This window comes from Salarias fasciatus, chromosome 3, assembly GCF_902148845.1.
Source record: "Salarias fasciatus chromosome 3, fSalaFa1.1, whole genome shotgun sequence".
In the NCBI taxonomy this organism is placed as follows: Eukaryota; Metazoa; Chordata; class Actinopteri; order Blenniiformes; family Blenniidae; genus Salarias; species Salarias fasciatus.
The window spans coordinates 25,244,811-25,356,018 of record NC_043747.1 but is presented as its reverse complement, the minus strand read 5'-3'; the positions used below and the strand labels follow the sequence as shown (position 1 = coordinate 25,356,018).

Sequence of the window (111,208 nt, the reverse complement as noted above, 5' to 3'; positions counted from 1 at the left end):
TGAAAGATAAAGCATGAAATCAGTCCATCCGTCCAGTCTGAACGTGAGAGACTCTAAACTGTGAGCCGCAGAGACACCGAGGCTCAGGAAAACTCACTGTTTCCTCAGGAAAGTCAGGATGGAGCAGAGATCCCTGGAGACACAGACGGAGCTTCACGCTGAGGTTCAAACCTACAACTGTGGCTTTAAAGCTGAAGAACAACCGTTTAAAAGACAAATCACTTGGAAAAGTAAGTGCGTGTCACGCGGAAAGAGCGCACTTCCTCACTGAAAGTAGCAGGAAACCGTTTTTTTCCCAAGAGACGCACTTCTCACTTCTCTGACACTAAATCAGCCTCACAGCTCAAAACTGACTCACTAAACCATGTTTAATGTCCAGCAGTGCTGCTCCCAACACAGTGGAGTCTAATGTTAAAAACACCTTGATCATTCGGTGAGCATCATTTAACCCTTTGGAGAGACTCCAGCAAGGGTTTGGAGGTGAAACTGATCACATTTTAAACTGATTTCAAGACTCAAAAGTTTAAAACAATCTTTAAAGAGGCTCAAATTCGGACTTCATGTCTTTAAAAAAACGTTCACAGTCTTGTCGTCTCATCCTGATCACTGCACGGTTATCATGTCCTGCAAGAAACGCCTTTCCATCAGGAAAGTGATGAGTTTTTATTGATATGGTTCATCTGAAGGTTTCGTGTTTGTTTTTCAATAAGAACAATAATGCATTGGTTTTATATAGCACTTTTCAGGACACTCAAAGACACTTTACATTGCATTGCATTATTCATTCACACCATACTGGGTGGTGGTAAGCTACTATTGTAGCCACAGCTGCGCTGGGACAGACTGACGGAAGCAAGGCTGCCAATCTGCGCCATCAGCCCCTCAGACCACCACCAACCATTCACTCTCACAACTTTCATACGAGGCAACATGGGTGAAGTGTCTTGCCCATGGACACAACGACAGTTTTACATCTGCGGGAGCGGGGATCGAACCGCCAACCTTCCGGTTATAAGACGACCTGCTCTACCAACTGAGCTACTGTTACCCCTAGAATGAAGAAACAGCTGAAGTGCTGTGATTACTGGTCCCATATGATCAAAAACAAGCCCCGACCTCAAGCAACAGCTTTGCCCAAAGTTGGATGGTGAAAGCTGCATGTGTCAAAAACAAGTTAAATCAAATTTGCCTCTGCATCAGGCTGCCTCAGATGACTGGAAATGAGTCCCTGTCTCTTAAAGAATCTCCTCAGTTTAGTGACACGCCCCCCTCAGAATGTCCATCTCCATGCGCATTCTCTGAGAGTGGAGAGGAGCGGGACAGCGCGAGCTGTGCAGGAGGAGCTGTGCAGACTACGTCAGAGTTGGGGCGGAGCTGTGCATTATGGGAGGAGCTGTGCAGCACCAAGTGTTTCAGCTCAAAATGGCTGCCAGGGGGGAGATTCAGGGATTGCTCAAATAGGCCCCATGCGTTAATGGTTCAGGAAACAACTCCATGCGTCTTTTTAAAGGGCAACTCCGGTTTTTTGACACCTGGACCTTATTTATAGGTGTGTGCATGCTCATATACTCACTCAGAGAAACATCGTGCAGCTCGGAGTCCTTCAGAAGTTATTTAGATCCAAACGATGTAGCCGCACTAGCGGGGGTGCCACAGCAATGGAGCTTCAGCGCGGGACATAATCTCTGCAAAGTCGCTCATTTCGGCTGTATTTCTTCATCCATCGCCAGTGTTATCATAAAGTCAGCTCGTCTACCGTCTTCAGGTGGGTCAGCTGAAGAGCTGACAGTTTTCGCTAACTTAGCCACAATTAGCTCGGATGGGAACGTTGCGGCGCTCCTTTCCCCAGCAGAGAGGCACTTTGAGTCGGCCTCGGCTGTCACGGTGCCCCGGCGTCTGACTTCCAGGGGCCGAGTTGGAAAACGGCCCTCAGCTGCTCCACGGAGGCTCCGGACACCCGCGAAGACGCACGGCTCGCGCGCGGCCGCTGGATGTCTCTCCTCGCCGGGAGGAAGCGTATCTCCGCTCCCCGGCGGATGCGCGCTCCGGGCCGGCCGCGGGACGCGCGACGGCCCGCCGCGCCGAGGCCGGAGCTCTCTCCTCGCCAGGAAGTAGCGTATCTCTGCTCCCCGGCGGATGCACGCTCCACGCCGGCCGCGGGACGCGTGACGGCCCGGAGCTCTCTCCTCGCCTGGAGAATCCAGATCTCCGCCGCCCGGCGGATGCGCGCTCCAAGCCAGGCCGCAGGACACTGCCGGAGGCCCCCATTCCGACCGAAAGGCCACCCAGCGCCGATGGAGGAAAAATACAGCCGAAATGAGCGACTTTGCAGAGATTATGTCCCGCGCTAACACTCCATTGCTGTGGCACCCCCGCTAGTGCGGCTACATCGGTTGGATCTAAATAACTTCTGAAGGACTCCGAGCTGCACGATGTTTGTCTGAGTGAGTATATGAGCATGCACACACCTAGAAATAAGGTCCAGGTGTCAAAAAACCGGAGTTGCCCTTTAATAGGGGAATGACCGTATAGCATTATACAAAGCTCAAAAAAGCGGATTTCGCATCACACCCATCCATGGACCCCAATCCTCGACTCTCTCTGGGCCCTTGCTTATGCACACACACACACACACACACACACACACACACACACACACACACACACACACACACACACACACACACACACACACACACACACACACACACATGCAGCATATCTACAATCGCCAATTAATCATAAACTCAATTTTTGCAAAGAGAGAAAAGTCAGGGTTCAAACTTCAGTAACTGAAAGTAAAACTAGTCTGCACAAGAGGAGGGAAGAAGAGAAGTGTGACTTGAAAAATGCAGACCAGGCAACCGTGTGTGTGTGTGTGTGTGTGTGTGTGTGTGTGTGTGTGTCAGAGAGAGAGAGAGTTAGGGGAAGTCACGTGATTTATGAGAAACCGTCTGAGGTCTGAATCCATTCCACGATTCCACTGAACGGCCTCGTCACTGGGGATCCAGTCCAGGTTTTCCCCCTGACCTTACAGTCAGGCCCTGCTACCAATGACGTATATAGTACTACACCGCTCACTGTCCCCTGAGGGACGGCAAATAGGAGCTGACTTCCGGGTAGTGGCAAGAAGTGGATTCTGAGTGGGACGCCAGCACGGTATGTGACTTTGTGTGACTTTACCAAGCTACAGTAAACTTCTGTGTTGGAATCAAGTCACAATGCTTGAAATACGTTGTGAACAGCAGGCAGGAGACCCTAGACCAGCACTGGAGGGTTTTTCTGCAGCTGAGCAGTTTCTCCTCAGGAGAGCACCTGACCTGGTGACGGAGGACAAGGCTGTTTTTGTCATCAGAAAGTGAGTAAATGAACTAGAAATCTGTTTGAGAAGGGGAACAGCACGGCATGATCATATCTGACACTGAAAAGTGCATACGTTACTGCGTAGCACTTACCATGTCTGTTATCTTATATCTGTTATTTATTTCATTATATCTGTCTTAGATCTTTACGTAAATTATATTTAATTTGTATCTGTCAGTTAATATCTATTACTTAATTATATCTGTCTTGATTTGTATTTAATTTATATTTAATATGTAGTTGTGTCGGTCAGTATATTCCTGTTACTTATTTAATTATATCTATCCTAATTTTACATACAAATTGGATTTAACTTTTTCTTGTATAGTTGGCTTTGTATTTTTCTTTCCACGTTCTTTTTGCTGCTGCAACCCTGCAATTTCCCCATGCGGGACAAATAAAGGACTTTCAGTTCAATTCAATATGTCAGTGTGCACTTTTGTCATTTACTGTAAATAAACTTTTCTATTTTTTGTTGCAATTTCTGCGTTTCATGCTTTCATTTTTTTCCATTTCTTGTCTTCCTTTGGCTGTTTCAGTCAGTTTTAATTATTCCATAAATGAGTGTCCATTGTATTCAGTGAACCTCTTCTGATTAAATTGACTTAATTTTTTATTACACTACTTACTTTATTTTTTACATTTCACTCTGAAAAACTTCTGTGTATGTTAAGGTTTTACATAAATAACGTGTGTGTTCTGACTGCAAGAATTGCTCCTCCAGAAACTTTTGATGGCCATTTTTGTGGGAGGAACAGAGCAACCATTCCAAGGTCTGTGGGTCTGAGCAGCTGTCAAAGTCCAACTGAATAATTTGAATTGGAGAAAAATTGTTTCGAACACTAACTTTCTTATTTGGCATTGTTTCTGTGTTGGCAGAAACAATATTGAGTGCAATCAGCAGCTGGGAACACTGAGGGGTTAAGGGACCGTCTACAATTTACAAGACGCTGCAACAGTGAAGACAAATACCATATCCAATAAATTTAATAGGAGACAAATGAAGGTTGTAGTGATTATGGTGACACTGCAGTGAATCCCAGTGGTGCTATTACAGTTTTTTTTTTTATTATTATTATTGTTGTAGCTGAGCTGAGCGCACACGCACGCAGTGGAATTTAGGGGTAATACCCATGAATTCCGCAGTCTCCGGGCAGCTCCGTTTGCGTTCCGCTCTGGTCGCAGCTCTGCGTTGCTATTTTATTGACTGTAGCTGATTCCACAGCCTGCGTTCAGCTCCGTCTGACTTCGCTGCGCTCTGTCCCGTCAGTCAAAAATAGAGCCAAGGTCTATTTTTCTCTCCGGTCCGGTCCGTCCAGGTCTCCGTACGCATAAATTTCCACAGTTCAGATGCACCAAACTGGAAAGAGAACTCCAACAACCTCTTCTGGCTTTATACAAAATAAAATCATTTTGTCTTTATTAAAAACTTTAAACTGTTTAAAGACGTTTTATGTGTCCTCGCATTAATTTTCAGATTTATCACGAATAGAAATACCATACTGATTAAAATATGCACTTTAAAAAGTGGTACAAACTAAAACACACTATCAAGTTTTATATGACAAACTTCTGTTTTGCCTGTAATCAAGCTATAGTCGAACGTTTCTGAATGTTTACACAGCTGCATATACGGCCCATTTGCAGGCTATTGTCCATAAATTTCGTGTTTTCTACAAAATACATATTCAGAACCATGCATGCATTTTATTCTGAATGGCCCGAATGTCAACATCCTGTCGCATGAAATCCAGGGTGTTGAAGCACAACAACCAGGATGAAGAGACGCTGATTTTGGAAGTGGAGAATCATAACATTTTATATGACTCCAGTCATCCTTTCTACAAGGATTTACAGAGAAAGATGCCAGTGTGGCCCAGACTGCTCAGCTTTAGGAGGTAGATGGTAAATAGCGCTGCGCTGCTCTGCTTCTCCGGCCGCGCGGAACAGAGACGCAGCGGAGCAGAGTGGACGCGGTGGGTTTTGAACACACACAGCGGAGCTGAGCGCAGTGGAATTAACTAGTAACAGCATTAAATCTTCCTCACTTCAGGCGCTGTCCGTGGCGCTGAAACCCCCCAAACACTCAGAAGGGACTTTAGTCCAAAACCTGCTCCCTCTGGCATGACAGGCAGTGAAGAGACAAACCGACTCAGTTCAAGGAGGCAACGATTGTTGAACCTGAAATTCTGCCTCGTGTTATAGGAAATGAATTGCTCCATCTGGGTGGCTCAGAGAAATGACGTCTAGAGAAAGGTAGATATTTTCACTTCAGAAATTTTGCTTAGCTTCACGTACAACTCACATTCAACGTGCACACACACACACACACACACACATACACACACACACACTGGATCTCACACAGAAATTAATAAACCAGCAGTATACACACACAGTGAGCAATTATTAATAAAATATTTTATAACCTTGATTTACAAGGAACCAAACGTGGCCTGGAGGTCTGGTGTGTTGTTAATGAAGCTTCCTTGGTGAGACTCCTCAACCAACAATTTAGATGTTTCATTTTTAAAAATAAATTTTTCCACACATCTCCACAACTCTGGAGACTTTCTACACATATTTTGTATTTTTATTTTTTTATATTATATTTAATTGTATTTTTCATTTAATATTTTTGTTTAGTCATTGCTAAATTTAAGGTGCTATAGCCTGTAGTCACCACCAGGGGGAGCTGCAGCCCCAGCAGCACCCTCCTGAATGTGTCATTATTGTTTCAGAAACCCAGATATTGACCTGAACCCGAATTTTAGCTGCATGTAAACGTAGTCATTGTTTCTGAAATGACAGAATTCCAAAGGACTGACCAATCAGAGCAACTCACCGTTTGTATCAGGCGGAGCAGTGGAACAGCGTTTCCTGTCACATTCAGAGGTGAAATCATTTGATGCCCAGTCTGCTATGAATGAGCTGTGGCAGCAGATCCAAAACGATCTGGAACCAGAGGACTCCTCAAGCTCCTTCAGAAAGAGACTGCAGACCTGCAGATAAGCAGCATGAGCCACACTCACCCCACAGAAACAGAGGAAAATTGGATGCAACTGCAGGTTCACATGGAATTGAACTCGCACACATTGGAAAGGGAGCTCCTTTTCCCTTGTGCTGACAGGATGGGTGGAGAGCCTGAGCAAAAGATTTTGCTGTGTGGATTCATTCAATTCCCAATGTGAGAACTTCTAATGTGAATCACACCTGAATGAACCTACAGTGACCTGAAACAGAGGCTGGATCTTCCTCTGGAGACAAGCCGTCTGTGCACAGCCTCCTGGATTCAGACCTGTTTCCCTCTGAAGGAGTCATCCAGGTTGTTCCGACAGCGCCGCTCAGCAGCCGCTCATGGGAACGGTCCTTCAGCGTGGGCTGCGTCAAACGAAGGGTCAGAAAAGACTCGACAGTCGTGTCGACTGAAAGAGACGAGCTCCAGCATCTGAGTCACAACAGAGTGACGGAGCAATGTCTGTCTGACGCAATGCAGGATGGGAATTTAAACTTTTTAATTTTCAAATCAGTATTAAAAACAACCCTGAGCGTATCAGTGATCAATGATAATTGTTAGGGAAAAAAAAGATTAGTGAAATAAAGTTTGAAAAAAGTTTAATTTTGAAAAGACAAACACAATCTTTTTTCTTTTTTTTTAATTCACAAAAGTGTTAAAATTTTTTCACATTATTTACATTCTTCCCACATCAAACTACCAAACGAGGCTCATGCTCAGCGTCTGACTGAGTCTGTCAGTTTGAATTACAGCTTTACAGTGAGTGTCTGGAACCTTTCAGTTTGACATATTTTCAATTCTTCTAAAATATTTAACCAAAGTAATACAAGTGAAGACACCAAGTTAAAATATTTACTTTCCCAAAATTAAAATGTCGAAGAAAAACAAGCCTGTAAATGAAGAGTATTTACAGCAACAGAAAATAACTTCTAGTAGTTTGTCGTGAGAAACAAAATGCAGAGTAAACAATTTTCACTGTAATGAGCCAAATCAAAGGTGTGCAAGAGTAACAAATGTTTTGTAACATTCGATATGCATTTCTTAAAAAAGAGATGCACTGATGACACTTCTTTAAAGGACGAGCAGAAGTACGAGTACTGAGGTTTAGATACTTGTCAGTTTGAACTCTGCTGCTCCAGATGTCTGCTGATTAGTTACTGGCGTCGTTCCAACTGTCTTTCTCCTCCTCGAAACTTTGACGGAACAAAATTTACAGTCTGTTTTAATTTTGCCATTCATAATAATATTAAAGAGTCTTCAGATGGTGGACATCCTCTCGTCCACCTGCTGGCAAAGTTGCTGACTCAAGACATCGTGCAAGTGAAAAATGGACAAAAAAAGGAACTGGGGGTCAATTCTAGCTTCCTTTAGAACACACCGGGACAGAAATCTGTGTATTTTGAGCAGAGGAGGATCAGAAGGAGAAAGGAGAGAAGGGGAGGACGGAGGAGGGAGCTTCAGGAGAGGCCAGGAGCTGATCGCTCCACGGAGACTCGTCCAGGTTTATCTCCACGAAGGGATCGCTGGAGCGCACTGCTGAGAGAAGACAGACAAGGACGGGAGTCAAACTCTGCTCATCGGGCGTTTCTGTCATAAGACGCTCATTTCAGTCACTGAAAATGGAAAACTCTGGATGCGTTTTGAGGATCCGTTCACGGCGTCCGTCTCCTCTTGTGTGCGGCTGTTCTCACCTGGGTTGTTGTTGTTTTCGTTCTGTTGCTGCTCGACGGGATCCAGCAGCAGGTCGATGCTGCTCAGCGGGTCGGTTGCCATGTCGACGGGGTCGTCGCCCGACGTCGGACCGCTGCCGTCGCCGGCGGGCGAAGTCTCCACGCCGTTTGCCAGGACCGGAGGATTATCTGACGCTGAAGCCCAACAGGAAGAAACGCTGAGTTCAACTGAAGTTCTGACTCAAATCTCAAAATTCTAAGAAAAGAAGCTGGAGAAAAGTCAAGACTTTGACTTAAAAAGTTCTGGGGAAAATGTTTGTTGAGTAGCTCTCACCTTTCTTTTTAAGACCCAGTTTTATCAGTGGTGAAACACCAAGTCCTCCTAAACCCAGATTAGCCTTCTTACCGGCGTCTTCGCTGCTGTCCTTGGCCTCCAGTTGCAGACTCGTCCCGTTGGTCACTGGAGGAGGGGGCGGCTCCTCGGCGGACTCCAGATCTTTGAGATTTGGTCGCTCTGATGAAACCGAGTCACACGAGGTCAAGTCAGGACCATTTCCAACATGGATGTGTTTCTGTTAGGCCCCGTTTACATGACAACGTTTAAAGAGAAGATGCAGCATTTTTGTTCCAGAAAAGTTTTGCAAAAAGTTTTTTTTACATGGAGTCTTTTGAAAAAGATGTCCGTTTCCATGGAAACCACAGAAATTACACATGCATGTAAGCCAGGCAACTAGCAAGTGCTGCAGAAAACAAACAGTCTGAGGATTAACAATGGAGAAGACGGATTGCTGTTACAGTGACTGTCAGCTCTAAAACTACCGAGTCCAGGAGAATCGGGACTGGAACCAGGAGCAGAGTTTCAGAAAAGTTGTGTTTTTAAAAAAGTTCCATTTTCAGGAGCACAGTTGTCATGGCAACCCACTCCCAAAGCGTTGTCATGTAAACCTCGATGTGACTGAATACAGGCGGAAAACACACCCAGGTCATCCAGGTAAACCGGTTCGAAGGTGCCGGTGGGCTGGACGAGGTCGTTGGAGGGACTCGGGCGCTGCAGCTCGAAGGAGTAACTCTGGAAAAAGAATGGAGCCATAAAGCGGTGATGAAGTTCAATATCTGGGATGTTTGCGTCTGAACAAGGTTTCTGTCTCACCTTGGAGGCTTTCCTGAGGAAGTAGAGGATGACACACAGGGCGATGATCACCAGGATGATCAGCACCAGGAGGACGTAGGCTGACAAACACGTGGAAGAGAGAAAACAGGGAAAATGTCAAAACGATGTCAGAACAGACGTGTAGCGTGAATTTAAAGTTTTATTTGAATATCTTTTGATTTTTCTCGTCTATTTTTGATTTTTTTATTCTATTCTCTCATGTGTTGATGCTACTGGAGCTGTGGATTCCCCCTCAAGGATGAACAAAGTATCTGCCTGTCTGCCTAATCTATCAATACAACATATGTTGTTTTCATCGTTTCCATGGAAACAGGATGAGAGCTTTCGAAAAGTTCTTCCATGGGAACTGTTTTCAGAGACTGGTGTAAACAGACACCCCAAGGTTTTTTGTGTTTTCACTTGAAATCTTTGTAAATCTTTGTAAACAGAACATCAAACTCAAGCTCAGCTCCGTCTACATGTAAACAACAGCGCCAGCTCGTGGCCCGGCAGGCTGACTGCCTCACTGTGCTTTGAGAAGCCTCCAATTTGGACAAATGTACATAGAGACACAAAGAAAAACACTGCAGGGGGGGGGGGGTGTAATAAATCCTGATGTATGGTCTTACCCCAGGATGGAGAACCTCCACCTGCAGGAGGCGCTGAAAGAAACAAACAGAAGGTTGAAAGAAGAATCTCACAGCAGGAATCAGTAACTTTCACAACACTGACAAGAATACAACGAAGAGCATGATGTTATCGTGACAATGGAAAGCTCTTTCCCCAAGTAACTCTTTTATATTTGCTTGAACTAACAACATCTTTCCCAACTCTAGCTATAATGAAAAAAACTGCTGTTATTCTTAAAAGAAAAAAATTAAACTTGAAATTTAAAAAATCCTCATTTTGAAAGAAAGTTTAACTGACAAAAACTCTTTACAGATTTTAACATCTGGAGAAAACTGATCTGAATGATGGTAGAAGTGCTAAGATAAGTGTTGTTGTTTTCCCCTTTGCAGTTGTAATTATAAAAACATGAAATTATGTTTGTAATTTTCGTCTTAAAGCTGATTTTCTTCACGAAGCGGTGGATTGTGAGCATGAGAGGCAGTTTCAGAGGATCACACGTCTGTGAGCTGTGGTTTGACAGACAGGAAGACAAAGTCGGGCACGGCCGCTCAGTACGTGAGTTTGACGTTGACGTTGTCTTCATGGCAACCGTCGTCACGGGGGGCGGCGGGGTCCGGCCTCGAGTGGCATCGCCGGATCCTTTCGTCGTTACATCAGCGTCATCCTCTGAACTCTGCGAAGGAAGTTTTATTTTTTTGTACTGAAGCTTAGTTTCAGGAAATAACGGGGCTTGTTGCAGCGTTCTGATTGGCCGATGCAGCAGTTTTCAGTTCAAAAACATTTCCTGATTGGAGCACATGTAGTTGGTTTGGATTGTTGTAGCTTAACAGCACCTCTCTGAAAAATTCTAACATTGTGAGACAGCAAGCAGCAAATTGATCCTAAATGATCAATGTGATTTAGAGTCAACAGTCACCATAATAACAATCCAACATGGCGGTCTGTCCACATGATCGTCCCTGTGGTAACTACATTGTTTTGAAAACATTGTCGTGTAAACGTGAAACTTTTCTGAAATGAAATGTTTTCACTTGACACTTTCCTGTGTTTATGGGGTCTTTGACATTGATACCTTTGGAAATCGAATCACTTGAATTTTGATTAAAACTCTAAATTTCAGACCTGAAATCAATATAGTTTTTGCTTCTTTTCAGACATTCTGGATGTGTTCTCCCGGTCCAGTGACAGATGTTGAACCAGCAGACTGGTGAGTGGACTTACGGTCACGTTTTCACCCGGTAACGCCGGACTGAGAGAGGACGGCTCGGGGAACGACTGGTTGGTATCTTCGTTAAATGTTGGTTCCAGTTGTGGGAACGGTTCAGAGGTGGTCGCGTTGACGCCTGCAACGATAAGGTCAGCCAGGTCCTCAAAATATCAAAATTACAACAAGTACTGCAGGAGAGTAAAATCAGAAGCTTCCAGTTCAATCTGGGGAGTGTTTTAAAAAGGCAGTTTTCAGTAACTCAAAGCTCCAGAGGCACAATGAAATATTCCATTTTCACTCTGATTTACTGTAAATGATGTGAACCCTTTTAAAAAGGCTCCACAGTCATCAAGCTAAAAGCCTGAATATGGTGGTTTTTGATCTGTTTTCCATTGTTCAGGCCTGATTTAGCTTCTTCACACGTCTACCTCTGATCGAGTCACGAAGCAAAGCCGTGAATTTTGTCACATCCTTGTGTAACGGTTGTATGTTATTGAGTTGTTCAACACACTCGACCGTACCTTCCATCTCTTCATCCTCAACTGGTGAGACGGTTCCATTCTGTCCTCGACAAGTAGAAGAAATGACGAGAACTGGAAGAGTGGGAGAAGAGATAGAGCAGCCGGTGGTTATGATGGTACAACAAGTCAGATCAGCTAGAGGGAGGAAGATGCTCTACAGTCTGGATGTTAGCGGAGGAAGATGCTCTATAATTTTGATTTTAATCATCCGAACATTTTATGGGGTTTTTTTTTTAAGTTTTTGTAAACAACAGAAAACCAGAGGTCAGCCATCTTTGTTTTATGTGGGAGAATGTAAATATAAGAAGAATGTCTCAAAATTCAAGAAAACAAAAAAAGAAAAGCAGCATGTTCCTGTCTCCCCTTCAGTCCTGCTCTCGTTGTCTGTTCCTGCATCGGCTGCTGAAGAGCTGATCTTCCCCAGAAGTTTCACATCATTCATCGTCACGGTGAAAAGAGGGAGATTTTTTTTTCTACAGTTTATCTGTAAAAGAACATTTCACATTTTTTGACTTTTTCCCCATTTTCTATCTGAGAGCAGAGCAGACACTCAGAGCGTGTTGCTCAGTTCAAAGGATTATGGGGCGTTGCTTCCCATGACTTCCTTTCTAAATTTAGCCAGGTTGCTTCTGTATTTCTGCTGTTTTATCGTCATCTGTCATCGTTTATCTGTCGCCATTGTGGCGTACTGTTTGTAACACCGATGCTACAGTCTCCCACACCCCTCTGAGTTCCACATCGTTCATGCTGAGAACATTAGAAGTTTGACTTGAACTCCAGAGCGAGAGATCTTCCTATCTCTGCTGTCGATGCTACACTATTAATGATCCGTGGTGAGAGTTGAACCCAAATGTCATTGGGAATCTGATAAAGTAACCAAAGAGGAGAACAGATCCAGGTAAAGGAGGACGTATCAGCACTTTAATTACCAGCGAGCTCAGTCTCTCAGTCCGTAATCTACCGTATGCGTAACGCAGTGTGTAGATCGACCTACTCAGCAGAGTTCTGTACTGGTGGAGGAGAAGCAGTGTTTGCGTAACGATTATAAATTTGGCTTCATGTCATTTGATAAGTACTCGTATTTGGACTCGGTATGGGGAAGTAGCTCGAGGTTGGCGCCCCTACTGAGCCTCTTCGGTGTATCTATCAGCGTACGTCTATTTATTGCTTCATCCATGCGGTGAACCTCTACCAGTCTTTCAGTGCAGCTCTCTGAATGAGTGCAGGTCTGGAACTGAATTCTGATGTAACCCGGCGGCTCCTGAAGGCCACGACGTGAGACCCGGGGCCTGAAGAGACCTGAGAAACCTGCTTCCTGAAGGCGTCGGGTCAGACTCACCGAGGCAGCAGAGGCGAATCCACGGCTTCATGTTGGGGATGAATTTCTGTCTGGCTGCGACCATCAGCGAGGATTTTCTTTATTTCATTTCCTCTTTGTCACCGCCGCCTTTCTGGACAGAAACTCTCACTTGTGACCGACTCCTCCCCTTTTCTTCTCTCTTCTGTCTCTCAATTTCCTCTGATTCTGATTGACGAATAGCGACGTGTTTCCACTTGAAAATTTGTCACATGAATGGGATGCAAGTTGGTTTGTTGATCCTCTTGACACTTTTTGACACTCTTTCACTTTTTGTTGATTTATTTGCATAAGAGCAAGCAGCAAGTGTTGAAAACCTGACATATGGACAGGACCTGTGATGCTGTCACCATGTTTGAATGAACCAGATTCATCAGACACATTTTGTTTGTGTTCTCTTCTTTTTGCATACATACATTCGATTCAATCTAAAGTTTAAACTTTCCCCTAACCCTGCGCAGCGCGCTCTGTGCAGCTTCAGCCTGTAAATCTTTCGGTAGCATTCAGTGTTCAGGAACTGAGTCATCGACCGCAGACACAGGATGCCGGCTCGGTTTCTACCCGCTCACCTCTGCAGCTCATGATTGTCGCTCCTGTCAGATTTCAAGTTTCTCTAAACAGTCTGAAGAAGAAATATTTAGCTTCGTGGCAGGTTTAAAAAAGGACCATAAAGAAATCTCTGTTGACTCATTCTTAATTTTGGTGGATTTCAGAAAAAAAAATTGAAGACTCCTTGTCAGTACTCCCCTGGTCCTGGTCCCAGTCCAGATTCCCCAGGACTTGGTAGTTTTAGCATTGACAGTGACCATAAAAACAATGGAACTCGGAGGTCTATCCACGTGAATGTCCATTTTCTCCAACTGTTGATGTTTACACTGGTGTATTGTTCTCTGCAGTGTGTGTGTGTGTGTGTGTGTGTGTGTGTGTGTGTGTGTGTGTGTGTGTGTGTGTGTGTGTGTGTGTTCTTGTATTTCTATCCTTGTCGGGGCCAAATGTCCCCACAAGGATAGCAAAACGTGGAACGACGTGCCTTGTAGGGACCTTTTTCCGGTCCTGAGTAGGAGAAACAGTGTTTTCTTGACCATGTTGTTGTTAGTGAAAAAAGTAAAAGTGCAAAAACATTTCTTTAGGGTTAGGCTGTGTTGTGGTGTGGGTTAGGGTTAGGGTAAGGGTCAGGGTTAGGGGCTAGACATGAATGGGAGTCAATGGACGGTCCCCACAAGGATAGAAATACAAGACTGGGCGTGTGTGTGTGTGTGTGGTTTCATGACAGAACCAACAAACAGCAATAACTAGTGGACCAACATGAAAGCTACATAGCTGTCAGCTGTTTCTGTGCTAACTGCAGTGGTGGGCGGATCGATCCAAATATCGATAGTATCGATACCAAAGTTAGTATTGGTATGATCGATACCAGCACGTTGAGATCGATATTTTTTTTTCTGCTCTGGCAGAGTTAACGCAGCCTCTCTGTCGGACCTCAGCTCACTTCAGTGCTCAGACGCTCGTTAACGCGCTCTGCGCCGCTCCCTCCTCCCTCTGCTCTTCACTGCCATGTGAGAGAGAGAGAGAGAGAGAGAGAGAGAGAGAGAGAGAGAGAGAGAGAGAGAGAGAGAGAGAGAGAGAGAGAGAGAGAGAGAGAGAGGGGAGAGTGGGGGGAAAGCAATGGTGGAGGATAAAGATGCGCTGTGTGGACTTATTTCACAGCTTCAGACGAAGACACTGCATCATGTGTGCATGAAGGTGATTGGCTGCTGCGGTAACTCCACCAATCTGATCAAACTTTTAAAAGCAGCGTAAACGGAGCAGACCCCGACACAGACAGAGGTCTCTGCCTGAGGTTTTCAACAGAAGCCTCCAGAACATCCAGGGAGCTGTTTGAGAGAAGCTAAGTTAAGATTTTAGTGTTTCCAGCATAAATTGACGTTGCTTTTCAATTGGTGGTCAAAGATGTCATTTTAGCAGTGATTAAACTATTTTCATATATTTAGTCAATTGAAATAAATCCTGATGGTGTTAATGGAACTAAAAAAATATAATATATATCAAAGGTGGTGGTGAATGACAGCCAGCTGTAGTTTACAGTATATTTACACTAATGACTGGAGTTGTTTAATGTGGTTCAGCATGTGACTCTGAAGATGCTGTGTCTTGACACAGCTTGTGTGTTTTTAAAGTTTTGTTTATCGTGTTATTGTTGTGCATTTTCAGGTTGTTTTTAATGTATATACTCTAGTATAACTGCTCACGATATCCAGGGGCAAAAAGCGACCTCAGGGTATAACTCATTGACAAAAGAGCAAAGAGCCAAGAGTACTTTGCACCTTATTTGCACTAATGACTTTTTTCATGAATACCTGTGGGTAATGGTACTTTTTGTTGTACTGCTTATACTGTTACATTTTTTTAAATTATATTTTCAGTATTGACATTTTCTGTGTGTGAAAAAAGCAAAAGGAATTATTTTTATTGAAATGTTGACATTGTTGTAGTAATCTTGTGTTTTTTGATAAAAACTGTTCTTTGATTTGGTTAAAATCTTGGTCCCGTGTTTTATTTTCCAGGTGAGGTGATTACAAATAGCTCCTCTTTCTCTCTCAGCTCACTCAGGCTCACTGTGCAGCTCTCCTTCTCCTTCTGCTGATCAGACAGACAGACTGGTTCATTAATGGCAAATTTAAGATGAGGAACAGGAGCAGGAACTGTTAGGAGCTACTTCAGAGCGTCAGACAGCGAAACTGCTACCTGTGATGTATGTAAAATAAAAATGGAAACTTTTTTTTTTTTTTAAACCTAGTAAAAAAAGTATCGGTATTGGTATTGGCGATACTGGCCCAGTATTTACTTGGTATCGGATCGATACCAAAATTCGGAGTATCACCCACTTCAAACTAACTGTACAAATTCAAAAGGTTGCAGTGTAAACAGGGAACTTTTCTGAAATTAAAAAACGATGTTTTCTCTTGAAACTGTTGTTGATTCATTTTATTTTCATTTAATTTAATTTAATTCTTTTAATTTAATTTAATCTTAATTTTAATGTTTTAATTATTTTAGCATTCTGAGTAATGCATTCTGTTACTGAATTGTGTCAGTGAATGGGTGGATGGGTTGCTTTTTTTTAACAGTTTCTTTCTAAGGATATACATATAACCAGAAAAAATAATAAATGTATTGGATGAGTAGAGAAAATTTTAAAAAAAAAGTTGCAAACTGGGGATAAATAAAGTCTTTTTTTTTCTCATTCGGAGTTTGAGAAGTTGCCCTGTCCAAGATGGCGGCGACGCGGACGCACTTTTTCCCGTGACGTCACTTCCTGGAACCGGACCGGATGTAGAAGAGCGAGTTCCCTCTTGTTGTTTACGTGCGGGAGGGGAGGACGCGATGGACGCCTCGAAGAAAGCCGCTCTGGTGGCGGTTCTCACTCGGTACAAACAGCTGCAGGCCAGACACCTGCTGCACGTGCAGAAGCTGCACGAGGAGGACCGGAAACGGAGGAGGTACGCGCCCGTTACCACCTGGCTGAATGTGCGAAAGTAGGACTGTTGCGAGGTCTTTAACCCTTGACTGTGCGTGTGGCCAAATCTGGCAACTTCTTCACTCCACTTCAGCTTTTTAGTTTTTTTCATTCATGGTTTACAAGCAGGATTATGGGATTTTTCTGTGAACATACAATAACAAAACATGACTCTTCAAACTCAAACATTGACACAATGTGTCTTCCTGAGTTTTTAACATACTCATAATGCAACACTTCACTATATTTTGCATTGTAAAAATTGGCTTTGTGTTCATAATGGTTCGGTTTTGTGAAAATATAGACCTTTTCATCACGTGTACTCCGTGCAACAAAGAATACTGGAGATATGCTGATAATTTTGACTGATATCATTTTTTAATATTGTGATTGTAGCCAGTTGTCAATATTTTATGACATGATCTTCAATGGTGCATCAACTTTCTGAGGTGATTTTATACACGGAATACCACGTAAATGCTGAATATGAGGAAAGAGTCATTGCCTTTTTTTTTCTCCAAAACTTCAAATATAAATTCAGCTCAAGGTATTATTTTTAGGTAACTTTAAAACTTGTAGGCAGTTCCTCCATGAAAGTTCTGTTGAGCTTGTCAAGTTTTTAATCTTAAATCACAATACGCTGAAAAGATTTTATAAAATCAGTTTCAACTTAAATCTGTCAAATAGGCTAAATCAGAAATATCAAAACATGCTCTGGCTGCATTCCCAATAATCAAACTTATTGAGAACAGACGGTGGAGTCAGTGGAAATGATTCATATCTAAATGTTCAAACACTCAAGCAATGTTTTGGGAAGGCAAACAGAAAAAAATAACACTTGCATATTAGCTGAGTTTAGTTTTTTTTTATATAGTTTTTTTAATGTTGTAAAGTGTAAACCAATACGAGTCATGTCAGCTCACATCTACTGTATCAGTCAAAAATGTCAGAAGCATGACTGAACAGTATCTTGTTGTTGCACATTCTTCAACTAAACTGAAGCTTCCCAAACACACACGAGAGTAAATACATAGAGAGAAATATTGAACCAGTTTTACTGATCAGACCGATAAAGATAAGTTAAAAAAAAAAAGACTGATTTGAACCGTTATGTACTGTGCATCTTTAAGGTTTTAAGTTTAAACCCAATTGTACCAGTCGACACACTGGAGATGAAACTGGGATCAATCTATTCCTCTGACTCACTGGTTGTTTTATTAAAAAAAGAAAAAAAAGTTGATTGTTTATTTGATCATGTTTTTGATTGAGAGTTTGAATTATTGATGCCAGCTTGTGTCTCTCCACAGGGCGGCCATCTTGGCTTTGCTTCAGTCCCGGCGGATGAGCAGCCTGAGGACGGGAACGGAGTGGGAGGCCATGCTGAGCATGGATGACCACACGTTCACCCGTCACTTCAGAATAGCTAAGTACCAATACGAGTACCTCCTGGCGAAGCTCCAGGAGGGCGGGCTGAAGAGCGAACACAGCCAGGGAGTGCCGCCGATACCGGCGCCCAAGAAGCTGCTGATGTTCCTCTGGTTCATGGCCAACCGCAGCGGCCTCCGGGTGCTGTCCGACAAGTTCGACGTGTCGCAGTCGTCGGTGCACCGCGTCACGCACCAGGTGCTCACCGTCATGCTGGGCCTCGGCTCCGACTTCATCGCCTGGCCCAACGGCTCCCAGAAGAGGGCCTCGGCCGTCGCATTCCGCCGCATCTGTGGACTGGATCGGGTCATCGGGGTGATCGACGGCTGCCACATCAAGCTCCAGAGACCGTCCGAGAGGGGCGGGGACTTCATGAACCACAGGTCCTACTACTCCGTCCTCCTCCAGGGCATCGTCAACGAGCAGGGGCGCTTCATCGACGTGTTTGCCGGGCTGCCGGGGATGGTGCAGGACGCCAGGATGTTGACTGAATCGCATTTCTACCCCGAGTCGCAGGAGAAGATGGGGGAGTACTTCTTACTGGGGGACAGTGCCTACGCCGAGCGGGCCTTCCCCTTCATCATAACGCCCACCCAGGACGACGGCACGCTGAGCGAAGCGGACCTGAGGAGGAATACAAAGATAAGCCAAGGCATGAGCATCGTGGAGCAGGCCTTCGGCAGGATGAAGTGCAGGTGGAAGCGTCTGCGGGACCTGCAGACCACCCGCCTGGACCGGGTCGTCATGATCATCCTGGCCGCCTGCTGCCTGCACAACCTGTCTCTCGGTACTTTTGATGTGTGTCAACACTATCCGCACGACTGTCCCAGGCAGGACGACGACAACGTGTAGCCCAACGCTCTGTTCTGTCCATCACCCAGCGGTTTAACCTCTTTTCACCGCCCCAGAAGTTACGGTCACTTCCCGTCTCAGTGCTCGGAATTCGTGAAAAAGCAAACCTGCCCAAATCAGAATCTTTAAGTTATTCATCCAGAAATGTTCCCAGTTCAAAGTGAACTCCACATGTCCAAATGTAACTTTGTAAATTTTTTAGAGTAAATTAATCAGTCATGAATATCCACCCTTAAAGTAGAACTATGCAAGATTTGCTTTAGCGCTCCCCCTACTGGTCTCCTGTGAAAGCTCACTGTCGTAAATGTCCTCCACATCACCCCCCCCCCCCCCCCCCCCTCCATCCCCGCCCCGTGTGCAGAGAGCGTCCCATTCCCGTTTCCTTTTGTTTTCCGCCCGTTAGACAAGTTATTTTTTTTTTCTCTTTTTGGTTCTGCCATCCGTTGCTAACGCTAGCGAGGGTTTCATGTTTGTTTTACACACTTCTATATTTGTACTCCCGTATGAGCGCCGTAAGTTGTCGTCGGGTCCGATTCTCTGAAAGTTGCAAGCGCTGTTTTCAGGACACAGACCCCGGGGGGAGTGAAGGGACAGGCGAATTACCGTGACAAGTCTTTGTTTACCCCCACAGGGATTCTGAAAAACATTCATTGAGGTAAAAAAGTTGCATAGTTCTGCTTTAACACCCCAAAATAATAACCAAGGTGAACCAAGAATCATGGGAGATCCATGACATCATTCAAAATGACGCTGTGATGAATCACGGTTATTCCCAGTATGAACGAATCATTCAAATCCCGGCTTGCTCAATCGCCGGTGGCTCGACAGCTGTAGCAGGAATGACTCTGTGAACAAGTTGATGGACGTTATGATGCAAGAGTCACTGGTCAGTGAAGTGACTCACGGGTTTTGAATGATTCATTCAAACTGCAGCATCTTTCAGGTTGTAAGAATTCCCAGGTTTAACTCATCCACACACAGGGAGAACATGAAAACTTGTTAATAAATCCTGTCCAACACATACGTTTTTTTTTTCTGTATATTTTCATCCACAGATGTGTCTAATAAATACATTAAAAGTGAAGTTTTGTTACCGTTTGGGTGCTGAATGTCCTTGAATGTTGCTGTAAACATTAGCTGCAGGCTGTGGACTCCGGACGGAGCCCAACATTTCCAGGAGTGGTTGCATCCCGATGCGGTCCGTGGTTCTCTAACAGGTCCACCGCTGTGGTGTAAATATGTTTCGATCCTCATCCTCCGCCGTTCCAGCGTCATCTCCCTGCAGAGCTGACAGGAAGAGGCTGTCAGCTCCGTCGCTGAAGGAGGAGGACTGCCGTTGGTGCCAACAGGGGTAAGAAGTCAGCTCTGGGTCTGGTTTTTCTCTCTGGAGCTGAAATCCTGCAGCTTTACCTCTCCTCTGTTGCTGTAGGAAGTGAACGGTGACATCTTGTGGCAAGTTTGTGTTAAATCCCCTTTTCCACACTAGATTATCCTGCTGCTGCAGTGAGATTTAGGGAAATGTGTCAAACTAATGACTTAATCTTAATGAGATCAATAAGTGATTTGTTACTTTGTCTCTACAAATCCATTATTGATACAATCCCAGACTTCAAGACATTGTGTAATTAAAAAAACAGGAAATATATCGAATTCCTTCCAGTTTGAATTTTTTAACAGTAGAGAAGGTGAATTTAGTAAAGGGAACATATTTATTTTTAAGTAAAGTATGAGTTAATATACAATATATACGTATGGACAAAATTGTTAGTGCCCCTCTGTTAATAAAAACAAAAAAAAACCACAATGGTGACAGAGTTAACTTCAATCTGACAAAAAGTAATACACATTCAGTAAAAGTCCAGCTGCACAGAAGCAGGATAGGGGTTAATAATAACTTAAATGAAAGTGTGTAATGTGAAATAATGGTAATATTTACATTAAATGCTTAATAATGAAATTTAATGTAATGCACTTTTATTGTGTTTTGTGAAAAAAAAAGTTTTAAAACAGATACATTGTTGCCAATTCCTCAGCCAGGAAAGTTCTCAATGACGTCATCTAATTAGCATAGTTGTTCATTTGCATATTTTGGTCAAATTAGATGATGACGTCATTTAAAACAGATACATTGTTGCCAACTTCCCTGTCCACAGAGCCCTGATCATTCAAAGGCAGCTTTTAAATGGAAGAGCGGACGTCTATTGACAAACATCCGTTGTGTTGTATTCTTTTAGAAAAGTAGAAATGCATCGCCGGTACAAATGAAATTTGATTTATCACACAGTAATTTTGTATAATTTCGATTAATGCAGCGTTTCCTGTATTCTGTCAAGTGTCCATTTATTTAATAATCATATTCAGCTTTATAATGAATAACTAAACATGCATCTCAAAGTTCAATTAAGAGGAGATCTAAATTCTTTAACATATTTCAAACATTTTTTTAAGTAACGCAATAATTACTTTGCCAAGTAATTAGTTATTTTTAGAATACTGTAAAGGCCTCAGTATGCTCCCCCGTCGCTGCGACGGCATTCCTATGATGTCTAGACGTAACTAGTTAACTAAGTTACGTAGAAGTAACTTTAATTAATTAAATTTTGCCCCACACTGCCTGTGACACTGGGCGGGACATTTCTCTCTGGAATATCTGGATCGTCTTTAGATTTCATTGTCCCCTGAACAGATTGAAGACACTGTACCAGATCCCAGAACATGACAGAGCTTCTTCCAATGTTTCCCCGTAGAGCCAGTCTTCTTTTCTTGGCCTGCTTTATTTTTGCATCTGTGAACACTGAGTTGATGTGCCTTGTCAAGAAGTTCCAGGTTTGTCTGGTCTGTCCATGTTACATTCCCCCAGAAGATTTGAGGCTTGTCAACATGTAATTTGGAAAATTCCAGTCTGGCTTTTTTAATCACTTATTTTCAAGGAAAGAAGGAAAGAGGAAGCGATTACAAATACAGTGGGTCTGATGATCGGATCAGTTTATTGGCTTTTACATTGGAAAGAAATGAAACAGGTGTGTGTGCATGTTTCTGAGAATGAAAAACGAATGTGTTCATGATTCTGAGTTCATGTCAGGACATGAATGTCAAGATTTGTCCGGCTTGTTATGTTCATCACATCTATGAAGGTTCAGGTCAGGCAGATCTGCAGTACCTCGTGGACCAAACACACGTCGACTTAAAATTCAGTATTTCACATCAACAGTCACACAAGTGACAGAAATTTAGAAAGAGAAAATAAAATTCATCAAATTCTTTGCGTAGAAGAAGAAAACCCACATTTTTGCACTAAAATAAGGCTTTGTCTTCAGTCTGTGTGCAGATTAAAAAAAACAAAAATCAACACTGATCACAGAGGTGCAGAAATGTAAAAAATGACATTTTAGGATCCATTTACACATTTTCAAGTGAAAATGAAAGTTGTGTTGGGCTGCTGGTTTTTTTTTAAACTGCTTCGAAGGTAGAGCCATTCGAAAATGCTCAGACTGCTTGGCAATTAGGAAAAATGCAACTTTTTTAAAATGTTGCTGTTGAAATGCTCCCATTGTTAATGGTTGGAGTGTATTGTTCTCTGCTGTGCATGTGTGTGTGTGTGTGTGTGTGGTTTCATTACAAAATCAATCAACAGCACCAACAATTGGCCAATCATGCTAACTACATTGTTTTCAGTGTTTCTGCCGTTGCCGTGGAAACAGACATTGATTTCAAAACACTGCTGTGTAAATGTGAAACTTTTCTGAAACACCTGAAACGATGAATTTTCACTTGAGTTGTTGTGTAAATGGGTCCATAAACTTCATCACCTTTTTTTTCTGTATTTTCTGCTAATAAACTTAATCAGATTTGGCTCAAAATTCTCAAAAACAAAGCTTAAAATAAGACGCATATTTTTCAGTGTGCAAAACAAATCAACAAGGAACGCAATTTTATGCAATGCCTCTTTTTAGCACTCCCAGTCAATGAATGAATCATAAAATCTTAACATTTCTCCAGAACTGTTTTTTTGACACGACATCATCAAATGATAAATTAAGTGCATCGAGATTTAGAAAAAAAACAAAAAGGAAAATAACACATTAGGTTTATAAACACCAAGAAAATCATCCCATTCGGTCTGTGGATCAATCCCATAGTGCTTTGCAACACATCCAGATTCACCCAGGGGAATTGAATGAGATTTGTTAGCTCAATTAATTGAGATGGTCGGTTTCTTTAGAAACTGAAATTGGGGAGGATTCCCAATTTCAGTTTCAGAAGAAACAAGACAATCTCGATTGTCGCCGTCAGCATTCTTTCCTTCACAAACAGTTATTCTAGCTCCTCCCATCTCCAATGTATGATTTGTAATAACTCCTCCAAAGTAAAACATGCAAATGATGCAAAGAAAGAACCAAAAACCCAGAGTTTGAACCACTTCCTGTTTAGCTAGAGATGTCCACTAAAGTCACTTGAGTGCTTTTAAGGTTCCTCACATTTTTTTTTCCGGCATCAAAATCTCTTTATCCTGCGATTTAAACAACTGACCTCTGGCTTAGCCCCGCCCCCAAATGCAAATGAAGCAATTAGCATTTAACCACCAACTGACCCGGACATCGCCAATGTAAAACCCCCATAGAGAACCATCGTAGCATCAGATTTAAGATGCAAAAATGGTCAAACAGCTCCAATGGTTGTTTACAGTTAGCAACAGTAACTAAGAGGGGGCGGGGCTTAACGAATGCACGTGCAGATTGAAGAAAAATATTGCATCCCACAGAATTGATTCATCTTCAAAATAATCTCACTTTATAAATATTGTTCAAAGTAGGTTTTCAAGTGCTGACAGGAGTATAGACATCTTTACAAACGTACACGTGAAATCGCCGCAGCTGCATCACGTGCACTGAGGAGTCTGAACGAGCGCTACGTGTTTGGGAGCGGCTCCAGGGCGATGCTGTGCTCCTGGGCGATGGCCGCCAGCTCCTTCAGGAACTCGGCGAACAGGACGATGGCGAAGACGCGGCTCTTGGCCTGCGGGGGGATCGGCGGGCAGGGCGGGAGGACGCTGAGCGGGGGGAGGGGCAGGGCGTTCCTCACCGAGCCGTTGGGAAGCGCCGGGTCCAGGAGGACGTCGCCGCCCTGAGACTGCAGGCACTCTGAGGACGGGAAGCAGAAACAGACACCGTTTACATGACAACGTTTCAAGTGAAAACTAGTCTTTAATGTAGAGAAGATGAGTGAATGAATACAGGAAATGATGAAATAAACCTGATTACAAGGATTCAGCATCATGGTTTTATGGCACAGTTTGATCAGAGAGGTTTGTGAGGATGTGTTTTCGCTCATTTACCTCGAAACTTGCCGTCTTGGTCTTTGGCCAGCAAGAACCTCCAGGCCTGCGTGACCAGGGCCGGGTAGTCTGGTCTGGCAGCCACGTAGCGCTCGATCTGAGCGTGCACCGTCACCAACACCTGCACCAACACGTGGAAATGGACATAAGCGCACGATGAGTGGAACACTGAGAGAAAGGAGCTGATTTGCTGTACTTGGAGCCAGCTCATGTTGGAGTTGCACCGTGAACGTCACCTGGTAAAGCGTGCGTACGTTGGGCTGGTTATGTGCATCAGTGCAGAGCAGGAAGGACCTCAGGAGAGGTTGCGGGTACGACGCCAGCTGGGCTAGGATTCCCGTCACCAGCAGATTGACAGCGATGGAGTTTTCCAGAAGGTTCTCCAGCCTGGACAGCAGGACGCTGATGAACGGACCTGCAGGAATCATAAGGAGTCAAGATGACTTCAGCATTGAGCTGCTTGGTTCTGCTCATCAAGCTGATCTCACTTGTTTTGTTTTGGACCACAAGCATGAACCACTTCCTCCATTTCCTGATCAACTCAGTTGCACAGCTTTATCTGTGAAGCTTTTCCTGAAAGTTATTGTGCTTTCATTCATCCCAGTTGTTTCAAACACTGGTATCATTGGCTTAGCAAGAACTGCTGGCATCGATCTTAGATTTGTAATCACGCTGACATGCTTGAACAGTAAGGGATCATATCCAAATCATTTTACAGAACATTTCAAGTGTAAAAGCATCGGTTTTTGTTTTTATTTCAGAAAACAGAAATGGCACAAATACTAAAAATAATGTAGTTAGCATTTTTGGCCACGAGTGGCTGATGCTGTTTGTTTCAGTCATGAAACCACACACACACATGCTGCAGACGTCTTGCTCCTTGCTGCTACTTCATAAACTAACCGTGGGAGTGCATGGATCATAAACATCATCACCGCACACCATCACCTGTGGAGTACCACAAGGGTCTGTCCTTGTACCAACCCTGTTCACCATCTACATGCTCCCCCGAGGTCAGATATTGAGTAAACACAAGGTTTCCTTCCACTGTTACGCCGATGACACACAGTTTTATATGAAAATGGACTCCACACTCCAAGCCTGCCTGGAGGAGATCAAGGCATGGATGGCAACCAACTTTCTCCAACTCAACAGCAATAAAACTGAAGCCATCATACTAGGCACTCCACATCAGACCCAGTCTCTCTCCCTCAACAGCATCCCCATTTTGGATCACAACATTCCCCTGTCTACCTCTGTTACAAACCTAGGAATTAGATTGGACTCTCATCTTTCATTTGACACCCACATCTGCCACCTCTGCAAGGTCTCTTTCTTCCATCTCAAAAACATCTCCAAACTCCGTCCCTCCCTCTCCAAACCGGATGCTGAGAGGTTGGTCCATGCCTTTGTCTCCTCCAGGTTGGACTACTGCAATGCCGTGGGGATCCCAGGCAAGAGCCTCCAAAAACTCCAGTACATTCAGAACTGTGCTGCCCGGATCCTGACGAGGAGGCGCAAATACGATCACATCACTCCTGTCCTCAAATCCCTTCACTGGTTACCCATACAGTACAGAATACAATATAAACTCTGCCTCCTCACCCATCAGTGCATCCATGGAACTGCCCTTGACTACCTCAGCGAATTACTCACCATCCACACCGCCACGCGAAGCCTGCGCTCCTCCTCCTCCACCTACTGCCTTCACCAACCAAGGACTAAACTCTCCACCATGGGAGACAGGGCCTTTCAGGCAGTTGCCCCTCGGCTCTGGAAAGCCCTCCCAGAGACCCTGACGGCTCCACAAAGTGTGGAGGTCTTTAAAAAAGGCCCCAAGACCTTCCTATTTAAAAAGACCTATTAGAAGTCCTTCAGCGACATTGTTTTGATGTTTTGATTTGTGTATTGCAGTTTAAACTCTGTTATTTGTTGTTGTTGTTTTAACTCTGGTACTGTTGTAGCACTTTGAGATTTCATTGAAATGTAAAGTGCATTATAAATAAAATGTATTATTATTATTATGGACATTTGTATGATTTGTGACCGTGCATGTGCAGCAGCAGCATTTCTGATGTCTACCAGGAGATGGACCCAGAGCATTTCCAGAAATAGGTTTTGTCTAGTCGAATTAGGACCCCCAAAACTCAACAAAAGTTTTCAGTTTTCATTTGAAGCTGTTGCCATGGAAACAGGCCCTCAGTCAGCAGAAGCTGCATTCGCAACACAAAAGAAACACAAACCTGTGAATGGAACTCCATGTTTCCTGCTGTCTTTCTTCGTAGTGCTTTTTCTCACTTCTTCCTCCTCGCCATCCTCCTCCTCTTCATCCTCTCCTTCGTCCCATGAGGTGCCGTAAAGAAACTCAGCTCTCAGCCCCTCTTCTTCCTCCTCTAGTTTCTGCCTCAGCGCTCGCACGCGCCTCCTGAACATCCCAATCTCCTCTCCAAACTCATCGCAGTCTGGCTCCACCCCCAAAGAGAGCATGAGCTCGTAATATTGGGACATGAAGCCGTTGCTGTTGTTGGCCACTGCTTTGTAGTCTCTTTGAGTTGGACACTTGGAAAGGTGTTGCAGCTCAGATTCCTGATGGCCGTTCGGTACAGCATTGGCGACGTCGGGTGGTTGTGTGCTGTGATGTGCATGCTGCTGGTGGGTTGTGTTAATATGGTTGTTACAAAGCGTGAAATCATTCCAGGTGCCATTTGGTTTGCATGAGCGTTTGTCTTCATGAGGGTCGTCACATTCGTCGATGACATGATTCTTTACATGAATCCCATTAACAAGGAGCTCGCCCTCAATGATAGTTGTCTGTACTAAAACTTCTCCTTCCCCCTTTCCTAAATCCTCCACCCTCTTCTCCTTCACATGCTCATCAACGTTCCTTCGATCCTCTTTTCCTCCGTCGTCGCTCCTTCTCCTCGTTGACATAATGCTGTTCACTGTGTCTATCACCGTCTTCCCTGTTGTTGCCAATCGCTGAGCCTTTGAGAAGCTTCCGTGACATCGGCGATTTGCTGCCATGAGCCTCTCCAGCATGACCGCCTTTGTGTCTTTTTGGGCTACAAGATCGTAGACCAGGACGTCGTCCTGAAACTCAGACTCTTCCACGTAAGCCCCGTGCACGAGCTTGATCGCACTGCGTCGCATTTCCTGGAGGTGTTGGGGAGGCACTGGAGAAAAACCACACCTGTCCACTTCCATAATCACTCCGCCGTTTGGTAAAACAACGTTTAGTGCCGGCGATGAAGACTGATCCTCATCTCCAAAAATGTCATCCCACTCCAGCTCCAGAGCCGAGGAAGCTCTGCCGGTGAGGTTTCCCGTGGAAACGGTATCTGTGGAGGACGGCGCAGGGGAGACGGCGGGGGGAAGAGGAGAGATGACCGAGGAGCAGATGGAATCACTTTTGGCCCGGCGGGGGAGCTCATCCTCGTCTTCTACGCCGTATCCTGGCGTGTCGGACCGGTACTCTTGAGGCGAAGGGTTGATCCCGTCATACGGAGCCGACCAAAGGCTACAAGCCCTGCGGAGAAAACCAGACATACCAGAACTCAACATATGTCACACGTCTTCTCCATTAGATATGCACTAGTACTACTTCATAAAGGACAAGTACGAGTTCTAACCTTTAGCTACATGCTGATATATTATTGTAATCAGTATCAGAAAGTGCCTAAACATTAGTACTCATACTTGTTCATGTCCTTTAAACAAGTGGTATAGTTGCATCCCTAGTAGTGACTCTCATCAGGAAACAGATGTGCAACAGTCATTCCAATAATATCTTGAAACAGTCAACACACTGAATCCACACTGACCTGTGTGAAGTGGATATAGCTTGGCGAGCGTCCCAAAGGTACTGGAGGTAGTTTACGTCCATCAGAAAGTCCGAGCCTCGACAGTAACCGACGCTGTCCGACACCGACAGATCTGACACACAAGCAGCGTTCCAGTCAGTGTGGGTAAACGGGTGAGCTACTCACCCCTACGATGTCCGAGTTCGCTGTACTGACCTGCCCCTTTGGGCCAGTGGATGTGCTCCGAGCGGGTGCTGGTGTTGTGGAGGTAAACGGGACACCAGGAGGGCAAGAGGAGCAGGAAGGAGGCGGCGCTGGAGGAGTAACAGTCCCTCTGCTTCAGGGAGCAGCTCTGCGTCCTGCTCAGGTGGCTGCAGGGGATCAAGTACCTGAGGACACCACAGAGGGGAAAGGTCTGAGAGAGGTCTGCATGTAGAAGAACAGGATTTGACACACACATACATTGGGAAGTCGAAGAGGACGCAGTGAGGATTACGTCTGCAAGACAACACACAAGCAGAGCTCGCCATTGCCGACGTGGCGTCCCAGTCAAAATCAAATGCATGCACAACTCCCCTGTGAATACTGTTGTTTGTACAGTGTCACTTATTCTTAATTGAAACCACATAAACTGAATTTGCGATCCACTGGCATAAAAAAGGCAATTTATCATGTTTTTAAAAAAACCAGCAGAGGATGGAGTTGCTGCTGGGGCTGCAGCGCCTTCAGCGCATCTTCAGCACCAAGGACAGCACTTAAAATGACAATTTAATGCTGTGGTGGTTTTGATTTGTTCTGCTAAATTCTAAATCAATGGTGTCCTTCCTTATTTAAAGGAGAAAATGTATTCAAATTTGAATTTGTTAGAACTTCTCAATGTTTTATTTATTAGCTTGTGGCAGCCAGTCAGCAGGCGGATGACAGATGATGCGCTATACAGCAGGGACAAAAAGGGAAATACAGTCATGTCACTCATTGAACAGGATCTTATCAGGAGCAGATTTAGAGTGGATGTATGTTACTGCTGGCCTGTGGCCTGGAGGTGACTGCAGCTAAGATCCATCAAAATCAAATCTAAATCTCTGGATATTCTTCAGGTGATACATCAAAAAGTAAAGAGACAAATATATTTTCCCAATAAAACAAATGTGTATTCTATTTATTATGGTACCAAATAACACAACAATTATGACATCCAAGTATGTTCAAAGAATAATTATCTGTATTCTGAATATCATGATAAAAATACAGAGTATGTTCTTAGATATTAAAATGTTGTACTGTACACATCACAAAGGGGCTTTGACTATTGTGAGGGCAGAACAAACCTGATTCCAATGGAAAGGATTCACTTCATCCCTCCAATTTAAATCAATATACTTTTTTTTATCCGAGTTATTTGAAGTAATACCAAGAGATCAGGTGAACATGCAACATGCGATAATTCTGATTATTGCATCGCCAGTATGATTTGTGATAAATAATAGAAACTTCTTCCAGATAACCTGCATAATGTCTACATAAATGATATTTATTGAGGCGTCTCTGTGACTCACCTGAACACCAGCTGCAGCATCACATCCTCACAGAATAGACCAATCAGAGTCCTGAAGAGCGCCAGCGACACCGTCCCCAGCTGACGGAGAAAACAGATATACACCTCGTTTGTTTCGGGTGACGATGTGAGAAAACGGTCTCTGAGGGCGCCGGGGGCGATACCTGGAACGGCGTGTTGACCCTGCTGACCAGTGTGTCCAGGATGTGCACGTTGTCGTGCGTGTGCAGCAGGATGAAGGACAGGAAGGTCTGGAGGAGGGCGGGCTCGGCGATGGAGCGCAGGAACAGGTCCAGGTAGGCCGTGGTGGTCATGACCTCCTCCACCGTCAGCTGCAGGGGAGTCAGCAGACGGGAAGCTCATGGCTCCGACAACACTGCCACATTTTCAAACGGAAAGACTTTCAAAGCATTTGTTGTGTCTGTTTTCACAACAATGTTGCAAGGAGCAACTGAAAACAACTTTCTGAAAGCCGCTCCCAAGGTGGAACTTTTGAAAATGCTCTGATTCTGTCTCCATGGAAACAAAGGAAAGTGCAATTTTTTGAAAACCTTCTGACACCGTCTCTATGGAAATGATGGAAAACACAACTTTTCCAAAACACCCAGACTCCATTTCTATGCGAACAAGGGACAACACAACTTTTCAAAAACATTCTGACTCTGTGGAAACAGAGGAAGACACAATTTTTTGTAAATATTTCGACTCTACATCCATGGGAACAGAGGAACATGCAACTTTTCAAAAGTATTCTAACTCCGTGTCTGCAGAAACTATAGAAAACAACTTTTCAAAAACGTTCAGACTTTTGTGTCCTTTCAAACGGTGGAAAATGCAGCTTTTGGAAAATGCTCTGACTCTGTCTCCACAGAAACAAAAGAAAACACATCTTTTCAAAAACATTTGGACTCTCTCCCTCTCTCTCTGTAGAAACGGTGGAAAACGCTACTTTTATCAAACGCTGCTGCTATTCATGTGTGCCACTAAATATTTTGGCGCCTCACCAGTGTGTTTCTTGTGATTTTTCTTCAACAAATTGGTTTGTAGTTGCAAACAATGACTTTCTAAATCAAGCGTTCATTGTTAATGTTTGTAGTGTATTGTGCCACAGCACCGACTCATGGCCCAACATGCTAATTACATCACTGTCAGTGTTTCTATTGTCTCCACAGAAACGGACCTCATTTTCAAAACGTTGCCATGGAAACCTGAAACTTTTCTGAAATGAAACCAAAAACATGTTGAATTGAATTCAACCCCTCATATCTCTGGTTAAACGAAAAGCTCTACTTTTCGAATCTGCTGTAGTTCTCTTATCAGTTCTTGAATTGCATTAATCGGTCTGGGGTTCAAATCCGGATACAGAACCCTGTCTCTGCAGAGATCTTCCTGAACCCGACAGGGTTTTTCTCCTGGTACCTTTTCTGGATTTAGATATCCGTTGGGACTGAGTGGGACTGATACCTTGTGCAGAGCCGGAGCCAGCACGGGAACCAGGAAGCCGTTGTAGATGTAGCCCAGCAGCTGGGTCCTGATGGAGGGATGAGCCACCTGAGGGAGACGGAGAGCGAGTCAGCGTCTGTTTACCTCCCCTCTCTGCAGGCGTGTGAGCTGTGCTTCACCTTCGTAACGGCGCTGCAGAAGTCCAGCGAGTGCAGGAAGTGGACGAGAGCCGGAACCTGTGGGCCAGGTGAGAGTCGGTCATTTTCACTGACAACACACTGCTGGTCTGGGCGGGTCACTGCTGTGGGTGCCTGAGCAAGGCCCGAGACCAGACAGCAGCTAAACGCAGAGAAATCATTTCCCTCAGTAATAGTAATCAGTAATGAGTGTTATTGATCAGCACCTGCTGCCAGTCGGCCTGGTCCAGACAGTGCCAGTCCTCACTGTAAACCTGCAGCCTGGCTGGAAGAGACGAGTACAGACCGGACAGACCTGTGGCCAGCACCTTTAAACACACACACGCACACACACACACACACACACACACACACACACACACACACACACACACACACACACAGATTGACACTTTCTGTACAAGTCAACACATATAAGCACACTCATGACAAAATGTCAACATTCAACCTCCGAGCAGATCGTTAGCGACTCAGTTTAGAACAAAGAGAAGTGAGGAGAGATGGTGCTACGTGTCGGCGTCTAGACATCGTATGAGTCAATAAATAGAAATTCTCTATATTAAAATCATCTTATTGACATTTCAGTCACGTGGATTGATATGAAAAAGCAGCTCTGTCCATTTTACCAATGAGAACTCTGATGGGAAATTTAAACTTTACGCTGATGATACTGTGATGATACAACACATGATCCTATGGCAGCTTCAGAGCTCAGTGAAGTCTGTCATGAACCCCCCCCCCCCCCCCCCCCCCCACACACACACACACACACACACGAGAAGAATACTCAAGTGTGTTCAGAGTAATTTCGGAAGAAAACTTGTATTTTCCCCATGTGCAATGGAGTCAGAGTGTTTTGAAAAAGTTGCGTTTTCTCCCATTTTCAAGGAAGTTGGACTTGTTTCAGAAACTTCTATCTTGTTAGCCATTGTCTTTTTTTTTTTTTTTTTTACATTAACTTTTTAAAGAAAACAAAATCATCATTCTTTTCAACATTTGAGTTGTATTTCCTTCCACTGAAACTCAGGACTTTTCAAAAACTCTTTTTAAAAAGTTAGTGTTTTTTATTTTTTGCATATTCTTTTTTAAAGGTCTAATACACGATTTTCTCGAAAAGACGAAGCCCCAAGTCTGTTACTCACTTTTTGAACAACGCGCATGCGCCAGACCATCCGCCCGGCTCTCCTGCTTCTCCCAGGAAACGCGGAAGTGTACGAGCGCGATCTCCTCTTCTCCGGCGTGCACGGCTCTGTTTACAGTTTCTGCGATCCGCCTCGCTCATAAATAAAGCTTTTTTTCCGAAACAGCTACAGTTTCATTATGTCAGACTCGCCATCGGTAAGTACTGGCTCAGAAGCTCACCGGCTACATAAACACTCTGAATGCGCAAAAGGGAGAAGCTGATTGGGCGCAAGCACGGAGAACCGCCTTACGAAAGCAGCTCGTCAGAATGATTGACAAACAGACCCACCAGTTATTTAGGTGATCCACCCGGAAATCAAAATGTTGTATTACACCTTTAAATAAAAAAAGACTTCAACAATTTTCTGATTAAAAACATTTTTTAAGTTGTATTTCCCCCGTTTCCATGGAACCAAAGCACTTTTCAAAAACGTCTACCTCGCTAGCTATTTTCAAAAAGTTGCATCTTTTTTCTAACATCTTTTCTCCTTGTATTTGTTTTTTGTTTTGTTTTTTCACTTTTACCGTTCCATTTTCAGCCAGCCAGCCACTTGTGTCTTATAAACATGTGCAAAGCCCAGTGACAGTTTTCCATTTTCACTTGAAGCTTTGTACAGCTTTTCTAGAGATGTGAAGAGAAGAAAACAGCTCACACATTTAGCAGTGTAGCTCCTGTGTTGTACACATTTGCATTATGATTTTTTTTTTCTTGTCTGGCATAAAAACCTCCTTTGTCACACGACTGATCGTAGTATTTTCCTCCTAATCAGACTGAGTCGATATAAATAACTGGACAGTGTGTTTTCAGCACTTCAGGGTTGAAGAATAATTACATGTTGATGTTAAACTGGCCGGTTGAGGAAACAGCTGCAGTCTCCAGGTCCAATCATGTGCAGACCTGCTAATCCCTCTGCCTCGCTCTGATTTACTAATCTGCTCTCCACGCCAAGATTGAGGTCGAGGCTGCGGTCACACGGGCTTAGCGCGCACACACACACACACACACACACACACACACACACACACACACACACACACAGGTTGCACGTGTGCTTCGCTGCCTTCCACATTGGCTTCGCCCTCTGCGCTACAGCAGACGGTCACTGGCAGCCATGGATTCAACATGGCCGCCTGCTGACAGCGAAGTGAACATAAAAGTGAGTGTTTGAGAGCGAGCGATCATTTTTACACCTGAATCCATTACGAGTTTACTTTAACTCAAGACAAGAGCAAGATGTGAGATGAAATTGAAGTAATGAACTCAGTTTAGGTGAAAACTTTAATCCATCTTCACACATCAATTAAGGGAAAACTTTCTCTATGTAGTCATAGTTCACATTTATTTTTAAGCTGTATTTATTTTAAGGTATTTTAAAGCAGAAACGTTAACATCTGAGGGCATTTTTTAAGAATAAATTGTCATAACTGTGAATTAATATTTTTTTGTTTTGATATTATCTGTAATCTAAATAAGGGGTATTAATTACAATGGGCCTCTTTTGCGTTGAGAACTTCTATTTTTAGAGCATTTTTTCAATTGAAAATATTTCCAGCGGAATGAAAAAGGAAGAGATAAACCAAGAAAAAGTAAAAAAAAAAAAAAAAAAACATGACAAAAAAATTGACAGAATATATTTACAAAAAATTATCAAGGCAAAAAAAATCTAAGTAAAAGAAAAATTAATAAATAAAAAGTAAAAAATAAGAATAGGTAAGTAAAAATAAATAAATGAAATTAAATAACTACAGGTTAGCTATGTGTTAGTACCTGTCCTTTGCTGGTATGGATGCATCCCCAGTTTCCACTCTGAAGACGCAGCTGAGCTCATTAGGTCATTACATAACTCGTGATAATGGGATTACCGTGCAGAAGGGAGATGGGGGAGCGTCGCTCCAAAACCAACACGCCTCATTCATTAAAATCTGAAAAGGGTCACAAGTCGGCCATCCAAGCATCCTGTTCAGACACGGTACAAACCCTGTAGACTCTCTCAGTCGTCACATACTCAAGGAATAATCTCAACATTTCCCTTCATGCCTGACGGTATGTGGAGATTAACCCGCTTCAGATGAGATTATGAGGGTCTGTGTGGGACAAAGTGATTCAGAAAGACTTCACGGATGTAGAAAACTCAGCAAAACCAGGGCAATTGAACGCTTCATTGTTAAATGAACAGATTGTTTTAACAGCAGTTATTTTATTACATCCCAACTCTTGTTGTACTGGTTTGCACTTAGCAAAATCAACTAAGTCTGGTGTTTTGGTAACATTGTGGAAACATGGTTTCAGTGTTTGGGTATTTACTTTAACAGATTTAGAATATTTCACAGATTTGAGTTGAAACTGATTTAGGTAAAATCTTGTCAAGGTATTTGATTTGCGATTTTTTTACTTAAAAACTTTTCAAGTTAAACTGGACTTTCAGGGAGGTTCTTGATGAAAGTTTTAACGTTACCTAAAACTAATTTTATTTAACTGCATTTGTTTCGTATTTTGTATTTGAAGTTTTGAAAAACAAATAAATGAAACACTTTTTTGTATTCTGTGTTTACGTGGTTTTTAGTGTAACAAAATGGTCATACAAAGTTGTTTTCATATCAGTATTGATTTCTATATATGTCGTCTATCGGCCATAACCACAATGTTAATGTTGAATGTCGTTATCGGTCAAAACTGGAAAAAACATCCAACAGATACTGGCCCAGATCACAATCTTTCTTGAAGCTAATGTGATTTTTCTGTGGAAACCGGCCAAAAAAAACTTTCTTTGAACTCTACTCCTGGTCATGTGCTCTGCGACGACAGTACGCTGTTGTTCTGCACGTGCTCAGTAGGTGTGTGTGTGTGTGTGTGTGTGTGTGTGTGTGTGTGTGTGTGTGTGTGTGTGTGTGTGTGTGTGTGTGTGCGTGTGTGTGTCACTCACAGGACAGAAGTACGTGTTCTCGGCGATGTGCTGAGCGACTCGCGGCTCCGAGGCCGACAGCGACATGATGAGCAGCAGAGCATCCCGAGCCTGTTGACCCACCAGACCCTGTCTGAGACACACACACACACACACACACACACATACACACACGCATAATTGTTGTGTACCACTGCTTTTGGACGGTGTTTTACTGTCTGACTACTGTGCACTGTCGTGTGTGTTCCTGTGTGTATACCTCTGCTTGCGTACGTGGATGTGTGTGCATACCTACCTGTGTGTGTACGGGATGAGCAGAGAGAAGAGCAGAAAGTTGGCGGCTCCTTGGTCCTCGCTGGTGTGGAAGAACAGTTCCAGGACCGAGGGGTCTTTGACCAGAGCCACACAGAGCTGGTTCAGCAGGAGGACAAGCTCCGCCTCCACAACGCCGCCGCTGTCTGAGGGCGGGAGAGAGGACGGGGACGACTCACCAACCAGGTAAACGGTTCAACATCTTACTGGTTACACCTGCATGGCGATTAACCGTATTAAACCACCTTGATGTCATTAAACAGCTAAACCGGCTCCGGCACTCCAAGGTGGTCTTTTAAAGTGATTACCAGCTCAGCAAGATGGAGATCCTGATCCATTAAGATGATGAGACCCAATTTGGGTGTCATAAATCGTGGAGAAGGTTCTATTTTATGGGTCAAAGACTACCAGAACCTCTGCTGTGTTGGACTGTTGTGGTGAAGAGGAGCTGAGCTGGAAAGCTAAGCTCTCTGCTTACGGGTTGGTCTCCATCCCCGTCCTCGCTGACCTTCCTTCGGTCATGACCCAAAGAATGAGACTGCGGATACAAGCGACTGAAAGTAGTTTTCTCTGCTGGGTGGGGGGCGTCACTCTTTGTGATGGCTTGGGCATCTAATCAGGGTACTACCTGGTCTATGAAGACTGGGAGAAGGCTTGTCCAGGACCCTCTGGGAGATAAGGTTTGGTCTGGGAGGAGGCCTTGGGGTCGGTCTGGGATCCTCTGGGAAATCAGATTTCTGGTTTGGTCTTGGAAAGATTTGGAGTCCCACCAGAGGAGCTGGACGTAGATTGAGCTGACAGAGATATCTGGACTTCATTGCTCTTCAAACTACCACCGAGACCTCGTATGAACTAAGATTTGCCTGGTTCAGTTAGTATAATATCGGAGTGCAGCCTCAGTTTGATCACACCTCCTGATCGTGCACGGACTTATGGTGCGTTCACACCGGACGCGTCGCGGGCGTCGTGAGCGGCGCTTTTCTATGCAAAGTCTATGGTGGACGAGCGCTGTGGAGCGGCGGGCAGCGGGCAGCGGGGCGGCGCGTCAGGAGCGTCAGGAGCGTCGACTTTTCAAGCATTTCGAGCGTTTCGAGCTTCTGATGCCCATGACGCGCGTCCCCGACGTCAGGAGCGTTGTGAGCGTCGCTTTTTGAGAGTTGGGAAAACTGAACTTTCGACGTGCTGCTGCTGGGCGTCAACCAATCAGAGACGATACGATCACTACGAGTGATCCGAGCACCGATGCGGGCCAGCCAGTGTTGCCAACTTGACGACTTTCTCGCTAAATCTGGCGACTTTCCAAAGCCTCTTGGCGACTGTTTTTTTTTGTCAAAAGCAACTAGCCACAAATCTAGCGACCTTCTCCGGTGCTCTGGAGACGTGGACGTGACAGGACGTTTTGCTGCTGTCGTCAATGAGCAGCGGGTGCTGCCGTGAGCCCCTCCCCCATCCCATAGCACTCACAAGCGGTCAGTCTAACGCAGCGCCCCCTGCTGCAGTCAGAGCAGAGAGGAGCAGACCAGCCAATAGCGACTTTTCCGATGACAACACGGTCCAGCTTTATTTAACAAATAAAGCCAAGCCACTCTCCTGATGCGATCCGCCATAGCTGGAAACAGAAATCAGCCTCCCGCGCACCAATAAACTGACGCGCGTCAAGAGCGTCGCAAGCGTCGTGAGCTTTGTGACCACCTGGTGTCAAGCGTCGTGCTCGAAGCATCACAAGCGTCAGCTTCGAGGCGTCCCAAGCGTCGGCGACGCCCGCGACGCGTCCGGTGTGAACGCACCATTATGGTCCCCCACTGTATCAGACTCTGTGTGTTCTGCTGGGACGGGTTCGTGGCCGACTCACCGGTTGCCGCCCCGGCGCAGGAGGCGAGCAGCATCATGAGCGGCCGCAGGATGGGTTTATGGTGCAGCAGAGGCTGCCGGGCCTGAGCCAGGAGCATCTGGTACATCCGCAGCTGCTCCAGCTTCATGTCCTCGGTGAACTGCCTCCTCAGGCTCCACAGGAAGAGCCGCTCCATCACGCCCTCCAACACCACGAACTCCAGGATGGGCCCCATCGCTCCACCTGGTGAACGGCCGGCAGTCAGCACCTGCAGCACCTCCAAACACCAACAAGACCCAAACAAAACTCCCACCTTGTCCCGCCTCCTCCTCCATCAGTAAAAAGAGCATGTGCTCCACGTAGTTCTGCACGGCGCTGGCCTCATCGGCCGGAATCGGACCAAGGCGCAACGATCCAGAGCCACCACTGCCGCCGCCGTGACTGGAGAGGAAGCTCAAGGCACCAGAGCTGCCCCGGCCCGGCTCGTGTTTCTCCAGGATCTTCACCACCTGCGAGGAGGTTAACATCGACGACGCCCGGAGCTTAAACTCATTCTAATTTTAAACAATCATCCAAAGACCCAGCAGGAACATCGATAAACATGTTTCTTACGCCGCTTTTACATGTTTTCAGACGACGGGAAAAGTACCCGAGAAAAACCAACTCCCACAGGAACCCCAAGTTCCTGAACTGAACCTGGATCTGACTGTTCCACCAGAGCCCCCCCCCCCCCCCCCAAAAAAAAAAAAAAACGCTCCAAGTAAAGGAAAATCAACTGAATAAATCAAGACTTACAGACATTGATATAAAAACACCAACAACCTCAATGATGATCACAACCTGAGCTGTTGGTTGGTTGGTTGGTTGCCTCCATAATTGAAGAACTGTTTGACTTATTGATTGGTTCATTGGTTGGTTTGTCATTTAACTGATTTGTTGTTGGTTGGTTGGTTGGTTGGTTACCTCCATCGTTGATAAACTTGTTGGTTTCTCGATCGGTAGGTTGGTTTATTGACTGATTGACTGGTTCGTCATTTAACTGTTTGGCTGGCTGGTTGGTTGGTTGATTTTTTGGATGACTGCACAGTCTAAGAGAAAAGACCCAGTTTTTGTATTTTCACATAACTGATTTCTTTCATCCTTTCTTTATGCCATTTGGTTTTGAGCTCCAAAAAGATGCGAAATCATTTTTTTGTGTGTGTATTTCTTTGAATCAGCAAGGACTGATATATAATTACCAGACATTTAAAATTCCGCAAATAACAGACTGTTGTCGGAGGGATGAAGAAAACTGAAGAAAGTCAATCACTGTCTGGACTTGCGTTAACCTTTGACCTCTGCTGCTTCAGACAAGGATCTCTCACACACACACACACACACACACACATACACGAATGTGCCAATTGCATTTGTACGCACACTCACACACACACTCACAGACAGAGTGTGCGTGGGATTTCTTGGCGGCAGTAGAGAGCGATTTGTACTAAATGGATCTTGTGTTTAAGGGCCAAAGTCTGGGTCAGTAATGCACACTGACACACACACACACACAAAAACACACACACACAATTGCACACTGTGTTGGCCAGCCATTATGAGGGAAAATAGGACACGGCGCAGCGGCTTAGAGTGAGGCGGAGGAGATAAAGGGCCGGCATCCTGAAAGGGAAGTGGGCCTGTGGATGGCTTTATTGGAGGGGGGTGGGGGTGTGTGTGGGTGGGGGTGGTGGGGCTCACCTGAGCCCAGTGGTTCTTGAACACGATCATACACGTCTCCGGGTCCACGCCTCTCAACGTGAGAGACTTCCTCCGGATGCCCCCGAGAACCACCGAGGCCATCATGGTGACTGTTGACGGAGCCGCCGGGCGGCTACAGCATGTCCCGGCTGACGTGGGCACTGGTGGAGGGTGGGGGGGGTTCACCACCCACCTCCCTCCGCCCAGGATCAGGCTCTGTCCCTGGGCTCACCGAGCGGCCGCTCCCCTGCAGACGGCGGACAGGAAGACAGAGTGAAAGTTTAACGGCGGTTCCTCTGAGAACTCATCACCAGTAGCTCCAACCGTTTTACCTCATTCGCACCCGAACAGGAAACATTTACACAACTGTTACCCAAAGAGAAAATAACATCGTCTCCTTCAGTGGATTTACATCGATAAATCTGTTTTTGTGGTGTCATAATTTATTCTGCTGTTACTGAGAGAGAACATCTGTAGCTGTCTGTCTGAGGTCAGGAGAGGAAACGAGGCGACGCAGGCGGCGGGCAGGAAAGCCGACGACACGTCCGGCTCCCGCCCAGGGCGTTCCGGGAAATGCCAGGAATTCCCAGAGAGCTGTCCAAGAGTCCAGGAAGCCCTGGGACGGCGGTCCTACCTCTGTGCCGCCGCCGAGGCGTCATGGACGGGCCGCCTCCGCCGGCCGCCGGCCCCGGACCTGAAACACAACGTCGAGACTTAGAGGTGACAGTCGCCGTAGTAACAATCTGTCCATATGAATGTATAACGGCTGGTGGGATTAAAATGCTGATGGTAAGTTTAAAACAAGCACAATTTCTGAATCGCGAACCTGAACCTCTGACACACACACACACATAAACAAATCCTTCCTTCCTTCACCATCTGGGCCTGTAATCTTTGTGTGTGTGTGTGTGTGTGTGTGTGTGTGTGTGTGTGTGTGTGTGTGTGTGTGTGTGTGTGTGTGTGTGTGTGTGTGTCTGTGTCTGTGTGTGTGCAGGATTTCCTCTTCAGATAAAGAACTCGTCGTTATCGAGTGTTTTCATCTCTGCGTAGAGTTTTCCGGTGGTTTTATTTTTATTTTGCTCTGCAGGGCAGCATGAAGTCCTGTCAGTCTGCTCCACAGCGCTCAGAGCAGTTTGGGGGCGGATTTCCGGGGGAGCGCTGGATTCCTACGGAGCGTCGTCCCGGTGATAGATGGATGAATGTGTGCACTTAGAGAGAGAGGAAAATACGAGACGTAATCTGGAGATGAGACGGGGATGTTTAATCCCAATCCAGCAAACCCTGGGAGTGTCAGACAGTCACATGCCATCACACGAACCAGGGATTAAACACACACACACACACACACACACAGACTGACCTCAAGCTTTTCTTTTTTTTTTTTTTTTGTTATTATTATTATTCTGACCTGATTTTATGCCATGGCCATGTTTCTGATCCATTTAGCTGATTGGTGTTAAGAGTGGAAGGGAAACAGCAGTTGGACATGTGGAGTCCACACTGTCACATGCAGATGTTTGGGTTTTTTCCTCTAATGAGACATCTGGAGAAAGTAAATACGGAAACAAAGACGCCAGAAAATAGAAGGTTATGAGTAAAAAAATACGTTTTTTTAACGGCAATTTGAATGGGAAGGATTTCAAGTGAAAATGTAAAACTTTCATTGCGTTTTGGAGCTCTGTTCACACCACAACAATGCTCGGAGCCACTGAAGATGCAATTTTTTAAAAACACTCCGTCGCCGTGAAATCAGGGGAAAAAAAACGGGGCTGTTCTGCATATTGATGGGTTTATAGTTGACAGTCACCAAACATCCAGGTCAAAGCAGACGTCACACGTCACAAATTCAGAAGATCAGTGAGGTGGCTGATGTTTGAAGTTCATCCATTTCAAATATTAAAAACATTTCTTCACATTTTTACTGGACAATTACAGCGAAGAATCAGATATTGTCAAGTAGGGGAAGATTCTAAGACATTAAACATTTTCATGACTTTATGCAAAAGTTTGGTCGAAATGTAAAATGTGAAATACAAGGAAGCTTGAGTGGTTGAATTGAATTCAGAAAGTTTTATTCGTATTTATTTTATTCTGCAAAACGGTTCATGTTTGATATACTTAATCCAGATTATTTCCCCTGATATTGATTGATCTTTTCATCTTATTTTTGAGTTTGTTGATTTATTCACTTATTTAAACATCTTTCAATATGATGGTTCGCAATGCTGGTTTGACTATTCTACTATCTTCATGGATTTATTAAGTTTCATCTTATATTTATTACACTTTTTTATTAATTTTCTTAAAGTGGTTACTTAATTTGTAGTCTTTGGAATTTATCAATTTACATTTCATTTCATTTCATTGTATTTGTGATTTTATAGTTTCATATACAGATTTTTTTTTCCCCTATCATCATGTATTGTCGTGAGACAGGTTCGTTTTACCCTATTGATGATTTGTTTTTGGAAAAGTAATCCTGCTTTTAATCTATATCATGTATTATTATTACTCTTCACTATTGTTGTTATTACTACGTTTGTAATTATTATTTGTTGATAAAAAAATCGATGTTTTTTTTTATTGTCGTTGTTTACAAGTTTAATTATTTATATTGTGCTGACAGTTTTATCCCTGAAGAGTTTCAATTAAAAAAAAGTGATTTAATTAATTAACCGGTCACATTGGAGCTGCTGTTTCCTGATTTATTTTGCTTGAAATCAGTCAGTGTGTTGGTTCCTCATCCTGTTTGTCTTCTTTCTGTTGTGTTGTTTTGGTTTATTTCTACCGGACTCGTCACACAGCTCGGTGTTCAGAATTAAAACCTCACAACTCAATTATTTGACTTTCCCCTGACCGACAGACGTCTCTTACCTCCTCCGTCTCCGCTTCTGTCGGTTTTTAACTCCAGGAAGTGAAGGAAAGTGTAGAAAATGTGCGTTAACCTCCTGTTTGTGATTGTTTCTGCTGCGTCTCTCGGGCTTTAAGCCGCTCAGCTGTCAATCATCCGGCCGCCGGGCTCGAGGTGGAGCGAAGCCCCGCCCACTGAGCCACCAGGCCACGCCCCCAGCGAACTAAAACATGTTTGACTTGACATAAATATCATATCTACTGCTGATTTTATTATTTGTACATATTTATCGGTTGTTTTGAAACACTTGTCCAGCTTAATATTAATTTTTACCCTGAAAACTAGAATGTGACTGTTTCTTGGCTGGATTTGACATTTTATGATGGATGCAATATTTTCAATCTTTAAATATTTAAACATTTAAAAGTACACAGAGGAACAGGTTTCATTGCACATAATGCCTTTATTATTTATTTATCACTATTTTAAAGTCAAAACTAAAAACATCACATTGAATGTAAATGATATTTATCCCATAATATTAATGATGACGATGAACAATGCCACAGTGGTTTTATGAATGGCGGCAGCGTTGTTCATCACCATGGTAACGCAGGACGTAGAACAACAGACACAACAACGCTGGAGTGAAAACGAGATCCCCAGAGAAAAACAAAATTCTTATTATTATCATATGAATGAATTAGATTAAAATAGTAATTAAAGTAATAAACAAATTAATGAATTTAGAAAAAATGTAGAAGTCCTTCTGCCTGAGAGAAAAAGAAGTCATTGCTGCCCTCTGGCGGCCGAACGTCAGAACTGCAATATTTAACTTTAAAAAATAACTACAGACCTGATGAGATAAAAGTCTTAAAAATTTGTTATTTTGGAGATTCAATAAATTCTGGATGTGCAGATCTATTTGTAACCTGCAGGTGGCGCCATCACATACCAGTGGGTGTTGGAAGGTGGAAGCTCTCCAGTTGAACTCAGTGTAACTTGTTCCTTGGTAGCTCCACCTGAGTGAATGAAGTAAAGGAAACATCAGGAAGTTCCAGTGGAGCTGCTCTCCTTCAGCGAGCTGAGAGACTGCAGTGTTCGCAGCTTTTCTCCAGATATGAGGAGGAGAACCCGGAAGATGAACAGGACACAACCTGTGTGTGTGTGTTTTCAGCTTTTGTGAAGAGAAGAGATGAGAAAGGTGTGCTTGAGAGACTGCTTGAGAGTGAATCAGTGTGACAGAATCTGGACAGACACACAAAAACTACACAGACACAAACAAACCAAAACGCAGAACATGCAAACACAATTAACACAGACGCAAAACACACACAAGCATGCACACACATACAAATGCACAGATACTGTGCACACGAAAGACACAAAACTTTCATAAAGAAATAAAAAGATGCACACACAAACATGTACACAAAATATTCAACACTCCAAACATACACATGAATCTACGGTGGCCACCGTATGAATCCACACATACACAAACAAAACCCAAACACACACACAAAGGTCTCTGTGTTGTTGTAATTTGCATGTAAAATATTTCTATCTGCATTTCCATGAATGGTTTGTGTTTTCTCTGTGTTACTTCTTTTGCTTTTTTTATAGTAACTTGGTTCCACGATAGTTTGATTTCTTCCCAGAGGCCGTTCTCACACTCTTGTCATAATTTTACATGTATTATGTGAATTTTTGTCTGTAAGACTTTGTTATAGTTTTTTTTTTTTTGCTCTTGCAGAATCATTGAGACGCTTCCTGCCTCACAGGGAGAAAATGTATGAAAGAGTGTCTGTAGAAGCTTTTCTTTGTTTGCGCTGACTTCAAATGTTCTCACTGTAATTTTTTGTGTGATATTATAGAGCTTCTTTGTTTTTCAGTGCTTGTTGTCATTTTATGTGTGCTTATGCGTGTGTGTTGTAATTTCTTTGTGTTTGTAAGACCTTTAAGCTTGTTTGTAGTGGTGTTTGCGTGTGTCCAGTGTATGTGGCAGTTTTTGTATCTTTGCAGTAATTCTATTTGCGGTATTTGAGTGTTCCTAGTTTCTAGCAGTTTTAAACACAGTGGTTTTTGTGTTTTTAAAATGTGTGGGTTTGCAGTTGTTGGAGCTCCACCCGGGTCTTTGATTCTGTACTTGGTATGTAAAATACCAAAAGTATCTCCAGATGTAATGTTCAGCGCTGGACCTTACAGGGAGAAAAACACAGTTTTCGCCCCGAAATGATCCTGATCGTTCAGGAAACAGAGCTTTTATCCCGTGATCTGCCCCGACAGACAGGTTGGACTTTGCTTGCAACTGGACAGCTTGGTGTTGATGTCAGCTGTCAGCCAAGAGCTGACATCCTTATCAAGTTTGGAACACTAGTGTGTGAGTGTTGGTATCTCCCGAACATGTGGGTATGTTTACACTTTTAGCAGAACATCTTATAAACTTGGTGCACTTGTCTCAGGAACAAGTGTCTCAGTGACCTGATGTTCAGTTAATGTAGCTGTTTCATGACAGTAGTGATAATTAAAGTATCTGTTCAACACAGTCGTTTGAAATTAACCGTATTGTATTTTTTCTGTTTTCAGTAATTTGACAGTAGTTTTACAGGTGTCTGTATGTGGCTGTGCTCCAAACTTTAGTCCTTTTTTCATTGTTTGTTTGGATTACACTCCATTAATACATTAATCATGAAGACTTTTTTATTTTAATACTTTTTGGGGATTTTAGTTTCATCTGGTTTGGTGTTAAAATGAGTTTCCAAAATGTTGTCTGACTTTCAGCTTGTTGAAAGTTTTTGTTGTTGATTGCAGTTTTATATGAGTTTCTCATAGTTTAACACATTAGTTTGTGTCTTCTCCTAATTTCTGTGTTTGTAATAGTTAGAAATTGATCTTGTTTTTAGTTTTTTTGTGTTAAATTTGTCACGACTTTGTCACTTTTTCCATGTTTGCTGTAATCTCTTATCAGTGGAGAACATAAAGAACACGGAGGCGTGTCTCCGGTCGTTTCCCTTTAAAGTTTGTTTTTATGACCTGAACTAAAAGTTGAATATTCAATCATCTCGTGACGTCACACCGCCGGAGCGCGTGCGGCTCCGCGTGAAGAAGAGGAGGAAGAGGAGGGGGAGGAGGAAGAGGAGGAAGAGGAGGAAGGGGGTAAACAGGGAAGCCAGCGGAGAGAAACCAGCTCTGCCTCCGAAGCTGCAGCGGCTCTGCCCGGGTGGTGAAGCCGTCCTGCGGGCCACCGGGCCGGGCTGAGGCGTCCGAGCGGGACCCGGTGGGAGACCCGGCGGCGGGGGGAAAGTTGACGGCGCTTCTTCTCAACTTGTCCCGAGTTTGGTGCAGCTCGCGGCGGCTGGTGGTAACGAGACACACCGGTTGAGGGAGAACGGGAATTAACGAGCAGCGGCAGCGCGTCCAGAGCGGATCGTTCCGCTGGGAATTGAAGATTCTTCCTCTGGGAATAAAAGAGTATTCCTCTGGGAATTTAAACTCCGTCTGCGGGGAATAAAAGACGAGGCACGCGCAGAAATGGCCGAGGCGCGGACCGAGGAAGAAGAGGAAAACATGAGGAGGGAGAGCCGGGAACAAGTGGTCCGACGGCAGCCCTGCACCTCCGGAGGTAAAACAACAACAACAACCAAAATAACCACAACAACAAGCCCTTTAACTCCTCGAGACCCAGCTGGAGGGAAGCACGAGCTGCCCGGGTCAGAGGGCACGGCCTGTCTCTGCTGCTCCTAATGTGTGTGTGTGCTGCAGTTTTTGTGTTTGTTGTGTGTTTTGAGTTGTTTTTTGTAGTTTTTGTGTGTGTGTGTGTGTGTGTGTGTGTGTGTGTGTGTGTGTGTGAGCGAGAGAGAGAGTGTGAGTGTGTGTGTTGTATTTTGTAGTATTTTTGCTTGTGTTATAGTTTTTATACGTTTATGTTGTAGTTTGTAGTAGTTTTCATGTGTGTGCTGTAGTTTTAGTCTGTAGTATGTTTTCACTTATTGTACTTTGTGTGTGTGCGTTCTAGTTTTTATACTTGTATGTTGTAGTTTGTAGTAGTTTTCATGTGTGTGCTTTAGATGTACTTTGTAGTATGTTTTTACTTGTAGTTTGTGTGTTTGTGTATGTGTGTTGTAGTTTTTAATAGTTTTGTGTGTGTGTGTTGACTCTAGTAGTTTATATGTGTGCATGCTGTAGTTTTTGTGTGTGTAGTATGTTTTTGGTTGTTTTTGTAGTTTGTATGTGTGTGTGGGTTGGTGTAGTTTGTAGTAATTCTTATATGTGCGTTCTGTAGTTTTTGTGTTTGTAATATGTATGTTTGTTGTAGTTTTTGTGTGTGCTTGTTAGTCTCTAAAGGAGCGAGTCAGAGCTTTTTAAAAAAAGTTGAGCTTTACACTTTTACACAGAGATGAAATCAGAATATTTTCAAAAAGCAAATTGTTTCCCTTGTTTCCACACAGAGCAGCATCTCTAAAAAAGTTGCATTTCCCCGTTTCCATGGAGACGGACTCAGAGTTTTCTACTATGGGTTATGACACTTTGGAGGCCGCCATTGTTGTTCGTGTCCATCTTCTCGTTTCAGTTGTTTTGCATGTTGTTATTGGTGTTTGTGTGCGTTGTTGTCATTGTTTGAATGGGTTTTCAGTTTTCCTGCTTGTTTCAGCGGCGAGGTTGAGACACTGACATGGAGCTGTGGTGCGTTTCAGTGCAGCCTGAAACGTATCTTTATGAATTTGGGCGTCGCCCCCTTGAAACCAAAGCTGAATCAACATGTCGCATTTGGGTCAAAGTTCAGGCCCGCAGCAGCGTCTGCAGCCATCGCGGGGGCACACAGGTTATAATTTAACGTGTCTGGACTGTTTGAGGCTATTTTCAGACAGTTTGTAACCTCAAGCAAAAACACGCCATTAGAGGTAATGATACGCCGCGTTACCGCCTGTTTTTCTGTGGTTTTACAGCCATCACTGGTTAATTTAGCCTAAAAGCTGCTCTAATAGCTTCATTTACTGCCTGTGTGTGTAACAGTGACTTTGAGAAAATATTCAGGGAGAAAAAGACAATAAAAATATAATTTTTATGCAAATTTAACTTGACTTCATGACCCCATTTACACGACAGCATCTGAAGTGAAAATGCCGATTTTGCATTTCAGTTTGAGAAAGTGGAAATGCTTTCCAGACCGTGACGATAAGGGGTTTAAGGATTGTCGTCAGACCTGTTTAGAAAGTCGTCGGAGCGGAGACGGCGTCTCGACCCAGTTTACAGCCCGTCTCCAAACAACTGGAAATGTTCCAAAAGTTGTTCCAGCTTGAAGCTTTCTTTAACCAAAATGTAACAATAAAAAAAATTATAAAACTGCACTGAAATCATTATGAACACACAGCAGAATGCAGCTTCCTGCTAAATCTGGAGTTGGACTAAAGTTATCAGTGTTTAAAAAAAGAGAAACCAGTCCGGAGAAGGAAACTGGTCAGAGAGCCAGAAAAACTCAGACCATAAACAGATCAGACAGAAACCAGTGAAACTTGTCAGGAATGACCACAAAACTTTTGAAATTGTTTCTAAACCGGGAAAAGATTGGAAATGTGATCAAACTGAGACCAGAATCCAGTCTGAACCAAGTCCAGACTACGGCCATAAAAATAAGTAACTCTGGGGCTCCGTCTCCCTGTAGACTCGCGGTGTTGAATATCATCGTTTGGTTGATGCATCGTGATGCAGCTACAGAACAAAATCAATTATAATGCAATAATGTTTCTTTATGTTTGTCAATTCTAAACCATATTGATTCCATTTTAGATTTTTATTGACATAAATACACTTGTCATTTTCTAAATTTAAAAGAGTTCATATTTTCCTCACTGCTTTCATTCGTTAAAGGAAAAGTAGTCGCGTGCAGGAAGAAAAACGGAGATGTAACAGAGTTATGCATCGCGGAAACGAATCATTGACAAGATGATCAATATGGAGGCCAGTGCCAAGATACTCAGCCCTGTTGGAGACGAGGGAAACTCTGCTTCCTGGACCTGGTTCTCTGATACTCTGCTCCTGGTCGTCCTATATGTCTGTGATTTAGGATGTAGGTTTAGATTTAGGATTCAATAGGAAAACTGCATCCTTATCTAGTGTTTGTGAAATTGCTGTTTTCAATACGACATATAAACGGGGCCAAGAACTAACTAAAACCAGACAGAAACATGTTCAACATAATTTAAAAACTAGTTTGAAACCCACTGAAAATGTGAAACCAATCTACAGTCTATCTAGAAATAGTCAGAAACCAATGAGAGATGTTCCTCAACCTCTAACAAAGACAGAAACCTGAATAAACTGGTTCTGAAAAATCATTTAAAAACCAACATAAAACATTCATGTTTTAAATATGATGTGGAACAGAACTGACTAAGAAGTCCATTTTTCTTTTATTTTGTATATTTTGCCCTCAGAGGTCCAGCTGATGTCAGATCAGAGCGTCTCTCTGTCCTGTAGCTGCTGGAGCAGCAGGAAACCAGCTGAAGCTGAGAGAAATGCGTCTGTGCCACCGTCTGCTATTGTGCAGTCGAACTCAAACGCTTGATTCTGAATGACGTCATTTGTCTTGCAGCCTCAGTGAAAGAATTTTAGTTGTGAAATGTTTTGTTCACGTCAGGCGTTTGGCGGCAGCGTTGGGATTGTCAGAAATGTCTGTTCGGCCTGCAGCGCTCTGGGACTCTGCTCTGGAACTCAACCTGTTCCTCATTTTTCACACTGCTGAAGTCGGTTCTTCTGCTTCATCAAAACCTGTTTGTTTTGATTCTCGAGGAAGATGTTTCAGGACTTTTTTCAAGTAAAAACACGTTGTTTCTGCATTTTTGAGTCGGAAAAAGTTTCACGTTTCCACGGCAACATTTTGAAAACAATGTTTCCATGGAAACAGTATAGTTTTGTTGTCACTACCTGGTGCTGCAGCGACGTGCTGCACACACACGTGCTGCAGAGAGCAATACACTCTCAACATGAACAGTGTGGTGTGCATGTGCAGTTGCGCTAGAGTTTCCAGAAAGTGTCATTTTTGCTTGTCTACATGAAGTGTTTCCAAAAAAAAATTCCACCTTAAAGGTGCATTTTAGTGTTCACCTAAAATCCAACAAAGGTTTTGCGTTTTCACTTGAAATCTGTGTCAGCGGGCCTTAAAAGAAGACATTTTTGCAGGAAGTCTGCTCAGAAAGAGCCAGGAATTGAAGCTGTACCAGTGAGGTAAAGGAAGGGAGAAAGTTGGTTTGAGTGTCCTCGTTAATAAAAGTTTATAAGTCAAAAAATATATGAATAATATATATAAATATATATATATAAAAAATAGCCTCTTCCACAGATGGGTTGGGGGAAAAAAACAGTATAAAAGCCATAAAGTCCAGTTTTTGTACCATGTTGGGGCATCAATCAGACCAAAACACCGTCGAAAAGTCGATGAAAAACCAGTGCAGAAGTTTAAAAAGACAAGTCAGAAAGCAGTTTAAAGATCATTCCAGAAGTTTGCAGAGAAGTTTGCAAACTGTTTGAAGAGCGGCTGGGAAACCAGCTGGAAACCAGCTGAAGATCCACTGAGTTCGGTCGTAACTGAACTAACCAGTCACCAGTTCAGAGCCGTCTGGAAACCAGCTGATCTCTGACAGCAGCTGACGATCCAGAACAACAGCATCAATGAGCCGAGCCGATGTTAGACTGAATGGTCTGAACCGGTCTGTTAGTTCAAACTATCCCAAACGTCTCCCCCTAACCTCTGACCCCTGAGCTCTGACCTCCTCCTGATGGAGCTTGGTGCTGAGTCAGCGTTTGAAGCCTGCGGCTCAAACATCTGGAAGCGTTCACGCTCCGGCAGCAGGAGCACGCCGGCCAATCACGGTCCTGCTTCCTGGGAGCTCTCTGCCAATGGCGCGGCCGGCCAGGGCAGGAGTGGGCGGGGCTAGTGGAAAGTTTTAGAGACAGAGGAGAAGAGAGGAAGAAGAAGAAAGGGGAGAAATACAAAGTTGGGGATTCAGCAGGAAAATAAGCGGCAGGAGGATTTTATCAGATCTCCAGGTGAGTTTTTCAGTCCGAGGAATCGAGGGAAAGAGACGACCGCCTCTTCTCCTTTCCCCTCCGGCTTTTTTAGTTTTTCCTGCTGAGCTTTTAAAGGTTATGACAGGAAGTCCACGTTGGTCTCTTCACCTTCACTCCTCAGTTTCCTCTTCCCTTCCTCATCCAGATGCTGCGTTTCCATTAACAGACATTCATTTGTAGGGAGAAGAAGACAAGAAATAGCAAAAGATCTCAGTCAACAGAACGGAAGGATTGTTTGTGTCTTGTCTTGCTGATGTTTGGAGGTGTTGGAGTGTGTTTCCACCTCGTACAGACTCTCCTCGCAGCTCCTGACCAGAGTTCTTCTTCTGTCTCCTCTCAGGTCGGCCCGACAGGCGTAAACCGGAACATCGCCACAGGTAGGAGAGCTTCCTCCTCTGCTGTCTGACCGGGATCCAGTCAGCCCCGCCTTTAGAGCAGGGGTCCCCAACCGCCGGGCCGCGGACCCGCACCGGGCCGCAATGAGAGAATAACGTTTTAATTTGAAAGTGTGCATTTAATTTTCCATGAGTCTGAATTGAGTTCTGTTTTGAAAAGTGCTTCACTTCCACCAGAGCTGATTTTGTGTACTTTATTGTCATTTTTTATTGATTTATTTTTCTCATGCATCGTTAAACCCTAATTGCAGCCTTTTTATACACCGTTCTGTTGGTCCGCGAAGAAGCAACTGACTCCGTCTCCATGGAAACGGGGAGGAAAACGCAATTGCTCTGATCCACTGCTACTCTTCCTGCACGCCGCAGCAGACAGTTCTGCACATGCTCAGTGGAAGGACTATAAAAATAAAGTTCTAGAGAGCGCAATGACTCCCAGTCCAGGTTCTCCTGGTCCTGGTTCTGGTCTCAGTCCAGGTTCTCCTGGTCTTCGTAGTTTCAAAGTTGACAGTGTATTGTTCTAATGTGGAACATCCTAAAAGTTACGTTGTTTTCAGAACGTTGTCATGTAAACGCAAATCTTTTCTTAAATGAAAACGCAAAAACCGATGCGTTTTCACTAGAAACGCTGTCTTTACCTGACCGCTCAAAGCTTCAAGGAGAAGCTGGTTTTTGCTCCTGAGCGGAGTGGATTTCTCTGTGGCAGACTTTTCCTCCCCTTCAGTTGTGACACACTCCTGAAAGTATTTTGGCTGTTTTGTGGCTGGCATGGCAACCAGCTGGAGAAGTCGCAGGGTTTAACAGGCGTGTGTGTGTGTGTGTGTGTGTGTGTGTGTGTGTGTATGTGTTGTTGGGGAGGTGGAGCTTTGGAGTCTTTGGATCACCTAATGGTCTGCAGCTAGAGAATTAGAGTTTCTGGGACGCTGTCAACAAAGGAAAACAGCAGATTGTTCATATTAGCGTCTGCAGAAGAGACAGTGGGGTCTTTGTTCATCCTGTTATGAGGAAAACGCCTAATCGTGCTGCTTTTAGGAGATTTCCTCACGCCACATCAAAGCTCTGAACGCACACTGTGTTATTCATCCGAAGCAACGCAACCTTGGTTTGTGTTGCTTTGTATCAGTCAGAGGTAGAAACAGAAAGTCCTCTGAGGAGATAAAGTGATCAGACCATCGATCAAGTATTAGAAATCAGTCCCTCAGCTCGGCCGTGCTTTGTTAGAGGAACGTTATTTTAAAACTTAGTTGCACCAAATCAACATATTAGATGTATCTACCTTTATATTACAGTTTTGGACTGAAGGAAGAGACTTTCTGCAGAAAAGAAGAGACGAAAAGCAGATAAAAGGTTGGAAAAAAGAAAAAATTTCCAAAACGCAAATATGTGTTTTCACTTGAGCTGTTGTCATGGAAACGGGCCATCGTGCTGGACGTAACGTCTACCTTCTTTCGTCCAGTCTCACCTGCCGTATTTTACAAGCTTTCCCTGGTGGAGACAGAAACGTTCAGAGAGCTGCAGGTCAGAACATGAAGTCTGGAGCGGATCGCTCTGCTCTGGCTCCTCGCTGGTCTTCTCCTGGTAGAAGCAGGCCTGAGTGATTTTCCAGCAGTGTCAGGGGTGAGTCATGAGCGTCTGTTCCCGGTTAGCAGCTCGGTGGTAAAAAAGAGAGCAGAGAACCGAGTCCAGGACAAAGACTGGAGGGGATGAGACTCCCTGGAAGACGAGAGTCTGACCTCCTGTTGTCTGGGAGAGTCTGTTGGACCAGAGCCGGCAGAGCTACAGCGTCGTTTTAGACTCAAACTGTTACAAAAACTAAGACTTTGTGACTTTTTTGGCCTGAGAAACCTGAGAGTGAACAACAGAGAAGTTAGTCAAACTTTTAAACTGAGGAGATTTTTTTTTTAAGTTGTTTGTAATCAAGAAGGTGGAAAATGTGAGTTCTTTGCAAGCAGAATGTTTATATTGGTCCTGAAAATGTCTTGGAGAGTCTTTGGGAAGAGCTGCCGCAATGCCAGAGCTGCAACACAAATGTTTTTATTTTGTGCTGTGGCTTTGAGTTGGATTTGGATTTGTCTTTGTTTTGTAGTGTAGCTTTACCATCTGTGATTTTTTTTTATTGTGTTTTTTGAATATTTGGTCAAGCTTTTTTCTATTTGAGTTGTAGCTTTTGTGTTAATGCTGTAGTATTTGAGTTTTTGTTCTATTTAGGGGTGAACGATTAAGGGAAATATCTAACTGCGGTTTTTCTGGCAGATATTTCATATTTTGATGAGATGTATTTCCTTCACATCAGGCTTCAGTGCCATGTTCAACACATACAGTAATTAAAATGTGACAGAAATTTACACCAAAACATTAAATGCTCTTTATTCTCGGTTGAGTCTCACTGACCACCCTGCTGCCCCGCCTCCCACCTGTTCCAAGTCTGTTGACCTTAGGCTAAGCCCCGCCCCTAAATGCAAACAAACCAATAGCATTCAAGTACCAACTGCCTGGAAACGCCCACTCTGACCTCTTTTGGTTTGGAATTTTTCCCAGAGTTTAAGCATGTGTTATTTTTGTAATTAAATGTTGAAATTTTGTTTCTTGTTTTTCTTGTATTTTTTTGCATTAAGTTGAGGTTTAATAGGCTTCATTTGTACATTTACAACATTATTGTGTTTAACCAAACTGAACAGTTAGCCAACTCAAAAGATAGCTTTCTTGAATTACAAATATGAATTTATTCACTATCTGTACTTTATAGTGCGCGAAGATAACAGTACAAGCTAACAAGCACATTGAGCAACTTTTAGTTTGATATTTGTATTTTTATTAGAAGTTTTTAGGCTGCGTATTCGGAAAAAACACGATTGATATAACTCTGAGAGACACATTATGTAAGCCTGAGCTCTTTCTACTTCTCTGCGCTGTTTTCAGCACTGAGTCGAGTTTCCTCAACATTTTAACAGTGACTCACTGCACCATCTGGTGGTGGAACGTGGTATTGCAGAAATCATCCCTGCGGATGGTTGATTCACTTCTGTAGATTTTTCTGTTCATCTTTGCTAATTATAAGTTGTAAGCAAAATATGTGGCAGCCTCTACTTTTTACAGACTAAATGACTAGTTGTTGATTAAGAAAATGCCAGTTTTAGGTACTTTTTTTGCAAAAAGTATCCTTTGCGATTGGAGAGAAATGAGTGCGATTGAGCTGTTGTTTTGTTTTTGTGTCTCTGCAGCCAGGGCCCTCTGTCGTCCATCAGGGCTGTCATCAAGAGGAGTGAGTGTCTTTTCATCTTTCATCAGGAAAATACAAATTCTCTAAATCTGATTTTGTGGGAAATTTTTGTACCTATATTCTTTTTAGTTCAAATGCCACTTTGAATATCATGACAAGTACAAAAATGTTCATTTTTACTGCTCAGTCAGCCTGTCAGGCTTAATCAGGGGATTATTGCATTGTTTTTGGGTTTGGGTTTCTGTGTAAATTTGTGTTTACATCCAGGTCAAACTGGTTGCCTGACGTTATGAACAAAGCATCTCATTGTCATTTTTATGTTTTAAACTGCTGCTTCGTGCCTCATTGTGACTTCTGCATTCCCGTCTTCAGCCTCCACCAGGACCACCTCCCTCTCCGAGACCTCCAGAGAGCGGGAGCGGGACCGAGACCGGGACCGGGAGCGAGACAGGAGGTGAGACGGAGTCCGTGTCGGTTTCAGTTTTAATGCTGATGCAGCGCCTGGCCGTGTTTACAGTAAATAAGCTCCATCAGCAGATCGTCTCTCGGCTCCTTCCTGCAGAATTACTGAAAAACCGCGCTGTTGTTACCTAACATAACCCTTCAGCACTAACGTTAGCATTTCCTTATCGGGAGCTAATGAGCTCATCGTTGCTATTCCACTGAATTCCGCATTCCTGCAGGTGTCATGTCATGAACCATCGTCCTCTGGATGGGATCACTGTTAGCATTCGCATTAGATCCTTTGGTGCTCATGATGATTTCATAAATCATTGAGTTCTCCTCACCTTAACTGCTGTTAGCATTAGCTTTAGCATTATCAAAAAAGCTTTGAGCTGCTGTTGTCTGGATCTGTCAGGCATCATCTTAGAGCGACGTAGTTTCATTACTGCTGCAGAGTTTGACTCTAATTTAATCCTCTAGATGTTTGTTTCTCCTTGTGAATAAAGTCGAGTCGAATCATGAAATTGTCAAATTGGAATCGAATTTTGACGTGTTGTTGTTTCATTTCCAGGCGTCCGGAGATCACCATCCTGTCAGCGGAGCCGCTGGCCTCCGCCCCCTGGTTCCCCGGCGCCTCCGGAGGTTTCCCGCCGCCCCCTCCTCCTGCTGCACAGATCTGGGGATCCACGATCCCCCCCGCCATTCAGGTGAGCCGCCAAGGGCCGTCGGCTCTATAAAAATGCGTTTGCGTGGCAGCGCTTTGAAAAGGATGTCCGTTTTCATCGACTCCGAGCACCACAGTCCTGAAAACAGACATCCAAACCACAGTGGAAGTTTCCCTTTTCACTAAAATGTTGTGTAAACAGAGCTTCAGTAAACAAAGTCTGGTTAGTTTAGTTTCGCCTTCAGACGTCTGCATGAAAATGTGGCCGACTGCTGATGCAGGTTCAGATTTTTTTTCCAGAGAAATCTCTCAACAATACAGAGAAATGCCACAAATGAATCAGAAATTGCGTAGAATGATTCCCAGCGGTTACAAAATATCCTCAGTTTCACCGCAGGAAGCCTAAACTGATGGTTTTCCGTCTTCTGGCTTCTTCAGCCGCCTCCTTCCTATGAGGAGGTGATCAGGGAGAAGACTCAGGAGCAGGTCGTCCTCCCGTCTTCCTCGTCCTCCTCCTCATTGTCTTCACTTCCCATCTCGACAACAACCATCGCCACGCAGACGGACACCGGAGCGGCGCCCGGACCGCCGGAGTCTCCAGGTGACGGTAAAACTCCGTGTGGCCGAACGGTGACCTCTCGCGTTCCGATACCTAACGGAGGTCGTTTGTGTTTTCAGTTCGCCGACCCGTCAGACCGCCGCGGCCGCCTCTCCCCTCCCCTCCCAGGTCGTCCCTCGTGGACGACGTCGCCCCCAGCCAGTCGACGCTGCCCCTTCGCCCCGAGCCCGCCTCCGCGTTCGCGCCGTGCTGCGACCTCCTCGGCGACCTCTGCTCACCGTCGACCTCCGCCGACGTGGTGCCGTGTCCGCCGGCCGCTCCGGTTCTGCAAGAGCGCCCCAGGCCCCGCCCCCGCTCTAAGATCGGCGTGCGGCCGATCGGGAGCGAGGTCAAAGTTCAGACTCTGGTGAAGCTGCGAGAAGACGGCTTGGCCACTTTGGCCGCCGCCCAGGCCGCCCGCTCGGGAAGCGACGCCGCCGGCAGAGACTCGAGTCAGGGGACGTACCTCCAGGAGCTGCTGGACGCCTTCGGCGGGGACGACTGGGGCTTCCCCGACCGCCGCAGCGACAGCAGCGACCTCAGCCAATCAGAAAGCGAGGAGGAGGAGGAGGAGGAAGACATGGCGACTCTGAGAGCGAGGATTCAAGCCTTCGAGCAGCAGGTGGCTGATGGGAGCTCTGGGGTCACGGAAGGTCCGCCGAACCCTTCAGCCAAACCCGAACCTCGACCACGCCCCCGTCTCCAGGGGCAACCTTCCAAACCCGCCCCGCCCGTCGTCGCACCCAAACCCAAGAACTTCTCGTCTGGTCCCAAACCGTCCAGCAAGGTATTCTGGGAAGACGCGGCGGCAACAGGAAGTCCTGTGGACCATGCAGAACCCGACTCTGCAGGAGTCCCGCTGAAGACTGAGACCCCTCCAGCCTCAGAGCCCCCGCCCTGCCGGTCCTCCGCGAAGCCCCCGGTGACCCCCAAACCACAAACCACCCCGGAGGCGCCCGTCCCTGCACCCAGACCCCCGCCGCCCAAACTCGCCACACCCGTGAGCGACGGCCACCCCCCCTCCAACCCCCGGCCCCCTCCCAGACCGTCCGTCACCCCCAGGGCCAGCCCTGGCGCCTCACCCCAGGACAAGAGCGCCGCAAACGGAGGCGCCACCCCGGCCCTGCCCCCCAGACCCTCGCCGGAGGCCTGTAGCGCCGCCCAGACGGCGCCGACCCGGACAGGAAGCGAGGAGAGCCAGACTGGTGAGTGCCGCTCAGGTTGACGTGAGATCAGGAGCCCTGAAATCCCACCGCCGGTTTTCAGATGGCGTTCCGAGGTGGAGCTGATTGCGATCCTGTGATTTCAGGGAAAGCGGGAAGCATCCGGCCCGACGTCCCGACCAAGCCGGCCGCGCTGAGCTCGCCGCGCAGATCCAGCGGTAAGAGAGCGGATCTGCACCGACGCCTCCGGACGACGTCTGGCCGGCACAGTGAAGCGTTTGAGGGCTTAAAGACACACATGAGGCTCGTTTGTGGAAGAAATATGCAGACATGGAGAGATCTGGTGTGTGTTTGTGTGTGCGTTATGTGTATGTGCACACACTCGTTACTGAAAGAGAGTGTGTGTTGTGTTATGCAATGAGGCTTGTGAAAGAAAAATGCTGTGATTGTGTGAGCGAGAAAAAAGCCTCCACTGTTGTTGAGGGCTTATCGGATCAGAAGTGTGTGTGTGTGTCTGTGTGTGTCCAGGGCCAGTTCTTAGCTATGATACTGAGACTGACAGTAATGACGATGTTGCTGTTGTTGCGTGTTGGTGCTGATTTCATCATCACTGATTCAACCCTGCCTGAGGCTCACTGATGACTTTCCCTGAAAACAATGAGGTATTCAAGTTTTGTAGACTGTAAGTCGAGCTTTTTTTTCTTTCTTTCTTTTTTTTCAAGCGTTTGAGCAGTGAATAGCGAGTTTTGTACTAAATTATACTGGTTCATACCATGTGGGACCACTAGATGTCACTCCATGACAACAAGTGCTTCAGAAAAGACACTCAGATATTTCACTGATCTCACAAGTTCCCAAGAGAAACGCACACAGCCGATTTTAAAGTGAAAACAGAAAGAGAGCATCATGAAGAGTGTGTGAGAAACTTGAGGGAACTGAAGCAAAACAGAGACCGACGTGATGAAGAAAAACCGAGAGGGCTCGTCAGAAGTCACTTTCAAAGTTCAATAAATGGACAAAGTGAGAAAATATCTGAATGCTTTATTCCTCACCTCCAGCTCCAAATATTGCCCCCAAACCGACTGGAGTTTCATCGACGCCTCCAGAAGATTCTCACCAAGGCTCGGCCAAACCGCCAGGACCGGCCAGAACCCAGCCTTCAGCTCCGGCTCCAGCCTCCAGGAAAGGTCCTGTCGGTCCCACCAGAGCTGAAACCCCCCACGCAGAGAACCCCTCAGACCCCGGTGTCCCTGGACGGTGAGAGAACTCCCTCTAATGTCCAGACTGTAGAGCATCTTCCTCCACTGACTGATACAGCTATAGGTGGTAGTATTCACTCCTCTTTGTTCCTGATGGAACATGTCTTCCTTTAAAAAGTCCAATAGTTTGTTTTGTTTTTTTCTCTCTCCAGCACATCGAGTGTGAAGCTCCTTCCTCTCCGTCCTCCACCAATCAAGTCCAACCCTGGGCGCCCGCCCCCTCCAGGGTCCAGCTCGGCCTCCTCAGCCAATCAGATCTCACCTTTGTCCAAAACAGTCGACGCCCCGCCCGTCACCCCGGCCTCGTCATCTCCCTCACCTGCGACGGCCGATCAGACGCAGACACAAAAAGCCCCGAAGCGAGGCCCCCCATTGCCGCCCCGCCCCAAACCTGGACACCCGCTCTACAGCAGCTACGTGGTAATGTTTCATCCCGCTGGCCTTTTCCTGGCAGATTCCTGATGCTGGTGTTGGTGCATTCCTAGGATTGACATCACTTTACTTAAGTTTGAAGTAAATTGAAGATCAGGCTTGAGAAGTGCTGATTCCTGATTCTTGGATGAAAATAATTCTGATTTTATTTTCTGCATCAGAAGCAGGAAGTGCTGATAGTCCTGGACGACCCTAGCCCCGCCCCCTCAGAGCTCGCCCCAGTTGAAGAAAGCCCTCAGACCGCTGTCACCAACCCATCAGAGTGCCTGCTGGACCTGGACACCCGACCGGAAGCCATCATTGATCCGGACGGCCAGACGAAGGCGGCCTTGGAAGGCCTGTCGGACTCCCAGGTATCCCAGGCATCCCTGCACCAGGCTGTTGGTTTGGATGACTTTCCTCTGAGCACAGTAGTTATCGGGTCGTCTTCTTTAATCTTTCAGTCCATCCTGCCTGTGCGGCCCGTTGAGCAGAAGGAACAGCCGGACCCTCCTCCTGTCAGGTTGGTCCCATGCGAACTCTGTCCAAACCATAAACGGGTTCCAGTTGCTGCAGAGAAAAATACACAACTGTCATTAACAATAACGACTACAGCTGTGGAACACATAGCAGCGGCAACATTATTGAAAAGTAGAATTTTTCCTCACTGAACATGAAGACAGAATTGGATTATTGTCAAAAAGTTGGGTTTTCTACCCACTTCCACCTAGACAGAGCTGTAGCATTTTCAAAAAATTACATTCCCAGTTACACAGAATCGCAGCGTTTGCAAAAAGTTTAGTTTCTCCTGGTGACACTGAGTCAGAGCATTTTCAGAAAGTTGCATTTCCCCTGTTTACTCTGTTGTTGTTCTTTTGCTGCCTTTTTTGTACTGTGAAGCACTTTGGCCGGCCACTGTATCTTATGATGCATTGAAGTTTTAACTACAGTTCAGAACAGTCCACACTTTATTGCATTGAACCTGTTTTTGTACCTGATTTTCTTTTCAAGCTGTATTAGCCATTTTTTCTGTTTAAACAGTTTTGTGTGCTTTTTTCTACCATATTTCATTTCTTATGTTAGAAATTGTAGACACTTCACGTTTTTTAAGCTGTTCTGTCATTTTTTTTTACCCCATTTCTTGTGATTTTTGCTATTTTTCCCAATTTTACTTGAACCTTTTTTTAAACTCTTTTGAACCAGGAGTGACGAATCATAATTTTAAAATAAGTTCAATGTTTATTAACGTATCATGTGGTGAAGGCTTCATGGAGCCGCTACAGAGGGACTAAAGAGCCACATGTGGCTCCAGAGCCGCAGGTTGAACCCCCCTGTGCTACAAAAATAAAGCTGACATTGACTGAGTGTAGGTGTTTTCAAAAAGTTGTATCCTGTTTACTCTGACTTGGAGTGTTGTCTAACACTTGTTTATGTGATCATTCAAACGACTCGTCTCCCATTGGCTTGTAAAGTTCCCGTTTCCTGTGAGCGTAGTGCAGCTTCTCTAAATGTCATCTCGCCACGTCATCGTCAAAGAAAACGCTCCGACCCGTTTTTCTGAGCAGGATTCAGACGTCCCTGGTAACTCGCTCTGCTCCCTGCAGCGGCCCCCGATGCGTGGCGGCGTTCGACTACGAGGGGGAGGAGGAGGACGAGCTGACCTTCTCCCAGGGAGACGTCATCGCTCTGCTGGAGCTGCTGGACGGCGACTGGGGGCGGGGCCGGATCCACGGCAGGGAGGGAATATTCCCGCTCGGCTTCACGGAGGTGGTGGAGGCGCTCCCGCAGAGCCGGCCGGACCCGGCCATGGAAAACACAGGTGAGCTGTCAGCCCTTACAGGGGAAGACTGTGGCTTTCCATCAATAAAATGCATCAAATCTCATTTGTTTTGGTTATATTTGTCTCAGAATTATTGAAATTAGCGTCTGAAAACCTACAATAACTTGCCGACGATTGAGGCTTTGTTCACACGACGACAAAGTAGCAATAAACAAAGTATCAGATTACCATTATTGACAATTTTTTTCTCTTAAAGTAGCATTAAGGTTTAACTGTATCGATCGGTTACATTTCAGAGCAATAGAGTGTCAATAAAACACCCTCTTATGGTCCAGCATGCTGACTGCATTGTTTTCAGTGTTTCTATGGTTTCCGTGGAAACAGATGTTTTCAAAACGTCACCGTGTAAATGTGAAACTTGGCAGAGAAACGGCAAAGAAAGCATTTTTCCTTCCTGTCAATGACGTCTGTGTTTCTTCCAGCAGTATTTTACAGCCATTTCCTGCTGATCTCCCTGCTTGGATTTTGGGTTTGACGTTTCTCGTCTCCATTTCCCTCCACAGCTGCGCCCAAGTCCTCACCGGCCTCGGACTCCCAGGTGTGTGTGTAAAAAGAAAAATATTCCACACTGACATGTTTCAGTGCCGTTTTTCGTGTCGTTGACAGATTTTTTTCCATCTCAAAAGTGCCAGGTCACTCCAGGAAGTGACGTGGCGCCGGCGGCGGCGGAGGAGGAGGAGGAGGAGGAATGGGACGAGGCGCTGTTCGACTTCCCCGGTCAGACGGCGGAGGACCTGTCCTTCCAGAAGGGGGCGCTGATCCGGGTGATGGAGCACGTCGACGGCGAGTGGAGGAGGGGCAGAGTGGACGGGAAGGAGGGGCTTTACCCGGCGGCCTTCACCCAGCCCTCCCTGCGTCCGCCGCCGGCGGGTGGAGGATCGGCCAGAGCCGTGTTCGACTTTACGGCTGAGAACCAAGACGAGCTGACTCTCAAGGTCTGTGATTGGCCGATTCTCTCTCTCTCTCTCTCTCTCTCTCTCTCGCTCTCTCGCTCTCTCTCTCTCTCTCTCTCTTTCTCTGTCTCCACAACCCTCTGAAACACTGATCTCCTCTGGACTCACGCTGGATCTTTGCTCTTGCCCGCCGCGGTTCGTATCAACGGTTCGGTTTCCCCCTGCAGGTCGGCGATATCGTGACGCAGGTGGAGTCGGTGGACGAGCAGTGGATCGTGGGAGTCGTGGCCGGGAAGCGAGGGATCGTGCCTAAAAACTACATTTCGCTCCTCTGAGGAGAGCAGCTCGGCGTGGGCTGAAGGAGAAATGCTGGATCCTCATCGGGGGGCGGGGCTTTGACCCGGCGACGCCTCCATCAGTCCAAACCGCTCAGACCCTTTCCAATGACTGATAACTGGAGGAACCTGAAAGACACGACATGTGCTCGATTTCCCTTCATCTGCACTTTCCTCCTCTACTGAACTTTCTTTTTTTAATTCTATTGAAATCTGTCTTTCGCAGATCGGTTTCAGCCCTGAACCAATGAAAACGGTCCAAACTAGCTCTGTATTCACGAGTCAGATCACTACGGCGGAGTTTTGTTGCTTGTTCTTTTAACCCTTCTGTTGTTTTTTTTGTTTTTTTAAGGAATGAAACAACCTTCTTGTTAACCATCAGAGTGCAATTGAGTGAAGTGTTATTTGTCTTTATTTTACCAGAAAATCTGCTGACTTTGGTCTAAATTAAAGTTTGAATCGTTTTCATTTTCAGCTCGAAACAGAGGCGTCAAGACAGACAAATCAAACCAGTTCTGCCTTATTCTCAGTGGATTCAATGTTTTTTTTTTTCCACAACTTTTCACAATGTTTCAAGATATTTTGAAGATTTTTAGGAATTCTCATGGCCCGAGTCGGCCGCTGTAGATTACTGAGTAAACGTGCCAGAGACCGCAAAGACTGAAAGGTGAGTTTAACTGATTAAGAGACTGTTGAGGCAAAGCTTCTGGAGCGAACATTTGAAGGAGGGATGAACCACAGCTATGTGTTCTATTAGAGTGTGTGTGTGTGTGTTGAGCATTAAAATTGAGTGTTTCGTCAAGGAAGGATCGAGTTTGTTCTGTCAGAACGCCACCAGAGACACGGCATTGGGATTTTCTGAGGGATACTTTTGTCAGTACCAGCGATGCTTGAAATATTTCACTGTGCCTTCAGAGCAGCTTCCAACACGTGGTGTTCCTCTGAACGGTACGCTGGACTGAGCTGTCTGGGCATCACCGCTCAGTTGCTGTGCCTTACCCAACAAAGAGTATGTGTTTGTCCTAGAACTTCTCGATACCACAGTACCTGTTATCGCTCAATACTTCTGGATTGGATTACTCAACAATACCTTTACGCCTCCCCACTCTACCTTTTACGTTTCTCTGCTCTACCTTGGCGTTTCCTCAGTCTATCTTTGCATTTCCTAACTCTACCTTTGCGTTTTTCCGCTTTACCTTTGCGTCTCCCCGCTCTACCTTTACATTTCCTCGCTCTCCCTTTGTGTTTCCCCTTCTCTACCTTTGTTTCATCTTGTCTTTTTCCATTACCACTCTTCCTTTCAGTTAATGGGCAGTACACCTGAGAGACCTAAGAAACTTTTAAAATGCTCCACTTTTGACATCATTTTTGACCCCCTCATAAATATGATGCCACAACTTTCAAAATAACTCAAAAGTAATCGCCATGAAAATGTTGCTGTGACTTTTTTCACATCTCTGATAATGGAATTAGCAGCTGTTCATGAAATTAACTTACATTTTGAAGAAATTAAGCTTTTTGTTTTTATTCTTCTTTTCCCTAAAAGTTAGATTTGTTATTGTTTTAACCACGTCCGTTCCGGAGTGGTCACAGTAATTCCGGCAGTCCAGCCAAGAGAACCTCGCCATCTGTTCATTTCCTCAAATCTGTGATGTTAATTGAACTGTAGTTTGCTTTTCTTTAAGGTGATGAAGTCTAGATGCAGTATTATAGCTCATCTATTCCAGGTCGTCTGCTTATTTCAACGTTCTATTAAGACACATGAGAAGATGGAAATCTTGATCATAAGTGAAAAGTTATTTGAGTATCTGACAAACATCGATCAGCATTCAGTGGTCTTTTATTCCTACATTTTTTGCACTTTATAATGTGTCTGGTTGTGCTGTCATTTCAGGCGTCAGCAGGCGGCGCCACGACCGATTCAGACTGTGACGCGTTGAGTGAAAAAAAAAAAAAAAAACACTTTGAACCCATCCGACTGGTCTTTGTTCACTTTCAAGTCAGTAGAGGAAATGTGTGTGAGTGTGACAGAAATCCTGGCACCACGCGTTGTTTATGTAACCAAACATTCCTGCTTTTTAATCCAAATAAAACTTTCAGTCTTAATTCCACATTCAGCTTTTATTGTCTTTGCCTCACATTGAACAGCTCAAACTTTTTGAGATATTCCGATTCAAACAGATTAAGCAAACATTACCCACACACAATGAAAACAATTAAATGATGATTCACATACAATGTAAGTAGAGTGTTCTAAAACTAAATCAGAAAATAGTGAAAATACTGGTTACAACTTCTCATATTTCTAATCAGTTGTTCTTTAGTATATAGAGATGCCAAAAAGAAAGTTAATTCCTCAAGAGGTCCCCAGTCATCCATTGAATTTAAATATGATACATATTAAGTAGATTATCAGATTCTCAATTACACAACTCTGAATCGGTGTCAAGCATGGGATGCTCCAACATGTGTTATAAGACCCCTGATTATCTCTTTGTGACCCCAGAATCTCATTGACAGAAGTTTTAATGCTCCTCTTTGTTGCCTCTGCAGGTCGGACCTCCCATGATTTCTTATGTTTCCCTCTGTAGTCTGAACTACATGAGAAAATGACACGGGCAGGATTTCAATCAGGATTAGAAGTTCTCTGAACTGGGTTCATTAAACTCAGCAGAGACTCCAGAAGAGCCGAGGAGCCACAGTCCAGCGTGTAGCGGCTGGGTGAAGGTGGTCTGGACTCTGTGGAGGAGAGTCATGGTTTCAGACACGCTGTAGAAGGACAGAATACCTGCCTTGTGATCCAGGTACACTCCCACTCTGGAGGACTGAGGACCTGAGACGGGTCTGCACTGCTTGTTGTACCAAAACATGTAAGAGTTGTTGTCACATTTCAAAGCCCAGGATTTGTCATTAAACCCCAAAATGCATTCGTTTTCACTCCCTGCTCTGCTGATGTTCTTGTATGTGACTGCAATGAAAACTCCTCCCCCTCTCCGCTCCACCTCCCAGTAACTGCGTCCAGTCAGACTCTGTCTGCCCAGGACCTGGTACCAGTAGGTGAACCTGTCGGGATGAGGAATGAAAGCGTCGTCCTGACGCTTGATGGCCACCTTCCTGTTCTCCTTGGAGAGTAACAGACGTCTGTGTGCCGAGTTTGGATCCAGAGTGATCTGCTGTGAATATTTTAAGAATTCTGCTCTGGTCTGTGGCTCTGAAGGCTTCTCTCCGGTGCCTCTTGGTGGAAACCGGTTGTGGTCCTTCTTGTCTTCCAGCTGCTCCAGCTGGACGTCTTTCCTCTTCAGCTCGGTGATCTCCAGCTGCAGTTTCTGCATCTGCTGCTGAAGCAGCTTCACATCGTTCTCCCGCTGCTGGATACTCTGCTGGATGTTTAGTCGATTCGCCTTCAGCTTCTTCTGCTTCTGGCTCCTTTCCGCTGCAGCTGGGACTGTTTCACGGCCTCGGCTTTGGTCCATCATGCAGGTGATCTGGTGAGCTGCTACTGTCAGCTTCAGAGCACAGCTTCAATAATCTGTTTGAAACAAAGAAGACCTTACTGTTACTTTTCATAATGTTGACTGAGGAAACATTGAATCATCAGTTATGTGGTGTGATGATCAGTCGCCCCCTAGTGGCTGTGTGCTCTCTGAATCATGAGTCCTATCAGACAACCCTAACCCTAAGAAACTGATCTTAAAGATAGAAAAAATATAAAACCTAACATAATGTCAACTGTGTTCAAGAAAAACACCACACCACAAACAGCTTATTTGCTTTTTCTTCTTTTCCTGCACATTTGATCCTCAATTCAGAGGCTGAAAAAACATTTAAGCAACAAGAAATTCAAACCTTCACATTTTACTTTATGCAGATGATTCAACTGTCTATTTTCACAAAACTAAAAAATCACCAACTACAATCTCAACATAAAGCCAATTTCAGTTAAACTTTCTGGTGAATAATACAGTGAAAGGTTAAAGAAAGTCCGATAGCTGTAGCATTCTGATTGTTTGTACAAACTCACTCAGCATAACTTTAAGGGTAATGCTGGTTGGCTATCTTTCATGGCAGCATCACCAAAATCTCAACTCAGATCTACACTGATGAAATTTGCATAAAAAAGATTAAATTTTCTTTGCAATTTTTACAACCTGCTTGAGAGTTTGATCAGATTGGAGCCTCTTGGGCCAGTTTTGGCCCACGGGCCTCATGTTTTGACAATTTGAAGCATCTGAAAAATGTGTCATTTCTGTTATACAAGTTCAAACAACCTGTTTCAAAATTTAATAATATTGAATAAATAAGGCTTTTAATTTGATCATCATTATCAGTTATACTAACATTGTTATTGTCCAAGCTACAAGTCAGTATTTTTATTGGCTCTGAGCTCAAACATGTGGACCTTGATCCAGCTGCAGTCTGGAACTTTGACAGAAGGAGAAGCAGTTAATCCAGAAATAGATTTAATTATTCCTGGAAGCAGTGATGTTTCCTCATTTCTCCATAAAGACTTTTACAGTATCAGTTTAGAAAGGGGAGAAGCACCAGAGTTCGGTTGAGTTTGTGTGATTTACTGATTGAATTTCACACTTTTCGTACTAAAGTGAAACAACAGGGCACTGCTTTGACCATTCTTGTTAAGGTGTCGGTCAGTTAAAGGGAAAGTCTATTGATGGTAATTTGATGCAATTTTAGTGATGCTGAGTCACAATGACATTCTGCGCACAATCAAAGACAAAAGCTGTGGAACTTCCTCATGCCAAACCATGACAGGGAGCGGCCTCAACGCGCACAATTACCTGCTGACCGTGAAATGTTGAAATTAGGAACTTCTTCCACATGAAAACTAAAAAAATCACACAAAAACAAAGAGTTCCAGTCATTTTTAATCTGAGCCTAGTCGAGTTTGAGTTCCACAAGGCTCGATCCGGGGCCCATGACTGTTCAGTATTTGACTCATAGAGAAAATATTGTTTTAGGTGTGTTTGCCTTTTCGGTGCAAACAGCTTGCCAAAATTTCCTGAAACAAAAATGAAAAGAATGATGAGTTTTCACTCAAAGCCAAAAATGCAGAAGCTGCTTTTGGAGAACCAAATCATTATTTCCCAGATCAAATTGGATGTAAACATCTGTATCATCAGCATAGAAGCTAATAAAAGCATAAAGACATGAAATGATAGTGAGTCCAGGATGGAACCTTGAGGAACTCCACATGTAGGGTTCAGAACAGACATGGAATTAATGGCTGACACAAAGAATCTTTTATTTGGGTTTAAATCAGTTCATTGTTTTCCAGAGATGCTCAGCTAGTGTTTCATGTGATGAAGCAGAATATTATGAGCAACAGACTCAAATGCAGCAGAGTCAATCAAAGTCCATTTGAATTTATAAATTCCCTGCAGCATCATTCATTTGGAAATGTTTTTTAAAGAGCAGAGAGAGTGTACTTTTTAGGTTTTACAACAGTCATCTCTGCTCACATTGATGTGATTTTGACCCAAACTGTGCAAGATGTAAGAAAACAAACCTGACTGAAAGGAGTTTTCACACACCAGGAAGTTGTTGAGTCTTTACTGGAATTTTATTGAGACGTGGAAAGTCTGATGCAGTTATGTAACGACTGAGAATTGATTCCTTTTGAGAGGCGGTTATGTAACAGCAGTTTTCAACACTTGCTATTACATTCATGACAGATTTAATGAGTTCAAGTCAATATCAAAACAATTTAAAAAATGTTGCTCCAGTGAAATGGGACGAGTTACTGTAACAGGTAACGATAAAAGTCAAACCCACTAACCTGTGGGCCAAGACTGGATGAACTAATAAACTAGTGCTTTTTTAAATTTCACAGTATTTGCATAAGGAAGTATCATTAAAATTGGCTTCATGTTGAGCTTGTTGGAATTTTCTGCTGTAATTGATCAAAGATGTAGACATTGCATAAAGAAAAACCTGAAAATTAAATTTGAAGGTGATTATTACACTATTTTTGTGACTAAGACGAACTTGAGATGTCTGTTGGAGCAGCGAATCACCGTTACTAATGGAAGAGACTCTCAATCGTATGCTGTAAATGCAATTGGAAACGTAACTCTGTAACCAGAGCTGGCTATCTATTCAGATTTCCCAGATCAATTCCATTTGATTCATGATTCAATTTAACTTTCAATGATTTTTCAGTCACAGGACCAATTTTACTTTAATATGGAATAAATTCTCAGAGTAAACAGTAAAAATGAACTTGAGCTTTTTGCATTGATACAATTGAAAATATTTACTTTAAGAAATGAGCCCATTGCATTTACATTAATCATGTCTTTTCTATTGAATGTGACCAAAATGAAAATGCAGTGATTTAAAACAGGCAGGCAGAGTGAATCAGGTGCACATGGGAAAGTCTCAGGCAGCAAACTGAATGTCCTTCTTGAGTGGCCCTGATGTGTTTCATAACTCGTAGAACCTGCTCGTTTTGTTCCCTTCTTTTGAGGATCCCTAACATAATTAGGGCTGGCAATATGCTTCTTTCTCGATTCGACTTTTTTTTATCCATTTATTTATTCATTTATTTTTTTGGTGTCGGTTAAATTTAAATTGTGATTCTTTGATTTTAGTGCTTCTTGGTTTGGTTTGTTTTTTTTGTAGTTGTTGTAAACAACAACAAAAAAACCAACATTTTGAATTCTATTTTTGAACAAAAAAACTATTTTAAAATCACCAAACAAAAGATCCTGACACTGATGTGACTTGATTATTTTTCCCTACCCCTCATCATAATCAATAGTTTGTGAGAAGAAATCGATTTTTTTTTCCATGAAGAAGACAGAGTGTGTGCATCAGAGGCTCTCACCTGAGTGTTGATGCTGATCAGTGGGATGTGGCTGCCTCGATGCTCTTCATGTGTGAATGCTGTCCTGTCACTTCACCTGACCAGGTGTTTCAGCTTGGCCCTCCCACTGAACTCTCTTCAACTCAAACCTTCCCACAATCCTCCTGTGGCATTCATAACCAGTACAACAAGGACACTGAGGACTGACACGGTCACCATGATCCCAGAGATTCATTTTATTGTCTTTTTACATCACACACTCTTCATTGACAGGAATTTCAGTGGCAGTGACGCCACCAGCTGGATTTCTGCAGTTTGAGCAGATTGACTGTTTTAAGTTCATGAATTAGAAACAGTCTCAGCATCACACAGAAAGAGAAAAGATCACAGGATTTAAAAACATCATCATTATTGTCAAGTCACTTTTTTCAATGATCCAACTTCTTAAAAACGACCTGGGAAAACAGTCTTTAAAGTGATTAAACAGTTAAATTTCGTAGTGATGGCAAGATGAAGCCTCATGAACCACTGTTTTTGTTTTCTGAAGCCTCAAGATGGCACTCTTGGTTGAAAGATTGAGGCTGAAGTACTGGCAATGAAGTGTGCTTTCAAACATTTCTTGAACGGATAGCACCATCTAGTGGCTTCAGAAAATTAAGACAGTGGTTCATGAAGCTTCATCTCGCCATCACTACTGATTCGTGTCCACATTATACATTAACCTGGTTCATTGACGAGGAGGACGAGGAGCCCAGACATCCAGCAGCTTTAATGACTGAAGCATTAGCAGTAGCAGCTCCTCCTCAGCAGCTCTCAGTGAGATGTTTGTCCCTGTGTCTCTCAGGATGTCCTGTAGTTTCTCCCTGCTCTCTGACACAGCTGCTGCCACATCCTCAAAGTATCTGAGAGGAGCAGTCTGGATGCTGGAGGAGTGTGTGGGCTCACTGAGTGCTGACACTGAGGGGTAGCTGAGCAGAAACTGGGTGTGGTCCTCTGTGTGAGCCAGCTGCTCCAGCTGGACGTCTTTCCTCTTCAGCTCAGCGATCTCCTGCTCCAGCTTCTTCTGAAGTTCTTTGAGTTCACTCACTGCAGTTTGCTGCTGGGATCTCAGCTCCTGTTTCACCTCAAGGCTTCTTTTCTGGATGAGATGGATTATCTGGGTGAAGCTCTCCTCGCTGCCGTCGTGCTGTTGACAATTTTTTTCCTCTCAAAAGTGCCAGGTAACTCCAGGAAGTGACGTGGCGCCGGCGGCGGAGGAGGAGGAGGAGGAGGAGGAGGAATGGGACGAGGCGCTGTTCGACTTCCCCGGTCAGACGGCTGAGGACCTGTCCTTCCAGAAGGGGGCGCTGATCTGGGTGACGGAGCACATCGACGCCGAGTGGAGGAGGGGCAGAGTGGACGGGAAGGAGGGGCTTTACCCAGCGGCCTTCACCCAGCCCTCCCTGCGTCCACCGCCGGCTAGTGGAGGATCGGCCAGAGCAGTGTTCGACTTCACGGCTGAGAACCAAGACGAGCTGACTCTCAAGGTCTGTGATTGGCCGATTCTCTCTCTCTCTCTCTCTCTCTCTCTCTCTCTCTCTCTCTCTCTCTCTCTCTCTCTCTCTCTCTCTCTCTCCACAACCCTCTGAATTGCTGATCTCCTCTGGACTCATGCCGGAGCTTCGTTCTTACCCGCCTCGGTTCTGTTTCCCCCTGCAGGTCGGTGATATCGTGACGCAGGTGGAGTCGGTGGACGAGCAGTGGATCGTGGGAGTCCCGGCGACGCCTTCATCGGTCCAAACCACTCAGACCCTTTCCAATGACTGATAACTGGAGGAACCTGAAAGACACGACATGTGCTCGATTTCCCTTCATCTGCACTTTCCTCCTCTACTGAACTTTCTTTTTTAATTCCATTGAAATCTGTCTTTCGCAGATCGGTTTCAGCCCTGAACCAATGAAAACGGTCCAAACTAGCTCTGTATTCACGAGTCAGATCACTACGGCGGAGTTTTGTTGCTTGTTCTTTTAACCCTTCTGTTGTTTGTTTGTTTTTTTTTTTAAGGAATGAAACAACCTTCTTGTTAACCATCGGAGTGCAATTGAGTGAAGTGTTATTTGTCTTTATTATTTTACCAGAAAATCTGCTGACTTTGGTCTAAATTAAAGTTTGAATCGTTTTCATTTTCAGCTCGAAACAGAGGCGTCAAGACAGACAAATCAAACCAGTTCTGCCTTATTCTCAGTGGATTCAATGGTTTTTTTCCCCACAACTTTTCACAATGTTTCAAGATCTTTTTGAAGACTTTTAGGAATTCTCATGGCCCTAGTAGGCCGCTGTAGATTACTGAGTAAACGTGCCAGAGACCGCAAAGACTGAAAGGTGAGTTTAACTGATTAAGGGACTGTTGAGGCAAAGCTTCTGGAGCGAACATTTGAAGGTGGGACGAACCACAGCTGTGTGTTTTATTAGAGTGTGTGTGTGTTGAGCATTAAAATTGAATGTTTCGTCAAAGAAGGATTGAGTTTGTTCTGTCAGAATGCCACCAGAAACGCGGCATTGGGATTTTCTGAGGGATACTTTTGTCAGTACCAGCGATGCTTGAAATATTTCACTGTGCCTTCAGAGCAGCTTCCAACACGTGGTGTTCCTCTGAACGGTACGCTGGACTGAGCTGTCTGGGCATCACCGCTCAGTTGCTGTGCCTTACCCAACAACGAGTATGTGTTTGTCCTAGAACTTCTCTATACCGCAGTACCTGTTATCGCTCAATACCTCTGGATTGGATTACTCAACAATACCTTTACGTCTCCCCACTCTACCTTTTACGTTTCTCTGCTCTGCCTTGGTGTTTCCTCAGTCTATCTTTGCATTTCCTAACTCTACCTTTGCGTTTTCCCGCTCTACCTATGCACTTGCCCGCTCTACCTTCACGTTTCCCCGCTCTACCTTTGCTACCATTTGTTTTCCTGCTCTACCTTTACATCTCCCACTCTACTTTTGGGTTTCCCCGCTCTACCTTTACATCTCCCCGCTCTACCTTTGGGTTTCCCCGCTCTACCTTTGGGTTTCCCCGCTCTACCTTTACGTCTCCCGCTCTACCTTTTGGTTTCCCCGCTCTGCCTTTGGGTTTCCCCGCTCTAACTTTGGGTTTCCCCGCTCTACCTTGGCTACCATTTGTTTTCCTGCTCTACCTTTACATCTCCCACTCTGCCTTTGGGTTTCCCCGCTCTACCTTTACATCTCCCCGCTCTACCTTTGGGTTTCCCCGCTCTACCTTTGGGTTTCCCCGCTCTACCTTTACATCTCCCGCTCTACCTTTTGGTTTCCCCGCTCTACCTTTGGGTTTCCCCGCTCTACCTTTACATTTCCTCGCTCTACCTTTGCGTGTCCCCTTCTCTACCTTTGTTTCGTCTTATCTTTTTCCATTACCACTCTACATAGGCGGATCTCGGGGGTGGCTACTTGGGCTCAAGCCCCGGATGTAGGGATGTGCGATACCACTTTTTTTCAGACCGATACCAAGTACGAGTACTTCATCTTCAGTACTCACCGATACCGATACTTGCATACCGATACTTTATATACATAAATGTAAAATAATGCAATGAGATTATTTTTGAAAATGAATTTTATTTCCAATAAAAAGGCAGCCCAGCCACTACGTTTAAGTCCAAAATAATAGTCTGAAAAATAAAACAAGCAACTGAGTTTGCACTTATTTAAATGAAATTAAGTGCAAGATAAAACAATTTCTCTGAGTTTTACACTTTACATAAACTATGGTTTTTAAATGTACTAATTTTAATGATTTTTTTATGAACTAAAGTCAAAGATAGAACAACCCCCGAGTTTAAAGAGTTGCTCGTGTTATTTGTGCTGCTCTCGGATCTCTGCTCTCAGTTTCTCGGTCTTCTGCAGAGTTTGCCGTCGAGTTGCTGCCGGAGTTTTCTTTTTTCCAACACAACAGCGTCAGACTCTCGTCCACAAGCTTCGCCCTGAGGTGTTTAAACAAATTACTCGTGGTAAATGAACAACATCGCGCACCTCCTTTAGCAATTTTAGCATTGCAGAGTTGGCATTCTGCAAAGCTCGGCTCGTTTTCACTTGTATAAAAGAATTTCCACACCGGCGGAGTTTTGGTGAGACGAGCAGCCGTTCTGGATTCATTCCTGTTGTCTCTGCTCTGGATGAGACTCATGGAGAAGTCAGCCCACTGCAGTGTAGCCCTGCGCCTGTCAGCGCTCCAGAGAGGAGCTTCTTCCTCCTTCATGTTTGTCGGCAGCTTGCATCCCATTTGGTTGCACTACCGCCAACTGCTGGTGAGGAGGGCTTACTACGTGTGGGGTTTTCTTGCCGTGAGTATCGGCGGCTGGCATCGGTAGCCTTCGCGAGTACCCGATACCTTGAAATAAGGCCAGTATCGGCCCGATACCGATACCTGGTATCGGTACTCGCACATCCCTACCCGGATGTTTTGTCAAGAGCCCCGGATCGCGGATCCGAGCTGGTCTGAGTATAATGTGCAGTACTGGAATTCACCAGAGAGTGGCAGCATGCGCTGGAGAGCAGCCAGCAGTCTGCCGCCTGTCCAGAAGAAGAAGCGTTCACGTCTATGACGTTATTTGCTGCTCCTTGACTCTACTGCTGACCAGAGTCGACTCATAATGGATTTCTGAAGCTTTTTTAAAAAAGTGGACGTCGCCACCAGCAGCAGCAGCAGCAGCAGCAGCTGCAACACAGATTGATGTTCCCGGTTTGTGAAACTGACTGATTTTGCCAGCTGGCTATCAGTATTGTCCGTTAATACCAACAACAACACAACAACACAGCAACACAACCGCACTGAAAATGAAAGACAGCAAGATCAATGTTACATTCCAGGATAAGACTAAAAACCCTTGATGAAATATGAATGAAAAGTATTACTAGCAAAATGATTAAAGTATTCATTGTGCAGAAAAGTGCTCCCTGTCAGTGCTTTGCCATTATATAGGACGTTTTTGGATTATTATACTGTACTACGGCAGCTGTTTAAGCTTGTTCTAATTGTAGCTAATATGTACACTTTTGGGTGTTCAATCAACAGTTAATCATGATGTAGTTTTCAGCTAATCCAAGGGAGTTTAAAACAGTTCATTTATTTGAAGAAGAGGGAGAATTTTCTAATCTCATCAAGAAACATTTCAAACATTTAAACTCAATATATCAGTATGTTTCATAGGTTTTATCTCTAAATATTTTTATTTATTTTAGTTCATGTGTGAGTGAAGAGGAAAAGACAGGAGATGACCCACATTTAACATTCAAAAAAAGGCATGACAAGACATGAGAGCAGCTCTGAAATATTGTATTTAAAGAGTAACGGAGACAGAAGAGAGGAAGGAGTGAAAGAGTGAGGGGGAAAATGAACAGGAAATCATAAAAAATGTGCAGAGAAAGCAAGAGAGAAGAGACAGGAGGATGGAAGACAGGACTGAAGAACAGAGCAGTAAAGGACAGCAGAGGTGCCAGCCAGGATCACAGGGAGCCTGCAGGAAGGAAATAAGGTATTTTATTATTTCTTTAGTTTATGATCAGTCTGAATAACTTTTGTATTTTAGATTTTTTTTCTTTCAGTGGACATGAGGCATAAAACAATGACTTCAAGGCTGCTTGTGGTAAGACATTTGAATCATTAAAGGGTCTGATTTTTAAGTGTTCTCTGTGCCTTTCTCAGCTTTCAATTGGTGGTAAGTTGATGTAAAAAAAAAAAAAATCAATAAATAAAGATAGTTGAGTATGCGTGGCACAAAAAATGTCGGAAAAAATAGATCGGCATCTGCACCCTCAGGGCTAAGCCCCTGATCTCTGAGAATCCTAGATCCGCCCCTGCCACTCTACCTTTCAGTTAATGAGAAGTACACCTGAGAGACCTAAGAAACTTTTTAAACGCTCCGCTTTTGACATCCCCCTCATGAATACGGTGCCACAACTTTCAAAATAACTCAAAAGTAATCACTATGAAAATGTTGCTGTGACTTTTTTCACATCTCTGATAATGGAATTAGCAGCTGTTCATGAAATTAACTTACATTTTGAAGAAATTAAGCTTTTTTTTTTACCTAAGTTAGATTTTTTTTTTTATTGTCTTAACCACATCCGTTCCGGAGTGGTCACAGTAATTCCGGCAGTCCAGCCAAGAGACCCTCGCCATCTGTTCATTTCCTCAAATCTGTGATGTTAACTGAACTGTAGTTTGCTGTTCTTTAAGGTGATGAAATCTAGATGCAGTATTATAGCTCATCTATTCCAGGTCGTCTGCTTATTTCAACATTCTACTAAGACACATGAGGATGGAAATCTTGATCATAAGTGAAAAGTTATTTGAGTATCTGACAAACATCCATCAGCATTCAGTGGTCTTTTATTCCTACATTTTTTGCACTTTATAATGTGTCTTGTTGTGCTGTCATTTCAGGCGTCAGCAGGCGGCGCCACGACCGATTCAGACTGTGTAAAAAAAAAAAAAAAACACTTTGAACCCGTTCGGCTGGTATTTATTCACTTTCAAGTCAGTAGGGGAAATGTGTGTGAGTGTGACAGAAATCCTGGCATCACGCGTTGTTTATGTAACCAAACATTCCTGCTTTTTAATCCAAATAAAACTTTCAGTCTTAATTCCACATTCAGCTTTTATTGTCTTTGCCTCACATTGAACAGCTCAAACTTATTGAGATATTCCAGTTCAAACAGATTAAGCAAACATTACCCACACACAATGAAAACAATTAAATGATGATTCACATACAATGTAAGTAGAGTGTTCTAAAACTAAATAAATCAGAAAATAGTGAAAATACTGGTTGCAACTTCCCATATTTCTAATCAGTTGTTCTTTAGTATATAGAGATGCCAAAAAGAAAGTTAATTCCTCAAGAGGGTCCCAGTCATCCATTGAATTTAAATATGATACATATTAAACAGATTCTCAGATTCTCAATCACACAACTCTGAATCGGTGTCAAGCATGGGATGCTCCAACATGTGTTATAAGACCCCTGATTATCTCTTCGTGACCCCAGAATCTCATTGACAGAAGTTTTAATGCTCCTCTTTGTTGCCTCTGCAGGTCGGACCTCCCATGATTTCTTATGTTTCCCTCTGTAGTCTGAACTACATGAGAAAATGACACGGGCAGGATTTCAATCAGGATTAGAAGTTCTCTGAACTGGGTTCATTAAACTCAGCAGAGACTCCAGAAGAGCCGAGGAGCCACAGTCCAGCGTGTAGCGGCTGGGTGAAGGTGGTCTGGACTCTGTGGAGGAGAGTCATGGTTTCAGACACGCTGTAGAAGGACAGAATACCTGCCTTGTGATCCAGGTACACTCCCACTCTGGAGGACTGAGGACCTGAGACGGGTCTGCACTGCTTGTTGTACCAAAACATGTAAGAGTTGTTGTCACATTTCAAAGCCCAGGATTTGTCATTAAACCCCAAAATGCATTCGTTTTCACTCCCTGCTCTGCTGATGTTCTTGTATGTGACTGCAATGAAAACTCCTCCCCCTCTCCGCTCCACCTCCCAGTAACTGCGTCCAGTCAGACTCTGTCTGCCCAGGACCTGGTACCAGTAGGTGAACCTGTCGGGATGAGGAACGAAAGCGTCGTCCTGACGCTTGATGGCCACCTTCCTGTTCTCCTTGGAGAGTAACAGACGTCTGTGTGCCGAGTTTGGATCCAGAGTGATCTGCTGTGAATATTTTAAGAATTCTGCTCTGGTCTGTGGCTCTGAAGGCTTCTCTCCGGTGCCTCTTGGTGGAAACCGGTTGTGGTCCTTCTTGTCTTCCAGCTGCTCCAGCTGGACGTCTTTCCTCTTCAGCTCGGTGATCTCCAGCTGCAGTTTCTGCATCTGCTGCTGAAGCAGCTTCACATCGTTCTCCCGCTGCTGGATACTCTGCTGGATGTTTAGTCGATTCGCCTTCAGCTTCTTCTGCTTCTGGCTCCTTTCCGCTGCAGCTGGGACTGTTTCACGGCCTCGGCTTTGGTCCATCATGCAGGTGATCTGGTGAGCTGCTACTGTCGGCTTCAGAGCACAGCTTCAATATTCTGTTTGAAACAAAGAAGACCTTACTGTTACTTTTCATAATGTTGACTGAGAAAACATTGAATCATCAGTTATGTAGTGTGATGATCAGTCGCCCCCTAGTGGCTGTTTGCTCTCTGAATCATGAGTCCTATCAGACAACCCAAACCCTAAGAAACTGATCTTAAAGATAGAAAAAATATAAAACCTAACATAATGTCAACTGTGTTCAATAAAAACACCACACCACAAACAGCTGATTTGCTTTTCCTTCTTTTCCTGCACATTTGATCCTCAATTCAGAGGCTGAAAAAACATTTAAGCAACAAGAAATTCAAACCTTCACATTTTACTTTATGCAGATGATTCAACTGTCTATTTTCACAAAACTATAAAATTACCAGCTACAATCTCAAAATAAAGCCAATTTTAATTGAACTTTCTGATGAAAAATACTGTGAAAGGTTAAAGAAACTCCTGTAGCTGTAGCATTCTGAATGTTTATACAAACTCACTCAGCATAATTTTGGCTGGTTGGCTATCTTTGATGGTATCACGGATATCTCAGCTCAGATCAACACCGAAGAAATTTGCTAAAAAAGATCAAATTTTCTTTGCAATTTTTACAACCTGTTGAGGGTTTGATCAGATTGGAGCCTCTTGGGCCAGTTTTGGCCCACGGGCCTCATGTTTTGACAGTTTGAAGCATCTGAAAAATGTGTCATTTCTGTTATACAAGTTCAAACAACCTGTTTTAAATTCAATAATATTGAATAAATAAGGCTTTTAATTTGATAATCATTATCAGTTATACAAACATTGTTATTGTCCAAACAAGTCAGTGTTTTTATTGGCTCTGAGCTCAAACATGTGGACCTTGATCCAGCTGCAGTCTGGAACTTTGACAGAAGGAGAAGCAGTTAATCCAGAAATACATTTAATTGTTCCTGGAAGCAGTGATGTTTCCCCATTTCTCTCAGTATAAAGACTTGTACAGTATCAGTTTAGAAAAGGGAGAAGCACCAGAGTTCGTTTGATTTACTGCACTTCTATGATTGAATTTCACCCTTTTAGTACTAAAGTGAAACAACAGAGCACTGCTTTGACTATTCTTGTTAAGGTGTCGGTAAGTTAAAGGGGAAGTCTATTGATGGTAATTTGACACAATTTTAGTGATGCTGAGTCACAATGGCATTCTGCGCACAATCAAAGACGAAGGCTGTGGAACTTCCTCATGCCAAACCATGACAAGGAGCGGCCTCAACGCGCACAATCTGCCGCTGACTCTCAAATGTTGAAATTAGGAACTTCTTCCATATAAAAACTAAAAAAATCACACAAAAACCAAGAGTTCCAGTAATATTTAATTTGAGCCTAGTCGAGTTGGAGTTCCACAAGGCTCGATCCGTGGCCCATGACTGTTCAGTATTTGACTCATAAAGAAAATATTGTTTTAGGTGTGTTTGCCTTTTCTGTGCAAACAGCTTGCCAAAATTTCCTGAAACAAAAATGAAAAGAATGATGAGTTTTCACTCGAAACCAAAAATGCAGAAGCTGCTTTTGGAGAACCAAATCATTATTTCCCAGATAAAATTGGATGTAAACATCTGTATCATCAGCATAGAGGCTAATAAAAGCATAAAGACATGAAATGATAGTGAGTCCAGGATGGAACCTTGAGGAACTCCACATGTAGGGTTCAGAACAGACATGGAATTAATGGCTGACACAAAGAATCTTTTATTTGGGTTTAAATCAGTTCATTGTTTTCCAGAGATGCTCAGCTCGTGTGTCATGTGGTGAAGCAGAATATTATGAGCAACAGACTCAAATGCAGCAGAGTCAATCAAAGTCCATTTGAATTCATAAATTCCCTGTGTGGCATCATTCATTTGGAAATGTTTTTTTAAAGAGCAGAGAGAGTGTATTTTTTAGGTTTTACAACAGTCATCTCTGCTCACATTGATGTGATTTTGACCCAAACTGTGCAAGATGTAAGAAAACAAACCTGACTGAAAGGAGTTTTCACACTCCAGGAAGTTGTTGAAGAGTCTTTACTGGAATTTTATTGAGAAGTGGAACGTCTGATGCAGTTATGTAACGACTGATAATTGATTCCTTTTGAGAGGCGGTTATGTAACAGCAGTTTTCAACACATTCATGACAGATTTAATGAGTTCAAGTCAATATCAAAACAATTTAAAAAATGTTGCTCCAGTGAAATGGGACGAGTTACTGTAACACGTAACTATAAAAGTCAAACCCACTAACCTGTGGGCCAAGACTGGATGAACTAATAAACTAGCACTTTTTTTAAAATTTCAAAGTATTTGCATAAGGAAGTATCATTAAAATTGGCTTCATGTTGAGCTTGTTGGAATTTTCTGCTGTAATTGATCAAAGATGTAGACATTGCATAAAGAAAAACCTGAAAATTTAAATTTGAAGGTGATTATTACACTATTTTTGTGACTAAGACGAACTTGAGATGTATATTGGAGCAGCGTATCACCGTTAGTAATGGAAGAGACTCTCAATCGTATGCTGTAAATGCAATTGGAAACGTAACTCTGTAACCAGAGCTGGCTATCTATTCAGATTTCCCAGATCAATTCCATTTGATTCATGATTCAATTTAACTTTTAATGATTTTTCAGTCACAGGACCAATTTTACTTTAATATGGAATAAATTCTCAGAGTAAACAGTAAAAATGAACTTGATCTTTTTGCATTGATACAACTGAAAATATTTACTTTAAGAAATGAGCCCATTGCATTTACATTAATCATGTCTTTTCTATTGAATGTGACCAAAATGAAAATGCAGTGATTTAAAACAGGCAGGCAGAGTGAATCAGGTGCACATGGTGAAAGTCTCAGGCAGCAAACTGAATGTCCTTCTTGAGTGGCCCTGATGTGTTTCATAACTCGTAGAACCTGCTCGTTTTGTTCCCTTCTTTTGAGGATCCCTAACATAATTAGGGCTGGCGCAATATGCTTCTTTCTCGATTCGACTTTTTTTTATCCATTTATTTATTCATTTATTTATTTATTTATTTATTTTTTTTTTTGGTGTCGGTTAAATTTAAATTGTGATTCTTTGATTTTAGTGCTTCTTGGTTTGGTTTGTTTTTTTCTAGTTGTTGTTAACAACAACAAAAAAACAACATTTTGAATTCTATTTTTGAACAAAAGAAGTATTTTAAAATCGCCAAACAAAAGATCCTGACACTGATGTGACTTGATTATTTTTCCCTACCCCTCATCATAATCAATAGTTTGTGAGAAGAAATCGATTTTTTTTTTCCATGAAGAAGACAGAGTGTGTGCATCAGAGGCTCTCACCTGAGTGTTGATGCTGATCAGTGGGATGTGGCTGCCTCGATGCTCTTCATGTGTGAATGCTGTCCTGTCACTTCACCTGACCAGGTGTTTCAGCTTGGCCCTCCCACTGAACTCACTTCAACTCAAACCTTCCCACAATCCTCCTGTGGCATTCATAACCAGTACAACAAGGACACTGAGGACTGACACGGTCACCATGATCCCAGAGATTCATTTTATTGTCTTTTTACATAACACACTCTTCATTGACAGGAATTTCAGTGGCAGTGACGCCACCAGCTGGATTTCTGTAGTTTGAGCAGATTGACTGTTTTAAGTTCATGAATTAGAAACAGTCTCAGCATCACACAGAAAGAGAAAAGATCACAGGATTTAAAAACATCATCATTATTGTCAAGTCACTTTTTTCAATGATCCAAATTCTTAAAAACAACCTGGTAAAACAGTCTTTAAAGTGATTAAACAGTTAAATTTCCATAAAAATCAATGTTTACAAAGGTTTGATTCACTGATGATCTGCTGATTAGTAGTGATGGCAAGATGAAGCCTCATGAACCACTGTTTTTGTTTTCTGAAGCCTCGAGATGGCACTCTTGGATGAAAGATTGAGGCTGAAGTACTGGCAATGAAGTGTGCTTTCAAACATTTCTTGAACGGATAGCACCATCTAGTGGCTTCAGAAAATTAAGACAGTGGTTCATGAAGCTTCATCTCGCCATCACTACTGATTCGTGTCCACATTATACATTAACCTGGTTCATTGATGAGGAGGACGAGGAGCCCAGACATCCAGCAGCTTGAATGACTGAAGCATTAGCAGTAGCAGCTCCTCCTCAGCGGCTCTCAGTGAGATGTTTGTCCCTGTGTCTCTCAGGATGTCCTGTAGTTTGTCTCTGCTCTCTGACACAGCTGCTGCCACATCCTCAAAGTATCTGAGAGGAGCAGTCTGGATGCTGGAGGAGTGTGTGGGCTCACTGAGTGCTGACACTGAGGGGTAGCTGAGCAGAAACTGGGTGTGGTCCTCTGTGTGAGCCAACTGCTCCAGCTGGACGTCTTTCCTCTTCAGCTCAGTGATCTCCTGCTCCAGCTTCTTCTGAAGTTCTTTGAGTTCACTCACTGCAGTTTGCTGCTGGGATCTCAGCTCCTGTTTCACCTCAAGGCTTCTTTTCTGCATGAGATGGATTATCTGGGTGAAGCTCTCCTCGCTGCCGTTGTGCTGTTGACAATTTTTTTCCTCTCAAAAGTGCCAGGTAACTCCAGGAAGTGACGTGGTGCCGGCGGCGGAGGAGGAGGAGGAGGAATGGGACGAGGCGCTGTTCGACTTCCCCGGTCAGACGGCTGAGGACCTGTCCTTCCAGAAGGGGGCGCTGATCCGGGTGACGGAGCACATCGACGCCGAGTGGAGGAGGGGCAGAGTGGATGGGAAGGAGGGGCTTTACCCAGCGGCCTTCACCCAGCCCTCCCTGCGTCCACCGCCGGCGGGTGGAGGATCGGCCAGAGCCGTGTTCGACTTCACGGCTGAGAACCAAGACGAGCTGACTCTCAAGGTCTGTGATTGGCCGATTCTCTCTCTCTCTCTCTCTCTCTCTCTCTCTCTCTCTCTCTCTCCACAACCCTCTGAATTGCTTATCTCCTCTGGACTCATGCCGGAGCTTCGTTCTTACCCGCCTCGGTTCCGTTTCCCCTTGCAGGTCGGTGATATCGTGACGCAGGTGGAGTCGGTGGACGAGCAGTGGATCGTGGGAGTCCCGGCGATGCCTCCATCGGTCCAAACAGCTCAGACCCTTTCCAATGACTGATAACTGGAGGAACCTTAAAGACACTACATGTGCTCGATTTCCCTTCATCTGCACTTTCCTCCTCGACTGAACTTTCTTTTTTTTTTTAATTCCATTGAAATCTGTCTTTCGCAGATCGGTTTCAACCCTGAACCAATGAAAACGGTCCAAACTAGCTCTGTATTCACAAGTCAGATCACTACAGCAGAGTTTTGTTGCTTGTTCTTTTAACCCTTCTGTTGTTTTTTTTTTGTTTTTTTTTTTTAAAGGAATGAAACAACCTTCTTGTTAACCATCGGAGTGCAATTGAGTGAAGTGTTATTTGTTCTTATTATTTTACCAGAAAATCTGCTGACTTTGGTCTAAATTAAAGTTTGAATCATTTTCATTTTCAGCTCGAAACAGAAGTGTCAAGACAGACAAATCAAACCAGTTCTGCCTTCGTCTCAGTGGATTCAATGGTTTTTTTTTCCCACAACTTTTCACAATGTTTCAAGATCTTTTTGAAGAGTTTTAGGAATTCTCATGGCCCAAGTAGGCCGCTGTAGATTACTGAGTAAATGTGCCAGAGACCGCAAAGACTGAAAGGTGAGTTTAACTGATTAAGCGACTGTTGAGGCAAAGCTTCTGGAGTGAACATTTGAAGGTGGGACGAACCACAGCTGTGTGTTTTATTAGAGTGTGTGTGTGTTGAGCATTAAAATTGAATGTTTCGTCAAAGAAGGATTGAGTTTGTTCTGTCAGAACGCCACCAGAGACACGGCATTGGGATTTTCTGAGGGATACTTTGTCAGTACCAGCGATGCTTGAGATATTTCACTGTGCCTTCAGAGCAGCTTCCAACACGTGGTGTTCCTCTGAACGGTACGCTGGACTGAGCTGTCTGGGCATCACCGCTCAGTTGCTGTGCCTTACCCAACAAAGAGTATGTGTTTGTCCTAGAGCTTCTGTATACCGCAGTACCTGTTATCACTCAATACTTCTGAATTGAATTACTCAACAATACCTTTACGTCTCCCCACTCTACCTTTTACGTTTCTCTGCTCTACCTTGGCGTTTCCTCAGTCTGTCTTTTCATTTCCTAACTCGACCTTTGCGTTTTTCCGCTCTACCTTTGGGTTTCCCCGCTCAACCCTTGCGTTTAGCCACTCTGCGTTTTCCCTTCTGTACCTTTACATTTCCTCGCTCTACCTTTGTGTAACCCAGGTTAAAAATCATGGAAACAGTTATTTTCCATCCGTCCTGAGTGCACCTGAATGCACCTTTACGCTGCGTGTTGACATACCTCACACAATTCCGGTCACGTGACAGAGCGAGCCAATCGCGTCTCAGAGTGACCTGCTTTTCATGCTTCAGCTGTTTTCCCCACTCAGACGTGTGGGGGGAAGCCAGCCGACAGCTGTGAGCAGGTTTGTTTCAAGCTTTACAATCATTCATCTGTGCTTTTGTTTCAAACTCTGTGCGCTGAGTATTGCATTATACACTTGTAGAAGTCACTGCCGGGCCTGCAGGGAGTCCCTAGCTGCCATCTTGTGCCGTTAATGTGAGGAACTGGTGAGTTGAATGAATGCTTCAATACTATGCTGGGCTAATGTAGCTCTGTAGCATTAGCGGTAGCATCAGCCCTGACACACATGATTGATTGCTTATGTGAAGCTTTTGTTGGCAAGCTGATGTGTTTATCTGTTAATTTCAGTGTGTGTTGGTCTGTTGAATGCACATGAACTGTGAGATGCTTCTCAATTGTAAGTGTAAAGAATGTAGCACCTTATGTATTTACTTTATTTTCTGAGGGATACTTTGTCAGTACCAGCGATGCTTGAAATATTTCACTGTGCCTTCAGAGCAGCTTCCAACACGTGGTGTTCCTCTGAACGGTACGCTGGACTGAGCTGTCTGGGCATCACCGCTCAGTTGCTGTGCCTTACCCAACAAAGAGTATGTGTTTGTCCTAGAACTTCTCTGTACCGCAGTACCTGTTATCGCTCAATACTTCTGGATTGGATTACTCAACAATACCTTTACGCCTCCCCACTCTACCTTTTACGTTTCTCTGCTCTGCCTTGGTGTTTCCTCAGTCTGTCTTTGCATTTCCTAACTCTACCTTTGCGTTTTCCCGCTCTACCTATGCACTTGCCCGCTCTACCTTCACGTTTCCCCGCTCTACCTTTGCTACCATTTGTTTTCCTGCTCTACCTTTACATCTCCCACTCTACTTTTGGGTTTCCCCGCTCTACCTTTACATCTCCCCGCTCTACCTTTACATCTCCCCGCTCTACCTTTGGGTTTCCCCGCTCTACCTTTGGGTTTCCCCGCTCTACCTTTACATCTCCCGCTCTACCTTTTGGTTTCCCCGCTCTACCTTTGGGTTTCCCCGCTCTCCCTTTACATTTCCTCGCTCTACCTTTGCGTGTCCCCTTCTCTACCTTTGTTTCGTCTCATCTTTTTCCATTACCACTCTACATAGGCGGATCTCGGGGGTGGCTACTTGGGCTCAAGCCCCGGATGTTTTGTCAAGAGCCCCGGATCGCGGATCCGAGCTGGTCTGAGTATAATGTGCAGTACTGGAATTCACCAGAGAGTGGCAGCATGCGCTGGAGAGCAGCCAGCAGTCTGCCGCCTGTCCAGAAGAAGAAGCGTTCACGTCTATGCGCGCTATTTGCTGCTCCTTGACTCTACTGCTGACCAGAGTCGACTCATGATGGATTTCTGAAGCTTTTTTAAAAAAGCGGACGTCGCCACCAGCAGCAGCAGCAGCAGCAGCAGCAGCTGCAACACAGATTGATGTTCCCGGTTTGTGAAACTGACTGATTTTGCCAGCTGGCTATCAGTATTGTCCGTTAATACCAACAACAACACAACAACACAGCAACACAACCGCACTGAAAATGAAAGACAGCAAGATCAATGTTACATTCCAAGATAAGACTAAAAACCCTTGATGAAATATGAATGAAAAGTATTACTAGCAAAATGATTAAAGTATTCATTGTGCAGGAAAGTGCTCCCTGTCAGTGCTTTGCCATTATATAGGACGTTTTTGGATTATTATACTGTACTACGGCAGCTGTTTAAGCTTGTCCTAATTGTAGCTAATATGTACACTTTTGGGTGGTTCAATCAACAGTTAATCATGATGTATTTTTCAGCTAATCCAAGGGAGTTTAAAACAGTTCATTTATTTGAAGAAGAGGGAGAATTTTCGAATCTCATCAAGAAACATTTCAAACATTTAAACTCAATATATCAGTATGTTTCATAGGTTTTATTTCTAAATATTTTTATTTATTTTAGTTCATGTGTGAGTGAAGAGGAAAAGACAGGAGATGACCCACATTTAACATTCAAAAAAAGGCATGACAAGACATGAGAGCAGCTCTGAAATATTGTATTTAAAGAGTAACGGAGACAGAAGAGAGGAAGGAGTGAAAGAGTGAGGGGGAAAATGAACAGGAAATCATAAAAAATGTGCAGAGAAAGCAAGAGAGAAGAGACAGGAGGATGGAAGACAGGACTGAAGAACAGAGCAGTAAAGGACAGCAGAGGTGCCAGCCAGGATCACAGGGAGCCTGCAGGAAGGAAATAAGGTATTTTATTATTTCTTTAGTTTATGATCAGTCTGAATAACTTTTGTATTTTAGATTTTTTTTTCTTTCAGTGGACATGAGGCATAAAACAATGACTTCAAGGCTGCTTGTGGTAAGACATTTGAATCATTAAAGGGTCTGATTTTTAAGTGTTCTCTGTGCCTTTCTCAGCTTTCAATTGGTGGTAAGTTGATGTAAAAAAAAAAAAAAAATCAAAAAATAAAGATAGTTTAGTATGTGTGGCACAAAAAATGCCGGAAAAAATAGATCGGTATCTGCACCCTCAGGGCTAAGCCCCTGATCTCCTAGAATCCTAGATCCGCCCCTGCCACTCTACCTTTCAGTTAATGAGAAGTACACCTGAGAGACCTAAGAAACTTTTTAAACGCTCCGCTTTTGACATCCCCCTCATGAATATGGTGCCACAACTTTCAAAATAACTCAAAAGTAATCACCATGAAAATGTTGCTATGACGTTTTTCACATCTCTGATAATGGAATTAGCAGCTGTTCATGAAATTAACTTACATTTTGAAGAAATTAAGCTTTTTTTTTTACCTAAGTTAGATTTTTTTTTTATTGTCTTAACCACATCCGTTCTGGAGTGGTCACAGTAATTCCGGCAGTCCATCCAAGAGAACCTCGCCATCTGTTCATTTCCTCAAATCTGTGATGTTAACTGAACTGTAGTTTGCTGTTCTTTAAGGTGATGAAATCTAGATGCAGTATTATAGCTCATCTATTCCAGGTCATCTGCTTATTTCAACATTCTACTAAGACACATGAGAAGATGGAAATCTTGATCATAAGTGAAAAGTTATTTGAGTATCTGACGAACATCGATCAGCATTCAGTGGTCTTTTATTCCTACATTTTTTGCACTTTATAATGTGTCTCGTTGTGCTGTCATTTCAGGCGTCAGCAGGCGGCGCCACGACCGATTCAGACTGTGACGCGTTGAGTGAAAAAAAAAAAAAAAAACACTTTGAACCCGTCCGGCTGGTCTTTGTTCACTATTACGTTGGTAGAGGAAACTTGTGTGAGTGTGACAGAAATCCTGGCACCACGCGTTGTTTATGTAACCAAACATTCCTGCTTTTTAATCCAAATAAAACTTTCAGTCTTAATTCCACATTCAGCTTTTATTGTCTTTGCCTCACATTGAACAGCTCAAACTTATTGAGATATTCCAGTTCAAACAGATTAAGCAAACATTACCCACACACAATGAAAACAATTAAATGATGATTCACATACAATGTAAGTAGAGTGTTATAAAACTAAATAAATCAGAAAATAGTGAAAATACTGGTTGCAACTTCCCATATTTCTAATCAGTTGTTCTTTAGTATATAGAGATGCCAAAAAGAAAGTTAATTCCTCAAGAGGGTCCCAGTCATCCATTGAATTTAAATATGATACATATTAAGCAGATTCTCAGATTCTCAATTACACAACTCTGAATCGGTGTCAAGCATGGGATGCTCCAACATGTGTTATAAGACCCCTGATTTTCTCTTCGTGACCCCACAATCTCATTGACAGAAGTTTTAATGCTCCTCTTTGTTGCCTCTGCAGGTCGGACCTCCCATGATTTCTTATGTTTCCCTCTGTAGTCTGAACTACATGAGAAAATGACACGGGCAGGATTTCAATCAGGATTAGAAGTTCTCTGAACTGGGTTCATTAAACTCAGCAGAGACTCCAGAAGAGCCGAGGAGCCACAGTCCAGCGTGTAGCGGCTGGGTGAAGGTGGTCTGGACTCTGTGGAGGAGAGTCATGGTTTCAGACACGCTGTAGAAGGACAGAATACCTGCCTTGTGATCCAGGTACACTCCCACTCTGGAGGACTGAGGACCTGAGACGGGTCTGCACTGCTTGTTGTACCAAAACATGTAAGAGTTGTTGTCACATTTCAAAGCCCAGGATTTGTCATTAAACCCCAAAATGCATTCGTTTTCACTCCCTGCTCTGCTGATGTTCTTGTATGTGACTGCAATGAAAACTCCTCCCCCTCTCCGCTCCACCTCCCAGTAACTGCGTCCAGTCAGACTCTGTCTGCCCAGGACCTGGTACCAGTAGGTGAACCTGTCGGGATGAGGAACGAAAGCGTCGTCCTGACGCTTGATGGCCACCTTCCTGTTCTCCTTGGAGAGTAACAGACGTCTGTGTGCCGAGTTTGGATCCAGAGTGATCTGCTGTGAATATTTTAAGAATTCTGCTCTGGTCTGTGGCTCTGAAGGCTTCTCTCCGGTGCCTCTTGGTGGAAACCGGTTGTGGTCCTTCTTGTCTTCCAGCTGCTCCAGCTGGACGTCTTTCCTCTTCAGCTCGGTGATCTCCAGCTGCAGTTTCTGCATCTGCTGCTGAAGCAGCTTCACATCGTTCTCCCGCTGCTGGATACTCTGCTGGATGTTTAGTCGATTCGCCTTCAGCTTCTTCTGCTTCTGGCTCCTTTCCGCTGCAGCTGGGACTGTTTCACGGCCTCGGCTTTGGTCCATCATGCAGGTGATCTGGTGAGCTGCTACTGTCGGCTTCAGAGCACAGCTTCAATATTCTGTTTGAAACAAAGAAGACCTTACTGTTACTTTTCATAATGTTGACTGAGAAAACATTGAATCATCAGTTATGTAGTGTGATGATCAGTCGCCCCCTAGTGGCTGTTTGCTCTCTGAATCATGAGTCCTATCAGACAACCCAAACCCTAAGAAACTGATCTTAAGATAGAAAAAATATAAAACCTAACATAATGTCAACTGTGTTCAATAAAAACACCACACCACAAACAGCTGATTTGCTTTTCCTTCTTTTCCTGCACATTTGATCCTCAATTCAGAGGCTGAAAAAACATTTAAGCAACAAGAAATTCAAACCTTCACATTTTACTTTATGCAGATGATTCAACTGTCTATTTTCACAAAACTATAAAATTACCAGCTACAATCTCAAAATAAAGCCAATTTTAATTGAACTTTCTGATGAAAAATACTGTGAAAGGTTAAAGAAACTCCTGTAGCTGTAGCATTCTGAATGTTTATACAAACTCACTCAGCATAATTTTGGCTGGTTGGCTATCTTTGATGGTATCACGGATATCTCAGCTCAGATCAACACTGAAGAAATTTGCTAAAAAAGATCAAATTTTCTTTGCAATTTTTACAACCTGCTTGAGGGTTTGATCAGATTGGAGCCTCTTGGGCCAGTTTTGGCCCACGGGCCTCATGTTTTAACAATTTGAAGCATCTGAAAAATGTGTCATTTCTGTTATACAAGTTCAAACAACCTGTTTTAAATTCAATAATATTGAATAAATAAGGCATTTAATTTGATAATCATTATCAGTTATACAAACATTGTTATTGTCCAAACAAGTCAGTGTTTTTATTGGCTCTGAGCTCAAACATGTGGACCTTGATCCAGCTGCAGTCTGGAACTTTGACAGAAGGAGAAGCAGTTAATCCAGAAATACATTTAATTGTTCCTGGAAGCAGTGATGTTTCCCCATTTCTCTCAGTATAAAGACTTGTACAGTATCAGTTTAGAAAAGGGAGAAGCACCAGAGTTCGGTTGATTTACTGCACTTCTATGATTGAATTTCACCCTTGTAGTACGAAAGTGAAACAACAGGGCACTGCTTTGACCATTCTTGTTAAGGTGTCGGTAAGTTAAAGGGGAAGTCTATTGATGGTAATTTGACACAATTTTAGTGATGCTGAGTCACAATGACATTCTGCGCACAATCAAAGACGAAGGCTGTGGAACTTCCTCATGCCAAACCATGACAGGGAGCGGCCTCAACGCGCACAATCTGCCGCTGACTCTCAAATGTTGAAATTAGGAACTTCTTCCATATAAAAACTAAAACACATCACACAAATACAAAGAGTTCCAGTAATTTTTAATCTGAGCCTAGTCTAGGTGGAGTTCCACAAGGCTCGATCCGTGGCCCATGACTGTTCAGTATTTGACTCATAAAGAAAATATTGTTTTAGGTGTGTTTGCCTTTTCGGTGCAAACAGCTTGCCAAAATTTCCTGAAACAAAAATGAAAAGAATGATGAGTTTTCACTCGAAACCAAAAATGCAGAAGCTTCTTTTGGAGAACCAAATCATTATTTCCCAGAAAAAATTGGATGTAAACATCTGTATCATCGGCATAGAGGCTAATAAAAGCATAAAGACATGAAATGATAGTGAGCCGGGGATGGAACCTTGAGGAACTCCACATGTAGGGTTCAGAACAGACATGGAATTAATGGCTGACACAAAGAATCTTTTATTTGGGTTTAAATCAGTTCATTGTTTTCCAGAGATGCTCAGCTCGTGTGTCATGTGGTGAAGCAGAATATTATGAGCAACAGACTCAAATGCAGCAGAGTCAATCAAAGTCCATTTGAATTCATAAATTCCCTGTAGCATCATTCATTTGGAAATGTTTTTTAAAGAGCAGAGAGAGTGTATTTTTTAGGTTTTACAACAGTCATCTCTGCTCACATTGATGTGATTTTTGACCCAAACTGTGCAAGATGTAAGAAAACAAACCTGACTGAAAGGAGTTTTCACACTCCAGGAAGTTGTTGAAGAGTCTTTACTGGAATTTTATTGAGAAGTGGAACGTCTGATGCAGTTATGTAACGACTGATAATTGATTCCTTTTGAGAGGCGGTTATGTAACAGCAGTTTTCAACACATTCATGACAGATTTAATGAGTTCAAGTCAATATCAAAACAATTTAAAAAATGTTGCTCCAGTGAAATGGGACGAGTTACTGTAACACGTAACTATAAAAGTCAAACCCACTAACCTGTGGGCCAAGACTGGATGAACTAATAAACTAGCAATTTTTTAAAATGTCACAGTATTTGCATAAGAAAGTATCATTAAAATTGGCTTCATGTTGAGCTTGTTGGAATTTTCTGCTGTAATTGATCAAACATGTAGACATTGCATAAAGAAAAACCTGAAAATTTAAATTTGAAGGTGATTATTACACTATTTTTGTGACTAAGACGAACTTGAGATGTCTGTTGGAGCAGCGTATCACTGTTAGTAATGAAAGAGATTCTCAATCGTATGCTGAAAATGCAATTGGAAACGTAACTCTGTAACCAGAGCTGGCTATCTATTCAGATTTCCCAGATCAATTCCATTTGATTCATGATTCAATTTAATTTTCAATGATTTTTCAGTCACAGGACCAATTTTACTTTAATATGGAATAAATTCTCAGAGTAAACAGTAAAAATGAACTTGAGCTTTTTGCATTGATACAACTGAAAATATTTACTTTAAGAAATGAGCCCATTGCATTTACATTAATCATGTCTTTTCTATTGAATGTGACCAAAATGAAAATGCAGTGATTTAAAACAGGCAGGCAGAGTGAATCAGGTGCACATGGTGAAAGTCTCAGGCAGCAAACTGAATGTCCTTCTTGAGTGGCCCTGATGTGTTTCATAACTGGTAGAACCTGCTCGTTTTGTTCTCTTCTTTTGAGGATCCCTAACATAATTAGGGCTGGCGCAATATGCTTCTTTCTCGATTCGACTTTTTTTTATCTATTTATTTATTCATTTATTTATTTATTCATTTATTTTTTTGGTGTCGGTTAAATTTAAATTGTGATTCTTTGATTTTAGTGCTTCTTGGTTTGGTTTGTTTTTTTCTAGTTGTTGTTAACAACAACAAAAAAACCAACATTTTGAATTCTATTTTTGAACAAAAAAACTATTTTAAAACCGCCAAACAAAAGATCCTGACACTGATATGACTTGATTATTTTTCCCTACCCCTCATCATAATCAATAGTTTGTGAGAAGAAATCGATTTTTTTTCCATGAAGAAGACAGAGTGTGTGCATCAGAGGCTCTCACCTGAGTGTTGATGCTGATCAGTGGGATGTGGCTGCCTCGATGCTCTTCATGTGTGAATGCTGTCCTGTCACTTCACCTGACCAGGTGTTTCAGCTTGGCCCTCCCACTGAACTCTCTTCAACTCAAACCTTCCCACAATCCTCCTGTGGCATTCTTAACCAGTACAACAAGGAGACTGAGGACTGACACGGTCACCATGATCCCAGAGATTCATTTTATTGTCTTTTTACATAACACACTCTTCATTGACAGGAATTTCAGTGGCAGTGACGCCACCAGCTGGATTTCTGTAGTTTGAGCAGATTGACTGTTTTAAGTTCATGAATTAGAAACAGTCTCAGCATCACACAGAAAGAGAAAAGATCACAGGATTTAAAATCATCATCATTATTGTAAAGTCACTTTTTTCAATGATCCAAATTCTTAAAAACAACCTGGTAAAACAGTCTTTAAAGTGATTGAACAGTTAAATTTCCAAAAAAAATCAATGTTTACTAAGGTTTGATTCACTGATGATCTGCTGATTAGTAGTGATGGCAAGATGAAGCCTCATGAACCACTGTTTTTGTTTTCTGAAGCCTCTAGATGGCACTCTTGGTTGAAAGATTGAGGCTGAAGTACTGGCAATGAAGTGTGCTTTCAAACATTTCTTGAATGGATAGCACCATCTAGGGGCTTCAGAAAATTAAGACAGTGGTTCATGAAGCTTCATCTCGCCATCACTACAGATTCGTGTCCATATTAGGGCCCGGTCACACCGCCCGAACTTTGCTGGAGCGTCCCTGGTGCGGTGAAAAAAATCCATCACTGCTCGTAACCGTTCACCACTGTTCACCACCGTTTAACAGAAGTTGGCCTCCGTTAAAGCAACGCCGTAAACGCTCGGCGGCCACCGCTGATGTTACACCCCCTCCAAAGGCTGCAACGATCAGCCAGACCATCATACATTTTTTCGTGTTTTTGCGCAGGAGCACAGCAGCAGGTTGTTTTTCTGTAATCTAATGTATTAGAAATTAACATAAATGAACAAAATATTAAGTCAAGAGGATCAGCAAACCTTTTAATGCCTCATGTCTGCTGCATTAATGCCTCAAATCAGGTTTTAAAATTTATTTGACTTTTTACAGTGCGCATTTGCGCAGCGTCACCTCTCACACTCTGCGCACTCGTTTCCTTGATAAACACGCACACACACAACAACACACAAAACAGTTGTGTTATTAACCGTCAATAATAATCAAGAACATATTAAAATTTGTAAAATAAGTCTCCCCGGCTGCGCACCAGGACGGTCCCCCCCCCCCCCCCCCCCCCCCCCACACACACACACACACACACACACGCTCAGTCTTGTATTTCTATCCTTGTGGGGACCGTCCATTGACTCCCATTCATGTCTAGCCCCTAACCCTGACCCTTACCCTAACCCTAACCCACACCACAACAAAGCCTAACCCTAAAGAAATGTTTTTGCACTTTTACTTTTTTCAGTAACAACAACATGGTCAAGAAAACACTGTTTCTCCTACTTAGGACCGGAAAAAGGTCCCCACAAGGCACGTCGTTTCACGTTTTGCTATCCTTGTGGGGACATTTGGCCCCAACAAGGATAGAAATACGAGAACGCGCACACACACACACACACACACACACACACACACACACACACAGACTGTCCGTCCTCACCCTGCTCATTTTATTTTGGGACTGTAGGCTCGACAGGACAAAGGTATTTATTCAGAAAATATGTTCGTTCTCAAATTAATTTTTGGAAACGAAAAACACTTGGTTTGCTGTACTTTGATGGAGGATATAATATTTTACCCGAATCTGTAACTGGCACATCTGGAGACGCTGCAGTACTCCAACTACCGTGTTCACTGTTGTGTAGAGATTTATTACATTAGTTTATTTTTTTCACACCATTTTATGTTATTATTATCTAGTTGTAAACTGACAGCAGCCTACAGTAATTCTCTATACCTGGAGGTGACGCGTGAGCGCTTCATGCGCCGCTGCAGGTTCTGCTGGACTGTCCGACACGTCTCCGCCATCCGACTCCCCCTCCCTGACCTCCTGTATCATTGCTGAAGCTTCTGTTATGCCTCTTTTTATTGTCTTTTTTTTTTTTTTTGGGGGGGGGGGGGGGGGGTTGGTTGATATTTTTGGCCGATTGTCTGATGTCAGAGCTCCCTGTTCAGATGCGCGCATATGAACCAAAACAAATCAATCGCAAAAAAAAAAAGCAACACGATGTTACGGGTGGGGTCAGAGGCTCAGGCGCAGACGACACGGGAGAACAGATGGCGGGCAAAAAATGGATTTATTATAACAAAAGGTGAGCCCAGAAGCAGAGCCGGACCAAGCTGGGTCCGGGATGACTCTCGGCGATTCTCAGTCCAAGGTTGGATCCGAGTCCGGAGGAACTAGGAGCAGGCAGGCGGCAGGAGCGGCAGGCGGAGCGGATCCCCAGACTGCGAGCAGAGGGAAAGAAAGGTGAATACACAGATCACGAGAGCAGGTCGAAGCAGGCACGTCTAACACACTGTAGCAGAGGTTAGGATCCAGCGCCGATTCCAGCCAAGGACGCCACTTAAATAGGGACGAGAGCAGCTGACCCTCATCTGGCTGATGAGCTGGAACCACGCCTCCGAAAACCCGCTCCAGTGCCGCCCACCTGAAAAACAAACAAACGGCCTCCCTATGAGGAGGCCGGGGGGCTGGCCATGACACACGACGTGCGTTTTCTTTATTTTTGGGGGTATAAATGCTTTGTAATATTATGTGTGTCATTGTTAGGACCTTATTTGCTTCAGAAACCATATTTGCTTCAGAAAAACATACAAGACACATATTTAGGAAAAGTCACAGAATTAGAGGGCAGGGGAATTATTTTAACAGATTTATTTGAATTATAAAAACCCAAAAGGTCTGTCAGAACGTCTTGGCTGTTCTGGTGTTAACAACTGTGAAAAAAATACTGTTTTATATATACCGTATTGGCCCGAATATAAGACGACTCCGATTATAACAGGACCCCTATTTTTCAAAGATCATTTTGTGAAAAAAAAAATGCTGAAGACAATAAGGTCACTCATAAAACAACTTTTTATTATACAATTATTATAAACTCAAAAACTCCCAACTGAGATAACATTTCAGGAGATATAAAATGAAAAAAATATTACTACAGTATTGAATAAAAAATATATTCTCTTTCTCAAAATAAGAAACAATAAGCAACAAATAAGAACCTCAAGGGGTCCAAACTGCATAAATGATGTAAATAACTTTCCAGTGCCTTCAGCTGAATCAGGCTCTGGTGGTGGACATTCCGTCTTTCCGTCTTTCAGAGACGTATTCACTCACCCTTCTATCAGTCTCTCTGAAGCGTCGCTCTCGGGACCACGGAAAGTTTTTCTCATAGCGTTAGCATCTGTAGGCGTTTTTTCTGTGCTCTCCAATAAGAACGAGGCTCTGCTCCACCAGACCTCCTGGCGGCTTGGCAGTTGTGTGATGACTCTGCTGCGTTGATCACCATCAGTTTAAAGTTGGTATCATAACTTCTCCTCTGTTGTTTGCTCAGTTGTCCAGCGTTCAGCCCCTTTGTTCCAGATGATCCGCCATTTTTCATCAGATCATTTGATCTCATTTCATCGCTCCACTCGCTCTCTGGTCAGTGATACTTTGGCTCCATCTAGCGGCGCAGATGCGTATTGACCATCTACCGTAAGTCCGCGATTATAACACGACCCCACTTTTGAGGATGCAATTTCTGGAAAAAAACATCGTCTTATATTCGGGCCAATACGGTATTACTTCAACCTTTTTCATTTATTATTCCATTCCACTATTCCACCAACCCCGTGTCCGCTCGTAGAACGCTTCCCACCGCTCCACAGACGTTTGTGCAACGTTTAATCGCCGCCCGGGCAGCGCAGCGAAGCAGCGGTGGTCCAGCGTCCTAGATTGCGTTGGCCTGGCGGACCCGAGCGTCCACGAACTTGCGTCTAGCGGTGTCAAACTTGGACTGAGCGCTGGTGGAGCGGGGGTGAACGTTGCCGGGGCGGAAAATTCAACGCTCCTCACCGCTCAGAATATTTTGTGCAGCTCAAAACTTTCGGAGCGGTGGTAGGGCCCCTCCGGTAACATCAGCGGTGGCCGAGCGTACACGGCGTGGCTTTAACGGAGGCCAACTTCTGTTAAACGGTGGTGAACGGTTACGAGCGGTGATGGATTTTTTTCACCGCTCCAGGGACGCTCCAGCAAAGTTCGGGCGGTGTGACCGGGCCCTTATACATTAACCTGGTTCATTGACGAGGAGGACGAGGAGCCCAGACATCCAGCAGCTTTAATAACTGAAGCATTAGCAGTAGCAGCTCCTCCTCAGCAGCTCTCAGTGAGATGTTTGTCCCTGTGTCTCTCAGGATGTCCTGTAGTTTGTCTCTGCTCTCTGACACAGCTGCTGCCACATCCTCAAAGTATCTGAGAGGAGCAGTCTGGATGCTGGAGGAGTGTGTGGGCTCACTGAGTGCTGACACTGAGGGGTAGCTGAGCAGAAACTGGGTGTGGTCCTCTGTGTGAGCCAGCTGCTCCAGCTGGACGTCTTTCCTCTTCAGCTCACTGATCTCCTGCTCCAGCTTCTTCTGAAGTTCTTTGAGTTCACTCACTGCAGTTAGCTGCTGGGATCTGAGCAGCTGTTTCACCTCAAGGCTTCTTTTCTGGATGAGATGGATTATCTGGGTGAAGCTCTCCTCGCTGCCGTCGTGCTGTTGACAATTTTTTTCCTCTCAAAAGTGCCAGGTAACTCCAGGAAGTGACGTGGTGCCGGCGGCGGAGGAGGAGGAGGAGGAGGAGGAATGGGACGAGGCGCTGTTCGACTTCCCCGGTCAGACGGCTGAGGACCTGTCCTTCCAGAAGGGGGCGCTGATCCGGGTGACGGAGCACATCGACACCGAGTGGAGGAGGGGCAGAGTGGACGGGAAGGAGGGGCTTTACCCAGCGGCCTTCACCCAGCCCTCCCTGCGTCCACCGCCGGCGGGTGGAGGATCGGCCAGAGCCGTGTTCGACTTCACGGCTGAGAACCAAGACGAGCTGACTCTAGGTCTGTGATTGGCCGATTCTCTCTCTCTCTCTCTCTCTCTCTCTCTCTCTCTCTCTCTCTCTCTCTCTCTCTCTCTCTCTCTCTCTCCCTCTCTCTATCTCTCTCTCCCTCTCTCTCTCTCCACAACCCTCTGAAACACTGATCTCTGGACTCACACCGGATCTTCGTTCATTTCAACGGTTCGGTTTCCCCCTGCAGGTCGGCGATATCGTGACGCAGGTGGAGTCGGTGGACGAGCAGTGGATTGTGGGAGTCGTGGCCGGGAAGCGAGGGATCGTGCCCAAAAACTACATTTCGCTCCTCTGAGGAGACCAGCTCGGCGTGGGCTGAAGGAGAAATGCTGGATCCTCATCGGGGGGCGGGGCTTTGACCCGGCGACGCCTCCATCGGTCCAAACCGCTCAGACCCTTTCCAATGACTGATAACTGGAGGAACCTTAAAGACACTACATGTGCTCGATTTCCCTTCATCTGCACTTTCCTCCTCTACTGAACTGTCTTTTTTTTAAAAATTCCATTGAAATCTGTCTTTCGCAGATCGGTTTCAGCCCTGAACCAATGAAAACGGTCCAAACTAGCTCTGTATTCACGAGTCAGATCACTACGGCGGAGTTTTGTTGCTTGTTTTTTTAACCCTTCTTTTGTTTTTTGTTTTTTTTTAAGGAATGAAACAACCTTCTTGTTAACCATCGGAGTGCAATTGAGTGAAGTGTTATTTGTCTTTATTTTACCAGAAAATCTGCTGACTTTGGTCTAAATTAAAGTTTGAATCGTTTTCATTTTCAGCTCGAAACAGAAGTGTCAAGACAGACAAATCAAACCAGTTCTGCCTTATTCTCAGTGGATTCAATGTTTTTTTTCACAACTTTTCACAATGTTTCAAGATCTTTTTGAAGATTTTTAGGAATTCTCATGGCCCGAGTAGGCCGCTGTAGATTACTGAGTAAACGTGCCAGAGACCGCAAAGACTGAAAGGTGAGTTTAACTGATTAAGGGACTGTTGAGGCGAAGCTACTGGAGCGAACATCTGAAGGTGGGACGAACCACAGCTGTGTGTTTTATTAGAGTGTGTGTGTGTTGAGCATTAAAATTGAATGTTTCGTCAAGGAAGAATTGAGTTTGTTCTGTCAGAACGCCACCAGAGACACGGCATTGGGATTTTCTGAGGGATACTTTTGTCAGTACCAGCGATGCTTGAAATATTTCACTGTGCCTTCAGAGCAGCTTCCAACACGTGGTGTTCCTCTAAACGGTACGCTGGACTGAGCTGTCTGGGCATCACCGCTCAGTTGCTGTGCCTTACCCAACAAAGAGTATGTGTTTGTCCTAGAACTTCTCTATACCGCAGTACCTGTTATCGCTCAATACCTCTGGATTGGATTACTCAACAATACCTTTACGCCTCCCCACTCTACCTTTTATATTTCTCTGCTCTACCTTGGCGTTTCCTCAGTCTGTCTTTGCATTTCCTAACTCGACCTTTGCATTTCCTCGCTCTACCATTGCGTTTAGCCACTCTGCGTTTTCCCTTCTGTACCTTTACATTTCCCCGCTCAACCTTTGGGTTCCCCCTTCTCTACCTTTGTTTCATCTTGTCTTTTTCCATTACCACTCTACCTTTCAGTTAATGAGAAGTACACCTGAGAGACCTAAGAAACTTTTAAAAAGCTCCACTTTTGACATCCCCCTCATGAATATGGTGCCACAACTTTCAAAATAACTCAAAAGTAATCACCATGAAAATGTTGCTATGACTTTTTTCACATCTCTGATAATGGAATTAGCAGCTGTTCTTGAAATTAACGTACATTTTGAAGAAATTAAGCTTTTTTTTTTCTTCTTTTCCCTAAAAGTTAGATTTGTTATTGTTTTAACCACATCCGTTCTGGAGTGGTCACAGTAATTCCGGCAGTCCAGCCAAGAGAACCTTGCCATCTGTTCATTTCCTCAAATCTGTGATGTTAACTGAACTGTAGTTTGCTGTTCTTTAAGGTGATGAAGTCTAGATGCAGTATTAGAGCTCATCTATTCCAGGTCGTCTGCTTATTTCAACATTCTATTAAGACACATGAGAAGATGGAAATCTTGATCATAAGTGAAAAGTGATTTGAGTATCTGACGAACATCGATCAGCATTCAGTGGTCTTTTATTCCTACATTTTTTGCACTTTATAATGTGTCTCGTTGTGCTGTCATTTCAGGCGTCAGCAGGCGGCGCCACGACCGATTCAGACTGTGACGCGTTGAGTGAAAAAAAAAAAAAAAACACTTTGAACCCATCCGACTGGTCTTTGTTCACTTTCAAGTCAGTAGAGGAAATGTGTGTGAGTGTGACAGAAATCCTGGCACCACGCGTTGTTTATGTAACCAAACATTCCTGCTTTTTAATCCAAATAAAACTTTCAGTCTTAATTCCACATTCAGCTTTTATTGTCTTTGCCTCACATTGAACAGCTCAAACTTTTTGAGATATTCCGATTCAAACAGATTAAGCAAACATTACCCACACACAATGAAAACAAATGATGATTCACATACAGTGTAAGTAGAGTGTTATAAAACTAAATCAGAAAATAGTGAAAATACTGGTTACAACTTCCCATATTTCTAATCAGTTGTTCTTTAGTATATAGAGATGCCAAAAAGAAAGTTAATTCCCCAGTCATCCATTGAATTTAAATATGGTACATATTTAGTAGATTCTCAGATTCTCAATTGCAGAATTCTGAATCGGTGTCAAGCATGGGATGCTCCAACATGTGTTATAAGACCCCTGATTATCTCTTCGTGACCCCACAATCTCATTGACAGAAGTTTTAATGCTCCTCTTTGTTGCCTCTGCAGGTCAGACCTCCCATGATTTCTTATGTTTCCCTCTGTAGTCTGAACTACATGAGAAAATGACACGGGCAGGATTTCAATCAGGATTAGAAGTTCTCTGAACTGGGTTCATTAAACTCAGCAGAGACTCCAGAAGAGCCGAGGAGCCACAGTCCAGCGTGTAGCGGCTGGGTGAAGGTGGTCTGGACTCTGTGGAGGAGAGTCATGGTTTCAGACACACTGTAGAAGGACAGAATACCTGCCTTGTGATCCAGGTACACTCCCACTCTGGAGGACTGAGGACCTGAGACGGGTCTGCACTGCTTGTTGTACCAAAACATGTAAGAGTTGTTGTCACATTTCAGAGCCCAGGATTTGTCATTAAACCCCAAAATGCATTCGTTTTCACTCCCTGCTCTGCTGATGTTCTTGTATGTGACTGCAATGAAAACTCCTCCCCCTCTCCGCTCCACCTCCCAGTAACTGCGTCCAGTCAGACTCTGTCTGCCCAGGACCTGGTACCAGTAGGTGAACCTGTCGGGATGAGGAACGAAAGCGTCGTCCTGACGCTTGATGGCCACCTTCCTGTTCTCCTTGGAGAGTAACAGACGTCTGTGTGCCGAGTTTGGATCCAGAGTGATCTGCTGTGAATATTTTAAGAATTCTGCTCTGGTCTGTGGCTCTGAAGGCTTCTCTCCGGTGCCTCTTGGTGGAAACCGGTTGTGGTCCTTCTTGTCTTCCAGCTGCTCCAGCTGGACGTCTTTCCTCTTCAGCTCGGTGATCTCCAGCTGCAGTTTCTGCATCTGCTGCTGAAGCAGCTTCACATCGTTCTCCCGCTGCTGGATACTCTGCTGGATGTTTAGTCGATTCCCCTTCAGCTTCTTCTGCTTCTGGCTCCTTTCCGCTGCAGCTGGGACTGTTTCACGGCCTTGGCTTTGGTCCATCATGCAGGTGATCTGGTGAGCTGCTACTGTCAGCTTCAGAGCACAGCTTCAATATTCTGTTTGAAACAAAGAAGACCTTACTGTTACTTTTCATAATGTTGACTGAGAAAACATTGAATCATCAGTTATGTAGTGTGATGATCAGTCGCCCCCTAGTGGCTGTTTGCTCTCTGAATTATGAGTCCTATCAGACAACCCTAACCCTAAGAAACTGATCTTAGAGATAGAAAAAAATATAAAACCTGAAATAATGTCAACTGTGTTCAAGAAAAACACCACACCACAAATTTTCCTGCACATTTGATCCTCAATTCAGAGGCTGAAAAAACATTTAAGCAACAAGAAATTCAAACCTTCACATTTTACTTTATGCAGATGATTCAACTGTCTATTTTCACAAAACTAAAATTACCAGCTACAATTTCAACATGAAGCCAATTTCAAATACAATGAAACGTTAAAGAAACTCCAGTAGCTGTGGCATTCTGAATGTTTATACAAACTCACTCAGCATAACTTTGGGGGTAATGCTGGTTGGCTGTCTTTCATGGCAGCATCACCAATATCTCAGCTCAGGTCTACACTGAAGAAATTTGGTAAATGGACTACACTTGTATAGGGCAGACTGACGGAAGCGAGGCTGCCATCGGCCCCTCCGACCACCACCAATCATTCACTCTCACAACTTCCACATTAGGCAAGGTGGGTGAGGTGTCTTGCCCAAGGACACAATGCCAGTTTCACGCCTATGGGAGCGGGGATCGAACCGCCAACCTTCCGGTTATAAGACAACCTGCTCTACCAACTGAGCTACTGTCGCCCTACAAATTTGCTAAGAAGATCAAATTTTCTTTGCAATTTTTACAACGTTCTTGAGGGTTTGACGAGATTGGAGCCTCTTCGGCCAGTTTTGGCCCACAGGCCTCATGTTTTGACAATTTGAAGCATTTGAAAAATGTGTCATTTCAGTTAAATAAGTAAATAAGACGAAGTGGGCGGAGCTGAGATGGACGGGCCCATTCAAGGTGATGAAGGACATCCCACGCCATCCAGTTGATGGGGAAGAAATCGACGTGGTCCCACGAGTCCCAGGGCAGCCCAGCGCCAGATCCGGAGGAACCAAGGCCCCTGGAACCGTCTGAAATCATCGGAAATGGGATAACATGGTGCAAGACCGATTCCCCCCGATGAAAAAGAAAAAGAAGGCGTTGAGATGGAGCCCAAGAGGTGCCCTCTGCTGCGGCCTTCTGCGGCTAGCAGCGTCCGTTCCCCTCCTAATGTGGGCATTGGAGGTGTCACGGGTGAAACGTTTTGTCCCAGCAGCTCACGACAACCTCATGATGCAAGGTTCTGGACTGACAGCTCGAGCTTTGGATCGAGCCCATCCCGGCAGGAGGAGAAGAAGCATCCCTACAGACCTCAGCTTCATCGCTCCCAATGTTCGCTGTGCTCCTGATCACTCCATGGCCTACATCATGCAGCCCGGAAATAGACGTGTCACGTTTTTATAGACTTATACTTCCTCTTCCACTGTCCCCGAAGTGATGATTTAAAGTATTATTTAGTTGTTGCCCCCTATTACTGGGAAGACGTGGTGGCATTCACAGGTTCTGATTGGGGTCCCGAATGCAAATCAGCCAGCTTCACCAGTCATTATGCTAAACTTCTACCATACGTTAGATTTCAAAAGGTGTGGGGAATTCTTGGTTGATGGATTTGTCTGATTGATGGTTTGGAAAGTTCAAAGGGTTCTTTTGACAATCTTCACATTTGTTGCAGTGTTTCTAGCCCCTGTCATCAACTGTGGTTGTTGTTGCATTCCTTTGCTTCGGTCTCTCATTACCAGAATGATTGCATCTGTTACTGACAAGCATGACTTTTGAGTTATTTGACTTATTTTCTTGTTTTCTTTTCTTGTTTTCTACTTTTTGTATCTTATTTGTTTTAGACTGTACGAGTTGGTTTAAATAAATGTTCAAATGCTCAAATAAACTGAAACAAACAAACAAACAAACAAACAAACATGCACCCGTTCCCTGCCAAATGGTGGTCGAGGAAACTGATCCACAGTTTTCCACCCTGGCCCACACTGCTGATGCCTCCTATCACATTCTGCTCCGTGTTGATTACCCCTCTATCCCCCAGTCCATGACGTGAGGCAGACATCATTCTGCTGTAAAAACGCGTGAATGCAGTGATCCCAGTTTAACTGGAATCAAGAGAGGGAATTGTTGTATATTTGTGTTCCACTTGTGTTTCTGTTCCATTTGTATGACTGAGCTGTGATTTCATCACTCTGTTTTTGTACTTTGTAACTGCATGCTTGAAAGGTCACTTTAGTTTAACCTTTGAGTGAGCTATAAATTATGTTAAACCACAGCCTTGGAGAAGATCTGGTCAGAGGATTAACAGACACTACATTTATTGTTGCCTAAGTGCCTCAAGGGAGGAAGACGTATAATCATCTCAACTTGTGGAACGGCCTGTCATGATAAGACAAGCCATTATCAGTGCCACAGTGAACTGGGAAGGAGGTTTGGTATTTGTCTGCCCTGGTCGTAAAATCCAAGAAAGAGGTGGAGGAAAACACCCCTCCCAAACTGGGCAAACACAGGGAATAAAATCCCTTGAATGCAACCGATCAGCACCATTCCACCTGGGGTTTTGACTGAGATCAATTCTCGCAGGTTGGGCCGCACGGTGGCACAGTGGTTAGCGCTCTTGCCTCACAGCAAGTTCAAATACCGGCCGGGGCTCGGGGCCTTTCTGTGTGGAGTGGGTTCCCCCCGGGTTCTCCGGCTTCCTCCCATGGTCCAAAAACATGCATGTCAGGTTAATTTGTCACCCTGAATTGCCCCGAGGTGTGAATGGTTGTTTGTCTGTAAATATGTCAGCCCTGCGACAGACTGGCGACCTGTCCAGGGTGTACCCCGCCCTCACCTGCAGTAGCTGGGATCGGCTCCAGCCACCCGCGACCCTGAAAAGGAAACAGCGGCATAGAAAATGAATAGAGAAATGAATCAATTCTCGCAGGGCGGGGGTGTGGTGCATCCTGTATTTTGATTTTATTATTAGTATAGACCTTCTTTGCTGTCAGATCATCTTCAATTAAATAAAAGTACCTGTTCTGAGACTTAGAGGTTTCAAGCATCCTTATTTCATTTTAAATTCAGTCTCAACAGTTCAAACAACCTGTTTTAAAATCTAATGATATTGAATAAATAAGGCTTTTAATTTGATAATCATTATCAGTTATACTAACATTGTTATTGTCCAAACAAGTCAGTGTTTTTATTGGCTCTGAGCTCAAACGTGGACCTTGATCCAGCTGCAGTCTGGAACTGTGACAGAAGGAGAAGCAGTTAATCCAGAAATCGATTTAATTGTTCCTGGAAGCAGTAATCTTTCCTCATTTCTTTCAGTATAAAGACTTGTACAGTATCAGTTTAGAAAAGGGAGAAGCACCAGAGTTCGGTTGAGTTTGTTTGATTTACTGCACTTCTGTGATTGAATTTCACCCATTATGGTACTAAAGTGAAACAACAGGGCACTGCTGTGACCATTCTTGTTAAGGTGTCAGTAAGTCAAAGGGGAAGTCTATTGATGGTAATTTGATAAAACTTTAGTGATGCTGAGTCACAATGACATTCTGTGCACGATCAAAGACAAAAGCTGTGGAACTTCCTCATGCCAAACCATGACAGGGAGTGGCCTCAACACGCACAATCACCTGCTGACTGTCAAATGTTGAAATTAGGAACTTCTTCCATATACTAAAAACTAAAAAATATCACACAAATACAGAGAGTTCCAGTAATTTTTTATTTGACTCTCGTCTAGTTTGAGTTCCACAAGGCTCGATCCAGGGCCCAAGACTGTTCAGTATTTGACTCACAAAGAAAATATTGTTTTAGGTGTGTTTGCCATTTCTGTGCAAACAGCTTGCCAAAATTTCCTGAAACAAAAATGAAAAGAATGACGGGTTTTCACTCAAAGCCAAAAATGCAGAAGCTGCTTTTGGAGAACCAAATCATCATTTATTTCCTAGTTAAAATTGGATGTCAACATCTGTGTCATCAGCATAGAAGCTAATGAAAGCATAAACACATGAAATGATAGTGAGTCAGGGATGGAACCTTGAGGAACTCCACATGTAGGGTTCAGAACAGACATGAAATTAATGGCTGACACAAAGAATCTTTCATTTGGATTTAAATCAGTTCATTGTTTTCCAGAGATGCTCAGCTAGTGTTTCATGTGGTGAAGCAGAATATTATGAGCAACAGTATCAAATGCAGCAGAGTCAATCAAAGTCCATTTGAATTTATAAATTCCCTGCAGCATCATTCATTTGGAAATGTTTTTTAAAGAGCAGAGAGAGTGTACTTTTTAGGTTTTACAACAGTCATCTCTGCTCACATTGATGTGATTTTGACCCAAACTGTGCAAGATGTAAGAAAACAAACTTGACTGAAAGGAGTTTTCACACACCAGGAAGTTGTTGAAGAGTCTTTACTGGAATGTCTGATGCAGTTATGTAACGACTGAGAATTGATTCCTTTTGAGAGGCGGTTATGTAACAGCAGTTTTCAACACTTGCTATTACATTCATGACAGATTTAATGAGTTCAAGTCAATATCAAAACAATTTAAAAAATGTTGCTCCAGTGAAATGGGACGAGTTACTGTAACACGTAACGATAAAAGTCAAACCCACTAACCTGTGGGCCAAGAATGGATGAACTAATAAACTAGCACTTCTTTTAAATTTCACAGTATTTTGCATAAGGAAGTATCGTTAAAATTGGCTTCATGTTGAGCTTGTTGGAATTTTCTGCTGTAATTGATCAAACATGTAGACATTGCATAAAGAAAAACCTGAAAATTTAAATTTGAAGGTGATTATTACACTATTTTTGCTATTAAGACGAACTTGAGATGTATGTTGGAGCAGCGTATCACTGTTAGTAATGAAAGAGATTCTCAATCGTATGCTGTAAATGCAATTGGAAACGTAACTCTGTAACTAGACCTGGCTATCGATTCAGATTTCCCAGATCAATTCCATTTGATTCATGATTCAATTTAACTTTCAATGATTTTTCAGTCACAGGACCAATTTTACTTTAATATGGAATAAATTCTCAGAGTAAACAGTAAAAATGAACTTGAGCTTTTTGCATTGATACAGTTGAAAATATTTACTTTAAGAAATGAGCCCATTGCATTTACATTAATCATGTCTTTTCTATTGAATGTGACCAAAATGAAAATGCAGTGATTTAAAACAGGCAGGCAGAGTGAATCAGGTGCACATGGTGAAAGTCTCAGGCAGCAAGCTGAATGTCCTTCTTGAGTGGCCCTGATTTGTTTCATAACTGGTAGAACCTGCTAGTTTTGTTCCCTTCTTTTGAGGATCCCTAACATAATTAGGGCTGGCGCAATATGCTTCTTTCTCGATTCGACTTTTTTTTATCTATTTATTTATTCATTTCTTTCTTTCTTTATTTATTTATTTTTTTGGTGTCGGTTAAATTTAAATTGTGATTCTTTGATTTTAGTGCTTCTTGGTTTGGTTTGCTTTTTTCTAGTTGTTGTCAACAACAACAAAAAAAAACAGCATTTTTAATTGTATTTTTGAACAAAAAAACTATTTTAAAATCACCAAACAAAAGATCCTGACACTGATGTGACTTGGTTATTTTTCCCTACCCCTCATCATAATCAATAGTTTGTGAGAAGAAATCGATTTTTTTTTTCCATGAAGAAGACAGAGTGTGTGCATCAGAGGCTCTCACCTGAGTGTTGATGCTGATCAGTGGGATGTGGCTGCCTCGATGCTCCTCATGTGTGAATGCTGTCCTGTCACTTCACCTGACCAGGTGTTTCAGCTTGGCCCTCCCACTGAACTCTCTTCAACTCAAACCTTCCCACAATTCTCCTGTGGCATTCATAACCAGTACAACAAGGAGACTGAGGACTGACACGGTCACCATGATCCCAGAGATTCATTTTATTGTCTTTTTACATCACACACTCTTCATTGACAGGAATTTCAGTGGCAGTGACGCCACCAGCTGGATTTCTGTAGTTTGAGCAGATTGACTGTTTTAAGTTCATGAATTAGAAACAGTCTCAGCATCACACAGAAAGAGAAAAGATCACAGGATTTAAAAACATCATCATTATTGTTAAGTCACTTTTCTCAATGACCCAAATTCTTCAAAACGACCTGGTAAAACAGTCTTTAAAGTGATTAAACAGTTAAATTTCCATAAAAATCAATGTTTACAAAGGTTTGATTCACTGATGATCTGCTGATTAGTAGTGATGGCAAGATGAAGCCTCATGAACCACTGTTTTTGTTTTCTGAAGCCTCCCGATGGCACTCTTGGTTGAAAGATTGAGGCTGAAGTACTGGCAATGAAGTGTGCTTTCAAACATTTCTTGAATGGATAGCACCATCTAGTGGCTTCAGAAAATTAAGACAGTGGTTCATGAAGCTTCATCTCGCCATCACTACTGATTCGTGTCCATATTATACATTAACCTGGTTCATTGACGAGGAGGACGAGGAGCCCAGACATCCAGCAGCTTTAATGACTGAAGCATCACAGCAGGAAACTTTTCTCTGTCTCACTAACTCAGCTTGTTTCTTTCTTTCCACACTCGTCTCACATACTTTAGTCCATGTAGAAAGTCGCTGGTGTGTTGGTTTCAAATCTTCTTCCTGTTAGATCTCATCAACTCCTCAGCTCAGAAAATGTGGAGGCTCCTTCAGAAAACTACACAAGAAGACCAGGTAGAGTCCTCTAGTGAGGGTTCACGAACTCTGCAAAGGCTCCTTCAAAAAAAAATGTAACTCCAGCGTGTAGCGGCTGAGTGAAGGTGGCCTGGACTCTGTGGAGGAGAGTCATGGTTTCAGAGATGCTGTAGAAAGACAGAATCCCTGCTGTGTGATCCAGGTACACTCCCACTCTGGAGGACTGAGGACCTGAAACAGGAGTAGGTGTGTTGTCGTGCCGAAATATGAAACTGTTTGTGTCACAACATAAAGCCCAAGAATTGTCATTAAATCCAATAAGAGATTCCTTTCCCTTTCCAGCTCTGCTGATGTTCTTGTAGGTGACGGCTACATAAACTCCTCTTCTTCCTCTCCACTCCACCTCCCAGTAACATCGTCCAGTCAGACTCTCTCTGCTCAGAACCTGAAAGTATCCAGTAAATCTGTCTGGATGGTCAGAATAAGGTTGGTTTTTCCATCTAACAGTTACTTTTCTGTTTCCATCAGATAATAACAGCCTTCTGTTTGCGGACGTTGGATCCAGCGTGATCTGCTGTGAGTACTGTAGGAAGTCTGCTCTGCTCTCTGGCTGTGGTTTTGGTGGTTGCTGTGGTTGTAGCAGTAGCAGCTCCTCTTCAGCAGCTCTCAGTGAGATGTTTGTCCCTGTGTCTCTCAGGATGTCCTGGAGTTTCTCCCTGCTCTCTGACACAGCTGCTGCCACATCCTCAAAGTATCTGAGAGGAGCAGTCTGGATGCTGGAGGAGTGTGTGGGCTCACTGAGTGCTGACACTGAGGGGTAGCTGAGCAGAAACTGGGTGTGGTCCTCTGTGTGAGCCAGCTGCTCCAGCTGGACGTCTTTCCTCTTCAGCTCACTGATCTCCTGCTCCAGCTTCTCCTCAAGCTCTTTGAGTTCACTCACTACTTTTTGCTGATGGGATCTGAGATGCTGTTTCACCTCCAGGCTTCTTTTCTGGATGAGACGGATCATCTGGGTGAAGCTCTCCTCGCTGTTCTCCACTGCTTCATCAGCAGAGACATTGATGGCCTCCACCTGCTGCTGAAGCAGCTTCACCTCTTTCTGTCGCTCCTGGATTCTCTTCTTGATGTTTAGTTGACTTCTCTCCAGTTTCATCTGCCTCTGCCTCCTCTCTGCTGCTGCATCTTGGGGTCCAGTCTTCTTCAGATCCTCCACTAACTCTGCTAACAGGATGTTCTTCTTCAGATTTGGCCTCTGTCTGAACTCCTCCCTGCACTGAGGGCAGCTGTAGATTCCCTTGTTCTTCTCTTCGTCCCAGTGGCTTTTAATACAGTTGCTGCAGTAGCTGTGTCCACAGGGAACCGCCACCGGATCCTTCAGGAGATCCAGACAGATGGAACAAAAGAACTTTAGTGGATCCAGCTGAGATCCTCTCTGAGCCATTTTCTCCTCTCAACAACAGCCAGTGTTTGAAGAGATTCTCTTCCTGATCAGCAGTTGTTAAACCTCACAACTCACATCAACCACACCTTATTTACTTGGTCCTTTGCTCTGATAGGATCAGGTTGAACTTTGGCTGTAATCATGTTGATAAGCCGTTATATAATAACATCTTTCAACCTCCATTAAACTATAAAATTCAGGCATTGCTCACAAGAGACAAGCACAGCTCAGCTCTTTCATGTGAAGCAGAAAAAGGATTTGTGAAGTCTTTCAGCTCTAACCAGTCCTCTTCTGATCCAATTCCTCTGATTTCCACTTCTGCCGATGTGGATCGGTGGACTCCTTTGTTCTTGTCTTTGTGTTTTGTCCTTGGAGACAGGTCCATCGACTTCAGCTTGTCAACTGATCTATGATCTAATCCCATAATGTGTGTTGGAAAATCGATAGACACCAATCCATCCATTTTCTGCCGCTTATCCGGGACCGGGTCGTGGGGGCAGCAGTCCCAGCAGGGATGCCCAGACTTCCCTGTCCCCAGACACTTCCTCCAGCTCCTCTGGGAGGATCCCGAAGTGTTCCCAGGCCAGCTGCGAGATATCGTCTTTCCAGCGTGTCCTGGGTCTTTCCCGGGGTCTCCTCCCGGTGGGACATGCCCGGAACACCTCTCTCCAGGAAAGCGTCCAGGAGGCATCCTAAAGAGGTGCCCAAGCCACCTCAGCTGACTCCTCTCGATGTGGAGGAGTAGCGGCTTTCCTCCGAGATCCTCCCTGGTGACTGAGTTCCTCACCCTATCTCTAAGGGAGCGCCCAGCCATCCTACGAAGGAAACTCATTTCAGCCGATCTTGTCCTTTCGGTCATGACCCAAAGCTCATGACCATAGGTGAGGGTGGAAACGTAGATTGACCGGTAAATTGAGAGCTTCGCCTTTCGGCTCAACTCCCTCTTCACCGCAACGGACCAATACAAAGACCGCATCACTGCAGCTGCTGCACCGATCTACCTGACAATCTCACGCTCAGTTCTTCTCCCACTCATGAACAAGACCGCAAGATACTTAAACTCCTACACTTGGGCCAGAGTCTCTCCACCGACCTGGAGAGGGTACACCACCTTCTTCCCGTCAAGGACCATAGCCTTGGATTTGGAGGTGCTGATCCTCATCCCTGTCCCTTCACACTTGGCTGTGAACCGCCCCAGTGCATGCTGTAGGTCCAGGTTCGATGAAGCCAACAGGACAACATCATCTGCAAAAAGCAGAGATGAAATCCTGTGGTCCCCAAACCTGACCCCCTTCGGCCCCTGGCTGCACCTAGAAATTCTGTCCATAAAAATGATGAACAGAACCGGTGACAAAGGGCAGGCCTGCCAGAGTCCAACATGCACCGGGAACAGGTCCGACTTACTGCCAGCAATGCGGACCATACTCCTACTCTGCTCACACAGAGACTAAACGGCCCTTAACAAGGGGCCCCGGACTCCGTATTCCTGAATCACCCCCCACAAGACACCACGAGAGACTTGTTCGAACACCTTCTCCAAATACACAAAACACAAATGGACTGGTCGGATGAACTCCCTTGAGCCCCAGAGCAACCTATGGAGGGTATAGAGCTGGTCCACTGTTCCACGACCAGGACAAAAACCGCATTGTTCCTCCTGGATCCGAGGTTCGAGTATCGGTTGAATCCTCCTCTCCAGTACCCTGGAGTAGACTTTCCTAGGGAGGCTGAGGAGTGTTATCCCCCTACAGTTGGAGCACATCCTCCGGACCCCCTTTTTAAAAAGAGGAACCACCACCCCAGTCTGCCAATCTAGACGCACTGTCCCTGACCACCACGCGATGTTGTAGAGACGTGTCAACCAAGATGGTCCAAGCACATCCAGAGACTTGAGGTACTCAGGGCGAATCTCGTCCACCCCCGGTGCATTGGCACCGAGGAGCTTACCAACCACCTTGGTGACTTCAGCTTGGGTGATGGGTGAGTCCGCCTCTGAGACCTCGGACTCTGCTTCCTCCACGGAAGACGTGGTGACGGGATTGGGGAGGTCCTCGAAGTATTCCTTCCACTGTACAATAATATCCCCAGTTGAGGTCAGCAGCTCCCCACCTCCACTGTAAACAGTGTTGGTGGAGACCTGCTTTCCACTCCCGAGGCGCCGGATGGTTTGCCAGAATTTCTTTGAGGCCTACCAGTAACTCCTCCTCCATGGCCTCCCTGAACTCCTCCCAGACCTGAGTTTTTGCCTCCACAACCACTCGGGCTGCAGTTCGCTTGGCCTCCTGGTACCTGTCAGCTGCTTCAGGAGTCCCATGAACCATTAAGACTTGATAGAACTCCTCTTTCAGCTTAATGGCAGTCTTGACTTCGGTGTCCACGACTGGGTTTGGGGGTTGCCGCCACAACAGGCGCCGGAGACCTTACGACCACAGGTCTGCGCAGCTGCTTCAACAATGGAGGTGGAGAACATGGTCCACTTGGACTCAATGTCCCCAGCTTCCCTCAGGACATGACAGAAGCTCTCCCGGAGGTGGGAATTGAAAACCATGCTGACAGAGGGTTCAACCAGACGTTCCCAGCAGACCCTCACAACATGTTTGGGTCTGCCAAGTCTGTCCGGTTTCCTCCTCCGCCAGCGAATCCAACTCACCATCAGTTGATGATCGGTTGACAGCTCTGCTCCTCTCTTCACCTGGGTGTCCAAAACACACGGCCGAAGATCAGATGACATGACAATAAAGTCGATCATCGACCTTCGACCTAGGGTGTCCTGGTACTAAGTGCACTTACGGACACCCCTGTGCTCGAACATGATGTTCGTTATGGACAAGGTGTGGCTAGCACAGAAGTCCAATAACAGAACACCACTTGGGTTCAGATCAGGGAGGCCGTGCGACCCAATCACGCCCCTCCAGGTCTCATTGTCACTTCTCACTTGAGCGTTGAAGTCCCCCAGTAGAACAATGGAGTCCCCAGAAGGTGCACTTTGCAGTACCCCTCCCAGGGATTCCAAGAAGGCCCGATAATCTGCACTGTTCGGCCCGTAAGCTGAACAACAGTGAGGCACCTGTCCGCAGGGACATGACCCTCTCGTTCACTGAGGAGAACTCCAACACATGGCGGCTGAGCTGTAAGGCTATAAGCAAACTCACACCAGCCCACCACCTCTCACCGCGAGTAACACCAGACGAGTAAAGAGTCCAGAGCACTTTTTGAGAAATTGGGTTCCAGAGCCCAGGCTGTGTGCGAAGGTGAGCCCGGCTCTATCTCGCTGGTACTTCTCAACCTCCCGCACAAGCTCAGGCTCCTTCCCCCCCAATGAGGTGACATTCTATGTCCCTAGAGCTCATCTCTGTGTCCGGGGATTGGGTTGCTGGGCACCCTGCCGTCAGCTGCCACCCAATCCACATTGCACCCGGGACCTACGGTTCCCTCAGCGGGTGGTGGGTCTGCCAGAGATCAGGTCCATGTCGTCCCTTCGGGCTGAGCCTGGCCGGGTCCCATGGGCAAAGGCCCGGCCACCAGACGCTCACATACGAGCCC

At 44.1% G+C, this 111,208-nt stretch overlaps 9 protein-coding genes across 14 annotated transcripts; 2 read left to right on the top strand and 7 right to left on the bottom strand.

Moving 5' to 3' along the window:
- Positions 1-6,971: 6,971 nt before the first annotated feature.
- On the bottom strand, positions 6,972-13,024 carry LOC115381505 (uncharacterized). Of its 2 annotated transcripts, none has more exons than XM_030082966.1 (10): positions 12,897-13,024; positions 11,558-11,629; positions 11,051-11,172; positions 10,385-10,502; positions 9,829-9,861; positions 9,200-9,279; positions 9,028-9,118; positions 8,456-8,563; positions 8,071-8,244; positions 6,972-7,912 (listed from the first exon to the last, which is right to left on the bottom strand). In XM_030082966.1, the coding sequence occupies exons 1-10, from the start codon at positions 12,958-12,960 to the stop codon at positions 7,794-7,796; spliced, it is 981 nt and encodes a 326-aa protein (XP_029938826.1). In that variant the 5' UTR covers positions 12,961-13,024; the 3' UTR covers positions 6,972-7,793. The 2 variants fall into 2 exon arrangements, with proteins under 2 accessions (XP_029938826.1, XP_029938817.1); XM_030082957.1 differs by having other exon boundaries at positions 6,975-7,915.
- A 2,599-nt stretch (positions 13,025-15,623) lies between these two features.
- On the top strand, positions 15,624-19,058 carry LOC115381452 (protein ALP1-like). The gene is made up of 3 exons (XM_030082845.1): positions 15,624-15,666; positions 16,166-16,414; positions 17,739-19,058. The coding sequence occupies exons 2-3, from the start codon at positions 16,299-16,301 to the stop codon at positions 18,706-18,708; spliced, it is 1,086 nt and encodes a 361-aa protein (XP_029938705.1). The 5' UTR covers positions 15,624-15,666; positions 16,166-16,298; the 3' UTR covers positions 18,709-19,058.
- Positions 19,059-21,680: 2,622 nt separating this feature from the next.
- On the bottom strand, positions 21,681-42,016 carry LOC115380926 (protein FAM160A1-like). Its single transcript, XM_030082236.1, has 18 exons — positions 41,881-42,016; positions 39,641-39,700; positions 39,007-39,253; positions 37,580-37,775; positions 37,288-37,509; positions 35,419-35,581; positions 35,145-35,256; positions 31,245-31,346; positions 31,021-31,077; positions 30,863-30,949; positions 29,563-29,730; positions 29,400-29,479; positions 28,060-28,232; positions 27,865-27,976; positions 26,287-27,569; positions 24,280-24,458; positions 24,044-24,164; positions 21,681-23,849 (listed from the first exon to the last, which is right to left on the bottom strand). The coding sequence occupies exons 3-18, from the start codon at positions 39,109-39,111 to the stop codon at positions 23,617-23,619; spliced, it is 3,393 nt and encodes a 1,130-aa protein (XP_029938096.1). The 5' UTR covers positions 39,112-39,253; positions 39,641-39,700; positions 41,881-42,016; the 3' UTR covers positions 21,681-23,616.
- Positions 42,017-45,003: 2,987 nt separating this feature from the next.
- LOC115380969 (SH3 domain-containing protein 19-like) lies at positions 45,004-63,152 on the top strand. Of its 3 annotated transcripts, none has more exons than XM_030082323.1 (16): positions 45,004-45,482; positions 50,268-50,304; positions 53,541-53,581; positions 53,912-53,993; positions 54,555-54,690; positions 55,086-55,248; positions 55,326-56,450; positions 56,555-56,626; positions 57,467-57,665; positions 57,820-58,087; positions 58,261-58,452; positions 58,543-58,601; positions 59,683-59,897; positions 60,422-60,456; positions 60,545-60,853; positions 61,039-63,152. In XM_030082323.1, the coding sequence occupies exons 1-16, from the start codon at positions 45,392-45,394 to the stop codon at positions 61,144-61,146; spliced, it is 3,132 nt and encodes a 1,043-aa protein (XP_029938183.1). In that variant the 5' UTR covers positions 45,004-45,391; the 3' UTR covers positions 61,147-63,152. The 3 variants fall into 3 exon arrangements, with proteins under 3 accessions (XP_029938183.1, XP_029938174.1, XP_029938192.1); XM_030082314.1 differs by having other exon boundaries at positions 55,086-55,254; XM_030082332.1 differs by lacking the exons at positions 60,545-60,853; positions 61,039-63,152 and having other exon boundaries at positions 55,086-55,254; positions 60,344-60,450.
- A 103-nt stretch (positions 63,153-63,255) lies between these two features.
- LOC115381652 (tripartite motif-containing protein 16-like) lies at positions 63,256-68,042 on the bottom strand. 2 transcript variants are annotated; one of them, XM_030083167.1, is made up of 2 exons: positions 67,991-68,042; positions 63,256-64,675 (listed from the first exon to the last, which is right to left on the bottom strand). In XM_030083167.1, exon 2 carries the CDS (start codon positions 64,620-64,622, stop codon positions 63,783-63,785), a length of 840 nt encoding a protein of 279 aa, XP_029939027.1. In that variant the 5' UTR covers positions 64,623-64,675; positions 67,991-68,042; the 3' UTR covers positions 63,256-63,782. The 2 variants fall into 2 exon arrangements, with proteins under 2 accessions (XP_029939027.1, XP_029939036.1); XM_030083176.1 differs by lacking the exon at positions 67,991-68,042 and adding an exon at positions 65,943-65,958.
- A 6,563-nt stretch (positions 68,043-74,605) lies between these two features.
- On the bottom strand, positions 74,606-79,413 carry LOC115381630 (tripartite motif-containing protein 16-like). Its single transcript, XM_030083128.1, has 2 exons — positions 79,360-79,413; positions 74,606-76,036 (listed from the first exon to the last, which is right to left on the bottom strand). Exon 2 carries the CDS (start codon positions 75,981-75,983, stop codon positions 75,144-75,146), a length of 840 nt encoding a protein of 279 aa, XP_029938988.1. The 5' UTR covers positions 75,984-76,036; positions 79,360-79,413; the 3' UTR covers positions 74,606-75,143.
- A 6,434-nt stretch (positions 79,414-85,847) lies between these two features.
- LOC115381638 (tripartite motif-containing protein 16-like) lies at positions 85,848-90,648 on the bottom strand. The gene is made up of 2 exons (XM_030083142.1): positions 90,595-90,648; positions 85,848-87,278 (listed from the first exon to the last, which is right to left on the bottom strand). The coding sequence occupies exon 2, from the start codon at positions 87,223-87,225 to the stop codon at positions 86,386-86,388; it is 840 nt and encodes a 279-aa protein (XP_029939002.1). The 5' UTR covers positions 87,226-87,278; positions 90,595-90,648; the 3' UTR covers positions 85,848-86,385.
- Positions 90,649-98,095: 7,447 nt separating this feature from the next.
- LOC115381595 (tripartite motif-containing protein 16-like) lies at positions 98,096-105,312 on the bottom strand. 2 transcript variants are annotated; one of them, XM_030083088.1, is made up of 3 exons: positions 105,260-105,312; positions 102,402-102,438; positions 98,096-99,517 (listed from the first exon to the last, which is right to left on the bottom strand). In XM_030083088.1, exon 3 carries the CDS (start codon positions 99,462-99,464, stop codon positions 98,625-98,627), a length of 840 nt encoding a protein of 279 aa, XP_029938948.1. In that variant the 5' UTR covers positions 99,465-99,517; positions 102,402-102,438; positions 105,260-105,312; the 3' UTR covers positions 98,096-98,624. The 2 variants fall into 2 exon arrangements, with proteins under 2 accessions (XP_029938948.1, XP_029938955.1); XM_030083095.1 differs by lacking the exon at positions 102,402-102,438 and having other exon boundaries at positions 105,260-105,307.
- An 808-nt stretch (positions 105,313-106,120) lies between these two features.
- On the bottom strand, positions 106,121-107,665 carry LOC115381380 (tripartite motif-containing protein 16-like protein). The gene has a single exon (XM_030082715.1). It carries the CDS (start codon positions 107,663-107,665, stop codon positions 106,274-106,276), a length of 1,392 nt encoding a protein of 463 aa, XP_029938575.1. The 3' UTR covers positions 106,121-106,273.
- Positions 107,666-111,208: the final 3,543 nt, after the last annotated feature.

Excerpts from the sequence above, each read along its gene's own strand:
- LOC115381505 (XM_030082957.1), bottom strand. The coding sequence starts at position 12,960 with ATGGTCGCAGCCAGACAGAAATTCATCCCCAACATGAAGCCGTGGATT. Across the intron at positions 9,280-9,828 it reads TGGAGGTTCTCCATCCTGGG|CCTACGTCCTCCTGGTGCTG; the intron begins GTAAGACCATAC and ends CGTGTTTGTCAG. Across the intron at positions 8,245-8,455 it reads GGACAGCAGCGAAGACGCCG|CGTCAGATAATCCTCCGGTC; the intron begins GTAAGAAGGCTA and ends GTTGGGCTTCAG.
- LOC115381452 (XM_030082845.1), top strand. The coding sequence starts at position 16,299 with ATGGACGCCTCGAAGAAAGCCGCTCTGGTGGCGGTTCTCACTCGGTAC. Across the intron at positions 16,415-17,738 it reads GAGGACCGGAAACGGAGGAG|GGCGGCCATCTTGGCTTTGC; the intron begins GTACGCGCCCGT and ends GTCTCTCCACAG.
- LOC115380926 (XM_030082236.1), bottom strand. The coding sequence starts at position 39,111 with ATGATGGCCTCGGTGGTTCTCGGGGGCATCCGGAGGAAGTCTCTCACG. Across the intron at positions 37,510-37,579 it reads GGAGGAGGAGGCGGGACAAG|GTGGAGCGATGGGGCCCATC; the intron begins GTGGGAGTTTTG and ends GCCGTTCACCAG. Across the intron at positions 35,582-37,287 it reads CTGCGCCGGGGCGGCAACCG|ACAGCGGCGGCGTTGTGGAG; the intron begins GTGAGTCGGCCA and ends TCCCGCCCTCAG.
- LOC115380969 (XM_030082314.1), top strand. The coding sequence starts at position 45,392 with ATGGCCGAGGCGCGGACCGAGGAAGAAGAGGAAAACATGAGGAGGGAG. Across the intron at positions 56,627-57,466 it reads CTCGCCGCGCAGATCCAGCG|CTCCAAATATTGCCCCCAAA; the intron begins GTAAGAGAGCGG and ends CCTCACCTCCAG. Across the intron at positions 58,088-58,260 it reads CGCTCTACAGCAGCTACGTG|AAGCAGGAAGTGCTGATAGT; the intron begins GTAATGTTTCAT and ends TTTCTGCATCAG.
- LOC115381652 (XM_030083167.1), bottom strand. The coding sequence starts at position 64,622 with ATGATGGACCAAAGCCGAGGCCGTGAAACAGTCCCAGCTGCAGCGGAA.
- LOC115381630 (XM_030083128.1), bottom strand. The coding sequence starts at position 75,983 with ATGATGGACCAAAGCCGAGGCCGTGAAACAGTCCCAGCTGCAGCGGAA.
- LOC115381638 (XM_030083142.1), bottom strand. The coding sequence starts at position 87,225 with ATGATGGACCAAAGCCGAGGCCGTGAAACAGTCCCAGCTGCAGCGGAA.
- LOC115381595 (XM_030083088.1), bottom strand. The coding sequence starts at position 99,464 with ATGATGGACCAAAGCCAAGGCCGTGAAACAGTCCCAGCTGCAGCGGAA.
- LOC115381380 (XM_030082715.1), bottom strand. The coding sequence starts at position 107,665 with ATGGCTCAGAGAGGATCTCAGCTGGATCCACTAAAGTTCTTTTGTTCC.